This window comes from Saccopteryx bilineata, chromosome 3 (assembly GCF_036850765.1).
Source record: "Saccopteryx bilineata isolate mSacBil1 chromosome 3, mSacBil1_pri_phased_curated, whole genome shotgun sequence".
Classification (NCBI taxonomy): Eukaryota; Metazoa; Chordata; class Mammalia; order Chiroptera; family Emballonuridae; genus Saccopteryx; species Saccopteryx bilineata.
The window spans coordinates 275867668-276009838 of NC_089492.1; the positions used below are offsets into that span (position 1 = coordinate 275867668).

Genomic DNA, 142171 nt, shown 5'->3' on the forward strand with positions numbered 1-142171 from the left:
TTGTGAATGAACCTGTAGTTAATCGAGGATCATTTTTCCCCCACTTCACATCAAACTTGGCTTAATAAAGCAGTTTGTTCAGGCTTTGAATAGAGAAAGTGAATGCTTTCAACATATTATTTCTGCTTTTCCTGCCTTGTCTTTTGAGAAGATAAAAGCAGATATATTTGATGGACCTCAAATTCGAACCCTCATACGTAATGAAGAATTTGCCAGGAAGATGAATAAGGAGGAGAAAGCAGCATGGCAGTCTTTTGTGGCAGTTACAAAGAACTTCCTTGGCAACAAAAAGGCAGAAAACTATGAACTTCTGGTTCAAAGGATGCTGTTGGCTTTCCACGACATTGGATGTAACATGAGCGTTAAGATTCACTTCCTGAACAGTCACCTTGATAAGTTTCTCAAAAATCTTGGAGCTGTTAGTGATGGCAGACTACTGCTGGAGCATCAAACGAGATTGTCCTCAGCAAGTACACAAACGCAAGAGCTACAAATGCAAATTTTTGCCTGAATAGAATTTCAGTAAGTTTTGTGCAAATTTTATGATTAAAATAAGTGTTTTAATATGTTCTATTTTGAAATTGTAGACAAAATTTGATGCAATCATATCTTTTAGTGTATTTACTGCATTATATAAATTATTATATTTTCACAAAAATGATACCCAAGAAGACATTCTACTTCATTATGTTAAACTAAATGTTGAAAATTTTACAATAAGATGAAAACCTATAATTTTGAATTGCAAAAAAGCTGTAGCTTACAGAGAAAAACTAATGTCAGATTCGAGATCAGCACACTCAAATTAGGTAAGAACAAGTGTTGTTGTGGATGCAATAAAAATTTTGTTCCCCAGTGTTCTTGTATGTGCCCTGACTAGGGATCAAACCCTCAACCTTGGCATATTAGGATGATACTACAACCAACTGAGCTACCCGGCCAGGGCCTGGATTGAGAAGGATGCTGAGTGCCATGATGAATTAGTGATGTTCCAGGGGTGCTGGAAGGGATGTGGCGGCATGTATATCAGGTAGGTTTTCATCTGTGACCTAGTCCAACTTTCCAGCATCTAGTGTGTGCTTTATGATACCCCGAGAGAGGGATCAAGCTCAATCCTCTGACTCTATTGTCACTCATTCAGTGACCTAAAAGGCACCTCCGACTTCTCAGGTCCAAATAGGAACACTTCCCAAGCCATCCTCCCATCATCTTCCCCATCTAAGCACAAGGCATCACTGGTCTTTGTTTGCTCAGGCCAAAAGCCTTGGTATCATCCTTGGCCTCCTCTTCCTCTCACACCAGACATGCAATATTTCAACAAATCTCATTGCTTCTACCTTCGAAATATATTCAGACTCTAACTATTGCTCATCCCCTCCACAGCTGCCACCACCACTCTCTTCCCCAGGCTGACTCAGCTATCACCTACCCAGCCTTGCCTCACGCACCCTCCCGTCTATCCTCTAGTCTCCACGATGCATGCAGAGTCCATAGATCTGCATGGTTTTCAAAGTACTTTTGCATAAGTCACACACACACACGCACGCACGCACACGCACACGCGCGCGCGCGCGCACACACACACACACTAAAGAAGGGCAGGGAATTGTCACCCCAATTTGACAGATGAAAAAATTGAGGCTCAGAACAATGATGTAATTGGCCCAAAGACACAACAGAGAAGCTTCAGTCCAGGGCTCTTACTATGATGCCGGCCCTCCAGACATGCCCCTCTGATTCCCAGAGCTTCCTATGGGCACATCTGAGGGTCTCCCAGTCCCCCATTCCCAGCGGCTGCAGGAGGTCAGGTAGGGAAGATGTGAAGGAAGCCAAAAGAGATAGTCTCCTCTGCTTCAGAAGGGCCAGAAAGTGTCTTGGTTCAGTGCAACCTCTCACAATCATAGTCACTTTCCTTTGGTGTGTGGTGCCCTCTGGTGTCCACTCTTATGAAATGCAGCTGATGATCTAAGCTTCTAGGGGAGGGGGTGGTACTTATACAATGGCTGTAACAACGAGACAAGATACAATAGTGAAAACAGCACATAGTAGGTGCTCAATAAGTGGATTGTTGTCATTAGAAAACCTTTAAGACTCAGCCTGTTCCTTTCGGTTGCTTTCAAATCTGATTGGGCATCTACTATCCTTCATCCTCTCTTGTTTCCCTTCATCTTGAATTTCCCTTGAATTAATTTTACTGTGGAGCAAAATTACATGCACGTGCACACACACACACACACACACACACACACACACACACCATTTAATAAAGGCCTGAGCTCAAGCTAAATAGAAAGCTAATGTTAGATCTGTTATCAACTACTACAGTGGTTCTCAAAGTATGGAACCCAGACTGCCAGCACCTGGAAACCTTGTTAAAGTGCAAATCTTCAGGTCGACACTTTATCCACTGCGCCACCCTGGGCTTGCCTGGCCAAGGCACATATGAAAGTTGATGCTTTCTGCTCTTCTCCCTTCTCTCTCTCTCTCTCTCTCTCTCTCTCTCTCAAATAACTGTATAAAGTTAAAAATAAAATATATATAAAAAATGCAAATCTTCAGACTCCAGAAACGCTGAATCAGGCTCTGGGGAGGAACTCCAGCAATCTGTTTTAACAGCCTTCCAGGTGATTATAATGCAAATGAAAGTTCCCAAATTATAGGTGAGAAAACTGACGCCCAGAGGAAGGATATAATGGTTCAAAGTTATAGAGCAGTGAAGAATGAAAGCTTTGAGATCATGTGGTCCTGGATTCAAATCAGCTTCCCCATTTTCCAATTTTGTGACCCTGGGCATGTCCATTTACTTCAGTATCTGTCTTAGTTCAGGACTATAACGGAATACCATAGACTAGATAATTTAGACAACATTTACACCTCACAGTTCTAGAGATTGGGAAGTCCAAGATCAAAATGTCAGTTGATTCTGTTCCTGCTGAGAGCCCTCTTCCTTGTTTGCAAATGAAATATCTTCTCCTTGTTTCCCCACATACTCAAAAGAAAAATGATCTTTCTGTCTTTTCTTATAAGGGCACTGTCTCATTCATGAGAGCTCCACCCTCATGACCTTATTATCCCCCCCCAAAAGCCCCACCTAATAATACCATCACTTTGGGAGTTAGGATTTCAGCATATGAATATGGGGAATAGTGCATCCTTGTCTGTTAGGTGGGAACAGTGTATACCTACTGTCAGGGTGGCCACTATTCTACATGAAATGCCAAGAGAGGGCTGGAGCTCAGGCCTCTTATTTTCCAGGCTGGTGCATTTATCCCCAAGAAAATGGCTGTCATCCCTACATCACCTGATAAGAAAGCCCCTGAAACCTTAACATTTGAAAGTTCACATGGAGAGGAGGGCCTTCTTTTATTCTGTGAGTCCCTAAAAGGAAGAGCTAAATGGTTGGGAAGAAGTCACAAGAATATAGGTTAATTTAAGGGAGATGTTTTTAACTGGAATTGTTCAGAAACAGAATTGGCAGCCCCCAAGTGTAGTGAGAACTCATCACTGGAAGATTCCTAGCAGCGTCTGGATGCCCATCTTTCCAGGATGAGGGGGAGGGGAGACTTTCAGGGTCGGAAGTTGGTGTGGATGTTCCCTGAGGGCTCTTCCTGGGTAACCCTCTGTAGCGGGTGTGTGCTGTTGGTCTCAGCAGCATCCATTCCTTGGGGAGCCATGCTTTTTCTACTCCAGTGTTTGGAGGGGCTGTCAATCAGGGTGCTCCAATCATACCTCCCATCCCAGGGGAGGGCATACTACTCAGACTGGCCAATTAGAGTATTCCAATCTCCCTGACCACACTGATTGGGTTAAGTGACCTAAGGCATGTGACCTAAGGCAGGCCAATCAGAATCTTTTTCTGCTAGAACTGGTTCCTAGCTACAACCCACCCTTGAATTTTCCATTTGGGTGATTTTGCAGAATTCTTTTCTGCTTAAGCCAGTGGGTTTATGTCCTTGCTACTGATGTCTTTTTATTTTTTAATTGAGACAGACAGGAAGGGAGAGAGTGAGGAGATGAGAAGCATCAACTCCTAGTTGTTTCACTTTAGTTGTTCATTGATTGCTGCGCTCAAACCAGCAACACCCCCCTTCTCCGCTTAACCTGGCCACCTCCGGGTTTCTAGTCAGGAACCTCAGCAATCCAGGTTGACTTTCTATCCACTATGCTGCTACTGGTCAAGTCTTGAACACTGTTACCATATAAAAAAACAGGCCTTCGGCCCTGGCCGGTTGGCTCAGTGGTGGAGTGTCGGCCTGGTGTGCAGGAGTCCCAGGTTCGATTCCCAGCCAGGGCACACAGGAGAAGCGCCTATCTGCTTCTCCACCCCGCCCCCTCTCCTTCATCTCTGTCTCTCTCTTTCCCTCCCGCAGCCGAGGCTCCATTGGAGCAGGGTTGGCCCGGGCGCTGAGGATGGCTCTATGGCCTCTGCCTCAGGCACTAGAATGGCTCTGGTTGCAACAGAGCGACGCCCCAGATGGGCAGAGCATCGCCCCTTGGTGGGCATGCCAGGTGGATCCCGGTGGGGCGCATGCGGGAGTCTGTCTGACTGCCTCCCCGTTTCCAACTTCAGAAAAATACAAAAAAACCACACACAAAAAAAACAGGCCTTCTTGTTTCTGTTTTGGGGCCTGCCTCCCGCCAGCATTGCATTACAACAACAGCAAGACAAGCAACAGTCAAAACAACACTGGTTTCAAACCACTTAAAATCTTTACTTCAGAATCTTGGAAAAAAAATGCCAATAGGAATTCCAGTCCTAATACCAAGCAAAAAGTTTTAAAATCCATTTTCTCCACCTTTCTCTTCATACAGTTCAGTCGCCGCAGCTGGCCCCCGTACTTGCTCCTTTGTCCAACGCCGAAGCCCCACTTGGCTTTTCGCTTCTCCCTCCTGTCTTCTGCTTTTACAACATCCATCGACCCAACCCTGCTGGGTCCTTTGCTGGCCTAGGCAGGAGAGGAAGAGGCTGTGAGTCTTCAGACAGTCATGTGGTTTTACACAAAAATACATTATTTTCAGGGTCAATGGAAGAGGCGTGACTGTAAAATCCCAACTGTGGAGAGAGGCGTGACTGTGAAGTCATACTTTCAGAAGAGGTACTGAGTTCTTTTAACCATGAGTCACATGCCCCGTTCATTTAGTAAGTAGCAGAGCTGTTCTGCGCATCTGGGATTGCATTCAACTGAGCCCCGGCACTGAAAGCCTGTTACTCATTCTCCGTTGGTTCCCAACTGTGTGCCAGACCCTGAGGATGTATCGAGGAAAAAGAGATACTAAAGGCACAAAAATGGTTTCTATGAAATAGTGATTAAGTACTCCCAAGGAAATGTATATGGGGACTGGAAACAAATCAAAGTTGGAGTTAAGAAAGGCTCCCTGACAAATACCAGCATCACTGTCTCCACCTGATAATCTCATCCAAAGAGAACACACTTACACCTTTCCACTTGTGAGAGTATCATGCTCTGATCTTTGCAAATCGGGAAGTGAAAGGGGCTGGGCAATTTTATTTTTGTCTGACCTTAACCATCTGGAGGCTGAGCAGCAGAAGTTTTAAACCCACAAGCTTCAAAGACAGCCAGACCGAGACCTGAAACCCAAACTGAGACCTGAAACCCAGACCTGTCACTAGTTAGCAGTATGACTTTAGGCAAGCAACCTTACCTGTCAGAGTTTCACTTGTTGAAAGGAGATATTACAGTGTGTCCGTAAAGTCATGGTGCACTTTTGACTGGTCACAGAAAAGCAACAAAAGATGATAGAAATGTGAAATCTGCACCAAATAAAAGGAAAACTCTCCCAGTTTCATACCTATTCAGTGCAGTTTGATGTGGGCTAATGCATAGATTTTTTAGGGCTCCTTAGATAGCTGTCCCGTATAGCCTCTACAGACTCGTCACTGACTGATGGCCTATCAGAACGGGGTTTCTCCACCAAAGTGCCGGTTTCCTTCAACTGCTTATCCCACCAAGTAATGTTATTCCTATGTGGTGGCGTTTCGTTATAAACGTGCCGATATTCACATTGCATTTTGGTTATGGATTCGAATTTAGTGAGCCACAGAACACACTGAACTTTCCTCTGTACCGTCCACATCTCGACTGGCATGGCCATGGGCTGCTCTGCTGTATACACGGTGTTATGTCATCATCTGCACATGCTGCCACATCATCCTACAGAAACTGGGAGGGTTTTCCTTTTATTTGGTGCAGATTTCACATTTCTATCGTCTTTTGTTGCTTTCCTGTGACCGGTCAAAAGTGCACCATGACTTTACAGACACACTGTATTACCCACCATGAAGTTGTTGGGAGGATTAAATACTGTGATATAGGAGACCGGTAGTGCCTGCTCCATCACAAAGACTCAATAAATATGAATGCTATTGAATGCTACAGTATTTTAGATAAGGAGATCTCAATAGAGATCTGCAGGTTGTGTTCCAGAATGGACTTGTTATCAGTATATGAGGGGCTGGGAAGAAACTAAAGAGCCTATGTTCTGGTAACTGACTGAGATTTTCTTACCTGCATCCAAGATGGCTTTTTGCAAGGTTTTGAGAGATGCAACTTGCCCAGATTTGTGGCCATAAAATGTCCTATTACACAGGATGGGGCAAAGATAGGTTTACAGTTTTGAGTACACAAAACAAAGTTTATTCTTATATTATTATTTATTAATTATTGTATTATTTTCCATAAGAACAACTGGAAACCTACTTTTGCCTCACCCTGTATTGATGCGCCAAGACATCTGGACATGCAGTCTCCTAACTTGAAAAGATGGGGTGGAGGGAAGGGGAGAGGGTGGAACAAGCTGAAAGGGCAGGTGCCGCATTCGGACTAACATCACGTGGGTAGAGTGGGTGGAGCAGGTGGCACATGAAGACACGTGCAGAACTGTTCCCAGTTCAGAAGGCTCTGGGTCTGAAAGAGCCGCATTCAGCTGAATAAAGCTGTAATCAAGTGAGAGGTCGAACTGCTCACTGCAAAACAGCTAATAAGATAGGTGACGAGGAGTCAGGGCAAGGAAAGTGACTTTATTAGAAAAGCCAGCAATCCAAGAAGACAATGTACTAACATCCTAAAGAGTCATCTTGAGAAAGTACAGAATTTAGGCATCTTTTATGTCAAGGGAGGGGGGGAAATGGGGGAGGTTTGAGGTCAGGAGCTGATAGGTGGCCACAGATATCTGGATGTTAGGAAGGGTCCAAGAGGGATGGTCAGCAAACTCTGGCTGCCATGGTCCCAGTCACAAGGTTCATATAAATCTTTTAGTAAACAATCATTATTTTTGTACATGCCCTCCTTATCTCCTCAGGTGGTAGTTCCAAGCACAGAGGTTGTTTCGGTAATTCCTAGGCTACAGGTTAGATTCCTTTAGTGATTAGCATATTTGCATGCAGGACTGAGCAGAAGTTACTGACTGACATGTGATGGGAGCTGAGCAGGCTCAAGCAAAATGGAGTCAGAAAGACTGATTTTTAAAATCCTATTCCAAAGTCACAATTTCAGAAGAAATTCCAAGATACTTAAATGTGCCTCCCACATGACACCCCTTCCATCTTCCTTGCCTTTGATGTCAAAACATGACCACTGTGAGCCCCTGTTAAGAAGCCCTGAAAGGCATGATGCAAAGCTCAGAACCGTCCTGACGTTTCTGAATGTTTGCACCCAGGGCCAAATTCAGGGCAACTTTGACATTCACTCGCTTCTATGAAAATGCATTCTGTTTCCCAAGAACTGCTGGGATCCAAGCTAGAGCCAGCATCTGTGACAGATATCTGTCTCTGCACCTGCATGTCTGGTCCCAGTTCATAGGCTTGGTCAACGAACAGTGTCATCCGGAACATCACAAAGGCAGTGTGGCCATGGAATCAGACAGGCTGGGCCTGAATCCAGAATCCAGCACCCACATAAGCTCTCTGGGTTCTCAGATGGCAGTTTCTTCATCTGTAAAAAGGAGGTGTAGGGCCAGTGACCACCGCTACGGCCATGCAGATACAGATTCACATTGGATTCGGGCAGACGGTAAAAGAAGTGTGGAGTCAGAGTGTGGTGGGCCATTCCGTTTATTAAAGTCTTGTAAGGGCGGGCCAGCAAACACACAGGGAAGACTGCTTCCCTTTCTCTCAGGGCTCCCAAAGCCCCGACTCACTCTCCAGACTCTCCTGGACTCACAGAGCCCCACCAGCCTCAGCAGGGCTCCCAAGCCCCTCAGCCTTCTCTCTCTCTCTCTCTGGGGGGGGAGGGTGTCTTCTCCAGCAAACAATCGCCTCTCCCAAGCAAGAAGGCAATCTGCAATTTGCAATCTGCCGCCCTGAGAGCAAGCACCTGAGGCTATTCACACAAGGCACTGCCCCAACACAGAAGAGCAAACTTAAAAAACATTTGTTTACCCAACAGGAGGCAATACCTCCCTCAAGAGCTGTGGAAGGACAGAAAAGAACATATTTCATAAAGAGAGCTAAGATTATTTTTAGAATAAAAGTGAATTTTCTTGACCTTGGCCTGCTGGCTCAGTGGTAGAGTGGCTACCTGGCGTGTGGAAGTCCCAGGTTCGATTCCTGGCCAGGGCACACAGGAGAAGAGCCCATCTGCTTCTCCACCCTTCCCCCTCTCCTTTCTCTCTATCTCTCTCTTCCCCTCCTGCAGCCAAGGCTCCACTGGAGCAAAGTTGGCCTGGGCACTGAGGACGGCTCCATGGCCTCCACCTCAGGTGTTAAAATGGCTCCAGTCTCAGCGCAGCAACGCCCCAGATGGGATCATGCTGGGTGGATCCCCGTTGGTCGCATGTGGGAGTCTGTCTGACTGCCTCCCCACTTCTAACTTCGGGAAAATGCCAAAAAAAAAGTGAATTTTCTTGCTGGGAAATCAATACACAAATTATTGAAAAACTTAGAAAGTAAACATGAACAGAAAGAAGAAATTTTAAAAACACTTCACCACCCAGAGATAACAACCACTAATATATTGGTGTATATCCTCCTGAATCTGTTCCTCACTCCTGCAGACACACATGCTTTTAATGGGCGTGTATTTTGGTCGTACTGTACTTGCTTTTCTGCCCCTGAGTGAATGCATTGCACACATCCCTGAGTCACACAACTCAGCACACGCCTGGGCAACCACCTTTTTAATGACTGTAGACCATTCTGCGGTGAAACAGGTTCCATTACTCGGAAACGATTGCTATTCAGGTAAGGAATAACAAACCGCAGGCATTTGGCGTCCCGAGGACCAGCTTTCCCCGGAACAAGCCTATTAATTAAGCTCTGGAGGTTGCCACCCCTGCGTGAAGAATACGGAGAATAGCAGGACCAACCCACTGGATTCTCTGGGGTCGGGGGAGAGATTAAATAGGATAATGTGTGAAAGTGCTTGGTTTAGGATCCGGCACGTAGAACACGCTCGGTGGCGCCTGAGGCTTCGCTGTTAAACTGGCCCTGAACCCTACTTGGTCCAGTTAAAGTCCTAATTGTGGTTCTTATTAACAAACAGTTCTCCTCCCCCTGTCCTCCCCCCATACACGGATTTACCGTCCTCCCATCCCCACCGCGGGACTAGGGAGCTATCAGCAGGGATCGCGCCGGGAGCCCGGGGCGCTGGTCTCAGTCTCGCAGGCGGCGCCCCGGGGGGAGCCCCCGCAGAGTCCCGGCCCGCGAGGGGCGGGCCCGCAGCTCGGCCTCCGGTTGGCTGCCGGCCGCGTCACCTGGCCTCCGGTGTGCCAGGAGGCGGGACCGGGCCCGGCCCGGCCCGCCGGCGAAGGGCTGCCATGGCCCGGCCCGGGCGCTGGGCCCTCCTGCTCCTGTGCCTGCTGCGCTCCGCTGGAGGTAAGGGTACGGGGAGGGTGGGGGGCCGCCCCGCCTGGGATCCGGAGGACGGAGGGTCGTGGGTCCCACCTTCCGGCAGCCACCCGGGAGGAGCGCTACTCCACCTGCCCACTCACCACCAGTTTTCTCCCAAGTTGTAACCGACCGAAGTGTTTGAGATTTCTTTCTCGGAGAAAACTGATCCAACTTCCTAATGCCAATTCAGCTTCCGGGGAAGAGGAAAACAGAGACAGTTTAGACAATAGCTGCGTTTATTTATGAAGTGTATATGTACGTTAAGGTCTCCTAAAAGCACTGTCGTCTGAATGAAATCACCCTTGACCCTCATTAGTAGGGGAAGTCGGACAGATGTGCCCTGCTGGCCCTGCACTTCCTTTCCCTGCCTCCAGCTGGGGGTGGCAGGTGCTCCACCTGGGCCTGAGGGAGAGGCACCCTGGCTTGGCCTGTGAGCTGTTACTCTGGCAAGCCACCTTTTTGCTGAGCCCCCACTGGTGGGTAAATAAAGTGGGAAGGTACCAAATACCTTGGGGTAGGACCAAACCACCAAGTCTCAACCAGTCCAGGGAGATGGTCCTGAAATTGTCCCCAGGATATCTTCCTAGTCTTAGAGTCACATTTAAGAGCTAGAAGAGCCCTTGGACATAATCTAATAATTACATGAAAAGCCAACTTTTATTGAGCAACTTCTTTGTGCTGGGCACCACATTATCCTATTTCAGCTTTTACAACCCAGCCATCCTATTCTGTTGATATTATTTTCTCCCTTTTCAAGTGTAGACACTGAGGCTCAGAGCAATTAAGGAAATTGCCCAAGAAGGAAGGCAGAGGCGAGAAGTGGAACAGAGAAGACAGGCTGAATGAAGCAAGCATGGCCAGCTTTGACTGTGGGGTGGGTAGCCGGCACAGGGCTGTCTACCCACCTACGTCAGCTCAGGGATGCCCTGGCCCCTGGTGCCTCCCAGCAGTGAGTGTTTTTGCAGTGATGAGGGAGGGGAGGATGGAGTCCTCTGTTCCCCAGTTTTACTGTCATGTCAGACTCGGTGCCTTTCATGTCTAGACCTAACTGTACTTGCCCCGAGGGATTTTTAATTTACGCAGCACAAACTGTGGTGTGATGATTAGGATGAAGTTCAGCTAGATCTGGCTCCAATTCTGGTTCCCACAGGAACTAGCTGTGTAGCCTCAGGCAAGTTATTCACCATCTGTCTCCCCGCTTCGTGCCCCCACCAGGGAAGGGGAATGACACCTACCGCATCCAGTGGTTTGTCTGAGATTGCTTGAGGTTTTGTGTGTAAAATGCCGTACCCATGCCTGGCATCTGTTGAAGGCTCAGTGGAAGGTAGCTACTCCAGTTGCTATTTCTCCACTGCGCCCAAGCTCAGACTTTGGTCTCCTGCCAGTCATCTGCTAGAAAATCCAGAAGCTGGGAGCAGTGACAGCACCAGCATCCCAGGGTGATCCATTTCCATCTTGAAGACACAGGATAGGATGGAAACAGGCACCCATATTTGGGTCTAAAAGGCCAAGGGTGGGGAGTCCAGCTGAGAGCTATCAGTAGAATTGACCCCGTTCTCCCTGATGCCGTTTTATAACCTGTATAGATTTCTGTCATGGCCCCCGTGGCATTTCAGGGCACTGAATTCTCCATGGGACCATGAGCTCCTAAAGAGCAGGAATGGAGTTGTATTCTTTGAAACCTCTGGCACACAGTGGTCAATAGATGTTGACCAATAATGGTCCATGGATGTTGGAAGAATAAAGTTGAACAGGCCCCATGAGAACCTAGAGGAGGCTGTGTAGTCAAGAGCTCAAACTTTGGAATTGGCTAGGCCTTGATTTGAATTCTACAACTTATTAGCTAAAGGCCTCAGTTTCCCCATCTATAATGTGATGATCATAATTAGTACCTACCTCTGAGGGGTGTGGGGAGGATTGGAAGAGGAAATGCAGGCAACTTACTTAACATGGCACCTGGCACATAGTTAGGACACAAAATATGTTAGCTGTTTTCATCGTCAGCACCAGCACTTCCTCAGGGAAGACTCCCTGGAGGAAGTGATGTCTGAATGCAGTCTTTAAAAGATTAGATGCTAAACACCAGGCAGTCAAAGATACTTGGGTTCAAAGGCACCCAAAATAATACAATGGTTTAAAAAAAGAAGAATACAGTGGTTTGAGAAGGTCAAGAAGGAAGATTGCCACAGCCTGGCAAACCTGTGGGGAAGAGGTTGACAAGATGGCCTGACCAAGCCAAGCAGGGCAGGGCCTCATGTAGCTCGATAAGGACTGTGGACTTTACTCTAAAGGCAAGGGAAGGACATGAACCTGGGCACTTGTGTAATCAGATGCAGGCTCAGAAGAGGCTTAGCAGTAAGAAGGAAGGGAAGCCAAGGAGGGGAAGTAGTGGCCACTTAAAGTGGTCAAGGAAAGTGTCACTGAGCGTGCTTTAGGAATATCAAAAGGCCAGTATGGCTGGAGAGGAGGGAGCAGGTGGGGGGAGTAATAGATCAGTTTAGATCAGGGGTCTCAAACTCAACTCAGCATGTGGGCCGCAGAGCAAGATCACAGCCCTTCGGCGGGCCGCACTAGGTCTACAAAAGGCAACTGTTACGCAACACTTTTCTCACTGCAGTTGAAAACAAAAAAAAATCAGTACAACAAGCACAATCGTACATGCAGTTTACTCAGTGTCACAAAACGACCAGAAACTGTAGTTCGCATCACAACTGCTGTTAACTAAGCTAATATCTAGCTAGGATGCTAGAGAAATGAAAAATACAAGTAGGCCCCTAAGCTTACTTAATTTTATCCAAAATATTTTGAACTTCGTGGATTAGTCTGTGGGCCGCACAAAATTGTTCGGCGGGCCGCATGCGGCCTGTGGGCTGCGAGTTTGAGACCCCTGGTTTAGATAGTCTTTCGGTTGAATGTAAAGACTTTGGTTTTACCTTGAGTGAAATGGAAGCCATTAGAAGGTTTAAAGCAAAGGAGTGACATGATCTGACTTTCGTTTTAACTTTTGCTGTTGTGTGGAGAACAGTCTGAGGAGACAAAGTGGGAAGCAGGGAGAACAGGTAGGAGGCCTTCAGAATAACTCAAACTATCACAATATTTGTCCATTCACTCAACAGATAGTGATTGTGCATCTACAATGTACCAGGAAGCATTGCAGGCAGGCTCTGGGGACATGGCTGAGAAGCCGACAGAGCACCTGCTTGCTCATTGAGACCCTCAGGGCTGTCCCTTTCTGTGGTCCAGGGGCCCAGGAGTCTGTGAGGTGGTTCCTGTTCTGCGGTCCACTGTACCCGCAGGTGTCAGAGTGGGCGGGAGCTTCCTCTCCAGGCACAGGTGGGCTGCTGATGCTGAGGGCGGGCGTGGGGCTGCCATCCAGCCAGTCCTAACATGGCTGTCCCAAGGATGCTGACTCCCCGGTTCCCACCCTCCACCAGGTGCCCTCTACTTCAGCCACCCCAGATACTCCTGGTTTCTCAAACTAAGTGCGCACATGACTGCTTGCCATGCCACTTTTCAGCTCCGAATGGCCGATGTCAAGAGCAGCCAGGAGCTCCAGGCTTCATGACCATTCTCTCCCCCCCCCAGGGAAACCCCGTCTGGCCCCTCCCCAGAACGTGACGCTGTTCTCCCGGAACTTCAGCGTGTACCTGACGTGGCTCCCAGGGCCTGGCAACCCCCACAACGTGACCTATGTTGTGGCCTATCGTAGGTAAAAGGGAGCGTCTAGAGGGGGGAGGGGCAGGGATAAGAGGGGCTTCTCTGGGGAAGCTGCTTTCAGTGGGGGCAGCACTTGCTGGTTCTCTGGGTCCCCTGGGAGGTGGCATGTGGCAGGTATTAGGAGAGGGCATTGGGTAAAAGGTCTGAGGCGGGAATGACATTGGATGGAGAACAGTGCACAGGTGGTTGAACTGCCGTGGGTGAGGGTAGATCATCGAGGAAAGTCCGGGCAGAGTTTGGGTGGAGCTATGAGGGCCCAGTGATGGAAGTCAGGGCTTGGAGTTGTTCCAGCAGATAAGGGAGGGCAGATGGGTCTCCTGCAGGGCCTGTGTTAGGCATCACCCGCACAGAGCCTTGGGGTCCTTCCCAACATGGCAGGCCAGGCAGCCCCTACTCATCCAGAAGCATCTGCGAATGCAAACAGATTCACCATCTTTGCACATAGATGGGAATTATTTGAGCTCTTTAGCGAGTAAGATGATTAAAAGCAGATACTCAGGAGAACTGATCTAGAATTGGTGAGGAAGAGGAGGCAGGAAGGGGTGGCAGCTGCCATGCCCTCAGGACCCACCGTGTGCCAGGCTGCGTGCTAAGCCTTGCAAGAATATTTCACTTCCTCCCAGTATCACCAGACAGGCGCTGCTGTTTCCCCCGTTTTAGAGGTGAGGAAACTGAGCTCAGAGAGGTGCCATGATTTGCCTGAGGAAGCTAGTGATGGAACCAGAAGAAAATCCCAAGTCTGTCTGACCCCAAAGCTGTGCTCTTCGGTTCCATCATTGTCCCTCTACCCACAGCATCAGGCTGTGAGTGATGGGGGCCTGGCTTGGAGGACAGACTGCAAGAGAGCTTTCAAAAGAAAGAACTTAATAGAACTGTATCAGGAAGCTGTGTGTTTGCTGTTAGGTCAGCACTGAGGCGATACCTTAAACGAATTTCGTCTCACACAGACAGCCCTTTGAGGGAGGTTGCAGTAGCTCCACCCTGCAGTTAAGGAAACGGAGGCCCCGAGAGTGTATTTGCTTAGAGTCACACAGCTGGGAATAGTGGGGCTGGGATAAAGTAATCAAAGAACTAAAAGGCCATCCTCTGGACCTTTCAATATTTTCTTTCTCCTTTATACTTTTAAACACCTGTGAGAACTGCAAAGTGGTAATATTCTAATTGTATTATTTTTTCACTTACTAGTTGGAGTTATTTTATAAAGAGATGCATCCTCTGTGTAGTATTTGATCTTCAGAGGTACTTTTCCAATACACAAAATGGGTTAAATGCTTGATTTTTTCCCCCTTTTTGTTTACCAGTTTTCAAGATAATGAATTGGTTCCCTATCCTCTTCCAATGGTGATTGAGTCTTCTTTGGTTAAAATTATCATTATGAACTCACGTATTTAAACACATCTAATGGTTTCAATCTGTTCAAACGTACTCTCCTCTACTCTTTGAAGCTTGAATTGTCCCATCCTTAGACAGAGAAAGTTTCTTCAGTTTGGTTCCTGTATTCTTTTCATTTGATCTTAGTAGCTTTGATATCTTTATTGCTGTCTGTTATGACAAGATGTTTCAGGCTCATCTGCACAATTCCTAACCTAAAACCTGAAATCAGACACTTCTCCATTTAGTAGGAAATAGTTGTTGTTGTTGTTTTCTGTTCGTGTGTGTGTGTATGTGTGTGTGTGTGTGTGTGTGTGTGTGTGTATGTGTGTTTGTTCTATATTTTTCTGAAGTTATAAGCGGGAGGCAATCAGACTCCCGCATGCACCCGACCAGGACCCATCTGGGGTGACCGACCAGGATCCTCCCAGCATGCCCACCAGGGGGCGATGCTCTGCCCATCTGGGGCAGTGCTCCATTGTGTCCAGAGCCATTCTAACACCTGAGGCAGAGGCTATGGAGCTGGCTTCAGCGCCTGGGCCAACTTTGCTCCAATGGAGCCTTGGCTGTGGGAGGGGAAGAGAGAGAGAGAGAGGAAGGAGAGGGGGAAGGGTGGAGAAGCAGATGGGCACTTCTCCTGTGTGCCCTGACTAGAAATTGAACCTGGGCTTCTACACACCGGGCCGACCCTCTACCTCTGAGCCAATCGGCCAGGGCCAGGTAGGAAATAGTTTTAAAGTTCACAATCTGTGTGCTCATTGTACACTGATCACTACTTAGCTATTGCTTTTAGGTCTTGTCCTGGCTTCTATTGAGATGGCCAATAAACCTACAAGTCGCAACCAAGATCTCTTTATTAAAAGGTTTTCAGCCACACTTGCTATTCTCTGCTTGCACATTGTTTTGCAATATGCATAGGCTGAGAATTTTTCAAATCTTCCATTTTTGCTTGACAGTTCTTTTTTTTTTTTTTTTTTTTCTGAAGCTGGAAACGGGGAGAGACTGTCAGACAGACTCCCGCATGCGCCCAACCGGGATCCACCCGGCACACCCACCAGGGGCGACGCTCTGCCCACCAGGGGGCGATGCTCTGCCCCTCCGGGGCGTCGCTCTGCCGCGACCAGAGCCACTCTAGCGCCTGGGGCAGAGGCCAAGGAGCCATCCCCAGCGCCCGGGCCATCTTTGCTCCAATGGAGCCTTTGGCTGCGGGAGGGGAAGAGAGAGAGGAAGGAGGAGGGGGTGGGGGGTGGAGAAGCAAATGGGCGCTTCTCCTATGTGCCCTGGCCGGGAATCGAACCCGGGTCCCCCGCACGCCAGGCCGACGCTCTACCGCTGAGCCAACCGGCCAGGGCCTTTGACAGTTCCTTTTATTCATCACTTTCCTCTCTCATTTTACTATCAGCAGTAAGGAGTAACATATTGGTTAGAAATCTCCGCAGCTAAATACCCGAGTCTATTCCTTTTAACTTCTACTTTCCACAAAACAGTAGAACAAGATTCAGCCACGTTCTTTGCCACTGTGTAACAAGGGTCTCCTTTCCTTCAGTTTCCAATAAGACTTTCCTCCTTTCCACCTGAGATCTCACCAGAATCACCTCGAACACCCTCATTCCTACCAACAGTCTGTTCAAGGCAGTCGCGGCTTTTTCCAACGTGCACATCGAAGCTCTTCCAGCCTCTACCCATTGCCCAGCTGCTAAACTGCTTCCACATTTTTAGATATTTCTTGCATTAGTGCTCCACCCACACTTATGACCCAAATTTAATCTTAATTACATCTTGAAAGGCTCAGTCTCCAAATACACTAGTCCGGCCTTATCTATGGTTTGGCTTTCTGGTGGTTTCAGTTACCTGAGACTGACTGAATATGAATTAATATTAAAAATATAAAAATTAAAATAGTAAGTGGAAAATCACAGAAATAAACAATTTATAAGGTTTAGATTGCACGCCATTCTAAGTGGCGTGTTGAAATCTCTCACAGTCCTGCTCCATTCAGGGACATAAATCATCCCTTGGTCCAGCCTATCCATGCTGTAGACCAGGGGTCTCAAACTCAACTCAGCATGTGGGCCACAGAGCAAGATCACAGCCGTTTGGCGGGCCGCACTAGGTCTACAAAAGGCAACTGTTAACGCAACACTTTTCTCACTGCAGTTGAAAACAAAAAAAAATCAGTACAACATTGTTCGGCGGGCTGCATGCGGCCCACAGGCCGCGAGTTTGAGACCCCTGCTGTAGACACTACCCACTTGTTAATCAGCAGCTGGCATGATTATCAGTTTGGTTATCAGAGATAGAGAGACCACAGTCACATAACTTTTATTATAGTATATTGTTATTTTTGTCCTATTTTATTATTAGTTATTGTTAGTCTCTGACTGTGCCTAATTTATAAGTTAAACTTTATCAGAGATATGTATGTATAGAAAAAAACATATACATAGGTCTCGATATTGTACTGTTCACAGTTGCAGGCATCCACTGGAAGTCTTGGAATATACCCTCCTCAAATAAGGGAGGAACCACTGTACAATTACATTTGGGATTAGTGTTTCAACATATGAGTATAGAGGGAGCACAGTTTAGTACCTAATAAACTGGATTTCATGAAATTTAAAACTTTGCTTTTCCAAAAAGAAAAAATGCCCAAAGAAAATGAAAAAGCCAGCAACTGAAAAAAAAAAAATATTCACAATATATGCACCGAAAAGGACTCATATTCACAATAAAGAATTCCTGCACCTTAATAACAAGAAGACAGATCACCCAAAAATATTTGGAAAGTCATTTCACAAAAGAAGATATATGAATAGCAAATAAGCACATAAAAAGATGTTCAGTATCATTAATTATTAGGGAAATGTAAATTAAAGCTACAATGAGACGCTACTACTTACCCACTAGAATGATGAAAATAAAAGAACTGACGATGCTAAGTGCTGACATGCACATGGAGTCGCTAGAACTCTCATACATCGTTGGGAACGTACAAAGGTACAGTCCGTTCGGAAATCAGCTTGACAGTTTCATGTAGTTACACATTCAAGTTACCAAATCTCCCCAGTTTCTAATCCTGGATCTTTATCCAAGAGAAGTGAAACGTCCATATAAAGACTTGTACACAAATGTTCATAGTGGCTTAACTCACAATAGCCCTGTTATGGACTGAATTATTTCCCCTCACCCCTTAATATGTATGCATTATGTTTAAGCCCTAATCCCTCATGTGACTGTATTTGAAAATAGGACCTTTAAAGAGGTAATTAAGATTAAATTTTGTTGTGAGGGTGGAGCTCTGACCCAATAGGACTAGTGCCTTTATAAGAAGAGAAAAGGACACCAGGGATGCTCACACACAGAGGAGAGGCCGTGTAAGGACACAGAGAGAAAGAATGTGGCCATCTGCAAGCCAAAGAGAGAGGCCTCAGGAGAAAGCAAGCTTGCAGACACACCTTGATCGTGGACTTCCAGGTTCCAGAACCGTGAGAAATAAATGTCTGTTGTTTAAGCCACCTAGTCTGGTGTTGTCATCATGGCAGCCCGAGCTGACTCATTGGATCTCTCTTCTTCAGTGGTAAAGGCTTTTAGTGCCCTTAGAAATACATATTTGACTTACGGTCATGAAGATAGTCTTCTATGCTTTCTTCTAGAAGTTTTATAATTTTACCATTTACATTTCTGTTCTTTTTTTTATGTTTAAAACTTTGCTTCTTTTTACTCTCTGTTTCTTTTAAGTCATCTGTTGTGTTAACTTGCTCTTATATTCTGATTTATTAATTTTTGAGTTTTTTTTTTAAATCCCATTCTTTCTGAGCTTTTCTAATTCTGTTTTGTGTTGTTCTTTTGTGCGTTGTGTCATTTTAAATGCCTTTTAGACTACTTTGAAGGAGTAGGTTACAGTTTTGATCTGTTTGTGTATGTTTGTTTTGCATTATTTTCTCACTTCTTCAGCTGATTGCTTATAGCTTATTAATTTCTATCCTTTCTTATTTTCTGTTATAAGTATTTAAAGCTATGTTACCCTTTAAGCACTAGTTAGCCATATCTCATAAATTCTTATTTATATTATTTTTATAATCATTCCATTTTAGATATCCAGTAATTTCCATTATAATTCTTTCTTTGATCCATAAGTTATTTTGCAGCATTAAAAATTTTCCAACCTTTCTTAGTTCCCGTGCATTGGTGATTTTTAACTGGACTATTTGCAGCCAGAGGAAACAGTTTATGAGATAATTATTCTTTGAAATTTCTTGAGAGTTGCTTTATTTTTGTTGACACTTGTTAATATTTTTATATGCTATTAATGTTTGTGTGTGGCTTAACTAGTTTGTCCACTTTGTTCTATATATGTTTTTATGGGTTTCCTGTTTCTTCCTGTAGTTTGTCTATTTTTGCTCCAAAATATATCCTGAATTGAACCCTTTCTCACCAAGGCTACCACTGTCCTCTCTTGGATCACGGTGGCAGCCTCCTAGCTAGTTTATTGGTGATCTTTTAAAAACATAAATTAGGTCGGCACCCCCCCCCCCCCCCGCCCCATGGCCCATTCAGAACCTTCCAGTGGCTTCCTATCACACTTGGAATAAAATCCAGACTCCTTACCAAGATGGCGAAGCCCACCTGCTCCTTCCACCCCTCTCTGCCCTCATCCTCCGGCTGCCCACAGCCTCTCCCTCCCTTGTCCCCAGGTTTCAGCCACACTGATGTCATAGCTTTCATGTGGATGGTTCAAGATCCTTCCCCTCGCAGGGCTTTGCTCCTGCTCTTCCTGTCCCCACGCCTTTGCGTGCTCCCTTCTCATCGTGTGTCCTCCGCTTCAATACTATCTTCTTGGCCTTTCCTGAGCCGCCTTTGCGAAGGTCACTCCCTTAGTACCCTACTAGCACTGCAGTGACCAGCTCCCAGATTTATTTTGTTTTGATGTGATGATAATCTCTCATCCCCTCCCACCAGAGAGTAACTTCCCGAGGACCTTGTCTGGCAGGCATTGTTGATTCCCCAAGAATGATACCCAGCGCTCAGGTTCCTTCTGTGGACCTCATGTTCTCAGGAGGCTGGAGTCATGGGCCTGCATGTTCCCCTCTGACATCCACACAGCACCCAGCATGGTGCCGGGCACGCGGCAGCCGGTCAGTCCCTAAATGCTTCAATGAATAAACATGTGGAAAATGTTTGCTAGTACTAGCAATAGCAGCCATCACAGCGGCCCTTTGAGGGAGGCATGGCAGATGAGGAGATTGAGGCTCAGGGGTGGTTACCTGCATAGGATCCCAGAGCTAGTGAGGGGCAGACCCAGCATTCCCACCCACGTGTGTCTATCCAGAGCCTGAGCTCCTAACTGGACTGTTCTCATTGTGTCTCAACCAAAGTCTGGCTGCTTGGACAGATGGACGGATAGAGGACAGATGGGAAGATGAATGGAGGGATGAGTGATCACATGTTCTCAAAGTTCCTTTGCCCCCAGAGTTTGAGTCCATGGCCCAAGGTCTCTTGTTTCCTTCCCTTAGCTCTGGAACGACCCCCAAAAAGTGGCGGAAAGTGAGAAAGTGTGTGGGAACCAGGGAGCTGACGTGTTCTCTGATGTGCCTGGAGAAGCAGGACCTATACAACAAGTTCAAGGGACGTGTGCGCGCGGTTTTCACCAGCATCCAGTCCCCCTGGGTGGAGTCCGAATACCTGGACTACCTTTTTGAAGGTAGGTCTACGGGTAAGGGACTGAGTGAGAGGCTCTCTGCCCAAGAACTTGGCTCAGAGGCACTACTGTGCAACCACCTGTCTCCCACTTCCCCAACGCAGAGAGCAGCCCTGGGGGGCAGCCCCCAGGGGCCCCAGCCCATGCCCAAGCAGCCTGACTTCACGGAGGGAGGGAGGGGAGAGGCACCAGGGCCCGCAGTTCAGCTCGGACCTCCCGCTGTGCTACTCCTTAGCTTCTGTCGAGCACAGCCTTGGTCATGAGCTATACAGGCACTTTGTATACTTATTTCTATTTTTTTAATGTTCAACCTTTCCCTTGAGAAACAACTTTTTTTGAATGCTGGTTGCAAAAGTAATTTCTGTATGCTGTAGAAGTTTGGGGGAGGGGAAAACATTCCCCATGCTTAACCCATTCAGAAATCTCCAGTGTTATCATTGAGTCGGGAGAGTACTTTTTCCCCCCAATATATTTTATTTCTAATCCTCATAACAAACCTGTGAAGTTTGTTTGCAACAACCCATTTTTAAAAACAAAATAAAGCAAGACTCACAGAGGTGAGGTAAGTTGCCATGGGGTACACAGCTGGGAAGTGGCGGAGGTGGGCTGTGACTCGGGAGCTTGCTGATCTTGGGCAAGGCACTGGGCCAGACCAAGAGTGAGGTGGGGCAAGAGCGAGAGGACGCGTGCTCAGACAATAGCCTCCTGGAGCTAAGATCCATAGATCGTTTCCCAGGCTTCTCGAAATATTATATTTGAGGGCAAAATAGGGCTTGCAGGGAGGGGAGGGAGAGATTGAATGAAGAATGGAAGAGGAGGAAGAAGAGATGATTTATGGGAGGATGTGGTCTGGGTAGATGGATAAAAGGAGGAAAAAGACAGATGGGTAAGAAGGAAGAAAGCATGGAGAGGAAGACACGGTGGCTGAGTGGAAGGAAGGAGGCTAGGTGGGAGGACTCATGCGTACGAGGAAGGAAGCAGGTATGGATGGAGAGGCGGAGGCTAGGAAGGAAAGGCAGGTGGGTGGGTCAGCAGTTAGAGGGTATAGGAGTAAGGCAGGCTGCCTCAGAAGGGCTGGCAGGAAGGGGGAAGGAACAAACGAAGGAAGGGAAAACAAGAAGCAAAGACATATGGAAAGGAAAGAAGAATGGATGAATTAAAAGAAAAGTGGGCTGATGGGCTAGAAAGGATGGACAGGAAGGAAGGAGTGCTGGTTGGAAAGGAAGGAAGGATGGGAAGGCAAGGAGAAAGGCTGTCTGGCTAGAAGAATGATGGATGAACCACTGGCATGGTGGAATAAACAGGACCAAGGTATTGAAATGGAGGGAAAGATGCAGAGAGGAGGATACGTTTTTAAAAAAAAAAATTTTGCCTCCTCCTCCCTGAAGCTCTCCTTCTTCTCCCATGCCAAGACTGATTGACCCTGCCCTTTTCTGCCTTCTACTGTGGCCCTGGTCACTTTCTCTCCTGAGTGTTGGTAGTTTGCATATTAATTTCCCCTGATTTCTTTTGCTCCTGCAGGTCAGGATGCATGGAGGCCTCACCACGCCATTACCCTCAGCCCGCTGCCCAGAGCTTAATACATAGTCATTATCCCCTGGACTCTGACCTGTAGCACTGGGAGATAATAAATGTGTGTTGTTTTAAGCCACTAAGTTTGTGGTGATGTGTCTCAGCAGCCATAAATACCTAATGCACAAGGGCAGGACTCTGGCAGACCAGTGATATGTGAAGGGCACTTGGGTAGAAGGGACATGAATACAGACAGGTTAACTGGGAGCTTAGCCTTGTTATTTCACCTTTCTCAGCCTCAGTTTGCCCATCTTTAAAACGAGAATAGTGATATCGCCGTCCAGGGACACTGCAGGGCTTAAATAAGATGGCTGGGAGGCTCAAACACCAGTGCTGGTTTCCCCTGTCCAGGAGAGCCCCTGGGCTGGGGAGGAGCAGGCTTGCCTGCAGGCAGGGGGATGAGCACACTGTGGCTCCCTCTACTGACAAGTCCTGTTCTGTTTCTGCCAGTGGAGCCGGCCCCGCCCATCCTGGTAATCACTAGGACAGAGGAGATCCTGCAGGTCAATGCCACATACCAGCTTCCCTCCTGCATGCCCCCATCAAATCTGAAATATGAGGTGGATTTCTGGAAGGAGGGGACTTGGAACAAGGTAGGAAGCTCCTTTCCTGCCCCCTCTCTGGGCCCCCTGCCCCACCAAACCCCAGTGCTCCTCACCCTCCCAGCCTACAACCTGCATACCTCCCCCGGGAAGCCTTCTCCGCATCCCCCTCATCCTTGGCATGCCCTGACTCTGCAGAGTTCAAATGGCCTGTGGCCCACCCCTGCCCTTCTCCACCTAAGAAGCCAAATACAGGGCGTCCTTACAGGTGGTAACAGCACACCTGTCTACCTAATATATATATATATATATATATATATATATATATATATATATATGTATATGTATATGTGTATATATATATATTTTTTTTTTAATTATGAAACCTTTTTGTTTTAACAATAAAATCTGATTGAAATATGGTGAGCTACAAGAGGCCTGCTTACCAAGCCACCGGATTCATTATGGAAAAGTCAGAAAATGCACAGAAGCTCTAAGGGGAAAATAAAAGTACCAGAGGTAACCACAGATAGCTCTGCAGTGTCTGTCCAGTTTCAGACTTGTTTTCTGAGGGGGTGTGTGAGTATGTCTGTAGGGATGGCTTTATGGAGGGTTGGCAAACTTCTTCTGTAAACGGCCAGATAGTAAATAACTATGGCTTTGCAGACCATATGGTTGGTCACTGCTACTTAACTCGGCATATGTAATGCAAGAAACCCCACAGACAGTATGTAAATGAACAGGCACAGCTGTTTTCCAGTAAAACTGTTTACCAAAAAGCTGGCAGTGGCCCTGGCTGGTAGCTCAGTGGATAGAGCATTGGCCCAGCATATGGACATCCCTGGTTCAGTTCCCAGTCAGAGCAGACAAGAGAAGTGACCATTTGCTTCTCTGCCCCTCCCTCTCCCTCTTGTTCTCCTGCAGCCGGTGACTCAATTGGTTCAACCTCAGGTGCTAAAAATAGCTTGCTACTTGAGTATTGGCCCTTGTTGGGGTTGTCAGGTGGAACCCAGTCAGGGCGCATGTGGGAATCTGCCTCATTGTCTCTCCTCCTCTCACCTAAAAAAACCCAAAACAGCTGGCAGACAGATATGTCTACAGTCTGGATAGTCAGCTGGCCCATCCTTATTCATTTCTTCTTTCACTGAACCAGCGCTCACACTCCTTACCTCCTGCATCCTCTGGAAACTAGGGTGTACATCTTCATGTGATGTGGTCCATGCCTCAAGAACATTACAAATACTCTAAACCAACACCATCCGGTAGAAATATAATGCAAGGCATGGATGTAATTTTAAGTGTTTCTCATTAAAGGAAGTAAAAAGAAACAGGTGAATTTAATTTCCATAATATACTTTATTTCATCCAATAGAATGTTAACATTTCAACATGTAATTAATATTATCGAGGTAGTTTAATTCTTTTTTCACTTAGTCTTTGAAGGCGGCTCTGTATTTTGCACTCAGAGCCCATCCCAGTTTGGACCAGCCATACTTCCAAGAGCTCGGGAGCCACATGGGGCCGGTGGCTACTATATCGGGCAGGCAGCCCTAGAGCTTTCTGTGTCTGCGATGGCTGAAGGATGCCCCCTTCCCAAATCAGTTGGGAGGCCCTTGGGTTAGGAAGCCTGAGGAATATGCCCCTCAAAGTGAAGACCAGCCAGTCCGAGGCAGGGGCTCAGGGAGTGACCCTGAATGGCAAGGGTGCTTTTGAACCCAGACCATCTCTACCTCCAAATGCAGCAGAAAAGAAACCAGATGGTGCTGGCAAATGCTTCCTTAACACTTGAACTTGAGTCCAAGCAAAGAAAATGCAGGACCACAACGTATCCTGCCCACCCACCCCACCCCATGCTGGCTGTACGGAGCTGGTTCCCACAGCGGGTCCACTCACCTCTGCTTCTTTCTCCAAACAGACCCGATTTCCAGTCACTCCCCACGGCCAGCCGGTCCAGGTCCCCCTCCAGCTAGATACCAGTGGACACCACTGCGTCAGCGCCAAAACCATCTATACCCTTGGTGACCCTAAATACAGCGAGTTCTCCAAGCCCAGCTGCTTCTCCCTGGAGACCCCAGGTGGGTGCAAAGTGGTACGGAATCAAGGATCTCCCCCTGAGCGTCAGGATCTTCATACTAGGGTGGTTAAGAGCACCTCGACTAAAATCCTTGCTCTATCACACTGCCTGTGTGTCTTGCTTGGCCACTCTGAGTCTTGGTTGCTACACTCTGTAGGGTGGGTTTATTCTTATGAGGGTAATCGGATGACGCACGTATGTGCAGCTCTCAGCACGTATGCAGTTGGTAGATGGGAGCCATTGTTGTGTCTGTTATTGTTATTATTTTTCCTTAGGAGTCAACTGGGCACTCTTGGCGCTGCTGCTACCGCTTCTGCTGCCACTGCTGGTGGTTATTGCCACGGGATATGTGATCTGGAAGAGCTTCCTAGGGAACCCCTGGTTTCAGCGGGCGAAGATGCCCCAGGCGCTGGTACGGCACCCCTGGGATATATCCCAGAGGGGGGAGGGTTGTTGAAGAACTGGGAAGTGGGACTAGACTTACAGACAGAATATCAAGATGACCCAAATTGCAAAACCTCTCCTTTCTTTGTGCCTAAATTTCCACTATTTGTAATTCATTCCTTTGGCACTAAAGTCAAATACCTGGGAAGGAGAAGTGCCTTAAGTCCCTGTTAGTTTAATAACTTCTTCTCCACGAAGGATTCGTCGGGTGCCGAGAGCAGAGTCCCCAGCCTTGGGACTCAGGAGAGATGCCCAGAAGGGGAGGGGACGGAATGGTGCCAAAAGGGGAAGTTTTAGAAGGGTCCCAACACTTAGTTCACAATCTAACCCAGGCTGAGTCTCGCCCGCCCGGGCCGAACCTGGAACTTCCTCCCTTGTCTGCTGGTTCACTCCCTCAGACGTGGAGGCCGGCTGGGCCAGGGGGAGCCTGGAGAGGTCAGGCGGTTGGGCTTGTTCCGATGAGAGCCTGGGCAGTGGGGCTGGGCCATCGCTGAGGCTTCGTGGGCACTCAAGCTGGGTGGGGGCTTTGAGGATGGATTCTGAATGTCCCTGCCATGTGAAAGCGAGTATTTTTTTTCTTTTTTCTTTTTCTTTTTTATGTATCTTAGAGGAAGGGGGAGAAAGGGAGATAGAAACAGCAATCTGTTTCTATGTGTGCCCCAACCAAGGATCGAACAGGCCACCTCTGCATTTCAGGACGATGCTCTAATTAACCGAGTATCCAGCCAGGGCTGGAGGGAGTATTTTTAAAGTTCCTTCCAGCAGCCAGCACCTGAACCCTGGGGGCTGTCTCTGGCCTCTGGTGTCCACTCTGCTGGTGCTCTGCCTTCACCGCCCACCCCTCACCTGACGGCACGCTGAGACACGGGCACTGTGCTGGCTCCCTGAGGTCCCGCAGGGTTAAGCTCCGGCTGCCCTAGAAGTAACTTCCCTGATAACACCCATCTTAGTGGCAGCTCCCCACTCCTGTCTCATATGCTGAGCTCTCTCCCGGTGGCCTTTCCTAAGATCACTTCCCAAAGACGCTATTTACAGTTGCAGCCCTGTCTCGGGGTCTGTTTCCAAGGGGAATGCCAATTAGAACAGTTATGTTTTCAGGAAAGCCTGAACTTTCTGTTCTTGTCTCCCCTCTCCAAATCAGGACTTTTCTGGACATAGACACCACGTGGCAAGCTTTCAGCCCAGTGGCCCAGAGTCCCTGGATGACTTGACCCTCTGTCCCCAAAAGGAACTGACCATAAGGGTCAGACTGACCCCTAGAGTCATGGCGCCAGCCACCATCCAAGCAGGATCAGAAAAGGACAGTGCTGAGGAGGAGGATGACGAGGAGGACACAGATGACAACGTCAGCTTCCAGCCCTACATCGAACCTCCGCATTTCCTGGGGCAGGAGCACCAGAGCCCAGGACAGTCTGAGCCAGGGGTCCAGGTTGAAGGCTGTGCTGCTTGGGATTCTTCAGACAGAAGCTGGGCCAGCACTGACGGCTCCTCCCTCTTGGACGAGGCTGGGTCCTTTGGCTATATGGCCAAGAGGGGGCCAGGCCAAGGGCAGAGTGGGGACAGGTGTCAGGAGCCTCTCCCACTCCCCAGATTCCCCAAGGACTTGGGTTCTCTGGAAGAGCTCCAGGGAGACGACCTCTCCTTCTCGGCCAGCTGGGGCTCCTTGTCACCAAGGCAGAATCTGGTCTCCAGGGAGCCTCTAGTTTCTCTTCAGACTCTGACCTTCTGCTGGGACAGTAGTCCTAAGGAGGAAGACGACGATGAGGAGGAGGAGGAGGAGGAGGAGGAGGAAGAAGGTGGGTGGGAATCAGAAGGTGAGGACAGTGGTGCTGGCATCTGGGGGACTGACAGCCTCCAGAAGACCGAAGCCAGGAGCAGGACCCTGGGGCATTACATGGCCAGGTGAGCTGTCCCCCAGCTTCCTGCCAAATCTGGTGCTCCTGAGCTTTCCAAGGACCCAGGATGCCACTGAGCCTTGAAAACCTGGGAGCATCAACAACGGGGTGGTGGAGTGTTCCTGCTGCGCTTCCGGAACCCCAGCTAGAGGCCGTTTGCTCGTCGGGTTGAGCAATAAGAGGGCACCCCATCCTGTGATCCACCAGCTACGGGCTGAGCTCCAGGGGGACCAGAGAAAAGGATTGAGTAAGGTGGATTGCCCCGCTGTCCCTGGAGTAACAGGTCAGGTAGAAAAGTCATCCCTGGACAACATGACACAGGTAAGTCAGGTCACAGTGGACATCAAGGGCTGACACCACCAGGGGCCATCTGGGTTGTGGGGAGGGCATCTGGAGGTCCTGCATTGCTCCAGCACCCTCCTCCCCACGTCTTGGCCTTCTGATTCATGACTCCCCTGGGGCCGGCCCCAGTGAGGAAAAAGCTATTTGGCAGAGGGTGTTAGAGGGGAAGGGAAAGGGCAGCCTTTGTTCATGTGGAAATGCACAGGTTTACTTCCTGGTTGTGTGACCTTGGGTAAGCCACCTTCCTTCTCTGTACCTGGATTTTCTCATCTGCAACTCCCACCTGGGGTGTGAGGAGGGTCCTGAGAGAGGCATGGGACACGGCCCCAGCACATCACTGGCAGCTCTTCGCGGCAGCTGGTGGGACTCTCCATTGACCCAGGCTCTCGGGAGACCGCTGGGCATCTCCCACTTGTGACCCTTCAAGTCAGAGCACCTGGAAGTGTTCACCTCCTAGCTGGTCTCACCTCTCATCTCCCTCCTGCCTTCCACCCTTGCCGTCTCTATCTCCTGGTCAGGAAACAGTACACAGAAGCCAGAAGCCAGTCAAAGGGGACCTTGGTCCCTCTCCATTTTTCCAGTAAAAAACCAAATGGTCCATCTTCCAGGGGGGGTCTGATTGGTTGGGGGTAAGGTAGCAACCTGGCCCGGAATTGGACCCCTGGGCTATGATTCCCGTTGCAGACAACACTTGGACTCTTTGGTTGATTATTGTGATTATAAAGAAGTCCCATTTTTCCTTCTAGTTATGAGAAACCAGTATCTTCCGGAAACAGGTTGTTCCCTGGTGGTAGTGATGGGTGTTCACGAATATATCATCAGTATATGGATGAGCATAGCAGAGTTTTCACCCATAGGGACCAACATTTTGTCAGGAGAAGCTGAAATGTTGACTTACTGAGTATGACCCTAAGGGTGAGATCCTTGGTCTCTGGCCAGCTGGTCCGAGCTCTGTTCCCTTAGCCATATCAGCAAAGTGCTGAGGTCACAGCAAGAATTTCCAAGGCACACAGAGCTGGCAGGAGGCCTTCACTGCTGGGGCTGGGGCTCACATACATATGCACATGCATGCACACATGTGCATTTCTGCAGGCATGAAGGCTTGTCCACACGTGAGCGTGGAGGAGGAGGAGCAGACTGAAGCCTCATTGCGAGGCACAGCTGTGGCTTGGGGCCGGTTTAGGACAATGCCTAGACTAAGGCTGAAGTTTTTTCTGGAACAAGCTGAGTTGCTTTATGAAGATAATTTCAAAAAACTAAAAAGCTATTATGCTGGTGAAGAAATCACTTAATCACAATTATTAAATCTCAGTTTTTGGGTTTTGTTTTTTTTTTAGCGCGCATGTGAGAGAGAGAGAGACAGGAAGAGAGAGAGATGAGAAGCATCAATTCTTCATTGCAGCTCCTTAGTTGTTCATTAAATTGCTTTCTCATTTGTGCCTTGACGGGGGGTGGGGAGACTCCAGCCGAGCCAAGGATCTCTCGCTCTAGCCAGCAACCTTTGGGCTCAAGCCAGCAGCATGGGGTCATGTCGATGATCCCACACTCAAGCTGGTGAGCCCATGCTCAAGCCGGCAACCTCGGGGTTTTAAACCTTGGTCCTTAGAGTCCCAGGCCGATGCTCTATCCACTGCACCACTGCCTGGTCAGGCTAAACCTCAACTTTTTTAAGCTTTATTTTTCAAAGTTATTTCAGAATCCCAGCTCCTTTATAGTCATTAAATTGTTTTAAAACAAAACAAAACTGTGGGAAGCCTTTGGAGAAAGCACGCACTTAACTGTTTACAAAGCCCTTTCCCATTCCCAGCTCCAAGGCCACGCTTGAGGGACATTGGGTGAAGAATGCCTATGTCTTAGGTTAAAGCAACATTATAATTCTCAGAGTACAGTGGACTCTTGAAGGGGTTAAAGGAGCTGATCCTTCACCCCCACCCCGCACAGTTGAAAATTCACGAATAACTTTTGAATCCCCCCAAAATTTCAGTTCTACCTCAAAATTCACAGGGAATTGGTTCCAGAACCTCCCCTTTCCCCCAGCAGATACCAGAATCCACACATGCGCAAGTCCCTTCTATAGAATGGTGTGGAACAATGCATACTGCCGGCCCTCCGCAGCCCTGAATTCCCAACCACAAATAAAAAATACTATTTTCTATCCACGTTTATAGTAGAATCTGGATGCAAAATCCAGGGATACGGACGGCCAATTGTATACAGCAGTGGGCAAAAGTGAAAAATAAGTAACACAACAATTCATAAATAATAATACAAGAATAAACTTTTGCATACTCACCACTGTATTTATCGGGAAAATTTGCATATAAGTGGACCCATGCAATTCAGACCCATGTTCAAGGGTCAACTGTACTGAGCTTATACATTATTCTTAGCTTTTTGTATTTATTTTTAATTTTCTATGTTTATATCGTATTTAAATAATTTCTTAATGCTTGTTATCCATGCTGAACTGTTTTAAATAAAGAGCTCTATTTTTAGAGAAAAAGACAGAACTGAATGCAAAAGTGTGTGCTCTTATTTGATTCATCCAGCTGCTTAGACCACAACAAGGGCCTTGACCAAACAGGTCACTGTACCAGGCATCTGGTGCCCTGTGCCCTGGAGGGGCATTGGGGGCTAAGTGTTGGACCCTCCAGATTTGTCCTGCCAGGGGCAGAAGCTGGGGAATTTATCCACCAACTCCCAGCAGTCCTGTGTAGAGGGCTGCTCCCTCCCAAAGAGGAACAGGTACTTGCTGTTGTAATCCATCAAGGTGAGTGCACAGGAAAGGTGAATGCCGTGGGGATGGGGGTAAGATACCCACACCACCTGCGGCAGGACGGCTGGAGCTGTGCCCCCCACTCTGGTCCATGGAAGGATACAGAACCCCCTCAGTGGCTGGCCGTGCAAACCCAAACTCATTCTGGTAGATCGCTAATGAAGGTCTCCATTAGCTTCCAGAGATCCCATCATGCCACCTGGTAACTTGCAGCTTGTCATCTTTTCCTGGTGCCTGCACAGGTGCTAGACCCTAGCTGACCTGATCCAAGTCCCTCTTCCTGGAATTCAGAAGTCTTCCCAGCCAGCTGGACCTGGAACAGGTTCCAACCTACTACTGCCCCATTTTCCACTCCGGGAAGCAGGAAAACCCAGTGTGCGGAAGAGACCAGAATGACACCGCCGCACAGCTGCTGAGATGAGAGATGATAAGCCCTGGTTCCGATCCAGTCCTGCAGCCCAGTGGCAGCCCCGTCCCCAGCATCTCTGCATCCTAATTGTAAGCCAGGTGCTAGGATCTTCTATTGCTTATAACCAAATACCCTTGCCCATTCACATTACATGCATATCGCAGCTTGTGGCCAGGTTGGGGCGCCTGCCCCCTTGCACAGATGTGCAGTAGGGCCTTTCCAGAAAACAGGGCAGCACTTCTTCTTTAGATGATCCCCAGCTGCCTCCCCCTTGCCCTCCCACGCCAGGTCAGCTCTCGAGCATCTGTTGGCCTGTTTGCAGCCAGCTTCTGGACAGCGATGGGGTGGCCGGGCTGCCGGATTGCACAGCTTCTCACAAGAACAGTGCCCAGGGCAGCGGGGAGAGGGGAGGTTTGGGCTAATGGATGTCACATCCTGGGAACTCTTTTAGGGAAGGGACTGTTTTTCTCTCAGCCCCAGCACCCGACACAGGGTGGAAGCTTGGTATTTGAATAAATGAATGAAGAAATGAACATGTGAGTTGATATGCACATTGGAGTCAGGAAAGAGCTGGCTGCGGCTGACCTACATTTTTATCTGACTAACTGGGAATTATAAGATAGCCGGAGATCTTGCATTAGATGATACCAACTGAGATCCCAAATTCTTGTCATATGTGGATGACTGGCTGCTGTTCCTCACCCCACCATGTCTGAGGTGAGGGGATAATAAGCTGCTCAACAGGGAAAATGGAGGGAGGGGCAGAAGTGGGAGACAAGATAGGACTGTCGCCCCCTCACTATAAACCGTTTCCCGTAAGATTTAGCGCTCGATCAATGGCTGCTTTCTTACATCTGCCTTGGCTCACTCCTGTGTGCACAAAGTGGGGCAAATGTCATAAAAGTTGGGGGGGGGGGGGAAAGGCCGTAAGTTACATCTATATCTAAATGAGTGAGTCAGTTCCACGAGTCAATTACTCAAGAGATACTGGTTGGTGCTGGGACCCATTCCAGCCCAGGGAGCCCTACCTCTTGGCATGTGATAATACAGGACACAGAGGTGACAGCTCTTTATTATTTATCAAGAGCCTTCCTTCCCCCACCCCCTTACTGCCTGTCTAAGTGGGTTAGGAGGAGAGGGTGGGGATCCCAAGATAGGAATACCGCAGTGTATACTGTCCTGGTGGGCAACACCAGCAGCAGATGGTGGGAGGCCCCCTGCAGGGGTTGGTGCCTCCAGGGTGAGTATCGTTGATTCTTGCATGCCTCCCCCGTCCCCACACTATGCCTTGGCCTCTCTGGGCACTAAACAGATGGTCAGAGCCAGATTCCAGCAGGGGCTCAGAATCCCACCGCCCACCTCATCTCTGACCTCTAGGCCCGTTCAGGAATGCTCCTCCTCTAAATAGCCCTTATTCAGACTCGATGCCTAAACTGCGGGATGCAATGCCCACACTCCCCCATCCCTGGAATTTGGCCGCAGACACGAATGTCGACTTGAACTTCTAAGGGAACATTTATCACTGTCCTCATGGCCCCCTCCTACCACCCCAACCCCTACACACCCAGGAGTCTGAGTTTCCGTAGAGTTTTCAAGGGACCTCTCTTGGTTCATGGTTCCTTGTATTGTAACAGAGGAGATACATGGCAGGAGGTCTTCTCCTCAAAAACTGTCAGGCGACATCAGCTAGTTTTAACCCTCCCAGCAACCCTGAGGGGTGGAGACTATCATTCCCCTTTTGTAGGTAAGAAAGTGACCTACACTCTGCAGGCAAGTCGCAGAGTGAGGATTCGAACCCGGGTCTGTATGCCCAAAGCCCATATTCCATTCACTTCCTGACTCCCAGGGGCCATGTGAAACTGCTCCCCCCAATCCTGGCATGAGACACAGGGTCTTCTCAGTGTTTTTATGAAGAAGCGAAGTCTTATAAGTATGTAATAAGCTCAAGAGGCTGCTTACCTTGAGAGAGTGCTGAAATTGTAAGCAGTCAATAACTACTAAGCTGAATTTGTGTTTGTGTTATTGACAACAGGCACGAAAGGAATTCTGGGATGTCAGGGGAGATTTCTACCCTAAAAAAAAAAGTGACATAGAAGCAGAGGACATTCAAGTTCCAGGGGCCCTTAGAGGCCTTCTGATTGATGTGTTCTTTGCAAACAGAGAACTGAGGTCCAGAGAGGGACAAGAAGACCTGCTCAAGGCCATCTGGAACCAGGTGCAGGGTAAGGACAAGATACAGGATCCCAGCCTGGAACATCGAGGTCAGTGTCCCTGACTGACACAGCCCAGGCTTGGACACTCCAAAATGAGTGATTCTCAGGCTTTTCTCTAAGAAGCGTCTCCAGCGTGGACGCCAAAGCTCTGTCCCTCATTTCTTGCTTCATTCCTCGCTCCTCCCATCCATGAATGATCAGGGACCCCCTTCCAGCTCTTTCACTGCTGTGTCACCAACCACAGGGACAGCGTAGCCCCCTCCCTCATCCTCAAAACACACCCCACTGTCTTCGGATGTTCTTGCTTCTGCAGAACAGGCTCTGGAGTCTCTGCACGTTGAAAGAAGGGACAGGAGCAAGTGGCATTCCTGAGTATTTGTCATCTCAGAATACACCTTTTCTACAGCTTAGGGATGTGCCATAGCCGATGTTGAAGCCCCAGCCAGCTCACCCCAGCTCACTCTTTCAGTCAACAAATATTGCCAAGGGACCTGCTCTGTGCCAGCTCATGGTGGGTGCTGGATGTCAAGGAGAGCAAGTTATATGTTTTGTCCCCATAATCGGCAACAGAGGTAAAAAAAACAATATGGTGCAATACACACTAGGATGAGGGTGGGATGGGGGCTAAGGGGGCACAGAGCTGGGGCTCCTAACCCACCCAGATGCATAACTCACCTATGCAAGGCTTCCTGGAGAAAATGAATTTGAGAAGAGGTCTGAAAAGGGAACAAGAATCAGACAGGGAAAAGGGGAGTAGAAAGGATGTTCTGGGCATCAGGTACAACTTGTGCAAAGGCTCAGAGTCTAGATAATGCAAAGTGCATTGGAAAACTTTATCAGAAAGAAGTGCATTTCCCTGCTGTCGGAGCAGGAGAGAATCGGCAGGTGAATCTGCTGCTATAAAGGTAAGGTCAGTTCCACTAATCAATGTTGTACAGTTGCTCTGTGTTCAGCCTCGTGGAGGAAACAGAAATACAAGGTGTACTCTTTGCACTCAGAACACTTTCTCTCTCATGAGGAGACAAGAAGCGTTGAATTCTAGAGATGGGGAATAAAGTTACCTAGGGACCATCTACCAGTGGTCATGGCCTCTCACTGAATACCCCCAGCAACCAAGAGCAAGAGCAGCCTGTCTTCACATCAGCCACACCATCGTAACAAGAGCTATTTCCTTAAACCCAAAGAAAGCTGCTGTCCTAATTTGTCCCTCGTGGTCCCCCTGGTCTTCCTGTTTAGTGGTAGTTACACAAAGGGGGAGCAGACCCTTCTCTGTGCAACAGCCCTCCGGTATTTCAAGATGGTCCTCTTGTCTCACCTTGCCCTAACCTGAATCTCTCCTTTCCAGTCTTAACTATTGAAAAAAAAAATGCCCAAGGGAGGCAGACCAGAGCCAGAGAAGGATTTTTAAAGTGAGACTGTTGTGGGCTGGCGCTGTCAGCATCTTGCAGCAGAAGAAACCAGCCGGGGGGACTTGAAAAAAGGAGTCTGGCTAAGGGAGAAGCGACGCAATCCAGGGACGGGTGCAGCCCAGGCAGAAGCACTTCTTTCCTGCCTGTTTTGCTCATTGAGCTCACTTTTCTGTAATACAAAATATTTCCTGGAAAGACTTTAGAAAATGCAGATGAGCAAAGGAAAGAAATAAAAGCCACCTGTAATTCTACTGCCCCCTTCCCCAAGATTTCAAGACCTTTTTCTCCACGTGTGTATGTATGTGTTCTAACCGGACTCATACTATACACATAGTTTATGCCACGCTTCCTTCATTTGACAAACTATGGTGAATCTTTACCAGCCCACAGAGCATTTCCCTCCAGCGTTATTTTGAAGGTTGCATTCACCTTGCATTGGGTGGAAACTTCTATTGCTGGACGGGAAAACTGTTTTGCTTTGTTTTACTGTTAGAAATGAAGTCTGCATGTTCCCATGTTCTTTAACAGTTCAGGTGTCTTCCTTCCCATTAATTCCTGCATAACCATATAGTCCCTCAGAACTACAGGAAGTCTAGTTCTTCAATCAGGTTTCTCCAGGTGCTTCTGAGAGTCCCCAAGGACACCTCCGTGTCCCATAGATCTATCTTCTCTACAAGCCAGTAAGATGGCTTCAGCGACTGTTCTTCTCCCTCTAGGCCCATCAAGACATTTTGTAACCTGTTTTTCTGGCCATGATCTCCCCACACCACCTTGTCCCTGAAGTCATCAAAGGTTCTGCATCCATCATGGTCCATTCAGGGGCACAGAAACCCTCAAGCCTTTCAAAACAAGGGACTTTAATGCAGGGGAGTTGGTCACCCAGATGATGGAAGAACTGAGCATCTAATTGGAGACTGGGAAGCAGCCCAGAGATTCAATCCACCCCAGAAGGAAATTGCTCCATCCTTTGACCTAAAGTGGGGACCGCAGGGGTCAGGGCTGGAGGTGAAGAGAGCTGCTGTTCCCAGGAGCTGGCCACCTGACAGAAAGATGGTGGTGGCTGCCTGGCCAGAGGAGGCTGGAGTTCCAGAGGACACACAGCCATGGTTGAGGATGCCACTCAAAGCACAGAAAGAGGGTTAGAAATACCCTGACTTCTCTCCTCCAGCTCTCCCGTCTTCCTCCAGTGCCTGCCATTGGTCCAACCTATCAGGAAGCAGTTGACAAAAGAGTCTGGGAAATGTAGTTTCCTGCAATGACAGGGAATGGCTAGCACAGGCCATACCTTAATTCTCCCAAAGCAGAGCTCAAATTTGGCTGTTTTGTTAACAAAATTTACCAAAAATTGGTAGAAAAACAATTACAACAGAGAAAAAAACCAAAAAACCTTAAATGCAGATCCTTGCTTATCACAGCCTGCTACATCCAGAAGGCAAACCCTTTCTAGACTTCTTCGGGAGCCAGCTCTTTTGCTGTAGACCTGACCTACCATGGTGTCACTGTCATTGGTCTCCCCACCCCAACCAGAGCCCAGGCCCTTTCAATTTTCCTAGAGTCCCAGTGAGAAGAAGAAAATATTTCCTAAATTATTTAGGAAATTATTTCCTAAACACCTGTACAAACAAACTTCACATTAATTCCTATGGATACAGCTCTACATGGTAGAATAATGGTTTGGGTGAGCAGTTGGTATCTTCATCGTCCCAAATGAAAGGCCCATTCATGAATTTTGCCTCCATATGTTTTCTGGTTCATCTTTAGCACAATACAGTCACTGAACTTTGAGGTGCATTTCCCCACCCCCAACCTTTAGCAGATCTCAGATACCAAAGACTTAAGGAAAGAGAGCCTGGGCTTCTCACCTGAGCAGCCTGTCTAGGAGGAAGGCTATCCCTGTCCCATCATTCAACACGGGGACCTGCTTTGACGTGGGGCACAGGAGGGGCAGCAGACATCCTATACCTCCTCCTGCCACAACAAAGCCAAGGAGTCATAGCTTTTCTTTTAGCACAAGGAACATTCTGGAACATATATGTTTTCTGGTCCAGTTATTTTCCTCAGGGTAAAATCCCTGTGAATGGAATTATTGGGTCGAACATTATGCACGTGTTACTGTTTTTGATACGCAGGGCCTGAATGCTGTCTGATAAGGCTGTATGCCACTGATTCTTCTTGCCTTTTCTGCCTCTCAGCTCCCTGATCAACCACTGAAGAGTCTTAGAATGAATCAGCCACCGGACCAGATAAACAAGCTGGCTTGTTACTGTTGCTGTTTTCTGCATCGAGGAAAGGAACACCCTTGGATGCCACCCAGGACCTGGAATTTCAAAGCACTCACGCCTGGCACCTTTGTACCCACGGCTCAGGTCCCACCCTCCCCTGCTCTCCCCGCCCCAGCCCGGGTGGAGCCAGCTGCCAAGGCGGCAAAGCTTCCCAGCCTTGCTAGGTGCTTGGCCCAGAAAGGAGGCCAAAAGAGGGCTCTGTGCCTGGACCGATGAGGATGCTACTGACCATCCTGGCTGCGGGATCCCTGGTTGGTGAGTGCCCATCGCCCTGTGGCCCCCCACCGACCTCAGGAGACACTGACAGGGTCCTCTCCCTGCGCCCTGCCCTGCTCAGGACAGTCAGTTTCAGTTTCTTCCCCGCTGGGGCTGTGCTGTGCGCTGGGAAGGGGTAGGCAAACCCTTGCCTCCCTCCACACCCACGGGGGCCTCTGCCAGCCCTTCTCGGAGATTTAAAAGAATGTTTTCTCCCACCGTGGCCAGGTGTGCGGCATTAATAGGACCTGGGCCCTCTTTAAAACAGGATGAAGAGCATAGTTTTCAATCCCATTATGTGTCTGCTCTCTGAGAAGTTCAGTAACATTCAGAGAACTTTCTCAGGATGTGAAAGCATAGTCCTGACTGAAGAGGGGCAGATGGCCTATCCTAGGCCCTGTAGTTCAAGTGCAGGATGAACCCATGAAGAACCAGAGCTTCCCAATCCCCCCACCAAGGAGGCTGGCCAGCACTGACTGGGCCCACAGTGTCTCCAGCTGCTGCCTGGGCCCTTCCAGTCTCTCTGCCCCCTGGTGTCACGCTGAGCCTTTGGTGAGCCGGGAAGATATGCATCCCCAAGAGACCCCGAGACACGCTCCCTTAGTCCCCCGTCCTTTCTGGTTGGGTGTCATGGAGGCTCCTGGCTCTTTAAAACAGGGGCTCCAGGGGAAACAGTCCCTCGGAGATTGTTAAGAGTCATTGAGGTCACTCAGGGGACCCGGGCTCCCTCTCCCTAGCTTTCTGAGGATGATTCTAGAGCATGTTGAATTGTTTTTGTTTGTTTGTTTGTTTTTCCTCAGCTTCCCATCTGGTTGACATAAAATTGTTTTTCCATAAAGACGTGAAAGCTTCCTTTTAGAGAGTCTAGCAGTCTGTCGGTCTGGGCAACACATGATTCCCCAGGGTCTCACAATGTAGACTTTCATCCGGGAAGTGTAGAAGCGGCATAGGTGAGGGGTGGATGATGGATTTGAGGAGGAAAAGAAATGAGTGAGGTGGGAAGGGAGGGAGGACTTGTCAACCCTCAACACCTCCTAAAAGAGGGGACCCAGCCAACGTTCACTCACCCCGTCTCAGGGAGCCAACTTCAGTCCCTCAGGAACAGTGGTGCCGAACTCCACCCAGCCGGGGCCATTGCCTCCTGAGCATGTCCCAGCCTCAGCACCTGCCTCCCCTCAGCCCACAGAGCCCACCAGGATACTGATAACAACGAGCCATCTTCCCACTGCAGAGCCCTATCCCCCCGCCGGGGGAGGCTAAATCCACCGCCAGACAGACGCTGGCCTTCTCTCAAATCCCAACTTCTCTTTCTCCTGCCCTTGAACTTACCATCCCACATGAAGCCACCATTCAGGTCTGACTTCAAATGGAGCTTCTGCCTCCCTAAGAAGGCATGTAGTGGGTGGGCAGGGGTTGGTCTGGCCAGCAGACAGGCAGGGATTTATAAGCATCTTCATCCTTGCTAGAAATTCCTGACTTAGGGCAAGTTACTTCTTAGACATCTTAGTGGACTATCTCTAAAATACGGGTGAGGATGCCAACTTCAGATGGTGTTAAGAAGTGAATGAGAGATAATAAGAAGTGTTGACAAGGATGTGGAATAACTGGACCACTCAAACATTGCTGGTGGGAATGTAAGATGGTGCAGCCACTTTGGAAAACAGTTTGGCACTTCTTCAAGAACTTAAAACATAAGAGTTACATATGACCCAGCTATTCCACTTCTAGCCATACACCCAGGAGAACTGAAAATATATGTCCACTTGAAAATGTATATACTAATGTTCACAGCAGCGTTATTTACAATAACCAAAAAGTGGAAACAACATAAATGCCAATCAACTGATGAAGGGATAAACAAAATCTGGTATATCCATACAGTGGCATATTATTCAGCCATGAAAAAGGCATACCTGGCATTAGATAGTGGTAATGGTTATACAACTTTGTGAATATACTGAAAATCACTGATTTGCATGCTTTAAATGGTGGCTTTTATGGAATGTGAATTATAGCTCAATGAGGAGGGAACTATGAAGTGAAAGGGAGGAGGGGTGGTCGGTAAGCACGGTCTCTGGTGAGTGGGTGCTATTTCTCACTCCCCCTCCCTGGGCGGTTTGTGCTGGAGCAGGGTCCACGAGCCCACCTGCTCACCGTGCTCTCACTTCCTGCAGCTCACGTCGCTGAGGACACCACGGACCTTCTTCAGTATGTGAAATTCCAGTCCAGCAACTTTGAAAACATCCTGACTTGGGACAGCGGGCCAGAGAGCTCCCCAGACACAGTCTACAGTGTCGAATATAAGAAGTAGGCTTCCCTCCCAACATAACCTCTTCTGCCTCTGCTCTGAAACCAGCCCACCCAAGACAATGTCCCGTTTCCATGTGCCCTACACCCCCACCCTGACTGCTGTCATACCCCCCAATATTCCTCTGCTCTTTTGTTTCTTTTGCAGAGGGTAGATGAAATAGTCATTAAAAGTACGACTTCTGGCTTGAATGTCAGCTCTCACCTATATAACTTTGGGCAATTGGGTAACCACACCAAGCCTCAGTTTCCCCATCCATTAGGTAAAGACAGCAATAGTACCTTCATCATAAGGTTGTTAGGTGGATTAAATAAGATTGCCATTGGCACTGATGCCTGGCAAGTAATTCTTTTATTATTATTGGTGAGACTAGGTCCAAAAAAAAAAGTTGTGCCCACCCCGTCCAACCTATGCCCCCGTTCCCACGCAAGGAAGGACGGTTGACATGGGATCAGGGGTCTGCAAACCTGGGTTTCATCCCTGGTCCTGCCACTTCATCCTGTGGCAAGTCACTTTCCCTCTCTGAGCCTCAGTTTCCTCACCTGTAAAGTGGGGATCACAGTGCCAGCCTCAAAGGGTTATGGTGACAATAAGCCCAGAATGTGGATTCAGACAGGTCGGGTTCCAATCCTGATTCCCCACAGGCACGCTGTAAACACCTGGGCCGATTTTACTGCTAAGCCTCCGCTTCCTTATTTAAAAAGGTGAGAGAATAATGTATGAACGTCCCAGGATCGGTGTGAGGACTAACAAATCATCCACATAAAAGGCCTGAAACACAACATGCTAAGTAAATATTAGATATCGTTATCGTTTTTAATAAACCGCAGGCCTGACGCCAGGCCTGCTCATTAAAGATGTGCCCCGGCCTGCAGGTATGGAGAGACAGAGTGGCTGGTGAAGAAAGGCTGCCAGCGGGTCGCCCGGAAGTCCTGCAACCTCACCATGGAGACGAGCAGCCTCATGGAGGCCTACTACGCCAGGGTCAACGCCACCAGCGCAGGAGGCCGTGCAGCCACCAAGATGACTGACCGGTTCAGCTCACTGCGACACAGTTGAGTAGGAGCCCCTCTAATTATAGGGGAGGGGAGGATTTCCCCAGGTCACCCCCTGGTATTTTTTGTCACAATCAGCTGCTCATTGTCTGCATGGCTCACATCTCAACCTGCAATTTTTGTGTCTGCTTACATGTATATCATTGACCTCCCCTGCTGACACGTGAGCTCTGTGAGGGCGTGTGTGGGCGTGGGATCCACTGTCTTCCCAGCCCTGAGCATGGTGCCTGGCACGTAGGAGATGCTCAGTGCATAACTAATGAAGGAAGGGAGGAAGGAATAAATGAATGAACGAATGAAGGAAGGAAGGAAGGGATATGCATTGCCAATCTCCCCACACAGGTTAAACAGGTAATGATGTTCACTAAGCAACTCAACAGCCACATGGGTTTTTTTTTAAGAAAATACAAACTTAAAGTAAAGCCATTGTATTTTTTTTCTTGTCTTGTTCAATTAATACATGCTTATTTTAGAAATTTTGGAAAATATAGAAATACACAAAGAAAAATAAAAGTAGCCCAAAATAATCAGAACATTTAAACATAACCACAGTTACTAAAAACTGTATCTATCTACTCATTTAAAGTCTGTTTGTTTTCCATATAATGGTATCATGAACACTTATTTGCTCTGGGGCTGTTAAATATTTTTCTACAACATGATATATCACTGCTAAAAATGATCTATTCCACAGAAGTACTCTAATTTACTTCTCTAATTCATTTATGAAGACATTTAACTCAGTTTTTCCATTTTATAAACAACACTTTTGGCTCAGGTGTTTGTAATCTTGGAGGTCAATGGACCCTTGAGGGTCTTTATAAATTAGCTTCAGGGGACGTGGGGTTCATGAATCCCTGAAATGGAGGCCAAGTCTTTTGTGTATGTACATTTTGGAGAGAAGAGCAGTAGCATTCATCGAATTCCCAAAGGGGTCTGTAAACCAGTAAAGGTCACTTGGTTATTTAGAAAGCTTCATTAGGAGAATGACTAAACTCTTAGTCCTGGCCATTGTGGCTGAATCAGTAATATTGGGCACCGCAAACATTAGGATAGAGCCTTGAACCATCATCAGTCCCCAAAGCTGTCATTGCCAACAGGCTAAGGGTGAAAGTGCTCCAGGCAGACTCAAGGTGGGTGGAGGGACCGGGGTGCGTAGGGGCTAGGCCAAAGGCATGACCAAACACCTAGGAAGCCACAGTCCCTCTCCCTGAGATTTCCTACTCACTCTTGGTCACCCCTTTGCCAAACTTAAACCCAAACCTCAATGGCTTGCAGAACTCCTCTCTTCTCACCTGTTTGCTGCTCTCAGAACCATCACTGGGTCTGGGGTGGGAGGAGCAGGAATGCAGTCATTCATTCCCCATGGTCCAGGGCAGCCTCACACACTGCTGGCTGATTCTGACTCTTTCCTTTCTTCCTTTCTCTCTCCCGTTTTCCAGCTACCATCAAGCCGCCTCATGGGACCTGTATCCCTCAGGTGAGATCCATCCGGATGATTGTCCATCCCACCCCCACGCCCATCCACGCAGGGGATGGCCGCCGGCTGACCCTGGAGGACATCTTCTATGACCTGTTGTACCGCTTAAACCTCCAAGTCAATCAGACCTACCAAATGGTAAATAAATGGCAAATATATTTGCTGCCCTGGTCCTTCCCTGCCCGGGAAATGCATTTCCCTCTCAATTAGATCCACATTGCTTTAAGTCAGCCATTTTCAACCTGTGTGCCGCGGTACGCCAAGAATTTTTAAAACATGCAGTTACTAAGGGAGTTGAGGGGTGCTGACCTCTTCTCCTTTAGTAATTAGTTTATGTGTACCATGAGATGAAAAAGGTCGTATTTAGTCAGGGGCACTGACCTTTTTTCCTTTAGTAATCAATTTATCCATGAGAAAAATAAAGGTCGAAAATCACTGTCTTAAATAGGAAGGAGATGTGTTCTATAAACCAGCATTTCCCAAAACATGTCCACAGCCTCTCCCTAGTGGATTCGCATACACAATAGCATGCTGAAGTCCTGCAAAGCCAAGACTCCAGTTTCAACTGGTCTAATACAGATTCTCTCAAATTTATTTGACCTTTTATTTTGCACAATACTTACTGTTTTTCTTCAATTGTTTTTGCCTAATGCCTTCTAACATCCTGGGGAACCCCTATTAACATCCTCAGGTGTCCACTTCAGAAAACGCCGGAATCAGTTGCCACCGCTGCAGTTCCTTTTGCCGTTTCTCCCCTCTCTGTGGGAACTGGGTAGAGGCAGTGTCTCAGGATCAGTAATAACAAAGGATGGAAGGCTAGGACACGGACTGTCAAACAATATACAAGTTATTTCTTTTCTTATTCAGAAAATACATAGTATTTCCCCTCAGCATGGGACACTAACCCATAATTCCATTGAATGACAATTTCTGCACTCAAGTTTACAATCTAGTGGGTAGGAAGGGAATTAAAACAAGAATTCAAACAGGTATAGTTAGAGGAAAATAAAGACATTGTGTGAGGCAGAGCCGAAGCAAGCAAGGGAGCAGGGAGAGGGCAGTTCAGAGAAATTTGGAAAGATTCTTGGAACAGAAACCTTTCTGGTGCCAGTTCCAATCTCTGAAATGTGCCAGCTAATGTATGTTTTCTATGTCACCCAAGCCTTATGGGGTGGGTGCTATTGTCTCCTCCATTTTCTGAATGAGAAAATAGAAGTTCAGAGAGGTTGTCACTTACTCAAGATTGTTCAGCAAATAACAGCATAGTCAAGATTCAAACCCAGCTCTGTTCAAAGCCCACATATCCCCCCACTGGTCTATACTGCCCTGCTGTGATCCAAGAAAGCAGCAGAGAAATTTAGGACGTTATGGGAAAGCAAAAAACTGCCTGGTTTGCTAGAGTCAGGGGGCATGTAGGGCAGTTTCTCAGTGTGTGGTCCCAAACCAAGGGCATCAGAATCCCCGGCAGCATGTGTTTAAAATGCTCCCCTTTCCAATCTACTTAATCCATTCTATAGCTGCACCCTTGGGATCTGAATCCTAGTGAGCGTCCCAAGTGGTTCTTACCCACACTGAAGTTTGAGAGCTGCTGCTGGAGACGCACCTTGGGAGATAACCCCAAGGAGACAGGCCAGGGCCATGCTGTAGACAGGTGGGGCGGCAGGTGGCGAGATCATGATTTAGTTAAGTAGTCAAGGGAGCAACGGGAGATTGCTGAGCAAGGAGAGTCCTTATCACTACTTTTGGATAAATATTTGAGGTTTTACTGAGTATTTTATTATTATTAATTTATCATTTAATTTAGTTTGTGGTCAGAAAATTTTCAGTCCTTATAAATTTACGGAGACTGGTTTTGTGGCCCAGCACATGGCCTATCTTGGTGAATGTTCCATGTGCACTTGAAAAGAATGTGTATCTTGCAGTTATTTGGTGGAATGTGCTATAAATATCAATTTGATCAAGGTGGCTAGGAGTGTTATTCAGATTTTCTATGCCTTTTCTTATTCGGGAGCAGTTGATCGCTCTTTTCATTGCTGACAGTATTACAATCTCCAACTCTGACCGTGGAATTGTCTACTTCCCCTTTAATTCTGTGCATATTTGAAATGCTATTATCAAGCACATATACATTCATGTCTAATACAGCCTCCTGGTAAATTGGTGGTGGTGGTGGTGGTGGTGGTGGTGGTGGTGGTGGTGGTGGTCATGGTAATGATGATGGTGGTACTTGTGAATGTGACGGTGTTGGTGGTAGCAGCTGTGATGGTGTTGATGGTGACAGTGGTGATAACAGCAGCTAGTATTTACTGAGTGCTTACTATGTACCTGACAGTGTTCTAAGTGAGAGTACATGGAGCTTGGTGACTGACTGGATTGGGGGGGAAAGCAGAAGGTAGGGGAATGGGAATGGAGCACTGCAGACTGATCCACCAGTTTCTGGTTTGGGAGCTGACAACACCTCTTCACTAAGTGCAGTAACCTCGGCAGTGGTGTGAGCAGGCTTGCTTGGGCTCCGCGTGGAGACTGTTGTATAAGAGGAATCACTCTGTGTTCTCTGTCAAACTTAGCACCTTGAAGGAAAGCAGAGAGAATACGAGTTCATTGGCCTGACCCCTGACACGGAGTTCCTTGGGACCATCACGATTTCTGTTCAAACCTGGTCCAAAGAGAGCGCTCCGTTCGTGTGCCATGTGAAGACACTGCCAGGTAAGTTTGGCTGGAGCCAGAAGGAGGTGGGACTTCTGAAATCAAGTTTTGACTGTGTGCTTTTCTCCCTGTCACCAAGGTGAGGCTTGGCCGTGCTCTGAAAAACTATGGGAGGGTTATGAGTATGTTATTAAAGTCGATCTTTGTTTATCCATAAATGTGTTAGCTGATGGGTTATCACAGCACATGTTTAATCTTCACCCTCCAGGCTATGTCCGATTTCCTCTCTCTGGCAAGGTTAGTGTGTACTCCAGCAAAGCGACTGCACCTTAATATTAACCCAGGTGTTATATACTGGGAGATAATCTATAGAGGGAGAGCAGTATAGATAAAAAGATCCCTTAATATCTTCCAAAGTCCTGTATATAAATAATCCTAAAGAGTTCATACACACACACACACAAAGCTACTAGAACTGATAAATGAATTCAGTAAAGTAGGATACTTACTTACAAAATAAATATCTGGAAATCAGTTGCATTTCTAAACACCAATAATGAACCATCAGAAAGGAAAACTAAGAAAACAATCCCATTAAAAATTATATCAAAAATATAAAATATCTAAGAATAAATTTTACCAAGGATGTGAAAGACCTGTACTGAGAAAATTATAAGACATTGAAGAAAGAATCTGAAGAAGATACAAAAAGTGGAAGCATATACTGTGTTCATGGATAGGAAGAATTAACATTATTAAAAGGTCCACGCTACCCAAAGCAATCTATAGATTCAATGCAATTCCTATCAAGATACCAATGGTGTATTTCACAGAACTGAACAAATATTCCAAAATTTTATATGGAACCACAAAAGACCTTGAATAGCCATAGCAATCTTAAGAGGAACAACGTTGGAGGAATAATATTACTTGATATCAAACTATACTACAAGGCCATAGTAATTAAAACAGCCTGGTACAGGCATAAAAACAGATATAGATTAATGAAACAGAATAAAGAGCACAGAAATAAATTCATACTTTTATGGTCAATTAATAATTGACAAAGGAGCCTGACCAAGTGGTGGCGCAGTGGATAGAGCATCGGACTGGGATGTGGAGGACCCAAGGTCGAGACCCCGAGGTCACCAGGTTGAGCGTGAGCTCATCTGGTTTGAGCAAGGCTCACTAGCTTGAGTACAAGGTTGCTGGTTCGAGCAAGGGGGCATTCTGTCTGCTGTAGCCCCTCGGGTCAAGGCACATATGAGAAATCAATCAATGAACAACTAAGGAGCAGCAACAAAGAACTGATGCTTCTCATCCCTCTCCCTTCCTGTCTGTCTGTCCCTATCTGACTCTCTCTGTCTCTGCCACAATAAATAAATAAATATTTAAAATAATAATAATAATTGACAAAGGAGGCAAGAACATACAATGGCTTAAAGGTAGTCTATTCGATAAATGGTGTTGGGAAATTTTAATACCATTTCATGCAAAAAAAAAAATGAAACTAGACCACCTTCTTATACCATACACAAGAATAAACTCAAAATGGATTATAGACTTAAATGTTAGCATTGAATCCATAAAAATCCCAGAAGAAAATAGGCAGTAAAATTTCATACATATCTCATAGCAATATTTTTTCTGATATATCTCCTTGGGCAAGGGAAATAAAATAAAAAATTGGGACTACATCAAACTAAAATGTTTTTGCACAGCAAAGGAAACCATCAACAAAATGAAAAGACAACCTACTGAATGAAAGAACATATTTGCCAATGACACATCTAATAAAGGGTTAACATCCAAAATTTATAAAGAACTATGAAATTCAACACCAAAAAAAGAAAAAAATCAAATTTAAAAATGGGCAAAGGATCTGATAGACCCTTTTCCAAAGAGGACATACAGATGGCCAATAGGTATTAGAAAATATACATCAAATCATCAGAGAAATGCAAATTAAAACCACAATGAGATATCACCTCACACCTGTCTGAATGGCTACCAACAATAAATCAACAAACAACAAATGTTGGCAAGCCTGTGGAGTAAGGGGAACCCTAATGCGCTGATAATGGGAATGCAGACTGGTGCAGCTGCTGTGGAAAGCAGTATGGAGTTACCTCAAAAAGTTAAAAATCGAACTGCCTTATGACCCAGTGATTTCACTCCTGGGAATATATCTGAAGAAATCCAAAACATTAATTTGAAAGAATATACCACCCCTTTGTTCATTGCAACATATTTACAATAGCCAAGATTTGGAAGCAGCCCAGTGCCCATCAGTAGATGAGTGGAGAAAAAAAGCTGTGGTACATTTACACAGTGGAATACTACTCGGCCGTAAAAAAAAAAAAAAAATGGAAATCTTACCTTTTGCAACAGCATGGGTGGACCTGGAGAGATTATGCTAAGTGAAATAAGCCAGTCAGGGAAAGACAAATATCATATGATCTGACTCATTTGTGGAATCTAATGAGCATAATAAACTAACAAACAAAATAGAAAACAACTCAAAGATACCAAGAATAGACTGACAGCATGGGGGGGGGGGCACAGTGAGAAAGGTGAAGGGACTAAGAAAAAAAACAAAAAAACCTCATAGACAGACAATAGTATAGTGATGAACAGTGGATAAATGGTGATGGAAGGAAACTTGACTTGGAGTGCACACACATACAATCTATGAACGATGCAATCTATTGTAGAATTGTATCCCGGAAATCTTATGATTTTATTAAGAAAATTGCAAAGTGATTGTTAGAGCTCAAGCTTCAGGATCACCCCAATAAATTCAGTTAAAAAAAAATATCTTCCAAAATCAAATAATAACCATAGCAGTGATAACTAGCATTTCTGCCGTGCTAACCAGGGACCAGGCACTACCGAGCGCGGTCCTCATGAGCAATCTGTGAGGTGGGTACTATGATCATCCTCATTTTACAGATGAAGAAACAGGTCCAGAGTGGTTAGGTAAGTTACCCGAGGTCACACAGATGGTGAGGGATAGGACTGGGCCTGATTCTGGAGACCACGTTCTCACTGCTGTGGTGCTATAGAAACAGTTTTGAGTCACTGGATCAGCAAGATGGGACTGCTGATCAGCAAGACGCTTTCTTCCTCGGGCACATTAAAACTCGACTCTCAGAAGCATTGTGATATTTTCATTAGTATTTATTTTCATAGACTGATAGAAATGTAATGCGGAGAGCAGCAAGCTCAGAGGATGACAGCAAGAGCAGTGGGCTGGGTGGATCTGGAAAACCAGCCTCCACCTTAGTCATCTTGTTTAGGTGAATGATGGCAGTCAGTGATTTCTATTCTAATGAGCAGACGTGAGCTGGCTGCAAGGGTGGGCCCAAGGGTATAACTGCACCTTGGAGAATCATTACCAGGTAAGTTCTAGTCCTCAGTTTTGTTGAAAACTGAACTCATCAGTTGCCCCAAGAGCCCACAAGATACTAATTTCTCTGCTGCAGTGCATTGACTTTCGGGGGAAGACATGCCTGGTGAAATAGCTAGCACTGGCCTCCTGCATGAGGCATGCATGCTCTTCCTGGGGACAGGGCCACTGAGGAGACCAGAATAGAACTTGGCACGAGGAAAACTAGAAAAAGGAAACCAATGCTACAGGCACTAAGCTGGGAGCATATAGATGACCTATGACCCTGTCCCCTGGACCAAACTAGACAAACTCACCCATTCCTGGCCTGCCTCTGCCCCTCCCTGCTTTTTGACAACATGCAGACCACTCCCCCTCATCCTTCTGTTAGCTTGTCCTTTCATGATCTGGCTCATGATGTGATAGCATTTTTTCTACGACTGGAGCTGCCTGTATATAAATCACACCTCTTATCGGCTATTTCCCGCTGGCGTATGGAAAGCACCTCAAGAATAAACTATATTAACAGCAAGTACTACTCTATTGACAAGCACTGTGCTAAATGCTTTGCCTATATTATCCTATTTAATCTTTATAACAATTCTGCAAGCGGGGGAGCCTCATCCCCATTTTACAGAGGAGAAACTCTGGCTCAAAGAAGTTAAGCAACTTGAAGGTGACCACACAGCCAGTCAGTAAACCTAGTTAGGTTCATCTGATCCTGAAGCGTGGGCTCTAACCACCACTGTGCAATTTTGTTTATAACTAATCACCTCTACTACACATTTATTCCTCTTACTGCCAGTTCAGAGTGATATGTCTTGCCCTTGACCCCATATTCTGGGGTCTGTCTTATGCCCAGAGCCCAGAATCTCCACTTCATCTATGTCTTGAGATATCTGGGAGGATCACAGGGCAATAATCCAGTGTCTTGATTCTGGAAAGGATGCTAGGGGACATCTCACCCCATATCCAATCTTTACAGATGAGAAAACTGAGGCATCCTTATATTGTGATTATTAGTTTGAACTTTGGAGTTATACATGTCAATCCTGGCTTTTTCACTGAATAGCTGTGTTACCTTGGTCAAGTTACTTAACCTCTCTGAGACTCAGCTTCATTATCTGCAAGAATGGACATCCCTGGCTCTCTGTGTTTGATGGGATAACATAGGTTGAGCATCCCACACAGTGCATGGCACATTTAAGAGTTCAGTAATCTCGGCCCTGGCCAGTTGGCTCAGTGGTAGAGCGTCGGCCTGGCGTGCGGGGGACCCGGGTTCGATTCCCGGCCAGGGCACATAGGAGAAGCGCCCATCTGCTTCTCCACCCCCCCCCTCCTTCCTCTCTGTCTCTCTCTTCCCCTCCCGCAGCCAAGGCTCCATTGGAGCAAAGATGGCCCGGGCGCTGGGGATGGCTCCTTGGCCTCTGCCCCAGGCGCTAGAGTGGCTCTGGTCGCAACAGAGCAACGCCCCGGAGGGGCAGAGCATCACCCCCTGGTGGGCAGAGCGTTGCCCCTGGTGGGCGTGCCGGGTGGATCCCGGTTGGGCGCATGCGGGATTCTGTCTGACTGTCTCTCCCCGTTTCTAGCTTCAGAAAAATATGAAAAAAAAAAAAGAATTCAGTAATCTCTGGTGCCCAGGCCAGTGGCATAGTAGATATAACGTCTTCCTAGAGCAACAGGGTCACTGGTTCAATCCTGGGGTTGCCAGCTTGAGGGCAGCAGTTCAATCCCAAGGACACCAGTTCAACCCCAAGGTCACTGGTTTGAGCCCCAGTCAGGGCACATATGAGAAGCAATCAATGGCTGCACAACTAAATGGAACAATAAATTGATGTTTCTCTCTCTCTCCCTTCCCCCTCTCTTATCTCTTCCTTTCTCTCTCAAAATTAATAATAATAATATCTAGCCACTGTTATTAATAAACGGTATGCCAGAGAGGGCTGTGTAGCAGAGAGAGGGCTGAGCAGAGCTCAGCGTATCAGTGATGAGCCGGACATCTAATCCCACAGTCTAGCATTATTCCTCTTATTTCTCCCTGCCTCCCTGTGAGTGAGATGACGTATGGGAATGTTCCATGTCCCTGTCCTATCCTGGTACAAGGAGCTGTGGTTTTCCATTAGGCATGTCACGTAGAGGCATTCAGGTCGTGTCTTCTCCCTGGAGCAGAGCTGGGAGTATTATGTGACAGGGGACAGGGTATTGCTGAAGTGGGAAGCTGACCGAGCCACAGGGCTGGGGGAGGAACGAGGGGGTGGGCTGGAAGCAGAGGCTCCAATTCACAGCGTTCACAGTGATTGCCAAGGTCACTGACAGCTGGTGATCAGCTGCTCAAGCTGAAGAAGCCACATGGGGGCCAGGAACAGGAAGGTGATTTGGAGAGTCAAGACCTCTGGATAATACAAATTGCCAGGTTTTAGAAAAAAATAAACAAACAAAAACCCCTTCAATTACTTCTTCCATATCAAGCCTCTCACCAGACCCACTTGGGTTGGTGACCGGAAGTATGACATGGCAAGAACCAGCTGTGCCCATCCCAAAGATGGGGTGGGGGGCACGCGGCGAGGGCTCAGCACTAACACCTGAGACTGTCCATCTCCCTCCCTTTTAAAGATTTTATTTATTCATTTTAGAGAAGGGGGGAGAGAGTGGAGGGGGCGGAGCAGGAAGCATCAACTCCCATATGTGCCTTGACTGGGCAAGCCCAGGGTTTCGAACCGGCAACCTCAGCATTCCAGGTCGTCACTTTATCCACTGCGCCACCACAGGTCAGGCAACTCCCTCCCTTTTAGAAAGGGCAGTGCCTCTCCAGCTGCCTCCTGAACAGGCCTTCCCTGATACCCAACTCTTCACCTTGAGAAGGAGGTGGGGGGGACGGGCCCCTCCCATTGTCACTTCCCACCTTCTGCCGGGGCGCAGGGCCGTCCTCAGAGCCAGGTAAGGGGGTCCACTTTAGAAAGTCCCACTCCAGATCTGGCTCTCTGGCTACGGCCCGCCCCACAAGATGAAAAGTCCTTAAGCCCAAGTGGACAAGTCGCCCTGGAGCCTGGGACCTTCCTTCTAGACCACACTCTGAGTACCTTGGACCCCAAAGTCCCTGTAGAAATGCCCCGAGGCTGTGTCCACTCTTGGCAGATCTCTTTCTTGTCCTTCCTCCATAAGGGAGATGCTCCGGTGGCGTGCAGACCCTCAGCCCAAAGGGCGGCCAACACGTGGCATTTGTTGGGGGCATAGATAAGCTTGGCCATGTGTGTGGGGGCGTCCTTCTCCGTGTGCCAGGCCCTGGCATCATGAGATGGAGCCAGGTGGGCTAGGTGCCTGTGGCAGGCTCTCCTCTACCGCCACAGGTCAGCTAGTTCCCCAAGGAGTCCAAGAACTCAAATTCAACTGGGCATTCCAGGTTGTTATGAAAAGTACACCTGTGAGGTTGGGAGCACAGAATGATTTACATATTCTGCATATTCGACCTGTGGGTGGTGGCCCTCTCTGGGCTCCTGCTGAGGCCCTGCCCTGCAAACATTAGGGGTAGGAGAGGCGTCCCAGGCCTGGCCTGAGAGGGCGGGAAGAAAAGCCCTCGTGTGCCGCATCCACACGTGGGTTGGCCCCGGCCCGGACGCCATCCTCACTCGCCCTGCTCTGGCCTCTCTGTCGCACAGACCAGACCTGGACCTACTCCTTCTCCGGCGCCTTCCTGTTCTCCATGGGCTTCGTGGTCGCCGGGCTCTGCTACCTGAGCTACAGATACATCACCAAGCCGCTTCAGCCTCCCAACTCGCTGGTGAGCAGCCCCGCTGGGGCCAGAGGAAGAGGTCTGGGGAGGGCCCCAAAGCAGCAGAGGATATAGGCCCGGGGCCCCTGGGTCTCCCTGAAATGCGGGAATCAGCACACAAATAGAAAATTAGGCCTCTTCTCTCACCTCCAAACTAAAGAGGTGGCGTGGCAGGGAGCACTGAACGGGGCGGGTGATCGGGAGGAGGCGGTTGGAGCAGAAAGCCCATGCAGCGTGAAGTGTTCACGTCCAGGCAGGTAACATAGGCCCGGAGAGAGCAGTCCCCCCGCAGGGACCGAAGGGTGGGGGACAATTCGTTCAGTGTCATAGCCCAGATGACCCATTTCCTGTGAAACTCCCCTAGCCTCCCCTCACCCCCCAGCCTTCCCTACCTTGCCCTCCACATCAGGCCCTTAGCAAGGAGCATACCCAAGGCCGCCCCAAATCTAAGTCATTGACTTCCTGGACTATCTCCCTCCTGGAGGAACCACAGCCGAAGTCTCTACCTGATAAGCCAGACTTCAAGGATTGGCCCTCAGCCACAGGGCTGGTGGCTCTGTCCCTTCACACAAGCCCCAGAATTTAGAGGGATCTCTGGGGAGCATAAGGGGTGTGTGGGGAGATGCATCTTGAAAGCCCCGATGGCCACCGCATTGCCTCTGCCTCCTCTTGGAGGACCTCACCCCCCCAGGGCGCCCTCGGGGAGCTGAGAGCGGCCCTAATGCTGAGCTGTCATCCCTTTGCAGAATGTGCAGCGTGTCCTGACCTTCCAGCCTCTGCGGTTCATCCAGGAGCACGTCCTGATCCCCGTCTCTGACCTCAGCAGCCCCAGCGGCCTGGCCCAGCCTGTCCACTACTCCCAGGTCATGGTCTCCGGGCCCAGGGAGCCCCCAGGAGTCCCACCGCTGCCCAGCCTGTCTGAGGTCACCTACCTTGGGCAGCCCGACATCATCCTCCAGCCCTCCAGGGTGCCACCTCACCAGACACCCTCCCCGCCGTCTTATGCGTCCCAGGCTGCTCCTGAAGTCAGTCCCCCGTCCTACACGCCTCAAGTCACCTCCGAAGCTAAAGCCCCACCCTACACCCCACAGGCCGTCTCTTCCTACAGCCCTCAGGCCGCTGCGGACAGCTGGCCTCCTTCCTATGGGATGTGCGTGGAAGGCTCTGGCAAAGACTCTCCCCCTGTGACACACTCAAGTCCCAAATACCTCCGACCTGAACATCAGCTTCAGAAAGAGCCACCCGCTGGAAGCTGTGTCACAGGTGAACTCTCTCTGCAAGGGGTGGCCTCCTTGGCTACGGCGGAGCCCCAAGAAGCAAAATCCTTCCATCAGCATCTCTGTGTTGACACGGACAAAGCACCTGACCCTAATGTGCTGCCCCAAGGGGAGCCAGAGACACCAGGGTGCCTCACAGGCCAGCTGCCCCTCCTCTCCTCTGTCCAGATTGAGGGCCACCCAGTATCCCTCCCTTTGCACACTTCTTCCCTCCCATGCTCTCCCGCGGACCAGGGTTCAAGTCCTTGGGGCCTGCTGGAGTCCCTCATGTGTTCCAAGGATGAGGATCCAGTGTCCAAGACGGAGGCCGAGGGCACAGCCCCTCAGGCCTCAGACCCAGAGCAGCCCACGGAGCTGGACTCTCTTTTCAGAGGCCTCGCCCTGACTGTGCAGTGGGAGCCCTGAGCGGGCAGCAGGGCAGGCCTGGGGCTGCCTCCTTATCCCCGCCTCACCTCCTCTGGGCCATCACTCCCGACCCAGCCACGCTGGCGCACAGCCCAGCCTCAGGGGGTGCCCATGAGAGCACCAGAGGAAGGGGGCCGCTAGGCCGCTGCCATGGCTGCGGCAAAAAGGCACAGCGAGGACCCCAGGTGGGGAGTTACAGGAGTGCATCAAGTGCCAGTGTGTGTGTGCTCATGAGTGTGTGCACGTGGAGTTCTGCAGGGCAGGCCGAGTAGTCAGAGTGCGAGGAGTCAATGCAGGGAGACTGCCCGGAGATCCAGGGCCCAGAACGAAAGTTGTCCGAGCATCCAGGTCCCAGAGCGCAAAGTCGTCCAGGAGCCTACCTCTCCTCACCCCATTCCTGGCCAGTTCCATAATTTAATTTGACAGAGAGTGAGGCCTCTATCCCCTCAATGACTCCCCCCCGGAGACAAGGGGCCTGGGGACACCTTGCAGCAGGCTGGGCAGAACCAGAATAACCTGCACTCTGCCAAAACCAGAGGCAGCACCATGGCAAGACTCCAGGGAGGGGTGCGGCCTGGGGCTCGTTCCTTACCAGGGCTGCTGCCTGACGTTGCACCATTTAGACTCATTCCTCTGCTAGAGGCTGTCCCCCACGTGAAACGCAGGTCCACCGGGGAGGAAGCGCACGTAAGCCTCTTCTGGGGGCAGGAGTTTCAGATCCTATCCTGAGAGCAGGGTTTGAAAGGAACATGGGGTCACAGGGCCCCTGAAGGAGACACAACCAACCAAGAGTACTGACTTCACAAATTTGGAAACTCAGCCTTGGGCTCAGCCCATCTGGGTTCAGACTCTAGCCTTACCATTTGCCAGCTGTCTGACTTCGAGCAAATGAATCACCGCTCGAAACCTGTGTCCTCATTTGTAAATGGGGATAATTACACCAACCTCATAGGGAAGAGGTGAGGATGAAATTTAAAAAACATCTATTAAGTGCTTAGTAGTGCCTGGCACATGGGCAGTGCCCAATAAATGGCAGCTATTTCCTGTTGTGATTTATTTTTAATCAGGCAGCACGGGGAGGGACCCCCAGCCCCAATTCAGGTTGGCATCAGACTGGGTATTTTCTCAAATTATCCTGATGTCCTCAAGATCACACCGGGCCAAGCCAGAGGAGCTAGACTGTCTGACAGAGGAAGCAAGGGGCTATAGGGCCTCCTGGAAACAGAGTCCAGAGATGAGTGGACCCTTCTCCCCAAGGTTGTGCGTGGAAGCTGTTTTGAGGTGTTGGGGGCATTCTCAGAGGACCCCCTTTGCGTGGAGCGCCCAGGCCTGCCTCCATGTCCTCCTGCCCCTGCGTCTGCTTCCCCGTGGGGAAAGGGCTCTGCCCTGTGCTTTCGGGGTGCAGGCACACCCTCTGTATCATTTGCATCTCAGATGATCCCTATGATGAGAAAACTGAGGCCCAGCGAGGAGAAGGGACTCGCCCCAGGGCTCCCATCAAGCCCAAGATTACGGCAGGAGGCTCAAACCTGGTGCTTTTTGTTCCCATCAAGGGAAAGAACTTTGCACACTGCTTGGAATTCTTGAAGGATGAGACATAAGGAGGGGAGGGCTCCAATGGAGTCCCTCAGGGACAAGTGCCCTTGTCACCCTCCTGTCCCGAAGTTCTGTCTGAACATGTCTGAGAAACAGGACCAAAGTCCAGCTGCTTTGGCGTGATCTTTTCGGGAGTACAAGCGTCCTCCTTTCTCGGAACTCAGATGTGTCCCCCGCCCTCGCTCCCCTCCCCGCGACTGAGCACCAGGTGGTGGTGTTCTTATCTGTTTGTAATTAATAGTTAACATTTCAGGGTTGCTGGGTTAGACCCAATACGTCCATAAGAGAGGGGTGGGCCGCCCTGCCAAGCACCCAGGGCCCATTCTCCTCTTAGCAGCTGCTAAACTGACTAGTGAATGCACCCCCTCTCCCCACACTGCAAACGAGTCTGCTTCCTGTCACCTGGGGTGAACTCGGCCAAAGGTGGACAGTCTTCACCTTGTTAAGTCATGAAAAACAGCTCCACAGCTGGACTGGCCTCAGCAGTAAGTGGGACAGGGCAACACTGGGGCATTTTGTTTTGTTTTTGTTTGTTTGTTTGTTTCTTTGTTTTATTAAAATCCATAAACATCTTTTCCAGTTCAAAGGGCCCCAAAGCTCTCTAAGCTTCTGGGGGTGACAGACATCCAAACTAGGCCATGACTCTTGAGGGTGGAGTTTGATTGCCCGAGGAGAGAGGTGAACGTCTCCGAGTCCCGTGACCCTCCTCAGCCTGGCCCCGTCCCCACCGGGGGCAGACAGCGGGCTGCAGGACCTGTCAGGTCTCTGGGCTCCTGGGCAGGAAGCCCAAGCCTGCGGTTGCAGCCGGACCCGACTAGAGGACAGTGTCCCAGGCCCCGGGAGCTGAGCTGGTACCTTGTCATTCCTGAGCCCGTGACCAGGAATCTCCAAGCTGACACCTCCCTCCAAGACCTTAGAGAGCCAAGCCCAGGAGTAAAAGAAACAGTAGAAATTGTCAGAGAGGAAGAGCTCAACCATGTGGCCCCACAGTTACAGTAAATGATCAGTCATCTTCCCGGTAACCTTCCAGAAAGATTGCACTAATGAAATCTGCAAAGGAGAAAATGTTGCTCGGGGAGGTGACTTGCCCCGGTTGGTTTCCTAAACTTGCCTCGTCATGAGAATCCCCTGGGGAGCTTGGTAAAAGTACAACTTCCTCAGCCTCCCCTCTCCCTCCTGCTAAATCTGTGGATCCTGGGAATCTGCCCCCCATCCCTGTACAGATAAGAAAAACCAGAATGGTTAAGTGACTTGCCCAAGGTCATACAGCTAGTTAGCGGTGGCACCTCTACCAGGCTGCCTTGGGGCAAGAGGGCTGCAGGACCTGTCTAAATGTTTGTCTCCGGCTGTATTGGAGCCCATGCCCCTCTCTGCTGTACCTACACATTCACACTCACCCTCGGTGAATGTATAAATATGGATCTTGGAAAGACCTTAGGTTGGATCCATATAAGATGGGAGAGAGCTACCATGTGTCCCCCACCAGGGATGTCTCTTAACACTACAGCCAGGGAGGAAAGGAGAATGCTTAGAAAGGGGCTTTCAAAGAGGGCAGGAAACAGATTTTAACTGAGAGATCACTTGCGTTCTCTCTCTCCAGAGAGAGGTCCCAAGGCCCTAGGAAGAGTGACAGGCAGTGTTGCTGGCCCCCTGGGGCACTGGAGGGGGCCGGGGAAGGGAGCTGTGCTCTCTGGCCTGGAGCTGGCACAGCCTTCCCCGAACCTGGTCATCCCCAGAGACCTAGCACAGGTGTACCTGATCTCCCTCCCCCTGTTGTAACTGCCTGTCTCCTCATCCAGATCCCTCCACATGATGTTCTTAGTGCCTCTGCACCCAAAGTGCCCACCAGGAAAAAGAATTGAAATGGGGGAGGGGTGTAGCAAAGGTTGGGAAGAGGGTCCCACAGCGGCCACTATGGAAACCTGAGGAATTGAGACAGTGATCAAGAGATGCTCCCCCACCCCCATCCTGCCTGTGGCATGCCCCCCTACACACATGACCGTGGCTATGCAGGGGCTGGGTCAGGAGCCGCTGGGGGTGGGAGAGAGATAAGAAGCCATATAGTTCCATTTTAACTTCTAAGCACTAAAGACCCATTTTTTAAAACATTAAAAAATTTTTTGATTGATTTTTAGAGAGAAGGATGAAGAGGGAAGGAGGGAGGAAGGGAGAGAAAGGGAAATACTGATCTGTTGTTCTACTTATTTACGCATTCACTGGTTGATTCTTGTATGTGCCCTGACCAGGGATCAAACCCCCAACCTTGGCATATCAGGATGACACTCTAACCAACTGAGTTTCCCAGCCAGGGCCGAAGACTCATTTTTAGGTCACGTGCCTTCCACAGTTTTCATGAAGTCTGGGTACCCAGTCTCACTGTCTCTACTTTTTAGGAGGGGAATCAATCAGAGAAGCTGGTATCTTTCCCAAGGCTGGTCAGTCAGGGGAGAACTCAGAATAGAGCTCTCAGCTGCTGGGAAACGGCCCTTACCTGCTTCCTGAACAACGCGCCTGAGCTGCTACCTTCTTTCCACTTTCCTGGGGGCTGGGGTTGGGCAGAAGGAAGCCAGCTGAGGGGAAGAGGAGCAGTGTGAGGAGGCCAGCCATGGGGGTGGGGACAGCTCCACCTGTTGCGGCTGCCTGAGCAATGCTGGATGGAGGGACCGGCCCCTCCCTCACCCCCCCCCCCCATCGTCCTCATCCATTGTCATCACTGTCTCAGCGCTGCTATATTTAAGGCCCGTGCAGGCTCCAGGGTCGCATTCTTCTCCCTGTCCCTGCTGAGCCCAGGGCAAGACGAGACCAAGGATCCTCTCCTCCTTTGGAATCTTCTTCCCAGAGACGCCTAAGTGGACACGGCTGCTTCTGTGAGTTACTTCCAGGGATCGGTGTAGAAAGGAACACTTTCAGGAGTGAGACCCTCACTTCCCCTGGGGAAGTGGTGTGTGTGTGTGTGTGTGTGTGTGTGTGCGCGCGCGCGCGCCTGCGCGCATGCTCGCATGTGCTGGAAAAGGAGTCTGGGAGGTTTGGAAGGAAAAGGCAGACATGCGCTCAGGCAGCATCCTAATGAAAATGGAAGGAGAGCCTAGAAATCTCTATTCCTCCCACTGTCTGCATGCTTCTGTGTCTTCTGAGCTGAGCCCTCTGTGGATACCTGGGGCCGTCTGGGGAGACCTGGGAAGCAGAGGCTTTCCTGCAGCGGAGCCGGAGCAGGGGCCGGAGCGGGGGCTAGGATCGATCGGCAGGGACGGGGTGAGCTGGCAGGTCCAGCAAACCTGAGCAGTGCTGGCAGCGAACGAGATCCAGCCCGCTGGGCGCAAATTGCAGGGCCAGGTGGGCACTCTCCCAGCCTGGCTTCACTGGCAGGAAACTGAGGCCCAGACAGGGCAGAAATTGTCTCAGTTTCTCCGAGAGTCAGAATTCCTGCCTCTTGGAAGCTGGTGGAGCCATAGCAGAAAAACTCCATAGGCTGCCTCTGCTCCCGCCCACCTGACCCAGCAGGAAGCCCTCCCCAACCTCCCAACCCCCACACACAACCCCACACCCCAACACCCCCAAACCCCGGTGCACCTCCCTCCCTCCGGAAGAGGGGAGAGGACTCCTTGCTCCCCTTCACTCAGGTCTGCCTGTCAGAGGGCCAGTGCAAAAGCAGACTGAGGCTCAGGAGGAAAGTGGCCACATGGCAGGACTGCTAGCCCAGGGCATTGGAGGGCCAGGACAGGGCAAGGGGGGCGGTTTACTCACCTGGCCCTCCCCCTGCTGACCCCTCCCCACCAGGCACACACACTGCGTCTCTCGGCAGGGGGCAGGGGAGGCTGCTCTCTTGAGGCTTAATCCTGAGCCTAGTCAGTGCTTTAAAAAGAACGGATGGCTCATCTGCTCAAGCAGGGGGGTCTGGTTTCGGGAGGCCTAGGAGGTCAGGGATGGGTGCCAGGCCCACCCACTGTGCTAATTGGGACAGAGCATCGGAGGAAGGGAGCCAGCCACCGGTGCCAATGAATGTTAACCCTCAGCTGCTGGGGCCGCAGGCCACGGCGTCCCAGGAAAGCCGGGTGCCTCCCCTGCCTAGGGTGATACCCACAGCTCTCGTGCTGGGCATGGAAGAGGAAAGAACAGAATGAGCAGGGCCATCCTCTGGGTGCAGGCAGACCCTCTTCCTTGGGAGCAGCCAGATGGGAACCCTAGGGGTGACTGTCCTGTTCTGTTCAACTGAGGTCAAAGCAGGAGACCAAGGAAGCTTCAGGGGCAGCCCTTGGCCCCGGCTGACACCCCTCAGTAATCCAGTCTCTCTTGGGTGTTCTTTATGGACACCCAAAAGAAACAAACTTTTAGGAACTGGAAGGAATCAATAAATGCCCACCAAGGCTGACATTTGGCTTCCTGAGTCCCCTGACACCCCACAACAGCCCCCCCCCAGGTCAAGGACTTCTGATAAAACCAGTGGGCCCACCTGAAATGTTGTGAACTTAGAGAAATGATCACCCAGGTACCCCGTTCACACCCAGGTCAGAGCAAGCACACATATACACATGCACACTCACACACACACACACACACACACTCACACACACACTGAGGTCCTTCGAGAGAGTCAGGGGCCAAGGCAGAGCGGGGCCTCATGGGAACAGGCCAGACTGGGCTCAAGTATTAGTCTCTCTGCTTCCTCCTTCATGTCCAGGGTTCGGCATCAGGTCCATGCCTGGCAAGGACCCTCCCAGGTCAGAGGTCTGCCCCTCAGAATTCCCACCTGTAGGAGATGTCAAAGCCATTTCAGGGGCTCCTCCAAGCACCCTAGAGCTTCAGCATCCGAGGGACCATCAGAAACCCAGTGGTGACACTGAGGCCCTCATCTGGGGGAGGACTTAGTATAAGAACCCAACCCCAGCTAGCTCAGGGGCCTCCCACTCTCCTGACCTCCCTCTCCAGGACTCCTCCCTGGTTCCTGAGCCTCCTTCAGACCAATTTGATCCTACCCTACTGGGCAGCGCCTGGGGGCCCAGACCTGAGCCTCAGGAATACAAAGGAGGTCCCCTCCCTTGTGACCTCCTTACAAGAAGAAAGGCCATGGTCCTGGGCGGTTGGCTCAGTGGTAGAGCGTCAGCCTGGCGTGCAGAAGTCCCAGGTTCGATTCCCAGCCAGGGCACACAGGAGAAGCGCCCGTCTGCTTCTCCACCCCTCCCCCTCTCCTTCCTCTCTGACTCTCTCTTTCCCTCCCGTAGCTGGGGCTCCACTGGAGCAAAGTTTGCCCGGGCGCTGGGGATGGCTCTGTGGCCTCTGCCTCAGGCGGTAGAATGGCTCTGATTGCGGCAGAGCGACGCCCCAGATGGGCAGAGCATCACCCCCTGATGGGCATGCCGGGTGGATCCCGGTCGGGCGCACGCAGGAGTCTGTCTGACTGCCTCCCCGTTTCCAGCTTCGGAAAAATACAAAAAAAAAAAAAAGAAGAAGAAAGGCCATGTGGCCCACCATGTCCCCTAGCCTCACCCAAAGCCTTGCCCTGAGTAGACATGTAGAGGTCAAGAGAGCTCTGAGCGGGCAGACCTGGGTGCCAGTCATGGCTCTACCACCAGCCCACTGTGTGAACTTGAACATGCACTTCCCCTCCTTATAAAATGGGATGATTGTTGTGGGGACTGGGGACAACGCATTTGAAAACTCCTAACATGAGTCCTGGCACATAGTTAAACACCCACTGCTGTGACATTGAATTCATTTACAACCTTGTTGAAGGATCAAGATGTACTGATATGAAATAAATAAGAGGAGGCTATTTTTGAATCAGAGCTAAATTGTGAAGTTGATACAAAGTATGAAAAGGATTAGAGGAGGGGAAATTTTAGGCGGCCTGTAGTTTTTCAGCAGTGCTTAGAAAAAGAATGTTAAAATCTCTCACTTATATAGTACCATATTTCCCCATGTAAAAGACGCACCTTTTTTTCTAAAAATTTGGGGTCTAAAAACCGGGTGCGTCTTATACAGTGGTTGCAGGTTTTTTACTTGCATTTTCCGCTTTTTCGTGCATCTTTTTGCGCTGATTGTTGAAGACAGTGGTTTGTCATCAGGCACACATGAGGACAAACTAATGGATGGGAGTTTTGACAGTGATGAGGAGCTGTATGAATTTTATGATGAGTAAAACTTGAGTTCAATAACTTTATGTAATACATTTTTATTCAAATTTCGGGCCCCACAATTAAGGTGCATCTTATACATGGGAGCATCTTATACATGGGGAAATGCGGTACTTACAAGGTGCCAGGCACTCATCAAACCTTTACAACCATCCTGGGAGGTCAGTAGATGCATTTTACAGAAAAGGAAATCAAGTCAGTCTTGCCCAGGATTACACACTTGTACACTGGGATGAGAAGCTGGGGGCACAGTCAGGGTGCTGGACCCAGAGCCTCTACGCTCAACCTTTGTGCTCTCTTAAACACACTCAAGGTGGGCTTTGAAGCATGACTAGAGTTAAGCAAGCCAAGGGGAGAAGAAGGTTCTCCGGGTGAGAAACCAGTTTGCGCAAAGGCTCAGGGGTGGAGGACTGAGCGTGTCAGATGCAAGAAGAGTAAGGACAGCTGTCCATCTTGGTCATAGAACAGCCCTTAACGTCACAGTGATCAATCTTCTGGGAAGCTGAAACCCAGAGAAGGCAAGGCCTTGCCCCAGGTCACACAGCCAGGCAAGGACAGGGTGGCAGCCGGAATCCTGATCCCCAAAGCAGTCTCTGCTCACTCAGCTGGGGAATAAGTGGGGTGGTAGATAAGCCAGGCTCAGAGCACGAAGTTCGCCCCTGTCACCTTGGGCAAGTCCCTCTCCCTCTCAGGTCCCCACCCCCTGTCTGCCCACCAGAGAGAGAACCCCCTAGCCTCTCACTCCACAAACCTCCCAGAGAGGCTGGGACCACATGGGAAAGGGATAAGCTGACACCTGGAGAAGTGACCGTGCAACCTTGGCTTAACAGGTTGTCATTTTCACAGCCATGACTCTGCCCCACAGCCCTGGAAATGTGGGGGAGCCCCAGCCCCCCCAGGCCATGGAGGTCCACAGGCTGGAGCTCCGCCAGGAGGAGGAGCAGAGGGAGCAGCGGCAGCACAGCCTGCACATGGACTCCTCAGTGCGCAGGCGAACCTTCCGCAGCAGGTGGGAGCACCGGGGGCTCCATCCCGACCATGGCCCTCCCTGGAGGCCCCAGTCAGAGAGGGAGGCACAGCCCTGTCCTCCGGAACCCCAGTTTGAAGAGGGAGGTACAGCCGTGCCTGCTGTTCCCTGAGGCTGAGGCGGGTGGGCACAACCCTAAACTCAGGGAGCCCCAGCCAGATGCCCAGCCGAGCCTGCAGGAGCCATGAACTCTCCTTTCCCGGGCAGTGAGGAAGAGTACCAGTTCAGCGCCGCAGACTACGCCCTCGCAGCCGCCTTGGCCCTGACGGCCTCCTCAGAGACGTCTTGGTAAGTCAAGTGACCTTTCCAGAGAGCCCTGAGCTGAGAAGGGGCCATCCTGGCCAGTCCCCTGTCTTGCTACTGGGCTCCCACACTGAGCTTAAAGAAGCCGTGGAAGTGACACATCTAGAGTGAGAGACGCTAGACCAAGGTGAAAGTCCCAGGCTGTCAGACTACAAAGCTCACCTTGCAATCCTCTGGATGACTCCACAGGCAATAGTAGAGACCACCCCCAAGGGAGGGGGGGGGCATCCACCCTTCACAGCTGGCTGCACGTGGTGGGAGGGGCTGGGGACAGGAGGAGCAAGTAAACCAGCCCCAGGCTTCAGACACAAGCCCCAAGACAGGAAAGGCCTCAGAGCGTCAGAACAGCAAGAGGTCAGTCAAGTCCTGGGCCAGGAGGCCTGGTTCCTGGAGCTGGCTGGCCTGACGCCAACCACCGAGCCTCAGGGGCCGTCCTGTAGAATGGTGAGACGACTGTCTGTCCACCAGGTTCCATGAAAACGGGAGGAACAGTGGTTTGTGAAAGAGCCTTGCAAGCCATACTGAGGGTAGTTATTATGCACCTACACCTACTGTAAGCAGGGCACCCATTCAGGGTATTTTGAAGGCACAAGAGGATTAAAATTTGCTCTTGTCCTCAAGAAGCTAAAAGTGCAGGTTGCAATGCTGGGCATGGGGATGGCATTGGCTGGGATGACCTCCCCCTCAAACCTTAGGTTCTCAGCCCCTGATGTTCTGTCACCACAGGGAAGCCCAGCTGAGGCGCCAGACCTCCACCGTGGAGCTGGAGGAGCGGGGGCAGAAGCGGGTGGGCTTCGGCAACGACTTGGAGAGGACAGACATTGCCTTCCTACGGACCCAATGGCTGCTGCGCCAGAGAAAAGACCGGAAGGCGCTGAGACGGCGGGTGAGGGGGGTGGGCGGGGGGGCGCCCCAGGGACCTGGGAGTGGGGACCCATCACATGCCACCCACCTCACTTTACCCCCTTCTCAAGAAGCAGTTAGTTACCAGGAAAAAGCCCGGACCCTGTGCCCCACCCTCGGCTGTGTGACGTGAAGCAAGCAACTGATTCTTCCTGAGCCTCGGTTTTCTTATCTGCAAGATAGATGTCTGTGGATGTACCAACTCTCAGTGTTGAGACGAGAAGTAAATGAGATCGGGCTTATAAAGTCATATTCTCAGTGCCTAGAACTCAGAGACCCTCAGGAAATGCTATTCTTCACAAATGTCAGGGATCTGAAGCCACGCTCTGTACCCCCTCCCTGGGCAGGGGAGCGATAGCTAATACTTACATGGGCTTTTTCGGTGCCCATGGTTTTCACATATTAACTCATTGACTCCTCACTACAACCCCGCAGGAGGGTGGGGAATATTACTGTCATCCCCATTTTACAGAAGAGGGGCCTGAGGACTTGCCTGCGGTCTCAGAGCAAGCGAGTGGCAGGGTTTGCCCTTGACCCCAGGCTAGCTGGTTCCAAAGCCCACGTTCTGCCCTCTGGGCCACACTGCCTCTCAGAGGCTGCTGAAGGGGCTCCAGCTCACGTGGGTCCGACTCCAGAGCCTGAATGTCACAGGGAAGGGTGACCGTGAAGACAGGGGAGAGACAGTGCCCTGGTTCACAGGGGTCACAGACCTCCTCCTGCCTCCAGACAGAGGAGAAGATTCGAGAAGCCAAAGAGCTGAGGGAGCTGTGTTCCGGCCGGGGGCCCTGGTTCTGGATCCCGCTGCGCTCCCACGCCGTCTGGGAGCACACCACGGTCCTGCTCACCTGTACTGTCAAGGCCTCGCCTCCACCCCAGGTCACCTGGTAAGCCACTGAGGCAGGAGAGAGTGGTCCTTGCTTTACCTCCATGGCTATGTGAGTTCATTACAGCCCAACATCCCCCAGGGGCCCAGTCCCTCCCCAGAAGTTCCTGCTGCCTTAGAGAAGCTGCAGCCCCACAGACCCTGAGCTCTGCCCACCCCCAAACAGAACAGCAGCTGCTGGGGAGGCTCAGGAGGGGTTATTCTTAGCTGCCTCCCAGCCAGCCTGGGGCTAGAAGACTGGGCCACCGGGGAGCCAGCACTTGTAAAAATATGATTCTGATAGCACGAGAAGGCAGCTGCTCCCAGCTGGGTGTCTCTGGGGCTGGAGGGCAGGCAGGGCAGGGGACTGAGGAGCAGGAGAGGAAATGGGGAGGGCAGAGGCCCTACAGGGAGAGGGAGCTCAGGCCTGGAGTGGGAGCCTCGTGTTCCAGGCCTCACTCTCCCTCTCTCTACTAACTCACTGTGATCTCAACTACATCTCTTAACCTCTCCAGTTGTGCCTCAGTTTCCTATTCTGTCAAATGGGTTGACGACCTCCAGTCCAGCTTGCGCATGGTAAAGGTTTAATGCCACAACAGTGTGAAAGCTCTTATAACTTGAAAGGGGCTTGAAAAGCCGGAGACACCATCCCGGGGAGGTGGCAGGTGTCTCCCGAGCAAGCATGGCAGAGAGGGGTGTAGGCACGGCCGCGTCCAAGGTCTCAGTTCTACCGCAGAGGGAGGCATGTTATTCCCATTCACAGTTAAGCTCATTGCCTCCTGAGTTCCCCTGGGTCTAAGGTCCATTGTCAACCATGTTGGAAGACGAGGAAAGGATTTCAGCCAATATTTACAAGGAGCATAACCCGTCCCAGGCCCTGACTCAGGCACTGTGGTGTAGAAATGACTCAGATACAGCCTTGCCCTGAGGAACCCTCAGCACAGAAGAGAAATATCAACATAGAGGAGTATGTTCACGGGTGACATTTGAGGTAAAAGAGTGGAGGTGAAGAGAAGGGAGTGGCTGCCTCCACCTGGAGGATCCAGGAAGGCTTCTCAGAGGAGGTGACATATAAACCAGCCCTTAAGGGTGAACAGACCATGATCTAGTTAGAAGAGGGAAGATAAGCACACAGATAACATCACAAAGGACAAAACAGTATCTTATACTTGAACCCACTTTATATTGGCCCAGAATTTGTCTCTCATTTGAACCTCAGGGCCACGTATGAGGTAGGAACTATTATCCCCAATGTGACCTAGGATTCAAACTTGGGTCTTTTGCCTCTGAGCCCATAGCTCTTTCCACCGGCCTAGTGAGTAGCAAAGTCATAAGTATAGTTGTTATTGTTATTTTTCTTAAAGCACACATAATACTTCAGAAATCAGAGAAATGGAAAGCTCTTAGGCCAGGAGCAATCAAGAATAATGCCTTGAGCCTGACCAGGCGGTGGCGCAGTGGATAGAGCGTCGGACTGGGATGTGGAAGGACCCAGGTTCGAGACCCTGAGGTCGCCGGCTTAAGCACAGGTTCATCTGGTTTGAGCAAAAGCTCACCAGCTTGGACCCAAGGTCGCTGGCTCAAGCAAGGGGTTACTCAGTCTGCTGAAGGCCCACGGTCAAGGCACATGTGAGAAAACAATCAATGAACAACTAAGGTGTCGCAACGAAAAACTGATGATTGATGCTTCTCATCTCTCTTCGTTCTATCTGTCTATCCCTCTCTCTGACTCTCTCTCTGTCCCTGTTAAAAAAAAAAATTTTTAAAGAAGAATAATGCCTTGAGGGTGTTGATACCACAGCTGCCCACTGCCAAATGGCATTGATCCACAAAAGTGTGCCAGACACCGTGCAGGGCCCTGGAATTTTGTGGGGGCCAAAGCAGTCCCTCCCTACAAGTCTCTGGTTCAGGAGGAGGACTGCTCCCGACAGCCGGACTGGGCCAAGTGGAGGTCAGCACCTCAGCTGTCCTGGCCGGCAGCCCAGCCCTGCCCAGCCCTGCCCTGCCCCGCCCTGTCCTGGCCCAGGAGCCCCCCTCTGAGACATTCTGCGTGGGAGCCTCCTGACAGGGGAATTCGTTTCCACCTCTGCCAACAGTGTTGCCACAACAGGGCAAGGTTGCCACCACAGAGCATTCCTTGTAAGTGGTGGGAGCCCAGGCAGGCTCACCTCCAGCCAGAAGGACTCAGGCGGCCCCCTGTGGCTCCTGGCTTTGCAGGCTGGTTTTCCATCATTAATCAACTCCGGCGGGGCCACGTACCATCCCGGGACTGGCCTCCAGAGCTCTGTCCAGCCCCCAGGACAGAAGGAAGATCCTGGCCCACGAGGCTTGTGAGACGAGTCCATTCAGTCAGCAATTATTGAACACTTCCTGAATGCAGGGGCAGCAACAGGGTGCACTAGGCAAGGCTCTAGTCGGGCCGGGTTAACGCTACGAAAGGGACCCTGGACGTGACTCCACCTGAAGTCAGAATCAATCTCCTAGGGCCTAGGCCAAGCCGACTTAAAAATGGAAGTCTAACACCGAAGGATGTAAGGAAAAAATAAATTCAGATAAATATCTCACTCTCTTATGTGGCCTCTCTACGCCAGGCTCTGGGCTGGGTACCTGGCCTCAGCTGTCTCATTTACTGCTGTTTTATGACTGGCTGCCACTTAGGATCATCAGCACAGCCCATGCCCACAAGGGCCACTGAACAGGCAGAAGGAGCCCAGAGAGAGGGCGGCATGAGCACAGAGGTCCCTGGCTGTCCAGGTCATTCCCAGAGCTGCAACTGCGGCTTTTTCTGGGAAAGGCAAAGGTTGGCCAGGCTGAGGTGCCTGGAATGTTCCTGATGGGTACAGGGTGGGGGGCCTGACCTTGGTCCCCAAGCCTAAGAGAGATGGAGAGATTGGGCACCCAGGTTAGACACCACCCTCCCCACGGAATACCTAGTTGAGCTGCTTTCAGAAATGAGCAGAGCGTGGGGTTTATCTGGTGGGGCATGGGCATGGCATTGTTTGGTTGCCATGGAGACAAACAGGTCACGGATTGCGGGGAGCCAGGTCCAAGAAAGGCAATGTACTGAGGCCCAGGTGCCCTCTCTCGGCTGAGGCCTCCATTTCAACCTCAACCACCAGTGGGGCAGACTGTCCATGCAACAGCCTCATGGTCTAAGAAGCCAAGAGAGGGGAACTGACTTGCCCAAGGTCACACAGCAATATGGGTCAAGGCCTTGTAACTTTCACAGACTTTCATTCAACAGCCCTGACTCCTCAGGCTCAGTGGACAGAGATCAGGCCATCTCACTGTCTGGTGCCCACGGGAGAGAGAACAGGACCCCAGTGTTCACGGGAAACGAGCAGAGGGATGATCTGCCTGGCCACCCTTGGGAATCACCGGGCAGTTTAAAAAATACTGATGCCCAGGTCCCACCTCCAGAAGTTCTCGTTTTAATTCTGGGATGCAGCCTGGGCATAAAGATTTATTAATAGCTTAAATAAAAGAGTTTATTTTTCTTTCCCTTAAGAGTCAGATGTAGAAAGGGTGGGGCAGCTACAGCAGCTCTGCTCCCAAATTACCCAGGGACTCAGGCCTGGTCTTCCTTTGGTGAGATGGCATCATCATGGCCATATTCTGCCTCTGGATGGAAGGAAAGAGGCAACCACATGAGACCTGTCTTACTTTCTGTTGACAATACTTAATCACATGGCTACACCTAGCAGAGAAAGAGGCTAGGAAAGACATTATATATTTAGTGGCTCACCGATAGATTCTATTCCTTTAGAATGCCTATAGGACAATAATTAGCTGCTTTTGATACAAATTCCCAAAGGCTTATGTTTAAAATCTGGGCATGGGGACTTTTTTAAAGCTTCCTTTGCTGATTCTAACAAGAGCCAAGATAAAAAATAAAACAAAAACAAAACAAAACAAAAAAACCTGCTGTCCTGAGGGGTCGACAGGGAAGTAGGGATGGGGGTACCTTCCTTGGCAACCTACATCAGAGGAGGGAAAACCTGGGGCCTGGTTCCTGCAGGTACCCCGATATGGGAAAGAGCAGCTATCCCTAATTACAGGCTCCCTCTTCTCTGCCCCCCAGAAGCGAAATGAACTCATAAGCATCTATAATGTTCAGAGTGCTGGAGAAAAACTTTACATGTCTTATCCCATTTAATGGGCACAACAGCCCTACGAGGTTGGTGCTATTCTTACTCTCATTTCACAGATGAGAACAACTGAGGTTCAGAGCAGTGAAAGTGCTGCCGTGGGTCACATAAGTGACTCAGCAGCACAAAGCTGAGTTTGGAATCCAGGTCCAAGAGGCTTCGAATTCTTTCCACTCAGAACCACATAGCCTGCCGCAGAGCACTGTGTCTCCACAGGTACAAAAATGACATGCAAATCGATCCCCGCCTCTTCCCTGCCGGAAAGTACCGAATCACCAACAACTACGGGCTGCTGACCCTGGAGATTAGGAGGTGAGACTGTGAGCCCCGGAAAAACCCATGATCCCCGGGCCTCAATACTCCTGAAGTCAGAGCAGGATTCCCCACGCTTCCTTGGAGCTGTTTCCTGGGTGGGCCGCATCTTCAGAAGTATCTGGGGTGCTTGTTAAAATATCCATTTGTGCCTGACCAGGCAGTGGCGCGGTGGATAGAGCGTCGAACTGGGATGAGGAAGATCCAGGTTCGAGACCCCAAGGTCGCCAGCTTGAGCGCGGGCTCATCTGGTTTGAGCAAAACTCACTAACTTGGACCCAAGGTCGCTGGCTTGAGCAAGGGGTTACTCGGTCTGCTGAAGCCCCACAGTCAAGGCACATATGAGAAAGCAATCAATGAACAACTAAGGTATCGCAACGAAAAACTGATGATTGATGCTTCTCATCTCTCTCAGTTCCTGTCTGTCTGTCTCTGACTCGCTGTCTCTGTTAAATAAAAAAAAATCCATTTGTGGGAAGGATCCTACTCTCACCCCCAGAGATTCAGATTAAGTAGGTCTGGAGTGGGGCCCAGGAATCAGTATGTAACACATACCACCATGCGGTTCAAGTGCCTTGGAATATACACAATGAAGAATGTGGACTCAGGGGCTAGCAGCAAGGACTGAATGCTGAGCTAGGCAAGTGGGGAGAGAAAACACAAATCCTTACACACACACAGACACACACACACAACACAAGTGCAAGGGGAAGCCGTGGAAGGGAGAGTTAGATAGGCATTTCAGAAGATGGTAGGGTTTGTTTTTTTTTTTACCATTTTTTATTTTCAATAAAAGTTCACATGCATTATTATATTAGTTTCAGGTGTATATGCCAGTGATTTGACATTATGTAACTTACTAAGTGATCATCCCGATATATCTGGCACGCATCTGACACCAGGCACCAGTTAGAATATTAACTATATTCCCTATGCTGTCCTTTACTTCTCCAGACTATTCTGTTACAATAGTACTTCTAAATCCCTTCAACTTTTTCACCCACCCCCCAAACCCCCATCCCATTTGGCAACCATCAAAACATTCTCTGCATCTTTGAGTCTGTTTTTATTCTGCTTACTCATTTGTTGTTTAGATTCAATTGTTGATAGTCATGTATTTATTGCCATTTTATTGTTCAAATTTTTAATCTTTTCTTCTTCTTCTTCTTAAAGAAGACCTGTTAACATTTCATATAATAATGGTTTGGCGATGATGAGCTCCTTTAGCTTTTTCTTGTCTGGGAAACTATCTGTCTTTCAATTCTAAATGATATCTTAGCTGGGAAGAGTAATCTTAGGTGTAGGTCATTTGATCACTTCGGTTACATTTCATCACTTTGAATATTTCTTGCCAATCCCTTCTGTCCTGTAAAGTTTCTATTGAGAAGTCAGCTGTCAGTCTTATGGGAGCTCCATTGTAGATAACTAATTGCTTTTCTCTTACTGCTTTTAAGATAGGAGGTTGTGAGTCTTAAGCATGGTTTTGCAGGAAGAAGCCACATGCATGGAGGGAGGTATGAAAACACAGTCCCCAATGTATGCATTATTCATGAGCTGCCACATGTTGAATTCCTTCCAGTGCCAAGCCCTGTGCTTGGCGCTGTACACATTCAATTGACAATGCCCACCACTGTTCTTGCAAGGAGGCATTGTTGCAGGTGAGGAAACAGAGACTACAAGAGGTCAAGAGTCTTGCACAGCTTTCACAGGACAGGGCCTGGGCTTGAGCCAGTTCTCTCCGTATGTGTTCTTCCCGATACACCAAACCCTCCACCTCAACCAACTTGGGCTTCAGAGACACAGAAATGAACAGGACATTGATCGTACCCTCCAGAAGCAATGTAGGGATGCATAAACATAAATACCTGATCATACAATTCTACAGAGGGAGGTGTCCTGTCGGCTGAGTAGTCAAGGAAGTTGTGCAGGCCCAGGGGGGTGCTTATAGAAGCAGATAGGACTGGCCCTTAAAACAGGGATCCTTGCCCTGAGCAGCCAGGAGAAGAAAGGGGCACCAAGGGGCCTCTCTGCTTGCTGATGGGTGCCAGATGTGCCACATTCTGCCTACTACTCTCCTCATCACTAGGTGCCTCTGAGATGGAGCTGGCCTGAGCCTCCACTGGGAACATGACAGTGTTGGCCTGGTTGGAGGGGAGACCTGGGCCTGAGATTGAGAACGTCTGGGCGTCTGGCCCAGCTCTAGCACAGGCTGGCACTGTGTCTCAGACAAGCCCGTGCCCGGTGCCTGCTCCAGGCTTCTGATCTAGAGGTGTTGATGGGGAGGGAGGTCGTGCCTGGGAGAGGGCTTGTCACCTGAAAGCTGGGTTGAATTCCAGTTGCTGTGTGGCCCTGGGGAAGGCACTGAAACTCTCTAATCCTGCAGAGTCAGTAATAATAATCATATTTCCAAAGTACTTTCACCTGAGGTGGGATAGGCTGATGTGATGTCCCCAGTTTCTCAGGGGTGGGCACTGGGGCAGGGAGAGGGCTGTGCCCAGCCCTAAGGCACACACAGGGCTTTCCAGAGGCGGAGCCAGAGCCAGAGCCAGAGCCTAGGGTCCCCAAGCTGAGGCCGTCCGGTTCATCCCCACCCACTGATGGCGATTTGAGTTTCCCGTGGAGCCCAGGAGCCCAGCAGTCTTGGGTGCACCTCTCTCTCTCTCTCTCCTTCTCAGATGCACCATGGAGGATGCAGCCACCTACATGGTGAAGGTGAAGAACACCTATGGCCAGGCCTCCTCCTTTGCCAAAGTCCTTGTCCGCAGTAAGTCCTCCTGTCCCCAAAAGGCCATGCCAGCCCACAGAAAACCTAGGATGAGCAGATGAGGACATGAGCCTGTGGTCAGACTCAAGGAAAGGCCCTGGCACAGGGGTACCGGCCTGGGCTTGGGTGACCAGACAGCCATGGAGTGGCTCACTTCCCCGGGGCCCTTGGAACAAGTGAAGGCTTCACCCTCAGACTGCACAACCTATCCAGCTGTCTTCAAAGATTGTGCTGTCCTGTCGGGTTGGGCTTGGGTACCAACCCAGCTCAGGGCCTCTGGGAGGGTGGCCCGGCCCTCCCTGCCCTACTGAGGGGTCCTCAGGGGGCAAAGGCCAAGCCCTATCAACTCCCCTCCTGACCCCCCCTGCCCCATTTGGGTTCTGGTGCTATTTCCCAGTTTTGCATCTGAAGGTTACCCCAAGGGCACCTTCAAATCAGAACACAAAGCAGGGGAGACGCTCAGGAGTTAGACCCCAGCACACACTCTGGCTCTGCCGCAGACTGGCTGTGTGAGCCTGGAGGGGCTACTTCCCGCCCAGCCTCTCCATCTGCAAAGGGGACTCTCACTACTGCCCTCACACACTCATGCTGATTCGATGAAATGGACTCTCCCTCCCTGACCCCATAACCGGGACAGAGCACAGCTCAGGAGAGAGAAGCTGCATGTACATACGTACACACACACACACACACACACATACACACACACACTCCTTGAGTAGCAGACAAGCTGGAATCCAGCCCCTGCTCCCCACTGCTCAACAGACCTGGTTAAACCATCCTCCACTGTCTTCTCCACACTCTGCCCTCAAAGGCAGCTGTCCCTGCTGCCGGGCCAGGCTGTGTGTGTGGAATTCGAACTGTCCCTATAGGCTGTGCCCAGAGTCAAGCCCAAGGGCAGACATCAGGGCCCAGCCCCCTCTGTCCTTCCATCCCTCGCCTCACTGCCTACCCCCCTCTCCATCAAGGCCAGGAGCTCACGATCCACCAGGTTTCTTCTTGGCCCCCAGACTCCATCCAGCCAGGTCCTTCCTAAGACCATCCACTCATTGCCACGGCCGCCCCTCCCTGCTCTCATCTCCATAGCGTCTGTGGTGGTCCTGGTGGAAGGCCCAGGGCTGGAAGGCAGGAGCTCTGGGTTCTAATCATGAGTCTTCCACTGACTCTGTGTGACCTCGAGCAGCCTTCTGGACCTCTTCCAGGGACCAATGTCATATGACAGCGTCGGGCCAGTTTGCTCATGAGAGGATTAGAATGGTACCAACAGACAGGCTGATTTGAGGGTTGAAGAAGTTAGTAAGTGGCATGTGGTATTTACTATGTGAACAAAAGCGTTCTTACTGTTCTCTGGTGTTCTGTGCCAACATCTCTTAGATTTCACCCTTTAAGCCCCCAGATGGCTTCCTTAGAGCTGCCCCGTCCCCTGACCCCACCAGAAACCCCCAGTCTGACCAGGCTGTACCTCCTGGAGGCTCCGTGACCCTGGCGGTGAGTTAGGGCAGAGGAAGGAAACCACAATTTACTGAGCACCGACTGTATCAGGCTCCGGCCAAGGGCCTTGATCTCGTAAACTCACTCGTTCAGAACCCCAACCCCATCAGCTAGGAAATAGTCCTCATTTTGCTGAGGTACAAACTGAGGCACAGAGGGATGAAAGAACTTTCCCAAAGCCAAAAGGGAGAGCCACTAATAGAGCAGGACTCAAACACACACCTAAGTAAGTAAGTATGTAAATAAATAAATAAATAAATAAATTCACAATCCACACCCAAAGACCACGCTGCCACAATCTGGCAGGAATGTGGATCTGAACCTTCTCAAACTTCATGTGCTCTGCGTTTCAGCTTACCTGGGGAAGGATGCTGGCTTCGATTCGGAGATCTTTAAAAGTAAGAAAGTCAAAGGAGAGATGGGCCTTTGGGCAGAGGGTGTCTGGGACCTCTCGTCGGGCCTCCCCGCTGCCCCCCCCCCGTTAGGATACCGCCATCCATTGCCCACTAAGGAATGTCCTTGTACATTTTGCCTATGAGCTGTTAACATCTGCAGAGGGGTTTCTGAGGGTCCCAGAGCAGCTGCTGAGTTTCCCAGGGGCCAAAACTGAGTGAAAAACAAAGTCAAAAAGGCAAATGGACATGACCTTTGAGTAGTTGCTGTTTCGGCTCATCTGGTCCCACCTAAATAAGTCTCTTCCCTTCCCCCACCCCCAGGACCACGCCCCTTTCCTTGTTAAGACCACCTCAGGAACTGTGACTCCTGATCCAGAGGAGTGGGGACACCTCAGAAGGGTCCTTGCTCACACCTAAGTCCCAGGCTAGGCTGGCAGCCTCTGAAGACTTCTGTCCCAAATTTCTGTTCCCACCCAGGACTAATGTTTGGCCCCAGCGTGGAATTCACATCGGTGCTGAAACCAGTTTTTGCCCATGAGAAGGAACCTTTCTCCCTGACCTGCTTGTTTTCAGAAGATGTATTAGACGCTGAGCAGAACATCCAATGGTTCCGAGACGGTGAGGACCCCCAGTCCTGGTCCCCAGCCTATAGAGGCAGAGATAGAAGACAGGGACAAGAGCCCTGGTCCCATCCCCAACCCTGGGACCCCCTGAAAGAGAAACTCAGCCGTGTTCCTTCCCCAGTTAGTCCAGGCTGAGTTGTGGGTGCTGAAGAGGCAGAGGGAAGCAGAGGGCAGCCAGGTGGGTTCAGATCAAACAGTCACTGAGCACCAGTGCGTCAGGCCCTGTGCCGGGCGCCAGGGCAGGGAGGGAGAGGCACAGACGTGCATGAGCTCGAGGGGCTCTCGGCCTGGGAGGAGGGAGGAAGCCAAGACACAATTGTAGCCACTGCCCGCTGAGAGCCTATGGTCAGGCCCTGGCTCAGGCAGTCGCATCTACAGGATCCTCGTCAGCACCCTAAGAGTAAGTGATGGCATCCAAAGCAACAGAAACAGAAGCCAAGGCCAGGAGACAGGACGGCCAAGGAGTGTCAGGGCAGGTCGTGACAGCTGCATAGGGTTTTCCAGAGTCAGGGTGCGGGTGTCGGTAAATGATCACTACCCATGAGCTGGGAAACCATGGGGGGTGTTCCAGGCAAGGCTGGAGAAGGCTGGCAGATAAGGCAAGAAGAGGTGGCTCAGCCAGGGAGGAGAAGGACCCCCTGCCCCATCTGTGACCAGGCCTGCCGCCAAAGGACAAGGAGTCCAGCCCTCTCCCCTGGCACCAGCAGCTCTGAGCCGAGGGAGGCTGCACCTGCTGGGGACAGGGGCAGAGTGGAGACACGGCGAGGAGCCCTGAGGGACAGCTGCAATAACAGGACTGAGATGCTTTCACAACCTGTAGATCTTCCAGAATAGAGATGCTGACAGCGGGGAGGGGCCTCTGGTGCAACAAAGAGCAGGACAGCCCAACAGTGTGGCCTCGGGGCAGGGCCACTCCCTGAGTCCCAGGGACTCTTGTCAGTAAGATCCCGTCCACTGCGTCCCCCTCTCCTCGCTGACCCCACCCTCCTCACTGACACCCAGGTCTCTCCATGAGCCCCACCCCTTTCCCAAGCCCCCTCAACAAGCACTCCCTCTTTTCATTCAGTTCACTGTCCCACTCCTGGAGCCCCCCCCTCCCGGAGCCCCAGCCCCTTGAATGAGTCCCTGGCCCTCACACGGGGCCCCAGCGCTTCTTTTCACTTCCTCACAGAACCTCCAGCTGCTCACTGAGCCACCAGCCCAACCATTTCCCTACATCCTCACTCCCTGGTTGAGTTTCCAGCCCCTTCCCTGGGCCCTACCCTACACCCCAAGCCTTCTGGAGAGTTCAGCAGTCACCTTGGTAAAGCCCCGGAAGGCACCACCCCTTCCCTGACTCCCCAGCTGAGCCCCAGGCTACAGCCACTCCAGTCCCACCTCTGCCTAGACCCCCCCCCCGAGCATCTATGGGTTCCCAGGTGAGGCCAGGATCCCCTATGAGTTCACACTGGACCCCTCTCCTCCCCAGGGAGGTTAATGAGGTCCTCAGGACGTGGGCAGATCTCCTATGCAGATCGCCAGGCATCCCTGAAGGTGTCCTGCGCCTACAAGGAGGACGAGGGGCTCTACACGGTCCAGGTGGCTTCGCCCTTTGGGACCCGGGAGCAGAGCACCTATGTGTTTGTGAGAGGTGAGCGATGGCAGGCGGGGGGACAGCTGGAGCCTGGAGACCAGGGTTCTGCCCTTGACTCATTGGCTATGGGACTTTGGGCAAATCTCCTTCTCCTTGGGACCTCAGTTTCCCTGCTATAAATGAGGGTGTTGGCTCAGAGTCTCTCTAAGAATCTCTACGGCCTTCTATGACCCTCCAAAGAACACAGCCCGACAGTCTCAGACTTGGTGGAAGCTAGGGAGGGAGGGCTAAGCGCTGGTATGATTCCAGTCTCTGGTTCATTTCTGCCTCTGGGCTTTGTCACTTCCCAGGTGGAGTGACCTTAGGCAAGTCACTTTTCCCCCGTGAGACTCAGTTTCCCCACCTACAAAAGGAGAGTTGCTCTGAGGCTCAGAGATTAATGATGCCAATTGTTCGGGGGTGTGGTGTAGGTGGGCCCCTAATAAATGGTGCGCCCACCACCCCAGATGCTGTTGTTTAAAAGGAGAAAGCTATTATTCAAGTGCCGATCTCCAAGATCAACACTGAGTCCCTGAGTGGTTAACAAGGAGAGCATGTTGGGCGGGAACGGGAGGGAGCAGCTGCCCAGCGGACAGGGCCTGGAAGAGCCTCCGCACTCCCCTCTCTTCCCACCCCCGCCCTGGGTTTCAGATGCCCCAGCAGAGAAGCCAGGGGCCCCAGGCTCCCCACTGAATGTCCTGTGCCTGGATGTGAACAGAGACTGCCTCATCCTGACCTGGACCCCGCCCAGTGACACCCGGGGCAGCCCCATCACTGGCTACTCCATTGAGCGGTGAGTCAGCCCCTTGAATGACAGAGTCCCTGAGGGGTAGCCCTCTGCCTGGTTGTGAAGACAACAATGGGGCCACAGGAAACAGGAGGCCCCATGCCTAGTCTCAGAACAGGGCAGGAGGTCAACTGAATTGTAGACTTTAGGGGCAATAAAAGGGTGTTCACGGGTACGTAGCATTCCAGCACCGGAGGCAGCCACCGCCCTCTGGACCGTGTACAGCAGGAGCTGGCCCGGGGAGGGCAAACACTCAGTGCCTGAAACCGGAGCACGTGTGTATGTGTACATGTTGGCTACCTCCCCCGTGAGTGATAGACAGCTGGGACCCCAGAGGGAGGGGGCACACCAGGAAGGGGAAGGCCAGGGACACCCCGCTCCCTTTGGTGCTGCCAGCTCAGAGGCCCAAGTGGGAGGCCACACGTAATTCTGTCACTGGCAAGGTTGGAAGACCATGTACCTGGAACTTCGTGCTTATCTCAGTGAATCCTTCCAACAACCCCTATCTAAGGGGGACGGGGACTCTCTAGCACCCCATTCTATAGATGAGGAAACTGGGATGCATGGGGCAATGACTTTGCCCAAAGTCACATCACTCATTAGTGGTAGAATCAGGATTTGGACCCACATGTGACCACTGCCACATCCCACCAGTAATGTGTACTGTGATATGACCTGAGGACAGTGGTCCCCAGAGGGCTCAGAGAACCCAGATTCTGTGGGTCAGTCTGAATGCATGACAGGAGTGGGCAGCCCTCGAGTGAAAGCCTAACTCCACTACTCACTGTGTGACCTTGGGCAAGTCACTTCACTCCCTGAGCGGCGGGTCCCCATGTGTGCAGTGAAGGGAACCGCACCTAACTCTGGGGACTGTTGGGCTTCAGTGAGGTGATGGATGAGAAGGGCACAGCACAGTGCCAGGCACACAGGAAAGCTCCGTGAAGGGCGTGGAAAGTTCCATCATGGGAGGTGGAGGGTGGCCCTAACTTCCTGGGGGCCCGAGCTTGGAGCCAGATTTTTATTTTATTTTATTTTTTTTATTTTTTACAGAGACAGAGAGTGAGTTAGAGAGAGGGACAGACAGGGACAGACAGACAAGAACGGAGAGAGATGAGAAGCATCAATCATTAGTTTTTCATTGCGCGTTGCAACACCTTAGTTGTTCATTGATTGCTTTCTCACATGTGCCTTGACCATGGGCCTTCAGCAGACTGAGTAACCCCTTGCTCGAGCCAGCAACCTTGGGTTCAAGCTGGTGGACTTTTGCTCAAACCAGATGAGTCCGCACTCAAGCTGGCGACCTTGGGGTCTCGAACCCGGGTCCTCCGTATCCCAGTCTGACACTCTATCCACTGCGCCACCGCCTGGTCAGGCTGGAGCCAGATTTTTAAGTGGAAAGCAGGACTTTAATTAGCCGAGGCAAGCTGGGTAGGCAGCCCAGGATGGGGAACTGGCCCTGGTTGAGGCTCAGACTGGGAAGGTATGAGTCATGGGCAGGAGCTGAATCCGGGGCGTCTCTCCCACAGGTGCCAGGGCGAGTCTGGGCAATGGGTATCCTGCCATGAAGCCCCCGGCGGGACCTGTCGGTGCCCAATCCAAGGCCTCATCACAGGCCAGAGCTATGGATTCCGGGTGAGAGCCATCAACAAAGCAGGCAGCAGCCTGCCCTCCAAGGCCTCAGAACCGGTTGTCATGGGTGACCACGAGGAAGCCCGGAGGCAGACAGGTGCGTACAAAAGCCCTGAAGGGACCGTATACTCAGGCCTGTCTCACATAAGAGACAGGTGGCTCAGCCCCCGCTCCAAGCCCTATTCCAGGGGGGAGACACAGCCCAGCCCTTGGGAACCTCTAATCTGATGGAGGAGACACAGACTCAGGCACCTCTAGTCTGTGGAGGGAGATACAGGGCACCCTTAGGAACCTCTGGCTAGAGGGGGCCGGTACAGCTAGTCTGATGGAAGAAACACAAACCGGCCCACAGGAGCTGCTGGGCTGAGGACCCCCCACCTTCTACAGAGCTCTTAATCTGAAGGAGGAAAGCAGCCTGCCTCAGGGCCCCTGGCTGGGGGGAGTGAGAGGACACAGCCCTCTCGGCCCAGAGGAGTCGACCTGGCCTAGGTGTGCCTCCCAGCTCCACCGCGCCCTGGGCATCTGACCCCAGGCACACCGCCTCTCCTCTCTGTCTTCATTTGTCCCAAGAGGACAGAGCATCACTCAAGGTCCAGCGCAGCAGTGATCCACCGTGGACCCTTGAGAATGCTGGGGCCCAGGGAGGACCTGCCTGAGGTCACACAATGAGGGGCTGAGAGGCCAAGGCCAGGAACGGGGAGAGGAATCAGCACCCAGAGAAGGGCAGGTCCTGCCCGGACCATCCTGACGGGGCCCCCACATACCCTGCACCCCTACTTCTCCCCCACTTGCTCCATTCTCCATCCTAGAGATCCCCTTTGATCTGGGAAGCAAGATCGTGGTCAGCACAGATGATTTTGAAGGTACGTGAGAACCTCCTGACACCTTGCCTCAAGACTCAAGCCCCCTTTATGGTTCTGGAAACGCTGGTACACGAAGTGTCAAAGAGATGGACCCTTACCTGTCCAGGATGTGGGGAGGCCAGGGTGCGAGGGGTCCAGCTGGGGGAGCCAGAGCTCTCAGGTGATCAGATGAGTGTGGCCTGCCTTCCTATGTCCCTCGGAAAGAGGGTGGAAAGTCTGAACAGGGCAGTAGGAATCCTGCGTTCTGGCCCCAGCTCGGCCCAGCCTTGCTGCGTGACTTGAAGCAAGCCCTCTCTGGGCTCCAGTTTCCTTCTCTATGAAATGAGGGGCTGAGATTAGTGGTCTCTGAGGGTCCACTCATCGCTGCGCCTGGTTGACTCTGATTCCAGACTTTGTAACCATCCCCTCACCCCCGACCAATGTCCACGCCAGCGAAATCCGGGAGGCCTACGTGGTTCTGGGCTGGGAGGAGCCGAGACCCCGAGGCAGAGCTCCGCTGACATACTCCCTGGAGAAGGTAGGGAGACCCGAGGCCCGAGACCCCAGGCTAGTCTGAGAAATAGACCTGGGACCAGGGTTGTGGGGAAGTTCAGGGAAACGCTGAGAGACCCCAGCAAGGCAGTGCCCCCCAGGGTGGGGGCCTTCAGAGCACAGAAGAGAGTTCACTGGGCAGGACTGCACAGAGGCAGCGGGATGGGTTAAATGACCTTTTGAGGTCGCTTCCGGCCCTGAGAGGCCACTTTCTAATGGCATTCCTTGAGGCTATTCATGGAAATACACAAAATTAAAAGACATAGACAATAACAATAGGAAGATCCACTATTCCCTGGTCCCTCCCTGCCCCAAGTCTGGCTGGCATCAGGCCACACACCAGGTCAAACACCTCTTCACGGCCAGAACCATGATGGGAGGGAAGCTAGGCTGGTCCCCGCCCAAAAGGGTCATGACCGGTGGCACTCACAGGGCATGGGGTGGGGTGTGTACCAGGAGGTGGCTCTCACTGGGGACAGAGCGGGGGCCGATGTCTGGCGGGGGGCAGCTCTGTGGAGTGGATGTCACTGTGGAGAAGAGGCAGTGTGGCTGTGTGAAGAGACTGCTGCTGGGTGAGCCGGTTTCCTCACTTCTCTGAAGCTCAGCTTCCTCCAGCACAGACCGGACAGCCTGCCCCGGGAGGCTGAAATAAGTCTCAGCATGCAGCCAGGGCCAGCAGCCCTGGGCCCGTAAACGTTTCCCGAGCTGATGCTCTTGACCCTGGCACATAGAAGGTGGACAGTCGGGGTTAGTGAGTCAATGAGTAGAAACGTTCCAGAGAGCCATCTCAGACTCTGGTTATCCACACGGGTCTCTCTCTGCACACTCACAGGTGATCCTACTTTTCCAACACAGGAAAGCTATATATAATAATTGAAGATTTGTTCTGTGAGGCTATAGAGCAGGGGTCTCCAAACTTTTTACACAGGGGGCCAGTTCACTGTCCCTCAGACCGTTGGAGGGCCATCACATACAGTGCTCCTCTCACTGACCACCAGTGAAAGAGATGCCCCTTCTGGAAGTGCAGCAGGGGCCAGATAAATGGCCTCAGGGGGCCACATGCGGCCTGCAGGCCGTAGTTTGGGGACGCCTGCTGTAGAGTATCATGGTTAAGACTTTGGGGTTGGGGCCCTGGCCGGTTGGTTCAGTGGTAGAGCGTCGGCCTGGCGTGTGGGGGACCCGGGTTCGATTCCCGGCCAGAGCACATAGGAGAAGCGCCCATTTGCTTCTCCACCCCCCCTCTCCTTCCTCTCTGTCTCTCTCTTCCCCTCCCACAGCCAAGGCTCCATTGGAGCAAAGATGGCCCGGGCGCTGGGGATGGCTCCTTGGCCTCTGCCCCAGGCGCTAGAGTGGCTCTGGTCGCGACAGAGCAATGCCCCGGAGGGGCAGAGCATCGCCCCCTGGTGGGCAGAGTGTCGCCCCTGGTGGGCGTGCCGGGTGGATCCCGGTCGGGCGCATGCGGGATACCAAAAAAAAAAAAAAAAAAAGACTTTGGGGTTGGACTGCCTGGGTTCAAATCTTATATCTGCTATTTACTAGCTCTGTGACCTTGGGCAAGTTATTTAGTCTCTCTGTACCTCAGTTTCTTCTTCTGTATAATAGAGATGATCATTGTATACACCACAGGGGGTCAATATTTGGATCATTTGAATTGAAGCACAGGAACTTAGAACAGAATCCAGCACACAAGTGCTCAGTAATGTTCACTGGGGTTGATAGCGATTCCTTGGCCTAACTGGGTTTTAGGCCCCTAGCAGCCGAGCGTGCCTTGGGGGAGGGGAGAAGCTCAGAGAAGGCAGGGTCAGCGGGTACCCTGGTGCTTCTAGGTCTTAACCAGACCCAGCAGAGTGGCCTCTGGGTGCCTTGCCACCTTGCATGACCTTCGGCTCTTCACCCTCTATCTGTCCCGAGATGCAGAATTTGTGGCTGCCTTTGGGGCCCTGAGGCTGTGGAGCCTGAGCAAGTCTGGGGACACCCACACCTGAGCTTAAATGACAAATGCACAAGCTATTAGATGCATGACTTTCTGCCAAGTTACCAAAACTCCCCGAGGATGTCAACACCTACCTTGCAGGGTTATTGTGAGAATTCATCCATTTACTCATTTATTTGTCCTGCAAACATGGATTGGGCACCTCCCACGTGCCGGCACTGTTCTTGGCCCTGGTACAGACAACAGTCCTTGCCTCTGGAGCTGACATTCGAGCAGGGGGTGGAGACCAATGACAAACAAGATACAGGAGTAACATAGTTAGCGGCAGCGCTAAAGAGAAAGACGCAAAGCAGGAAGGGGATTCAAAGTGTTGAGAGGAGAGGCTGCTGACACTAGATACAGGGCTGGGGAGGCCTCCTTAAGAAGTTGAGGTTTGAATAAGGGCCTAAAGAAATTGAAGAGCCAGCCAAGAAATTTCTAGGAGAAGAACACTGCGGGGGTGGGGCGTAGCAAGTGCAAAGACCCAGAGGTGGGGGCCTGACACCACCAAGGAGGAGCAGGGGGCACGGAGCCATGGCGGGTGGACAGAAGGAGCATGGGATGTAGCAAGGGTCAGGCCCTAGAGAAGCTTTCTCTCTAAGGGAGGTGTGGGGCTTGGGAGGGTTCGGGGCAGACCAGGACATGGTCTGACATTTGTTGATAGAAGATCTCTCAGCTTTGGTGTGGGGGCAAGCTCCAGGGTCAAGCTCTGGACACGTTGAATGTGAGACGCTCAGTAAGCATCCAGGTAGAGATGGCGAGGAGGCAGGTAGATCCAAGCCCAGGTGTTCATGGGCAGCCTTGGCCGGGATGAAAGTTAATGAGCCTGTGTGGGAATCGGCCAGCACAGTGCCAGGGTCAGGCAGCTGCTTCACCAATGCGAGTTTCTCTCCTCTATCACAGTCGGTCATAGGCAGTGGCACCTGGGAGGTCATCAGCACAGAAACTCCTGTGACGTCCCCAAGATTCGCACTTCTGGATCTGGAGAAAGGGAAGTCGTATGTCTTCAGAGTGCGAGCAATGAACCAGTATGGCTTGAGCGACCCCTCAGAGCCCAGCGAGCCCATCGCCTTGAGGGGGAAGCCAGGTACCCGTGTGATGTGCAGTGATTTTCAACCTTTTTTGAGCCACGGCACATTTTTTACATTTACAAAATCCTGGGGCACACCACCTACCAAAATGACACAAAATGACACTCTAACACAGTACATATTATAAATATAGTTAATAATATAGTTTCTAAATGTATTTATACTCACACCTGACCATGTCTCACGGCACACTAGTGTGCCGTGGCACACTGGTTGAAAAACACTGAGAGGACGGGGACAGGGCAGGCTGTCAGCATTCAAGGCGCAGGACCCCAGGGTTACAGGGGCAGAGCAGTGCCCGTTTCCCTGTCCCTGACAGCTCCTACTACCACAAAGCTAAAAAGCAACATGACCTCAGGCCTGTTAGGACATCAGAAATCACATTTCTCTGGGCAGGAGTCTCAGTCTCATAGAAGTACAGACATTTTTTTCTCTAACAGCAATTCATAGCTTGCAGAATCCAGCTGGGCCCAGTATAGGTGTTGAGTGTGACCATGTGGTCCCTTAGTTCTAAAGGTCTCCAACCTGCACCCACACCTGCCTCCTGAGCAAGCCTCCTGCCTCCTCCTTGGAGCAGGCTAAGCTGTCCCCTCCCCCTGAGCCCTGGCTCACCTGGTAGGACACCACCTCTCATCTTCAGCACAGCAAGTGCCTGGGCAAGTTTCAGAGCTGCAAACCTTGATGTCCTCACCCGCCAAATGAATATATATATTCATGACAAGTATGAATGGGTTGCTGGGCAAGTGGTGCTTTTCTTTCATTCTGGTCCAGAATTCACTGGGGTCTGGCCAGTGAGTAGCTTGTGACTGCATGTGGGCTGTCTCTGGACCACAAGTCAGGCTTAGGGCAAGGTTTGTGTACAATTCAAAAAGGGACGGGAGAGGAAAAGATGGGAGGGGAGGCGTTGGGAGGAAAGAGGAGGAAAAAGAAAAGGTAGTTACTTGTATTCTAAAAGTAAAATTATGTTAAAATGGGAAAATATCGAAAAAAAGCAAAAGTGTGAGAGAAGAAGGAAGAAGGGAAGTAAGAGAGGAGTGAATTGAGAAACTGAGAGAGAGAAAAGAATGCCCCCGCATAATTCCACTGCCCAGGGGTAACTACTGTGGGCATCACTTATCCTTCCATGTATCCAGCATCCATCCATCTTTCCATCCACCCACCCTTCCATTCATTCATCCATTCATCTGCCTATTCATTCACCCATCCAATCACTCATCAATCCATCCGTCTGTCTATTTAGCAATGCATGGAAGTCCCTACCTCAAGGAGCTTAGGCTCAGAAAGCCATGAAAGTTAGTAGAGACATTTCAAGGAAAGAAAATCAAGTTTCCTAGAGATTGAAGATAAACTGCAGATTTGGTGATCCCTAAGTGAGAGAGAATAATTGTAAGGATTAATGAATGGGAGCTTTTAGTGAGGAAGTGAAGATGTTTGGAGGTAAGAGGGGATAGGACTTTTACAATACAAGAGTCTGGGGCACCTCTGACACAGGAAAGAGTTGCCCAAAGCCCCAGGGCACATCTGGAATCCACCTTCCACCACTGATTACTGTGGGGGCCCCTCCCTGCCTCTCACACACCCCATGTGAGCACCCTGTAATTGGGCACCCTTACTCAGACCACGTTTCTGTTTTTTAGCTACTCTCCCTCCTCCAGCTCGAGTTCAAGCTTTCCGAGACACGCAGACCTCTATCTCCCTGACCTGGGAGCCCATGGAGGAAGACCCAGAGCTCCTGGGTTATTACATCTACTCCCGGCAGGCAGGGTCGTCCGAGTGGCAAACGGTTAACAACAAACCCATCCAGGGCAACAAGTGAGTCTGCCCCACCCCTTCCTGCACCAGGGCATCCTCCAAGGAGGGACCGTAGTGATAACGAAGCCCACCATTTCACACTATGATGCTGGGCACTGGGCACTGTTCTAAGCTCTTTTGAGACATTACGTCATTTAATTCTCACGGCAATCCTGTGATCTTTGGACTAATATTTTTAATTTCGCTGTACAAGTGAAGAAACTGAGGCACAGAGCGGTTAAGTCACTTACCAGAACTCCCTTGGTTGGTAAGTGGAAGAACTGGAACCCCACCCAGATGGCCTTTTTCAGCAAACGCTTGCTGAGGACATCCTGTTTGCAGATAGGGGTGACTAACTAGGTCTCATCCTTCTAGGAGCTTAGAGAGAGGGGGGTGGTGCAGGGCAACAGTGGCTTCAGGAGCAGGGAAGCCTGGGTTCAGACTCCGCACCCATCCCCCACATGCCTGGTGCCTCTGCTCAGAGACTCACCCCCTCTGAGCCACTCAGACTCCAGTCCTCCTGCCTTTTCAACTCCTGCTCCCCTCCGTGGCGCCATCCTCACCTCACTGGCGGAGGCCCAGCCTGGGTCTTTGCAGGCACGAAGCCTTGAGGCTTCTGGGCTCCCAAGTTCTCTCCGTTGTGAGGCTCTGTGGGATAAGGAGCTCAGTAGTCACACCTGCCCCCTCCCTTTCCACCAGAGGACTGGACAGGCCCTGTGCACACCTGGCTGGGCTCCTCTCGCCCTGGGCCACAAGCCTAGAGACCGTCTTATCCAGAAAAGGCAACAGGAGTTTGTGTCCCTCTGGTCCTCGGCACTTCACAGTCAGCTGCAGGAGGTCACCCATAATTTGTTATGCTTCAGTTTCCAAATCGGGTGTTTGACAAATTAGCTCAGAATCCGGTTGTCCCTGGAATAACATCTCCCCCTCCCCCACTTGCCCTGAGTGTCCTTCCCTGAGGAGGGGCAGGGGTTGAAGGAAAGTTACGTGACAGGTGTGACATGCCTGGGGAACGAGTTACACATGGGGGATGGCACACTCCTCTGGAATGTTCAGAGAACTCACTGCACACAGGCAGGTGGCCGATTACAGGGGTCACGGCTGGAACGAGACTGCACACCACTGCCCAGGAGAACTGCCAAGGGCAATGGCGTGAGACAGCTCAGTTGGGCTGTGTGCCATAACTCTGGGCCCACAGAACATGACACTTAGGAGATGGTCAAATACTGTCTGAATGGATGGATGGATGGATGGATGGATGGGATGGGTGGATGGATGGATGGATATATAGATGGATGGATGTATAGATGGATGGATGGATGGATGGATGGATGGATGGATGGATGGATGGATGACTGGATGGATGGATGGGTGGGTGGGTGGGCAGTTGGATGGATGACTGGATGGATGGGTGGGTGGGTGGATGTATATAATGGCACTGTGCGGGACTCAGGAGACCTGGGTTTGGTCCAGCTGTGTTCCCGATAGGCTGTGTGCTCTTGGCACACTTCTTCCCTTCTGGGGGGACTTTTCCAACATATCAAATGAAGAAATGGGATAGTTTGATGCTTAAGGGCCCCTCCAACATTCAAGTTCATCCTCATCTCCAGACCAGGGGTAAGCCACAGTACCTTCCTTAGAGGGTGTTACGACGCATACTTGGGGTTTACATAGATTCTATGAAAACTAAGTGCTAGACAAGTGCACATTATTGTCACTGTTGTCGTTCATTGTCACAAGGCTAGTGCGGTGAGTCCCCCAGCCTCTCACCCTGCCGTGGGTGCCTCCGGCCCCTCACAAAGCCATATTGCCCGTCAGATCCGTGTGTCCCCAAGCAGCCAGCAACACCTGATTTAAGTCCTTAGGGCTCCTCAAGGTCAGACTCCCAGTAGAACAAGATTTGCTACAGGAAAATGTTGATAAATGACAAAGGAGAAAGAGGTGCACAATTAGGGTTTAAAAGAAGAAACAGAATGAGCTTCCAGCTGGTGTCCTTCCAGCATATTCACATTTTAATGGCAGGCTCTAGAAGAGTCACATCCTTTAAAATCATTTTTTTCTAGTTTTATTGAGAAATAATTAACATGCATCCCTGTATAATGTGTACAACATGATGATTTGATTTACATATACTGTGAAGTGATTATCATAACAAGTTTAGTTAACATCCATTATCATAGAGTTACAATAATAAGAAAAGAAATTTCTCCTTGTGATGAGAACTCTCCGGAGCTACCAACAGCTTCCCATGAGTCACCCAGCAGCGTTGACTGTGGTCACCATGCTGTACATCACACCCTAGTACTTATTTATCCTATAACTGGAAGGTTGTACCTTTTGACCATCTTCCTCCAAACTTTAAAATCTTAAAGACTTCACCCCCACACACACACCCTGGTGCACACAGCCCTTTGGGGGCAAGGGCAATATCTCTAGGTAAGAACTGGCCTGGAACCCTCAAATCCTACCAGGCTGGTGACCCTGTACCCCACAAGATTGTTCTAGAAAGTTCAGAGATGTCTGCAAGCTGTTTGGCCATCTGCGAATACTGCGTTTCTCTCCCAGGTTTACGGTTCCTGGGCTGAGGACGGGGAAGGAGTATGAGTTTTGTGTCAGGTCCGTCAGCGAGGCCGGCGTAGGGGAGAGCTCGGCGGCCACCGAGCCCATCAGGGTCAAGCAGGCTCTGGGTAAGTCCGAGGAGCAGATCCAGCCTGCAAGAGTCTGGGGGCAGCTCTGGGCTGGGAAGAAAGCAGGGGCTTACAGACCACATCATGGAGGGTCCAAACCCAGGGGCCAATGGGATAAGCCCCCTCAAAGGGAGCTGGTGGTCACCCTCCCTGACCACCCTTTCCTTTGGGAAGGAAGTAGCAATGGCCTCAGGCCCTCCCAGGGGCAAAGTCAGGGTCACTGGCAGGCACCTCTGGCAAAGTTAGCACCCACTGGGGGAGGCTTGGTGGTTCCTCAGGGCCTGTAAGTACATAGTAAATGCCCCTGGCCTCACCCCGTTGGCCCCCCATAGCTACACCATCTGCCCCATATGACTTCATCCTTCTGAGCTGCGGGAAAAATGAAATGGTCATTGGATGGAAACCCCCCAAGCGCCGTGGAGGTGGCAAGATCCTGGGCTACTTCCCGGACCAGCACGACTCAGAGGAGCTGGACTGGCACCCGGTCAACCAGCAGCCTGTCCCCACCCAGGTCTGCAAGGTAAGGCTGGCATGTGGCCACCCCACTGGGACCCTGACTTGTGCGGTTGAGTCACGACCAGAGGCTCTGAGACTAAGAGAGGCCTCAGGCACCTGGCCTTGACGTTCCAGCTAACTTCCAAGCGCAGACCCACTTGGCCCATCGTGTTTAAAGCCCCCACGGACTTCTCGCTCTGAACCTCTCTCCCCACTGCTGTACCTCTGCTCCTTCCTCCCCGGCCTTGGTTTTCACTATGTCCTTTCTGCTCTTCAAGGTCAGCAACCTTTGTGAAGGCCACTTCTATGAGTTCCGTGCCCGGGCGGCAAATTGGGCAGGTGTTGGTGAGCTGTCAGCGCCCAGCAGCCTGTTTGAGTGCAAAGAGTGGACGATGCCCCAGCCAGGTGAGAGGCCCGGAGGTGCTGGACCTCTGCAGCCCCGCCCTCCCCCAATCTAACCAATGAGATGACTGCTGCCGAGCTCTCTGTGCACTCACATTTGCTCATTGGTCCTAAACAGCAGACCCCTGACCCTTTCCACCAAGGACCCTGTAATCTCTGACACAGTCTTTTTTATTTATTTTTATTTTTTTTGTATTTTTCTGAAGCTGGAAATGGGGAGAGACAGTCAGACAGACTCCCGCATGTGCCCAAGCGGGATCCACCCGGCACACCCACCAGGGGCGACGCTCTGCCCACCAGGGGGTGATGCTCTGCCCCTCCAGGGCGTCGCTCTGCCACAACCTGAGCCACTCTAGCGCCTGGGGCAGAGGCCAAGGAGCCATCCCCAGCGCCCGGGCCATCTTTGCTCCAATGGAGCCTTGGCTGCGGGAGGGGAAGAGAGAGACAGAGAGGAAGGGGGGGTGGAGAAGCAAATGGGCGCTTTTCCTATGTGCCCTGGCCGGGAATCGAACCCGGGTCCCCCACATGCCAGGCCGACGCTCTACCGCTGAGCCAACCGGCCAGGGCCCTTTATTATTATTATTATTAAGTGAGAGGCAGGAAGCAGGGTGGCAGAGACAGACTCTCGCATGTACCCCAACTGGGATCCACCAGGCAAGCCCCCTACAGGGTGATGCTCTGCCCATCTGGAGTAGCTGCTCTGTTGCTCTGCAACCGAGCTATTTCAGCACCTGAAGCAAGGACATGGAGCCATCCTCAGCACTCAGGGCCAAATTGCTTGAACCATTTGAGTCATGGTTGCGGGAGGGGAGGAGAGAGAGAAAGAGAGGAAAAGAAGGAAGAGGAGGGAGGGGTGAGGAAGTTGATGGTCACTTCTTCTGTATACCCTGACCGGAAATTGAATCCAGGACTTCCACATGCTGGGCCGATGCTCTACCGCTGAGCCAACCAGCCAGGGACTGACACAGACAGTCTTAGTGCTCCCTTAAAGGACCCCTGACCTTGACCATCAACTGGCCCTGTACCCCAACACAAACTATCTTCTAGTGCAACACATCACCTAACCTCTGATTCTGGCCACAGATTGATCTCAAACCACGAAAGCGGACTGCTAGGATGACCAACTCGTCCCAGTTTGCCCAGTTTGATTTTACTGCTGAAAGTCCTGGACAAACAAGGAGGGCTGGTCACCCTACGTACCACTCCCACAGCCCTGTTAGCTTCCTCACAAATGAGCCCCTCACCTGCCCCCAGGAAGGATCACAACCCTCCACCGTTCTGTTCAGCTCAGTTCTGTTTTCTACACAAAACCTTTACCTGATTGGCAGATAATTAGTATGTGTGATGCTTTAGTCAACAATTATAAACAACTAATATTTACTGGGTATTACACATTCCATAAATTATGTCATTAATGCTCACAACGCCACTATATTATAAGAACTATTATTATCCCCATTTTACAGATGAGAAAATAGGAACGCAGAGGCTAAGTAACTTGCCTTGAGTCTCCATAGCCTGAAAGAGTTGAGCTGAGACATAAGCCCCGGTAACCTGATTCTGGAGGTCACACCCTTAGTCCCTCCACTAAACAGTGAAACAATAAAGACATTAGATGGATTCATGCTGTCTGTCACGGAAATGGGAGGGTCTAACCCTATTTCAGGCCCAGACCAACCTTTGTCATGATGCCAAGGCCGGCCAGGTCCCTGCTATGCCCAGGACAGGTGCTTCCAGGCTTGGTTGAAACTGAATGATTGACAGACTTGCTGACTGACCACCCTGCTCATTACCTGGTTGCCTGGCTGCCCAGCTCCTTTACGTCATCTCCCCCAGGTCCTCCATACGACGTGCAGGCAATCGAGGTGCGGGCCACCTCCCTGATGCTGAAGTGGGAGCCCCCAGTGTACACAGGGGCCACGCCAGTCATAGGCTACCGCGTCAGCTTCCAGGAGGAAGGCTCTGGGCAATGGAAGCCAGTCACCCCAGACCCCATCTCTGGCACCCACCTGAGGGTGAGTTCTGCCCCTTCACTCTCTAACACACCCTGAGCCTTCTCTGCCACTGGACACGGCAGGACTACAGCACATGAGAGCTAGAAAGACCCTCAGGGAGTACTGCCCTCCCTTAAGGGCAGCAGAGAGCCAGAGAGGGAGAGTGGCTTGCCCAGGGTCACCCAGTGAATTGGTTAGCAGGTTTGGCTGGCTGGTAGACTTAACCCGCTCCACTCTGAGCAGACTCAACCCTAAAAACTGACTTATAGTTGTGAGGTATATCAGCATTTGGATATGCTCATCCCTGGAACCAGGAATTCTGCTCCAAGGATTGAATTGTAGAGAAATGGTTAAGCAAGTGTGCAAAGATCAAAGGATAACAATGCTCATTGTTCCTTAGTTCATAAAAGAAAAGTTGGAAACAACTTAAATGTCCACCAAAGGGTTTACTTCAATAAATCATAGTGCATCCTTAAAGTGGAATCCTGCGCCAGGGAGCATAAAGACTAAGTGGCTTAAGGAGCGGCAACAGGGTAACACGGCAGACGTACATGTGCGTATTGACATGAACACATATCCATTATGTGTGGCTAAGAAAAAAGCAGAATACAGAATAGGAGATGCATGTGTTAGATAACATAATATATGTATGTCATAGTATACATATTACATATCAACAAACCATATATGCAGGTATATGTTTCTTAACTTACATGAGAAACAAAAACTCTTTGGATAAATAAGAAATCTGGCAGAAGCATTGGTTGTATTCACCTGTGATGATGTTTCCACTTCTACACTTGTAGGAGAAAGAAAGACACACTCAATCCTCCTCCAGCCTAACAAAGACGACTCACAGGTGTCTGGCACAGAAAACAAAGACGTAGGTTGAAGCATTCTTAGAGGACACAAATCACTAAGACAATCAGTCGGGACCACAGACTCCAGGTCACCTGGGCCACTTTCTCAGGCCGTGGTGTCCATCTCTGAAGCCAGCATGTCTCACAGGCCTCCTTTGTCTAAGACACATTTGTGAGGACAGGTCCGTGATGTGGATTAGGTTCTGTTTGCTGCAGTCTAGGGAAGGAGGGACTGTATCTCTCCAACTCATTTTCCTGAAGGGGTCTTCCACCAGCAGGCGGGAGGGTGCGCGGTGTTCAAGACCACTCATAAGTTGGCACCAAGAGAAAAGAAGGCAGGCTGGCAAAGCCCAGAACAGTGTGGAAAGACTAAGACATTAAAATAATGAAATACGGCACATGTCGTGTTTCTATATGGATTATGTGCATTTAAAGTCTGAGTGGGTTATTACAAAACTGCTAATTCTGGTTCAGCCCTTTGTTTTATCTTCTTCTCAATCATTTTAATATTTTCCCCAACAAGCATGCATTTCTTTTATAACCAGAAAAAAATAAAAAATACTTTCATTTGAAAAATAATTACAGTAAGGCCATCTAAGATGGAATCAGGGAGGACAAGTCTCGGCCTATGGAATGCTCTGAGATTCTGTTCTGCATTTGCCGCCCCCACAGGGCCAGGCCCCCTGCAGAGAGCCGGCCAGTGCCGGCCAGCTGGCCTGAGACGGAGAGAGCCGCTCCATGTGGATCTTTCTCTGCACACACACACACACACACACACCCCCGGCCTCATAAGCTGGCCCAGGCCAGGGTGGGGCAGGACTCAGTGACTTGGCACCGTTTCTGCGTGTGGATGGTTGGCTGGCACTCACTCACTCAGTCATTCACTAAATACTTCTTGACACCTACTTAGTGCCAGGCCTGGAACCAGGTCCTAGACGTAACCGTCCTTGGATAACAGGCAATTACAATACCGTCTATTTTGTAATGGAGGGGCGTCTGAGGGATTCTGGGAGCTCCAAGGAGGAAGGTCAGAGACATTCCCAGAATCCTTGCCTCTGCCCGAGCTGAGAGGTCAAGGATGAGTTGGGGATGGGAGTGGGGGACGTTCCAGGCAGAGGGCTCAGCAGAGGCAAAGGCAGGGAGGCATGAAATGACGTGATAACCCTGAGGACCCTGAGGGAGTCATGGAATGAAGGGGGCACAAAGAGGAGGAGGAGGGCGGAGACCAAGGTTACATTAGGGGGAGTTCAGGTACTACACCTCGAAATCTGAACTTTACCCTGGAGGCCACGGAAAGATTTAAGCACAATCAGACTGGTATCTTGGAAAGATTGGCAGAGGGAAAGCTAGACCAGGAAGAAGGATCCAGAGGCAGAGATGTTACTTGTGGGAAGCTGTTGGACCATCCACGAGAGGAGACAGAAAGCTTTAATGGAGGTCGTGGCTGGGACATGGGGAGGAGCGGCCACATTCAAGAAACACCAGGGAACCTGACCAGGCGGTGGCGCAGTGGATAGAGAGTCAGACTGGGATGCGGAGGACCCAGGTTCGAGACCCTGAGGTCACCAGCTTGAGCGTGGGCTCATCTAGTTTGAGCAAGAGCTCACCAGCTTGGACCCAAGGTCGCTGGCTCGAGCAAGGGGTCACTCAGTCTGCTGAAGGCCCACGGTCAAGGCACATATGAGAAAGCAATCAATGAACAACTAAGGTGTCGCAATGAAAAACTAATGATTGATGCTTCTCATCTCTCTCTGTTCCTGTCTGTCTGTCCCTGACTGTCCCTCTCTCTGATTCTCTCTCTGTCTCTGTAAAAAAAAAGAGAAGAAACAAACAAACATCAGGGAGCCTGACCAGGTGGTAGCACAGTGGATAGAGCATCAGACTGGGATGCAGAGGACCCAGGTTCGAAACTTCAAGGTCACCAGCTTGAGTGCAGGCTCATCAGCTTGAGCATAGGGTCACATGGGAATCATAGATGTGACCCCATGGTCGCTGGCTTGAAGCCCAAGGTCGCAGGCTTGAGCAAGGGGTCACTTGCTTGTAGCTCCCAGTTAAGGCACATATGAGAAAGCAATCAATGAACTAAGGAGCTGCTGCAACAAAAAATTGATGCTTCTCACCTCTCATCCTCACCTCTCACTGTTCCTGCCTGTCTGTCCCTATCTGTCCCTCTCTCTGTCTCTATCGCTTAAAAAAAAAAAAAAGAAGGAAACATCAGAGAAATCAAATGGGAACTTGGTGATTGCATATGTAGGGCTCAAGAAAAAGATGTCGAAGGTGATCCCCAGGCTTCTCCCCGGGGTGATACATGGAGGAAAGATGGGGGTGCAGGAAGGGCAATTTTGGAGGATAGACGACGAGTTAAGCTCCGAGCCCATGGAGTTCCAGGCGCCACAGGCACGGAGCTAATCCCCATGCGGAGACCTCCTAAAAAACTAGAAGTCAGGAGAGCAGTGTGCTCCAAGCCTCTTCCCACCCCCAGGGCAGCCTGCGCCTTCCTGGGGGTTCCACAAATGAGTGGTTCCCAGCACCGCCTGACCAGGGTTTCAAGAAGGGTAGTCTTCGCTGTCCTCAGTGCTCACTCTTGCCTCCCTCCCCCACTCCCACCCCCAGATCTCTGACCTGCAGCCGGGGAAGAGTTATGTGTTCCAGGTGCAGGCTGTGAATTCAGCAGGTCCAGGACAACCGTCCATGCCCACCGACCCCATACTCCTGGAGGACAAGCCAGGTAAGGGCAGGCGGAGAGTGCCAGCACCACCACTGGGCTGTGCCATCGAGGCGGGGCCCAGAGGGGGCCAGGGCAGCACGGGGATTTACAGAAGACAGGACCTGCTGGGCCCTGCCCCCCACCGCCACTCCACACCTCTCCCAGCGTTTCCTTCCTGCCTGCCTGTTTCTCTCCCCTCCCCCATTCCATTTATTTCTATGGAATCCCAAGTGATGAGCATCTCTTCTGTCTGAAGGGATGAGAAAGCAGGGTCCCTGCTCTGGTGCGGGGGAGCAGCAGTACAGGTGGGCAGTAAACAAGCAGCCAGTGCCCTGAAGGAGACAGGGATAAATGCTATAAGGGAAATAAAGCAGGTTGATGTGGTGGGGTGAGGGTGACTTTAATGGGGGTGGTCAAGGAGGGCCTCTCTGAGGAGGTGACATTTGAGCTGAGAAGGAGCCAGATCATGCAAGGCCTCAGAAGCCACAGCAAGGAGTCTGGGGTTGTTATTTTATTCAAGTAAAATAGGCAGGCATCAGAGGGTTTAAGCAGGGGAGGGTCGTGTCTGCTTTATTTATAAACATCCAGTGCCCTCTGTTGGATTTTGTCCCCAGATGCCCCAGAGATAAAGGTCGGTGTGGATGAAGAAGGCTTTATCTACTTGGCTTTTGAAGCCCCCGAGGCCCCCGACTCCTCAGAGTTTCAGTGGTCCAAGGACTACAAGGGCCCACTGGACCCCCAGAGGGTCAAGATCACAGAGGAGGCTAACAAGTGAGTGAAGGGAGGGGGGCACAGCCAGCCCACTGGTCCCAAGTGCTGTCAGATGAGTCTGCAGAGCTTGCGGGTGGGACCACCCGGCAGGTCCCACAGATAATGGATTGTCCTGAGAGGGGCTGCTTGTCTCTTACGAAGGATGTTGACTGTCACCTAAGGGAGAAGTGAGGGAGCAGTGCATTTAAGGGGCTGCAGTGACAACCTTCCTTTGGCGTCGTTTTCCATAAGCAACTACGTGTACTTCCGAGGAGACACTCAGGACTTGATTGCCAGACTGGGAGCCAGTGACTTGTTCTCGGAACATCTCTGGGCTCGGTGTCAGCTCATTTGTAGAAAGTAGGGTTGGGAACAGATGGCCACAGGGTCCCTATCAAATGTGCCAAGTCTCACTCTCCACCCCCAGCAACTCGTGGCCTCAGCCCTGTCCAGCACGGGATAGAGCTGACGACTGGAGCCCCGGAGGGAGAGACGGGGCAGTGCAGCCAGTAAGAGACCCTGTGCCAGACAGCCTGCTAACAGGGGCCATTGGAGGCGTCAGGCCAGAGCTGCCCTGGTCAGGGGACCCCCGAGGAGGTGTGAGGAGGCAGCCATCCCTGCTTCACAGCTTGGCCAGGGTCTGGAGTAGGGCTGCAGGGCTCCAAAGCTGGAAGAGGCCTCCCGCCCCCTGGCCTCCAGGGCACAAGGCCCCTCATGAGCATCAGCTCTCCTCTCTGTGCCAGGTCCAAGGTCATCCTGACAGAACCGAGCCTCGAGGATCTGGGCACCTACTCGGTGGTGGTCACCGATGCTGATGAGGACATCTCAGCGAGCCACACACTGACTGAGGATGGTAATGCCCCTGTGCCACTGCTACCTCCCCGGAGAGACAAGCCAGGACCGACAGTCCCCCAGAGGCGGGCAAAAAGCAACAAAAATTAGCAAAGCAGAAATTTCCAGAGAAGTAGATCCTCACTCACCCATTCAGCCAGCCAGTCAATTAATAAGTATCTAGTGAGCACCTACCATATGCCAGATACGGTCCCAGGATTACATCTATGAACTCAATGGTGGCCTGACCTGTGGTGGCGCAGTGGATAAAGCCTTGACCTGGAAATGCTGAGGTTGCCGGTTCGAAACCCTGGGCTTGCCTGGTCAAGGCACATATGAACTCAATGGCAAAACTCCCTGCCTGCTGGAGTTCACATTCTTCTTGTCTCTTTCCTTTTTCTGCTTTTGATAAAAGCAAAGGTACCAGAATTATTTCACTTCTTTCTGCAGGCTAAAAACATACGACACAAACATTTCATCAGAGGAGTGAGAATGGCAATAGGGAGCGGTGGGGACTATGACAAACCAGAGAGTAGATGCCATGTCTACAGGGTCATCCATGTTTGATGATTTAAACAGAACTAAAATCAGTGCTAATGACTGACAAGACTCAGTTTCTCTGTCTCCATAGCAACTAAGGGACATTCTTCCCTGCTGGCTGTGCAGGGGGTCCTCTGATTTTGTTAAGAGGCAGAAGCCAAGCAGACTCGCTTACAATTCTGCAATTTCATGGCTGTTTGACCTTGAGCAAGTCATGTCACCTTTCTGGGCTTCAACTACAACAGTGTTACACAGATACGCTTGATGAGTCTTTGCAAACTAAAGCCATCAACAAAAGGGATGGGGTGTTTTGATTTGTTTTGTTTTGACTGAATTCTTGAGTCGAGACTCATCATGCTAAATACTCTGGGGCTTACAAGGAAAAATGAGATAGGCTCTGCTCCTCCCACTCCATCCATGCAACACAGATTTATTGAGCACCTACTCTGTACCAGACACTCATGTAGACCCAGCGCTCAACTTGGCAGAAGAGACAAACCCAACCTAAAGAATCAGTTAGCGCCTGACCAGGTGGTGGCGCAGTGGATAGAGCGTTGAACTGGGATGCGGAAGGACCCAGGTTCGAGACCCCGAGGTCGCCAGCTTGAGCGCGGGCTCATCTGGCTTGAGCAAAGAGCTCACCAGCTTAGACCCAAGGTCGCTGGCTTCAGCAGGGGGTTACTCGGTCTGCTGAAGGCCCGCGGTCAAGGCACATGTGAGAAAGCAATCAATGAACAACTAAGAAGTCGCAACGCGCAACGAGAAACTGATGATTGATGCTTCTCATCTCTCTCTGTTCCTGTCTGTCTGTCCCTCCCTGTCTATCTCTGCCTCTGTAAAAAAAAAAAAAAAAAGAATCAGTTAGCAAATGAGACAGCACTCTGCAGAACTGCCCTAGAGACTTCTAGATCAAGTGTTCAGTATTGGGGCCAAGCCTCAGAGGCTATTACAGTGGGTTAAGAATAAGGCTCAGAAACCAGTGGGCCTGGAGTAATCAGAGGTGGACAGTAATGCTCACCTCCTAGCATTATGTGAGGACTAGTGAGATCATGCCTGGCACATAGTAGGAGCTTCCCTGGGGAAGTGGCATTTGATCTCCAGGTGGCCTGCAGCAGCCCTCCACACCCCCCTCAGTGCCCCAGGGCCAAGGCCCACAGTGCTCAACATCAACCCTGTGTTGCAAGTGACCCAGGTGTCTCTCAGGACTTTCCCCCAGCATAGGCCCTAGGAAGGCTCCCTGTGACCCCACTGGCCCAGGTAGTTCATTCTCTTTGGTTTCCTCTTTGTTCCTCCCTGGCCCAGAGTTGGACAAGCTGAAGAAGTTGAGTCATGAGATCAGAAATCCAGGTAAGCAATCCTCAGGCACTTCCTGAGGTGTTTGGAGGAAAGCTGAGTCAGCAAAAGCCAAAAACTAGCTGGGGGGTGGGGGTGAAGGAGCAGAGGGTGGGGGCATCATGGGGCTGGAGGGCCAGAGATCCAGGGCGTCAGCAGTCCATGAGATGGAAGAGGAAGCCAGCAGGCTGGAAAGAGGGTACAAGGGAAGGCAGAGTGGGTGTTTCTTCTTAATTGGATTTTGGATCACCTAAACCTCTGCTTCCCTCCCTGGCTAGTAACGTGCAGGGGTCATAAACTCGGGTGCAGACTGGAATCACCCCAGGAGCTTTTCAAAATCCCGATGGCCAGGCCACAACCCAGACAAATCAGAACCTCAGGGCCTGAGCCTGGACATTCATGTTTTTGAAAGTCCTGGGGAAGGGATTGGTGTCTAACCTGGGTACAAAGCATGATGACCTCCAGGCGTGGGAAGAATAAACACTTCCCTAAAATGACTTCACTCTTGAGTGAGCTTGCATAAACCCCCCTCTGACCCCCAGCCCAGTCATGTCGCCTTCAAACACTCAAGCACTTTGCACATAATGTCAACGGTGTGCTCAGGGTGCGGCTGGTCTGAGTAAGGAAGGGAGAAAGGGGCCCCACCCACTCCTTCCTGTCCTCTGCCCTGTGCCTCCCAGTGATCAAACTGATCTCCGGCTGGAACGTTGAGATCCTCGAGCAAGGAGAGGTGCGACTTTGGCTGGAAGTAGAAAAGTTATCTCCGGCTGCTGAGCTGCACCTAATCTTCAACCAGAAGGAGATCTTCAGCTCACCGGTAACTGAGACTCAGATTCCTAAGTGAGGTTCTCTGCCCAGTCCACTTGGCTTCTCCCAGCAGTGGTTCCCCACAGGTCGGCAGCGCCCCCTCGTGGGCATTTCAGGAACGACCACGTGCTTTGGCTGTCACGATGATGGGGTGGGTATGGAGACATCTGATTCTGTCTCTGGGGGACAAATGGCAAGGATGGTAGATGCCCGCCAGTGCGAGGCACAATCCCACAAAGAATTTCCCACAGCTACTATAGTATTTGACTGTCCCGCCAGACAGTTTTCAGATGAAAATATCTACGTTCGTGCTTATAATTATTCAAGCCTAGACCCTAACTCTGAGATATAGAGTATTTTTGCAGTTTTAATATACATATACTGAATAGAATTTTCACTCAAGTAGACCCTTCATCTATGTTCTGATATTCATTTTCTTGTTCTTGTGCTGAATTATTTTTATCTTTTTGCTTTTCTTATATTAAATTCAAACCAATTCATTATAGATCCGTGCCGTATGAGTGAGTATATCAAAGCACCTGAATATTGAAAATCATATTATTTTTATTTCTTATTATTATTACAGTTGTGATATTCCATTATTTTTTATTAGTTGACCCACACGAGCTGCCCATATTCAATTGTTTTTACCTACAAATATGATAATTTCAATCTCATGAGAGAATCTATCATGAGATCATATTATTTGTAAATTTTATCATCATCAGAAACTGTGTTATAAAGAGGGTTTTGGTTCTGACAAGAGAGAAAAAGCTCAGGGCTAGATGTCACGAGACTCATATATCATCCTCCATCCATTGTGTGCCTTTGGGTAGGACCCTTCACCTCTGTGTGCTTCCATTTCTGCATCTGTACAATGGGCTGGTTGTCTCAGAGTCAGGAGGACCAAATGAGAAAATAGATTTTTTTTTTATAGGGACAGAGAGAGAGTCAGAGAGAGGGATAGACATATGGGAACATAGAGAGATGAGAAGCATCAATCATCAGTTTTTCGTTGCGCGTTGCAACACCTTAGTTGTTCATTGATTGCTTTCTCATATGTGCCTTGACCATGGGCCTTCAGCAGACCAAGTAACCCCTTGCTCAAGCCAGCAACCTTGGATCCAAGCTGGTAAGCTTTGCTCAAACCAGATGAGCCCGCGCTCAAGCTGGTGACCTCGGGGTCTCGAACCTGGGTCTTCTGCATCCCAGTCCGATGCTCTATCCACTGCACCCCCAACTGGTCAGGCAGAAAATAGATTTGAATGCTCTGCTTAACTATTAAGCATGACCTTGGCACGTGGCAGAGGAAGTGTTAGGGAGTCTAGTCTCTAAGTTGGGACTATCAGTGGCCATGACAGAAATATAAAATAAAACTAGACATCTCCCGCCTGACCAGGTGGTGGCGCAGTGGATAGAGCGTTGGATTGGGATGCTGAGGACCCAGGTTCAAGACCCCTAGGTCGCCAGCTTGAGCGCGGGCTCATCTGGTTAGAGCAAAAGCTCACCACCTTGGACACAAGGTCGCTGGCTCGAGCAAGGGGTTACTTGGTCTGCTGAAGGTCCTAGGTCAAGGCACATATGAGAAAGCAATCAATGAACAACTAAGGTCTCACAACAAAAAACTAAAGATTAATGCTTCTCATCTCTATGTTCCTGTCTGTCTGTCCCTGTCTATCCCTCTCTCTGATTCTTTCTCTCTGTCTCAAAAAAAAAAACAAAAAAACAAAAAAAAAAAACTACACATTTCCCTCAAACCACATACACAAATAAGGCCAGAGGGAATAAGGTTCTAAATGCAGAAAACATTCAAAAACTGTTAGAAAAGTGACAAAATATAAATAAGTGTTAATTCTGGGTAGCAAATGGACAGGCTTTTAAAATATTATTCCTTATACTTTTATGGAGAAGTGGAAAATAGCAAAAATAAAAGTGGCACAGTAGGGATTGGGACTTATTATAAGGTGACCAACTTTTTTACAATGAAAAGGAGGATAAAAATAAATTGAAGAAAACAATATCATAAATAAAAGAAACATTTTATTCATTGAAACAATAATACACTATAATATAATAAATGTATAATAAAGACATTTGTAATATTTTATATTGTAATTATGCTTACATGCCTATTAATTTTTAATAATAATTGTAAGAAAAAAGTACTCATTTAGATTCAAATACATCCCATTACACACAATGGATCAACTCTGCATCGATCAAATACGAACATTTACAGATTAATCTTCCAATATCAAAAAGGAGGACATATAGGAGGACAGTTTTCAAGGGAGGACGGAACTTACAGAAGGACTGTCCTCCCTAAAGGAGGACGATTGGTCACCTTACTTATTATTAATTGCAATTAACTGAAGCGCTCAAGACTCTGAGTGTGGGGAGAATCCCCTCTATATGCAGCAGAGAGTGACCCAGGGCTCCCTCCCCTTCTCTGTGCCCCACAAGTGCACATTCCCTGGGATTAGAAAGGGCAGAAATGATTCTCGGGGTTTGTTCTCTGCAGAGCCGCAAGATCAGTTTTGACCGAGAGAAGGGCCTGGTGGAAGTGATCATCCAGAACTTGTCAGAGGATGACAAAGGGTCGTACACTGCTCAGCTCCAAGACGGAAAAGCCAAAAACCAGATCACCCTGGCACTGGTGGACGACGGTCAGCAGCGCCTGCCGCACGCACCCGGCCTCCACGCTGGGCTCCGTCCACCTTGATGCCCCTCTCTGGGCCGGAGTTCCTCTTGGCTCATATGCATCCCTCCCTGTGTGTTCACAGATTTTGACAAACTTCTGAGGAAGGCAGATGCTAAGAGAAGAGACTGGAAGAGAAAGCAGGGTAAGAGTTGCTGGGGTGAAGTTCAAAGGCCTCAGCCACCAGGCCAGGGGTCAGTGCTGGGGAACTCTGGACTAGTGGGTTAATCGAACCTCTCCCCTGTGGGGCCCCCGGGGAGGCCACTGCAGTTCAATCCAGCTCCGTCCCTGTGCCAGACAAACAGCACTTGCCAAGCAGGAGAGTGAGTGCGTCCTTAAATTTTGCACCCTAGGCACCTCCCTTGCCTCACCCCAGCCGCTGCCCTGGTGGGTGCACAGTCAGGGGGGCCCAGCGGGCACCCGTTGCCCCCACTCCAGCTGGTTTTCCTTGTCCCGTCACCACGTGGCGCCCTGGTTGAGCCCGGAGCTCTGACCGGTGGGCGTGTTTGTTTTGCTCTTGCAGGTCCCTATTTCGAGGAGTTCTTACAGTGGAAGGTCACAGAGGACTGCCAAGTGCTGCTGACATGCAAGGCAAATCCTTGTCCCTGTTTCCATCCCTGCCCTCAGGGCCCCTGGGGCGATATCTGTCCCCAAGCCTGGTGGCTCTACTTGCCCTGCTCCCCCAAAATCAATGCCCTGTGCTAGGCTGATCCCACACCTCGGAAGTAGCCCCAGGGGAGACCGCTTTAACCAGAGAGCAAAGCCAACCTTCACAGAGCCCAGGGAGAAGAATTAGTGTGAGTTGGGTCAGCCTTGAACTAGATATTCAAGCTGCACCGGATTGCGGTTCTTTGGGGCCAAGGGTCTGAGAGCAAGTGAGGGGCCTTTATGTTGAGGGAGTTCCCTGGTATCTATTGACAGCCTTGCCAGACTCCCTGCTCAGTACTTCAGAGCACTGGTTAATTTCATCTGCCTCATGGGCATCTGTGAGTTAGGCATTATTATTATTCCCACTTGATAGATTAGAACACAAATGGGGAAATAGCTGAAGATCAAGAGGTGGAGCCTAGAGCCTGTCTGACTGCAAAGTGGTGCTCCTTCTCAGCACCCTGCTGCCTCTCTAGGGAGCTGGGGGAGGGGAGGGTGGGGGGGGCACTCTCCCAGAAGCATATCCATTCAGCAAAGTCAAAGCACCAACTGTGCACCAACTGCAACGCATTGGGCATACAAGGAGGAAGAAGTGGGCTCATTAGGCTTCTAGGAGGCCACAGGTCCAAATCAGGATCCTTGGAAAACAGCATGCCTCCTGCTGTGGTCGAAACATCTGCAAGAAGTTGATTAATCATGATGGAGACACTCTGGGGTGATTCAAGGAAGGCTTCCTGAAGGAGGTGACATCTAACTTGACTCTAAGATGCATATGCATTTACAAGGAAAAAAAGAGTAGGGAAGGGATCAAGAGGCAGAGGTACACCACTAGCAACAGTGCAGACTTCAGAAGCCAGCAGAGACATAGGTGTGAGGAAGAAGACGGCTGAGAATCATGGTGAGGTTGTGCATGTGCATGGGAAGGGGATGTTCCATTTGTTTAAAAAAAAAAAAAAGTCCTGATGAGCTGAGTTTTTACTTAAAAAGAAGAAACCTGCTGGAATCTCATTCTCCACTTTCCTCAGGTGACCAACACCAAGAAGGAAACCCGCTTCCAGTGGTTCTTCCAGAAGAAGGAGGCGCCAGACGGTCAGTACGACCCGCAGACAGGAGCGGGGCTCCTCTGCATCGAGGAGGTATGTGCGGCTCCGCCTCTGGGCTCACGCCCTCCAGCCAGTGCCAGGAGCACTGAGTGGGGAGCCAGGAGCCAGCCAGGACTGGCGGGAAGCACGTGAGGCATGCCCCATAGGTACACACCATCAGGGGCACTAAACACTCAGTCACCAAAGATAAATGACATTTCATGCAATAATTATAAAATTCAAAATTCATACCAAAAAAAAAGCTCCAAATTTTTAAATAAAGACAGGATCGATAAATACTGATATTTCCTTTTGTTTGGACTCTAGTCCTGGCCCTGCCACTATGTGGCCTTGGGCTAGTCACTGTTCCTCTCCGACCTCAGCTTTCATCTGTAACCTGAGAGGATTGGAAGGGATGCTCTCTCAAAGGTCCCTTCTGCCCTGACAGTCCAGGATTTCAGGACAAGAAGACTGGGCACCTGGAACTCAGTTCACCCACCCACATCCCCCGTGGCCTCTGAGGAGTGTGACCTGTTTAAGATAGAAACCCACGTCTTGTTCTCAAGCATTCAATGCTTGCCTGGTTTCTGTGGCCTCTCTGGGAACCAAGGAGGACTGGAGCAGACGCAGGTTTGCTGGCTAGGAAGGAAATGGTGGCTTCAGAGGTCTTCTGCCAGATACCCATGCCGAGTTGGCCTTTGTCATCGGGGCATGGCATCAAGTAGATGCTTAATAGCTACTGAGTCTTATGATCACCCGGCCCCTCAGTGCAGAACTTTCTGGCTTCCAAAGAGTTCCTTCCCTTGATCCTCACGGCATAGCCAGGGCAAGGACTGTGCCGCCACGTTAGATGCATCCACTGAGGCTCTGAGGACTCAGGTACAAAGGTGCAAGGCTAGAGAATGGGGTCAGCAGTCGCTCCAGCCACTGTCCCCGGGGTGCGGCTGGGACTCTGGGGCCTTCACTGGGGGAGGAGGAATAGGACCTAGGAGAGGGCTATTGGGGTTCAGCCCTTCGATCGCCAGGTTTAGAGATGCCTGAGTCTCCCCCGTGTGCTGCCCCACAGCACCCTGTAGAATCGGTCAGGGCAGGAGGCCCTCTGATCGGACAGGGGGGTGTAAGTCAGTCCCAGGCCCTGAAGGAGTCACTGTGTAATGAGAGGTCACTTCTGACCTCTAGACCTTGCTTTATTGGTTTACTGAGTTTTGGTCCAGGCTCCGTTTTGGAGTTAACAAGCATGTGCCAGAGAGGAGCCCCTTGTCCTGCACAAAATAGCACACTTCCTTCCGGAGAACCATGGAGGAGTTCCTCCTTCCAGGGGCCCTTAGGAAGCACGGCAGCTCAGGAGGAGGGCGTGCCAGGCTCAGACAGTCTCCACGAGGAGGGGTCCCTCTGCTCTGCTCGGAGCAGCTGCTCTCCACTCCCCACCCCACACCCGCAGACCCAGACAAGCCCTGAGCTGGAATCAGGGAGCTCTGGAGCTAGAAGGAGCCTTAGAGCTCACCCATTTTAGATGGGTAAACTGAAGCCCAGGGAGACGAAGGGTCTTGCCTGAGGTTGCACAGAGAGCTAGGGCTGGCCTAGAGCCCAGGCTGACCCTGCCCTTACTCATCCTTCTTCCCAGCCGTCCAAGGAGGACATGGGAGTTTATAGAGCGGTGGTTTCTGATGACCGAGGACAGGACGACACCATACTGGACCTCACAGGAGAAGGTAGGAGCTGGCTATGTTGGAGATGGACCAGGAGGGCTGTGGGGAGACCACATGGAACCAGGAGACAGCGATAGGACCTGTGGGGTGAAATGTATGGGGTCCCCATGTCTGTTGGGGCAACTGAGACCCAGAGAGATTAAATGACTGGCCCATGCTGCATAGCTAGTCAGTGGCAGGGGTCTGGTCTGTGTGATGCCCATGTTCACTGAAACATAACACAGCGAGCCCAGGTTTTAAGACTCAAAGCCCAGGTTCATGTTTCTGCCCTACAGTGGGCCCCTGGCTCCTCATCTAGCTTGTCAGCTCAGCTGGCGAGAAAATTGTCAGATCAGCCCATATGTCCTCCATCCACGGTGCCCTCTGCCCCATCGATCACTGAGTGCCCTAGACCCCCTCCAACCCCCAAGCTGTCATCCTGCAGAGCTCCCTGCAGGAGCTCGTGAGCTCCACCAGCCTTTCTAAGGATGTCCTCATATTGGTGCATCCAGAGGGGAGTCCAACGTCAGCTGACCATTCTCTTTCTCTTCCTCCAGCCCTGGATGCCGTCTTCACTGAGCTGGGCAGGATTAGTAGTAAGTAAGCCCCTCTCTTTGCCCAACCCTGCCCTGATGCCAAATAACTTCCAGGGGACCTAACGCCTGCTGTGGCTCCCAGGGGTGGGTTTAGTCTCTAAACTCAAAGATCAGCCTGACCTGTGGTGGCGCAGTGGATAAAGCGTTGACCTGGAAATGCTGAGGTTGCTGGTTCGAAATCCTGCACTTGCCTGGTCAAGGCACATATGGGAGTTGATGCTTCCTGCTCCTCCCCCCTTCTCTCTCTCTCTCTCTCTCTAAAAATGAATAAATAAATAAGTTTCCTAAAAAATAAATAAATAAATAAACTCAAAGATCAGGGGAGGAGAAGCTCCTGTCTCTTCACAACATCGCATTCCCCACTGTACCCCAAGAGCAGGGACAAGCAGGCAGGCCCCAAAATGTGCTGCCCAAAGGAGCTTGGGGGAGACTCATGTTTCTCCTCTGCCTCCCCAGTCCTATCTGCGACCCCACTGAAAATCCAGGGGACTGAGGAGGGGATCCGGATCTTCAGCAAGGTCAAGTACTACAACGTGGAGTATATGAAAACCACCTGGTTCCACAAGTAGGTGGGCTTTACCCTGGAGCCCTGGCCAGGCTATGGGGAGTGGGGGCTCAGCACCTGCCCCAGCCCGGTCCCAAGGGCTCGGCAGACAGGGACTCCCACTGGTGCTGTTGCTACAGAGAAAGTCAGGAATAGGGAGCAGAAGGAAGACCCCCTCCCAAGGAAGATGGGTAGCCTGGTGGTAGGACTATTTTTCAAGAATATCCATGACCACAGAAGGATCATTGTCTTAGAGCAGTACTTGGAGCTGAGGGAAGGAAAAGTGCAGGAACTAGAGAAAACCACACCATCAGGTGGGTCATGGTGCCCTTGTGGGTTTTTGCAGCCTCAGCAAACACAGGCTCAAGCAGAGAGGACTGTGGGGCTGACAACTAACTGATAGCCAGGGCTTGAAAACAGGATAAATAAGGTATCCATGAGGACTTGCCATGAACTAAGTGACTCCAGTTAGTTTGAGAGCAGAATTTCCCAGTGCTTCTTGTCAGTGGCACACCTCAGCCTCATGGAGCAGACATTGCTGCACCCATCTATGGAGAAGGCTAGACTGACTTAAGTCAAGTTGGTCAAATGAGTGAGAGCCAGGGCCAAGTTGAATTCCAGAACAATGGAGCTCCTACTCTAGAGTTTCTGAGCCCTGTGGTGAAGCTCAGAGGTATTGCTTTTACAACACAACCCTGGGGACATGGGCCAGGTGTCTCCAGGAATGAACTTAAAGCTAAAAAAAAAATAGTTTGTATGGTTTCTAAGGGCTAGAGGAGAGTGATTATAGAAGAAACCCTGGAAGGGTTTAAGATGAGGAGAATGAAGAGGTGAGGAAGGGACTGGTTGTCGCCAGCCCTGGAGCACCATTTCCTCCTATTCCCAGCCTGCAGGATACGTCACAGATACAGATTCAACAGTGGCACGTAGTTGATGTGTCACAGGATTTGATGACTGAATGAATGGCTAGATGGAGAAATGGTGAATGGATGTGTGGATGAATAATTATAGCATGTCTCATGGATGGTCACCACCCTCAGCTCATGAATCTGAAACAAAACCCCAGGAGGGGAGTTTGGGGCAGGGAGTGCCTGTGGGCCTGTAGACAGACAGCCTGTCCTGAGCAGAACCCATGGGCTGAGTCGTGTTAACCATTTATTTGCCTTCACTTTCAGAGAGAAACGCCTAGAGACTGGCGACCGGATGAGGGCCGGCACCACCCTGGATGAGATCTGGCTGCACATCCTGGATCCCAAAGACTCAGACAGGGGCAAATACAGCCTGGAAATCAGTGCTGGGAAGGAAGTCCGGCAGCTCACCACCGACCTCTCCGGGCAAGGTGAGCTGTCCACCTGTCTATCCTCAATGAAAACCCCATGGTCTTTTGGGAGGATTCCCATCCCTCCACCCAACCTGATATTGCCCAAAGAGAATACTGGACCAGGAGGGAAGAGTAGAGGACCCGTCGGTGCTGAGCCCAGTACCTGCGGTCACAGTGGCAGATGCCCTGACACTCCCTCTCCCTTCCCCGTTTCCTTCTCACAGCTTTTGACGACGCCATGGCTGAGCATCAGAGACTGAAGTAAGTTTCCTCTGTGTTTCTCAGTGTGAGTCAGAGGCCCCTTGGGTGGCATGAACTGTGCACAGGACCCCTTTCTGGGAGCCCTGGCCTGTTCTCCCTTTCCCTTGTCACCCCCCACCCCCACCCGGGCAGCACTGTCCCTTTGCTGATGGAGCCTCGAGCCTTTCCTCATTTCTGTCTTTCAGAGCCTTGGCCATCATCGAGAAGAGTAAGTCCCCCAATACTCCCACTGTTTTCACTTCTGGGCCGGGGGCAGCTTCCAGGGAGCTTATGCCTCCTGGCAGGCTGTGAATGTCCCAGTGGGGTCTATGTGGCTCTGAGCTGTCACAGACCTTGCAGGGAGACCTGGCACAGTGACGGCATGGAGACAGGAGTCCAAGGGTACCTGAGACTGTGAGTGTGGAGGCTCAAATGGGCCTAGGGCTGAGCAGGCCCATGGGCAACGTCAGGTACAATGTCAGGTACAATGGCAGGTACAACGTCAGGTACAACGTCAGGTGCAATGGCAGGTACAATGTCAGGTACAATGGCAGGTGCAACGTCAGGTACAATGTCAGGTGCAATGTCAGGAGCAATGGCAGGTGCAATGACAGGTGCAATGTCAGGAGCAATGTTAGGTGCAATGGCAGGTGCAATGGCAGGTGCAATGGCAGGTACAATGTCAGGTGCAATGGCAGGTGCAATGGCAGGTACAATGTCAGGTGCAATGTCAGGTGCAATGTCAGGTACAATGTCAGGTGCAATGGCAGGTGCAATGGCAGGTACAATGTCAGGTGCAATGTCAGGTGCAATGGCAGGTACAATGTCAGGTGCAATGGCAGGTGCAATGGCAGGTACAATGTCAGGTGCAATGGCAGGTGCAATGGCAGGTACAATGTCAGGTGCAATGGCAGGTGCAATGGCAGGTACAATGTCAGGTGCAATGGCAGGTCAGACATTGGGGTCAGACAAGAACATGACTGGGCTGGGCTCTGTGAGTGAGGTGTAGAGAGGGTTGACTTTAAAGCTGATGCTGGTTCCGGCTGTTGGGACACTAGAGGCTAATCTAATTGAAGACTCAGTCCCAAACCCAGATGAATGTGACACGGGGTCTGAGCTGCCCAGGGCGCCACCACCGAGTCCATGCACTAGAACTTCATCAGGTTTGCCCCAGCTCATTCTAAACCCCCCAGTTCTAGGAGAATGACTCTGTGGGCCCACTGACCCAGCAGATCAGAAGTAGGAATTTGGATGAGGAAAGGGTTTTGGTGGCAGAGCCAAGCAGCCCCGACAACGTGACCAAGAAGGAAATGGAGCAACTTTGGGAAACAGAAGTAGAACTAAAACTCTACTAGCCTTGGGGTCATTTGTGGGAAGGGGAAATTCACCCTACATGGAGATATCTCTGAGTCTCCCCACTAGGCAGGACGTGCAGGCCTTGGCGTTCATAAATATAACCTGGAAAAGGCCATGCCGTGAGGGGTCCTTGCAGGGGGCCGGCCTCCGTAGTGGGCGGAGTGCAGCCAGGTGACCCCACCCCCTGGCCATGCGGAGCGCTGACGTGATCATGGAGGCGCTCAAGCCCGTCACACCGCCGACCGAATCACTTCCCCAGCAAGAACATCCCTCCCACCCTGGAATGCGTATCCTAGGACTCTAACAGAAGGAAGCCTAATTCACCTTATGTGGTTACTGGGGCTTGTGGAATCAAGCGTCAGGGAAGTGGGTCATTTCACCCAGCTATGAAGGGCCAGGGGAACAGTCAGCAGCGTCCATCTCGGGGGCCTCCTCCCCCGACCCCAATTCAGGGTCCTGCTCCCCTTACATCCACTGGACTTACACCAGCCACTCAGACTCTCCGCACTTCCCTGATCCGTGCTGCAGGGTTCATGCTTCCACCCCTCCTGCCCCCACAGCCTTGATTGCAGCATAAGGAATATATTGATTTTCTGTCTATCCACATGGCCACCAGGTCCCCTCCTTTATCAGAGTCAGCATCCCAAAAGCTTCTGTCACACTTCTCCTGACCTCTCTCTTAGGTCTCTGGTTCATCGACACCTACTGTGTGCACTTCGCCAGTATAGGCTCAGAGCAATCTGACTTACCTTTTCTCCCAGTTCTGGAGGGGAGGGGCACCTCATTGTCACCTCCAGGTACCACCAATCATGAGGATGACTTCAAGTCAATGACAGAAACACATTATGTCCCCTACCTTCTGTTTATGAAGGCAAGGACACATGCAATACAAATTAAAAGATATCCACCCCAAAATGATAAAAGTAGGAAAAAGGAGCATTGCTTAAAAACAAGCCTCAACTCTGTGGAAACTTGCTTCTGGGCAGCAATCTGCAGGAAAACATTCATCACTGGGGGTGTCGTTTTTCCCTTCCAGATCGCGCCAAAGTGGTGAGGGGCCTGCCGGATGTGGCCACCATCATGGAGGATAAGGTACTGACTGTCCCCAGCCCATGGCCAGCAACCCCGTGCTGTGTTTCTTCATGCAGTCATCAAAAATCAGATAACAGTGTAGCACTGTGGATTCCCATGCCTGGCCGAGCGACTACCCCTCACTGGTCACACATAGTATAAAGAAAGACCCTGGGCCCGCTGTCAGGCCCACGGGCGCTTGCCCCAGCTCTGCCAGATGTCTCTACTGGCCCTGGCTGTCGTGGACTTCCACCTATGAACTTCAGTTTTCTTTAGGAGCTCAATTAGATGATCCTTACAAGGCCTTCCACGGCTGAAATTATGCAAATCTAATATTCTAGAAAATGATAGCTAACATTATTATGGTACTTAGTTTGTGCCGGGCACTATTGCATATGTGGTACATATTTTAGCTTGTTTAACCATCAAGGCAACTACATGAAATAGGATATTATTACTAATCATACTATACAGCTGAGGAAACTGAGGCCCAGAGAGGTTAGAGGACTTAGCCAGGGTCACACAGCTTGAAGGGGCAGAGCTGAGGCAGCCCAGGTCCAGACTCTGAGTGTTTGACATGACACGATAGGGTTCTGATTTAGAACTCTTTCAAGAATTTTCAAACACAAATTAAAAAATTTTTATTAAAGCAATATAATAATATAAAGCAATTTTGCATAGCAAAATTGTCATGACAATATATAATAGGAAGCAACAAAACAAAGTTCAGGCCATTCTGGGGCCAGAAAAATAATAATCTGAACTCCTAACTAGTAAGTATTCTTGTAGAAAAGTTGATGGTGGAGGACATGGGGTTAAAATAAAATGTCTCTCAGTTTAGTGTTATCCCTTTAGGCAATACAATAAAACACACCGAATGAGTTTATCACAAGGAGCAACTTGCTCTGGGCTCTCTGTGGGGCAGTGAAGGTGAACGCCAGGGGTCATTACGAAGAGGTGACCGAACATATTCCCTTCCTGTTCTTCCAGACCCTGTGCCTGACCTGTGTCATCTCAGGAGATCCTGCCCCTGAAATTTCTTGGCTGAAGAATGACCAGCCTGTCACCTTCCTTGACCGCTACCACATGGAGGTGAGGGGGTCAGAGGTCACCATCACCATCGAGAGGGTCAACAGTGAAGACAGCGGCCGTTACGGTGTCTTTGTCAAGAACAAGTACGGCTCCGAGACGGGCCAGGTCACCATCAGCGTGTTCAAGCATGGGGAGGAGTTCAAGGTGCTGAAGACAATGTGATGGGCATGTTCAGGCCTGAGGTCTGGACCAGTAAGGTCAATCAGTGGGTCACAGCCGGGCCGGACCTCAGGGACAGGGCAGAGGGGAAAGGTACAGGGTGGAACGGGGACACGGTGGGTGGGGTGGAGTGGACACATCACAATGGAACAGCAAAGACCTTGCTGGGGTCCCAAGAGGCCTCTGAGATGGTGGAATCATCCCTAGATTTGAAATGAGACAGTTACCTACAAGACCCAGTTTCAACTTACACTCTCCATGAGCCTTGCCTTTCTCCTCTATCAGATGGGAATTCCTCCTTCTAAGGATGTTTATGAAAACCCCTTGTAAACATCCACTAGTTTTTCTCAACCTGGGGGACAAAAGGCAATGTCCACATTCTTGGTTGTCACAGCTGGGGTTATCTATTGGCAGAAGCATCTATTGGTAGAGGCCAGGGGTGCTGCTAAACACAACAGCTCCCTACCACGTGGGATTACCCAACCCCAGATGTCAAAAGTGCCACAGTTGGTTAGTCCTGTCGTAAAGTGATATTTCACAATATCCCTCTTTAAGGAGTCCATATTTTCCATTCACATAAATTCAGCAAACATTCATTTAACGTTCTAGCATGTGACAGGCTGCAGATGGCATTGGGAACACAAAAATCAACACCAGGACAAGGTAAATGATAAGGATTATAAAAGAGATGCAAATAAAATGTCACTCATGGTCAAAGAGGAGAGACAGGTGTTTGTCCCAACTGGAGAAGGAGGGCTTTAAAACACCTTCCTGGCCCTAGCAAAACTGTGTTGGACCCTGAAAAATGAGTCCAATTTGGTGGTGGTGACAGGAGGAGGACATTTCAGGAGTGAGGCATGGTGAGAGCAAAGGTGAGGAGGTGGGGTGATGCTGCCTTGGCAGCGCTGGATGCCAGGCTGGGGAACGGGATGACCTTCAGGACTTCCGGTCCGGGCCTCTGCCTGCTGTGACACACACCAGCTGGCCTTGCTTGACGGACCTCAATTCAGAGCAGGGCGTTTCCTCACCCTCTAATTTCCTTCTTTTCTCAAATTAAGATTTGGATTGGTTGAGGTTTATAAAGTTATAGATGTTTGTTGTAAAATTTTGGAAAACCATGAAAATTATAAAGGATTAAATAAAAATCACCCCTAGTTCCAACACCAGGAGATAACTCACCTCTAGTTTCTGAAATGACTTCTGAGCTAAGAATAAAATGACTCACCCCTGCATCCGGCACCTGTGCATTCACCCCTGCATTCAGCACCGGTGCATGCATCGGGCATGGTGGGTAACATATCCCGCAGCTCCTGTTCTTGACTCAGGCCAGGTGTTGAAGGGGAGGGAGGGAGGAAGTGGGGGAGGAAGAAGGACCTGGCTTGGAACAAGTATGAGGAATTATTCAGGTCTTGAAGGCAAAAACACCTGGGCAATTCTTTTCCTTTCTCTGGGCTTCCATTTCCCACCTATAAAAAAAGAAGGCTGAAAGATCATTTTTGAGGTCCCTTTCAGCTGACACTAAGTTCTGGATGTCTTCCCAGAACTCAACTCTCTTTTGCGTCTCTCTTCTCGTGGTGGTATGATGTAGAAGAAGGCTCAGGCTCACCCTCCCTCCCACTCTCACACTGGGAACCTCAGAGGAGAGACTTGGCTTCTTACACATGTCAATGAAAAATGTCACCAATTGCAAAGAAACCGGAAACCACAATCTCCATGCACTTGATCCCTCTTCATCGTTGCACAAAGCACCCTCCCTTCTTCCCATGATCAGCACTCCAACACTGGGCAGCAGGCAGAGATCATGAGAATGACAATAAATCATAGAGGCACAGTACTTAAAAGGTTACAGAACATTCTCATATCTCAGGGTCCCTCAGATCAGTGGGACAGCATCACTGGCCCCATTTCTACAGATGGCAGTTGAGAACCTGAGTGGGAAATGTTGGGGGCAGGACAAGAGCAAGAGGCCCTGGGTCCCGGTTCAGAGGTCATGCTGTTCAGCCACGCTGCCCCTGAGCGACGCAGAGGGGAACATGGAGCCTGTAGCCTAGAGGTGAGGGATAGTTCTCGATAAAGAGGTGAGAATTGCCAAAGTGATGAATGAGCATATCAGTGAACAGACGTGTAAATGGAGGTGGCTTCTTGGCCTCATTGCTCAGAAAGGTAAAATTTTCTCCATGGGCTAGTTGAGCGACCGGGTTACACAGCATTTTGTCACGAGTGCTCTGAATAGCATTTATCCTTCCTGATGGCCTTGATGGAGCATGGTGTGAGCGCCCCCTGTTGGCGGGGAGTGGGTTTGCATGCTTAGAAGAAGCTCAGAAGCAGTGCGTTATGGAGCTGAAGTTGCTGTAAACTCTGATTTGGTGACAAACCAGTTTGGGAGCTGGAGCTGGTCCCTGTTATGCTGCACATGACAGTTTCTCTTTGTCCAGTCTTTCTGGGAGTCCCCAGAGCGGCATCCTTGAGCAACCTTCCTGAAAACTGTGGTCCCCATCGCCCTTGTTTGCTCTGCTCTCTGTCCCTGGCTTCCTTCTCACAGAGCCCAGGCTCAGCTGGTTTCTCCTTTAGGGTCCCACCTAGGAAGACTAGACAGGGCAGGGTCCCAGGCTGGGACAATGGGGATGGAGGGCCCTGAGACCTTTCATTGTTCTCTCTCTCTCAGCTCTTCCCACTTATCCCAGTGAAACCTCAACCCACTCAGGTGGGAGAAAGTGAGATACACCTTGCTTAAAGATAGTGTGATATAATAAAATAAGCACTTGGTCTTTGTCCCTGCTTCCTGACACACAGCTCCTATCCCTTAAAATCTTCAGGGTGAGCCCTGGCCGGTTGGCTCAGTGGTAGAGCTTCGGCCTGGTGTGCAGGAGTCCCGGGTTCGATTCCCGGCCAGGGCACACAGGAGAAGCGCCCATCTGCTTCTCCACACACCCCCCCTTCCTCTCTGTCTCTCTCTTCCCCTCCCGCAGCCAAGGCTCCATTGGAGCAAAGTTTGCCCGGGCGCTGAGGATGGCTCTGTGGCCTCTACCTCAGGCGCTAGAATGGCTCTGATTGCGGCAGAGCAATGCCCCAGATGGGCAGAGCATCGCCCCCTAGTGAGCATGCCGGGTGGATCCCGGTCAGGCACATGCGGGAGTCTGTCTGACTGCCTCCCCGTTTCCAACTTCAGAAAAATACAAAAAAAAAAAAAAAAAATCTTCAGGGTGATAAGACTGTCTTTTATATGCTAATGAGATGACTTCTGACTGGATCTCTGTAGCTTTAGGATGGGTGTTGGTCTCTAGAAAGATCAACAGGTGATTATAGGGTTGGAACTTTCAGCACCACCCCTAACCTCAAGGGAGGGGAGAAGGGCTGGAGTTGACTTAATCACAAATGGTCGGTGTTTTGATCAATCAAGTCAAAGTATTGAAACCTCCATTAAAAATTCCCAAATGGTGAGATTTGTAGACTTCCAGATTTGTGGAAACATCAAGATGCTGGAAGGGTAGCACACCCAGAGAGGGCATGGGAATTCCACACATATTCCTTGCCCTATGCACCTGTTTATTTGGCCGATCATTTGTATTCTTCATAATAAACCAGTAAATGTGAGTAAAATGTTTCCCTGAGTATTGTAAACTTTTCTAACAAATCATAGAGTCTAAGAAGGAAGTGATGGGAACCCTCAAATTATAGCTGGTTGATTAGAAGTACAGGAGGCAACCTGGGACTTTAGACTGGTGTCTGAAGGGAGGGCAGTCTTATGGGACTGAGCCCTTAAACCTGTGGAATCTGACACTAATTCTGGGTAGTTAGTTTCAGAATTAAGGTACATTGTAGGACACCTGTAAAGCTAGTAGCCACGGCCACCATCACAGCCGCCTGGTCCATGCAGGTTCGCATTAGATTCGGACAGATGGTAATGAAACAATGGGGTCAAGAACTGGTGGGCCATCATCTTTAATCCTAGCTTGCACCTGGTGGGCAAGTAAAAACACACACTGGGCTCCAAAACCCACTCATTCAGTGCTCACAAAGCTACTGACTTATCTGAGTTTCCTAGAATCAAAGGTTTCTAGCTCACTAGCCTCATTCTCCTTTGTTCCCCATCTCCTTCTCTCTACACAAACTCTGCACTAACTGGCTTCTCTTTTAGCACTCCGCCATCTTGGCTGCCTCTCCTCTCCTCCACGTGGCCTCACTTTGCTCTCCAACCTGCTCACTGCTCTAATGCTAATCTCAGGAACCGAGAGATCAAGCTCCCAGTCTGCCCCACTTTATAGTGCAGAAATCAAAACCTTTAATCCAATATATAATACAAAATAGGGAAGTCTCTAATACAAAATCACTTATCTGAGGCATAAGTGATTGGGACTGTGATGGGATTGTACCACCCCACATCAAAAAGGGTGGGAAAGGCTTAGTCCTAAAACCAAGCCCCAGGCTACAAGGATCCTGCCTGCCCACAGCCCATCCCCAACACACATTAATATTATCTGGGCGACAGGCTTCCATGTGGGCAGCACCATCTTTAACAAAGTGAGCATAATACATTTTATCTGCCCAACAACACCCAACTGATGTCCAGAGATTTGAAAAATTGGTTGTTGGTGTGGAAAAATCCACATATTTGATGTTAGAAGAGTTTGTGAACTGTTGGGAAGATAAAATATATTATGCTCACTTTGTTAAAGATGGCGCTGCCCACATGGAGGCCGTCACCCAGGTGATATTGTGTATTGGGGGCGGGCTGTGGGCAGGCAGGATCCTTGTAGCCTGGGGCTTGGTTTTGGGATTAAGCCTTTCCCACCCTTTTTTATGTGGAGGGGGAGTACAATCCCATCATGCCCCAGATAAGTGACTTTGTATTAGAGACTTCCCTATTTTGCATATTGGATTAAAGGTTTTGATTTCTACACTATAAAATGGGGGCAGAATGGGAGCTTGCACTCTTAGTTCCTGAGATTATCATTAGAGAAGAGAGTAGAGAGGTGAGCAGAGAAAGGCCACGTGGAGGAGGTCAGGAGAAGCAGCCAAGATGGCGGAGTGTTGAGTGAGAAGCTAGTTTGTGCAGAGTTTGTGCAGGGAGAAGGAAGGAGATGGGGAACAGAAGTGAATAAAATCTGGTAAGCTAGAAACCTTTGATTCTAGGAAACTCAGATAAGTCAGTAGCTTTATGAGCACTGAATGTGAGTGGGTTTTGGAGCCCAGTGTGTGTTTTTACTTGCCCGCCGGGTGCAAGCTAGGATTAAAGATGATGGCCCATCAGTTTTTGGCTCCATTGTTTCTTTACCGACTATCCAAATCCAATGCGAACTTGCATGGGCCAGGCAGCTGTCATGGTCTCCGTGGCAACTGGCCATACATGAACCAAAACAGGTTCAGAGCAATAAATCAACCACCTCCCAATGGGGTCTTTTCCATTCCATCTATTCCGTGTCTCCCAGACCCAGGGTGGGTGGTGGTGGCACGCCATCATCCAGGGAAGCCAGCCTCCCCAGCTTCACCTCATTCACACTCTACAGCTCGCACCACTGCCCTTCACCTTATTCTCCTCTTCCCGACTTGTCCCCAATGGCCTCCACTCCTGCCCATGACTTAAACTACTCCCAGTATCCTGCTTACTGGACCCCTCTGGTTCCTCCCTTAGTTATAATTCCCAAGTGCTCCTTCTATTATTCTTTTACTGGCACATCCCGGGAAACATCTCAGTTGGTCTAACCTGACCCCCGGTAGCCTGCATGGGACTCAGAAAGTCAGGAACTTTGTCTCCCTTATCTGGTGGAACCCAGCAGCAAATATGATCCCAGCTGTAAAGCCAGGAGGCATGGCCAGGGTCACTATCACAGCAGCCTTCTGGCCTATGCAGGTTCGCATTGGATTCGGACAGTCGGTAAAGAAACAGCGGAGCCAAAAACTGATGGGCCATAGTCTTTAATTTAGCTTGCACCCGGCGGGCAAGTAAAAATACACACTGGGCTCCAAAACCCAGTCACATTCAGTGCTCACAAAGCCACTGACTTATCCGAGTTTCCTAGAATCAAAGGTTTCTAGCTCACCGGACTTATTCACCTCTGTTCCCCGTCTCCTTCCTTATCCCAAATACAAACTCTACACAAATTGGCATCTCACTCAGCACTCCACCATCTTGGCTGCTTCTCCTGGCCTCCTCCACGTGGCCTTTCTCTGCTCTCCTCTGCTCTCTCTTCTAATGATTATCTCAGGAACCAAGAGCCAAACTCTCATTCCGTCCCCATTTTATAGTGTAGAAATCCAAACCCTTAATCCAATATACAAAACAGGGAAGTCTCTAATACAAAGTCACCCTCTGAGGCATGATAGGATTGTACTGCCCTACATCAAAAAGGGTAGGAAAGGCTTAATCCCAAAACCAAGCCCCAGGCTAAAGGATTCTGCCTGCCTTTAGCCCACCCCAACACACATTAATATCACCTGGGCGATGGCCTCCTCGTGTTATCTTTAACAAAGTGAGCATAATACATTTTATCTGCCCAACACCAGCATTCTCCAGGAAGCCTCCATGGGTCTCCAGGCATGCTGGATCCCAGGGAACCAGGGAAGGTGTGGAGGCTAAAGGAAGGACAGGCGGCCAGTGGGTTCCTCCTTTATTACACCACCCGCCACTCCTGGCCCCACACCTGTTCTGCCACCTTTTGAATACTGGCCCCTTTCAAATACCTGCAGTCCTTTATCTAAAACATAGAAAGCAGTCAAGAGAAAAAATATAGGAAGCAGGAACTCTGATGGAAAATGACTGGCAGGTGTGACAACCTCTACCCACTCAGCCTCAGCTACCACTCAACTCAGGTGCTTTCTATCCCGTAAAATTTTCAACACACTTCAAGCAACTTGGGTAACATGTTCAAGCCAAAAATAGTTTCCAAAGCAACACTCCCCAGATGTCTCTCTAGCTAGAGGATGCCAGATATTTTATTTTCAGCATTTGAGAAAAATATAAATACTGAGGCCGGAGGAGCTCCAGCCAAGAAGTGCCTGAGGTTGAGAGCAAAACACATTGCACAGCCTGTGAGGAATGTGCTTCTCCTCTTCTGGCCCTCCCAGAAATCCCTGCGCCCTTGAACTGACTTTCAGATCATCACTTCCTTTGCTGGCGGGTCTAAAGAGGGAGAAACACAGGGCCACTCAAAAGTTGTTTCATCCCATTTATAGAAATGTTGGCGGTGAAATGAGTCTTTGCATTTGGTTTAAAATACTCCAGTTTGAAAAATAAAGAAATGGGAGGAAGGGAGATAAATTAAAAAGTTAGCAAAATAGTGATGATTCCTGAAGCTGGGGTGATGGGTCTAACAGGGGTTCACACTACCATTCTCTCTACTTTTGTATATGTTTGAAATTTTTCTGTAATAAGAAATTTTAAAGACTCCATGGAAATCAATCCTCAGCCGTCTTTTCATCTGGAGTCACATTAGTTATATATATACAGCAATTAGTCAAGGACATTAGGGACAGGCAAGTGAGCACAGCGTTCTCTCTTGCAGGCAATTTATGCAGCCTGTTATTTTTCAATTGCACTAATTAAAATTAATGATAACGTAGATACCCTATAAGAAATAATTATCAAGCATTGGCTGTAGTTTTGTTTCTAGGGGTTTTTAAAAATAATTATACACCCAAATGATTCACTGACTCTGCAGTCATTCAAGGCGACCTTTACTGAGCTTACAATGTGGCAGGAACATTCAAAATTAAAGCTTGATGCTATCTATCATCTGAAGTCCAGCCTTACTTTGCTTGTTGTGTGGCTTGTTATTTAAGCTTTCTGCACCTTGTCAGAAAGGTGCAGAAAGAAAGACTGCTGTAAGAATTAGATGTGGGATTGCTTGCCAAGTAACTACCATGGTGCATGATAGGAGTAAGAGAAATGGTAGATTTCCCCACCCACCCATTTCCTGGCATGGGAGGGGGTCCTCAGGGGTCATTCTACTTGAGAAGATAGACTGGTCAATCCATCTCCTACGGAATTCAGTTGTTTATTCTGTACTTTTTTTTTTTTTTTTTACAGAGACAGAGAGTGAGTCAGAGAGAGAGATAGACAGGGACAGACAGACAGGAACGGAGAGAGATGGGAAGCATCAATCATTAGTTTTTCATTGCACATTGCGACACCTTAGTTGTTCATTGATTGCTTTCTCATATGTGCCTTGACCATGGGCCTTCAGCAGACCGAGTAACCCCTTGCTGGAGCCAGCGACCTTGGGTTCAAGCTGGTGGGCTTTTGCTCTAACCAGATGAGCCCACGCTCAAGCTGGCGACCTCGGAGTCTTGAACCTGGGTCCTCTGCATCCCAGTCTGACACTCTATCCACTGTGCCACCACCTGGTCAGGCTATTCTGTACATTTTTGAGTGATGACAGTATGGATACTTCTAGAGACTAGAGCCTATGACCTCACAAGGGAATTTTAAAGTAGTATCTGTTGTAATTTTTCCAATTGTAGAAATTATAAATGCGTATGGTAGAAAGATTAGACAAGACAGAAATGAATAAAGAAGTAAAAATATCCATAAGCCCACCAACTAGAAATAAGCACAGTTGGAGAACACTGTCTATTAACTAACCTAACAGGTATTCCCACCCTTTCCCCATTGTCACCCCCACTCTAGAGACTGGGAAGCTAAATACATACTTTCCCAAGGCCCTTAAAGCTTGGGGCAGCTGTAGGACACAGTTCTGGTCAAAGAGACTTAAGCAGAAATTTGCTGGGGCACTGTGGTAGGGTTTTGATTTTCCTAATAAAAGGAACAGACACTGTAGACACAGTGCTACTCCCCTCCCTCCTTCCTGCCTCCGATGTGGACATGATGCCTGGAGCTGGGGCAGCCATCTTGTAACCATAAAGAAAAGAGAATGGCAGGGATGCCCACCCTGACATCAGCCAATGGCTGACATCAGGCCCTCAGACCTCCAGACTATTGGTGAGAGAAAAATAAACCCTTCTGTGCTAGGGCCCCATAAATCAGGTTTACAGATTTTGGGAGCTAAAAACATTTGCAATTCGTACACGACTTAAGATTTTTTTGGTGTTTTCCATGCTTAGTCTTCACAGAGTTGAGAAATCTTACATATAATTTTACATTCTGGGGTTTTTCTTTTTTTCTTTTTTGTATTTTTCCGAAGCTGGAAATGGGGAGGCAGTCAGACAGACTCCTGCATGCACTTGACCGGGATCCTCCCAGCATGCCCACCAGGGGGCGATGCTCTGCCCATCTGGGGCGTCATTCTGCCACAATCAGAGCCATTCTAGCGCCTGAGGCAGAGGCCACAGAGCCATCCTCAGTGCCCCGCCAACTTTGCTCCAATGGAGCCTTGGCTGCAGGAGGGGAAGAGAGAGACAGAGAGGAAGGAGAGGGGGAGGGGTGGAGAAGCAGATGGGCGCTTCTCCTGTGTGCCCTGGCCGGGAATCGAACCCAGGACTCCTGCATGCCAGGCCGACGCTCTACCACTGTGCCAACCGGCCAGGGCCCATTCTGGGTTTTTCATATGCCATTAAACCATGAGAATTTTCCTACATCACCAAAAAGCATTCCAATACCACATAGTAATGTTTCTCTTTTATGTAGTTATGTATCATTTACATATTGTTAGAAATAATTTCCAACTCTTCACTATTAAAAATAAAACTGGGATGGACAACCGTGTGTGTGTGTGTGTGTGTGTGTGTGTGTGTGTGTGTGTGTGTATGTATAAGGTCTACTGGAAAGTTCTGTCTGTTTCTATCACAACAAGTTTCGACACGTAAGCACATGTTTATTTGGTGCATGTGTGCCTCTCTATTTTTATCACTTAATGTATACATACTGACGTAGCAAATTAACTAAAACAAAGTTGAGTCACATTAGTCTTATGTGTGAAGCGATAGTGTACCCATGGCTACTGATAAAGTTCATTTACACCACTGTAATTTTTACGAATTTCAACAAGGAAGAAATGCTACAGAAGCATGTCTGTCGCATCCACCATATTCCCTGGACTTAGCACCCTCCGACTATCACTTGTTTTTGTCCTTACAAAATATTTTGAAGGGCAAAAAATTCAAAAATGAAGAAGATATCAAACAAGCACTGGTTCAATTTTTCGCATCAAAAGATAAAACATTTTTCAAAAATGGGATATACAGATTGCCCTCACGCTGGCAAGAAATCATTAATAATAATTGCAATTATATTATTTAATAAAGTTTATTGACGGTAAGAAAAATTTGTATTTTGTTTTATTCCAAAAACGGAGAGAACTTTCCGGTAGACCTTATATGTGTGTTTTAATGTGGCTGCATCTCTGAAAAAATCTCTAGGACAGATTCTAGACAAGAAATTACTGGGTCATAAAAAAATAAAAATTAAAAAAAAAAAGAAATTACTGAGTCATAGGCATGAATTACTAGGTTGAAAACAGACGAGCTACATGGCAAGAATGCAAACCAGCCACCAGTGATGGTCCCTGGGTCCTCCCCTTAGGGCACAGAGTAGAAGTTAGTTGATTAGCCAACACATATTCATTGAGTTGCTATGTCATTGTAGGCACTGGGAATATAGTGATGACCAAGACAGACATATGAGAAATGCCATTCATCAGATGGCTACTTATAGATGGCTGGTTTTTATTGGACCATGGCCAACTGATGAAAAGACAGGCTCATCACAAAGGTTAGAAAACAAACACCAACTGAGAAAAATATTTGTGATCTATATGGAAACTGTAAGGATAATATACATCATCTACAATTACAGTCCAGTATCATGACTAGTATGCCATCATCAAAAATGGTGCTGCAAAAAAATATTGAGATGCATAGAAAGGTGCTCAGAATAGACTTTAAACATCAAAAGGAGATTTCAAACAGCATACAGAGTATAATTTTATTTTATGGTAAGGAAAAGTTTATCTGTTAGAAGACTAGAAGAATAAACATCAAAAATGGTGAATTTGGCCTGACCTGTGGTGGCGCAGTGAATAAAGCATCGACCTGGAAATGCTGAGGTCGCTGGTTCGAAACCCTGGGCTTGCCTGGTCAAGGCACATATGGGAGTTGATGCTTCCAGCTCCTCCCCGCTTCTCTCTCTCTGTTTCTCTCTCCCTCTCTCTCTCCTCTCTAAAAATGAATAAATAATTTTTTTTTTAAATGGTGGATTTTCTGGAGGGTGGGATCATAACTGATGTTTATTTTCTTCTTTTATCTGTATTTTCAAAATCTCTATAGCCTGACCAGGCAGTGGTGCAGTGAATGGAGCCTCGGACTGGGATGCAGAGGACCCAGGTTCGAGACCCCAAGGTTGCCAGCTTGAGCATGGGCTCATCTGGTTTGAGCAAAAGCTCACCAGCTTGGACCCAAGGTCGCTGGCTCGAGCAAGGGGTTACTCGGTCTGCTGAAGGCCTGTGGTCAAGGCACATATGAGAAAGCAGTCAATGAACAACTAAGGTGTCACAACACGCAACGAAAAACTAATGATTGATGCTTCTGATCTCCGTTCCTGTCTGTCCATCCCTCTCTCTGACTCTCTCTCTGTCTCTGTATAAAAAAGTTTTAAAAATCTCTATAATGAACTTGCATTATATGTTAAACAGAAAAGAGAAACAAAAACTTTGGAATGTTTTATAAGCTACCCCACACTTTTTCCCCATCTCTGCCAAACGAGCCTCCACTCATTCTGTGTTCCTGGTTCCAGGACGGTTTGTCTGGCTTTTGTATGTCACTTGTTAATTGCATCTGGCACCCTTGTCTCATAAAATCATGTACTATACAGAGTGGTCCCCCCAGTGTTTCAAGTACCTACCTGGCCCCACAGTTATTTCGATATTATTGACTGTGTTCCCTGTGCTGTCATCTATATCCCTGCGACTCTTCTGTAACTGCCCATCTGTGCTTCAGGGTCCCTTCACCTTTTCCACCTGCCCCCCAACCCCTTCCCCTCTGATAACTGTCAGTCTGTTCTCTGTATCTATGAGTCTGTTTCTATTTTATTTGCTTCTTTTGTTCTCTAGATCAGTGGTCCCCAACCCCCGGGCTGCGGGCCATGGGCCATTTGGTACCGGTCCGCAGAGAAAAAATAAATAACACAGTATTTCTGTTTTATTTATATTTAAGTCTGAACGATGTTTTATTTTTTAAAAATGACCAGATTCCCTCTGTTACATCCGTCTAAGACTCACTCTTGATGCTTGTCTTGTAAGTCCAACAATTATATTTAAAAATACCACAATTTTGCCTGACCAGGCGGTGGCGCAATGGATAGAGCATCGGACTGGGATACAGAGGACCCAGGTTCAAGACCCCAAGGTCCCCAGCTTGAGTGCGGACTCATCTGGTTTGAGCAAAGCTCACCAGCTTGGACCCAAGGTCGCTGGCTCAAGCAAGGGGTTATTCGGTCTGCTGAAGGCCCGCGGTCAAGGCATATATGAGAAAGCAATCAATGAACAACTAAGGTGTCTGTTGGGCAGATAAAATGTATTATGCTCACTTTGTTAAAGATGGCCTGCCCATGTGGAGGCTGTTGCCCAGGTGATATTAATGTGTGTCTCTGTGGGCTGTGGGCAGGCAGGATCATTGTAGCCTGGGGCTTGGTTTTAGGACTAAGCCTTTCCCACCCTTTTTGATGTGGGGTGGTACAATCCAACCATGCCTCAGAGAAGTGACTTTGTATTAGAGACTTCCCTATTTTGTATATTGGATTAAAGGTTTGGATTTCTACACTATATAATAGGGGCAGAGCAGGAGCTTGCTCTCTTGGTTCCTGAGATTATCATTAGAGGAGAGAGCAGAGCAGAGAGCAGAGAAAGGCCATGTGGAGGAGGCCAGGAGAAACAGCCAAGATGGCAGAGTGTTGAGTGAGAAGCCAGTTAGTGCAGAGTTTGTGCAGGGAGAAGGAAGGAGATGGGGAACAGAGGTGCATAAGTCTGGTAAGCTAGAAACCTTTGATTCTAGGAAACTCGGATAAGTCAGTAGCTTTGTGAGCACTGAATATGAGTGGGTTTTGGAGCCCAGTGTGTGTTTTTGCTTGCCCGCTGGGTGCAAGCTAGGATTAAAGACTATGGCCCATCAGTTTTTGGCTCTGTTGTTTCTTTACCGACTGTCCGAATCCAATGTGAACCTGCATGGGCCAGGCAGCTGTGATAGTAGCCGTGGTGACTGGCTATACAGTGTGGCAACGAAAAACTAATGATTGATGCTTCCCATCTCTCTCTGTTCCTGTCCATCTGTCCCTATCTATCCCTTTCTCTGACTCTCTCTCTGTAAAAAATAAATAAATAAATAAATAATACCACAGTTTTTACGCCGGTCGCATAATTTTATTTTGTACATTTATCTGTCCCACCCTAAAGACCAGTCTGTGAAAATATTTTCTGACATTAAACTGGTCCATGGCCCTAAAAAGGTTGGGGACCACTGCTTTAGATTCCATATATAAGTAAAAATCATATGGTAATTCTTGCTCCATCTAATTTAATGTAAGTACAGAAGTCAGCAAAAGGGCTCTTAACAAGCCTGTGCTCCTCACACCCTTGTGTGTCACCTCCTCAATCCCCAAGGACGGCTGTTCCCCCCACCCCACAGCTCCCCCACACTTTGATAGAGGGAACATCTATTGAAGGTCAAGGACAACTGGAAAGGAAAGAAAAGAGGAAGTTATCACCAAAAGACACTACGAGGACTATCAGGATTGAGCTTGACTCAGAATAAGAATTCCAAAATAATGGTGACTTCAACAGATAAAAAAAAAAAAGGAAGAAACCCCATTTTACAGATAATCTTTGCTCAGGACTAACAAAAACCTAAATAGAAAGCTCAAACAATTTAAATGAAATCATAAACCAACGACCATCCATGTGTCCACCCACCAATTCATTCAGCCCCTGTGTATTTATTGAGTACTTACAAAGTGCAGGGCACTGTATTAGCTGCTTGGAATAGTTCAATGAACAAAAAGGACCTTCAGAAGCTGCCATAGGGGGTGGTGCAGATAATGAGCAATATACAGAAATTTTTCAGGAGACAGAAACCACATCAGAGACATGAACAGAGAGAATTTAATCTAAAGAATTGTTAACTAGGCGTAAAGTTGTTCACAAGGTAACTAAAAGCGCAGAAAGAAAATATTAAGCTATTACAAAGGTAGCCAGGGCAGGAAGCAGCTGCCACAGAGGGGCAGGGGGACCACAGGGAGGAGTGGACCTTGAGAACCTTAGAAGAGAGCCCTGCAGAAGTGAAACTCAGCCCCCCTGGGGGCGGGCTGCCAGGCTGGTGCGGTGTCTCTGAGGGCGGGGCCGTGCAGCTGCTTCTGCTGTTAGACTGCGAAGTGGCTTCAGCTGCTGTCCCAGGAAGGCCCTGCCACCACTAGGGTGAAGATCTGTTGCTGGGGAGGTACGCATTGGAACAGGGAGCAAACTGGAAGGAGCGAGTCCCTTCCTCCTCCATCTCTGCCCCCTCTCTCTGGCATCATCTATCCGCAGGGTCCAATAGCGATCAACACTCCAATATCAAAAAGGAGGACATGTAGGAGGACACTTTTCGAGGGAGGACGGAACTTACAAAAGAAGGACTGTCCTCCCTAAAGGAGGATGATTGGTCACCTTATCAACAGGCAAAGCAGAAATGGAGTTTGTAGAGACCCAGCCCAGCGCTGCAAAGGATACAGGAAGGTAGGAAGGTGCAGAGGGATATAAGGCAGGAAGGTAGGAAGGTGGTAGGAAGGTAGGAAGGTGCAGAGGCGGATTTAACCGTGGGTGCACCCGGGTGCACGCCCCGGGCCCCGACTTCTGAAGGGCCCTGAAAACTCCAACTTTACACTTTTTTTTAAACGACATCAAGTTTGGTTTCCTATGTGCAATTTTAACATTAATAGTACATAATATTTTTTATTTATTGAAAAATATGATTAACTTGTATTTTTATTTTCCCTGTCTCTTTCTTTTTTTTAAGGGGCCCAATATTTTCTTCTGTGCCTGGGAGCCTCCACCGACCTTAATCCGCCTCTGGGAAGGTGGGTTGGAGCTTAGAAACAATAACTTGTAACTGGCACAATAATAAATAGCTAAATTATGTTCAAAGATGGTAAGAGTGATGGGGGGGGAGAGCAAGGTGAAAAGGATGGGGAATGTTACATTACAAACAGAGTGATGAGGTGGGCCTCATTGAGAAGGTGAGCTTTGAGCGGTAACTTAGAGTCAGGAGGTTTACCAGGGATCTGACGGTGGCCCCATCCAAGGGGCCCTCAAGGCAGCTACTGCACGGCCAGTGTCTGTCTCGGGCCAGCAGAATGCGTGCCTTCAGGCTTTTCTTACCCGGATTTATATTTAAGAGACATACCTGCTCAAATTTCTCACCTTTTCCTTCTCAAATCTATGTAAACAGGCTCTACAATGCCTCTCTGGAACATGGACTCACAGAGCCCTTTCCTAAAACTGAAGATACCTCATCTGAGGGCCTTGTCCCAGGTGGATAAGGAGTCACCTGGCATGACTGCGTAGGCCCAGAGCATTCTAGAGAAAGCATCTTCCCTGAAACAGAGACTTACCAAGTATAAACACACACATATACACACAACAGGCATTCTTAAGGCCAGGAGAACAAGGCTGGGAATAGCAAACTGGTGAAAGCTATTTAGTTATCTCAGAAACCATTGTAGACAATTGGCATATTCTACAATTATCTTTATGAGGACTTTAAATAAAAAATATAAGGGCTTTAAATAAAATATAAGGGCTTTAAATAAAAAAATTAAGGCCTGGGTAAAGTGACCCACAGAATCAATAGTCTTGAAATACAAATTGAAACCACAAAGAAATATCCCAACGTACCATCGGAATGGCTAGATTAAGAAGACTGACAATGGTGTTAACAAGGACCTGGAGCAACCTAAATGCTCATCTCTTGCTGGTAGGAGTATGAGATGGTACAACCTCTTTGGAAATCTGTTTAGCAGATTTTTCTAAAGCTAAATATATGGCTACCTTCTCACTTGGCAATTCCAGCCCTAAGTATGCATCCAAGAGAAGTGACTGCACAAAAAGACATGTACAAGAATGTTTCAAGAAGCTTTATTTCTAAGACACAATAAACTAGAAACAAGTCAAACCACCAACAGATGAATGAATGAATGAATGAACGAACGAACGAACTGTGGTAGTCATGTGATAGAATACTACTGAACGGCAACAACACAACAGCTCTTTGTACTCTCACCAATAAGGGTGAATCTCAAAACAGAAGATTGAGCAAAAGAAGCCACGCACATGGCCTGACCTGTGGTGGCACAGTGGATAAAGCATCGACCTGGAAATGCTGAGATCGCCGGTTCGAAACCCTGGGCTTGCCTGGTCAAGGCACATATGGGAGTTGATGCTTCCAGCTCCTCCCCCCTTCTCTCTCTCTGTCTCTCCTCTCTCTCTCTCTCTCTCTCTCCTTCTCCTCTCTAAAATGAATAAATTAAAAAAAAAAGAAGCCACACACACGAGCAGACACTGCATGTACAAGAACAGGCAAATCTGATGACAGAAGTCAGAGTGTGGTTACTTCTAGAAGGGAGGTGATATAGACTGGGAAAAGGTAGGAGGAACACTCACTAGGTTGCTGAAAACATCTGTCTTGATTTGGGTGATGGTCACATGGATGTGTTCTTATCTAAAAATCTATCAGGCACTTAGGATTAGTACAGGCTTTGAACTTTGCAATATGTTTCTATCCCTGAAGAGAAAAAAAATAAAGCAGAGCCTGACCTGTGGTGGCACAGTGGATAGAGCATCGACCCAGAATGCTGAGGTTGCCAGTTCAAAACCACTGATGTCAACTGCTTCAGCACAGGCTTGCAAGCTTGAGCAAGGGGTCACTGGCTTGAGTGCGGGATCATCGACGTGATACCAAAGGTCACTGACTTTAGCAAGGGGTCACTGGCTTGGCTTAAGCTGGAGATATGATCCTTGGTCAAGGCACATACGAGAAGTAATAAATGCACAGCTAAAGTGAAGCAACTATGAATTGATGCTTCTCACTCTCTCTCTCTCCCTCCCTCCTTCTCCCCTGTCTCTCTTTCCCTTCCTGTCCTTTCTCTCAATAAATAAATAAATAGCAGAGAGGGAGGGAGGCAGGGAGGCAAGCATCCTTCTCAAAGATGTGTGTTTAGAAATCACATCATCTATAATTACCTGCTGACTGCTCAAAGAGGAGAATGGGCTTAAATCTATCAACTAAGATGCAGCTTCATAAATCAAGACAAACACATCAGAATGAACCAATTATAACAAAATTCAAGCTGATGTAAAATCTTTAATGTTTCTACTAGTCAACTTTACAAACTGGACACGTGTCCTTGGAGACATTAAGAAGAAAAATCCTTAAAATAGTAAAATGTTTGTCCTATTAGTTTTATGCCTGTTTCCTCTCTCATGACAAATTATGATACCCTGAATCTTCCTATGGACACAAAATATACAAGGAAATATTATTGACTGCAAATAATGGAGCAAACATTAAGTTCCCACATAAAAAATTGAGAATCATTTGAAATCCAGACTTGAAATTTTCACTCTTGGTCCCTAGGGGGCAGGCGGGAACCCTTCCTGTCCTGATTCTCAGCTTTGTGCATCATTTCCAGTGCTCCCCCCCACCACCAGTGGAGCTTCCTTAATTTCCAAAAGTCTGATCTCACGCCAAAAAGCCTCTTTATATTATTATCAAGTGTGGGCGGAGACTTCCAAATCGTTTTCTATTTACAAGAATTTTCTTTTCAGCATTTTTTTTCCCACCTGCTGGTAAAATGAAAAATAATCCTTTTATTCAAGAAGTCAGTAACCATGACCTCCAGAAATGATCCCCAACAAAGAGATTTGCGGGTGAACAGAAATCTCCAAGAACTGCCACAATAACACACCACCAACCAGGCTTTGCTTCTGTGGTTTGTCTGCACAGATGAGGTTCCATCAACAAAGAGAAAGATTGTGGTTTCAACAGCTAACATGTGGGAAAGGGCAGGACACCAGCTGCCTCCTCCTGGGGCTCCTGGCCCCCCTTACTGTATCTCTCCAGGGGTTGCCAGGGGGTGTCTCCCATGTTTTCTGCTCACATCTATTTGCTCCAGACTGCACATCTTGCTCCATTTCTTGGACCAAAGCCCCTGTGTGCCCCTGCAGTGGCCCCTACAAATGCTGCCCGAACCACTCCTGCCCCGAGGCACTGGTCCCCATGGCCACCCCCCAGGGCAGCCATCTTCACATTGTCTTGGACACACAGAGCACTGTGGTTGCCCCTCATCCAGGCTGCAGCTTTGAGTAGTTCCCCACGGCATTGCCAACAATAAATCTGGACGTGCATTAAAACAGCAAGATAGATTTTACTCAGTAACTACTGATGGTTAGGAAATTGCTGAGCTCTGTTTTGATGTGTAAATGGCATTTTAAAGAGAGAACAAGAGAGTAGGGAGAGGAAGAGACTGGGAGAGACCAGGGCCCTATCCTTCCCAATAGTTGTGTATCTTGGGTCCTGAGAAAGACCCTCCTGAGGAAAAGGAGATTCACATAGATCTCAGTGGGACAGAGGAAGGAATGATAAGCCTTTTCTAGTAAATGCACAAAGGGAAGGAAGTGAGAGGGCTACATCAGGTGTTGGCTAGAACAAACAGTAAGTTCCTTTGACAACCCTGAGTTTTAGCAGATTAGAACCCAAAAGGGGGCTGGATATTCCCAGGGCCACCGCCTTAGGCTGCTAGAAGCCATGCTAGGGTTGGGCAGGTCTCTTAGTGCAGGGGTTTGGATGCAGTCGTCATGTGCTCAGTGTCTTGCAGTTCTCACTACCCCTCACCCAGGTCTCCACCCCTGGGCTACTTGCCTGCCTGCCACCAACCTCTATTCTCACTCACAAGCAGCTAACACACCACCACTGGTTGCCACTTAAATATCTGTCTGATAGAGTGTCAATATAGTATACAATCAATTATATATATGATTGCTAGTGCACCATATGTAACCTATTTTCTAGATTGTCTTTAGCACCCCCCCACCCAGAAATGTAGGAGAACTACTGAAGCAGGACACTCCCATACGCCTGGGGAGATGGCTGACCCCAACAAGCAATAAAGACTGTGATTAGATCAGAACGCCATGGAAAAGAAATTACAATCCCAGGAACCGGCCACCCTACTTTCTGACTAACTGCATGCCCCCCACTGTACTAACCTCACCTGAAAAAGTATAAAATTAGCCCTCACAACTGAGATTGTAAAGCAGGCTTTGGGCTAGGATATGCCTCCTGTCTTCTCAAGTTGCTGGCAGTCTTGATTAAAGACACCTGTTACCCTCTGACCCGAACCCTGGACCAGTTGTAGTCCGGTAACATGTCTGCTATTGGCAGGGGAAGGATTCAATATTCTCTGTTGCTGGGCTCCAGATGCCACAACTCTTTCAGTTTTTATGCCCAGAGCAAGCTCCTTTCCCAGATTAACCATGAGCCACTGTTGGTCAAATATGTTTGTAAATATAATATATATGTTTGCTCGCTTATAGTTTGCATTAGGTGTGGGAGACAGGCTGTAAGCAGGCAGGATTGTTATACTCTAAGGCTTAGGTTTTTTTTTCAGGTTTTAAAACTTTTTATTTGCATATTTAAAAAATTGTGCATTCCAATAATTAAAATCACTTAAACAAAAAAAAAAAAAATGGCACTCTGATTAAACCGCATTTAACAGCCTGCAGGACACCTTGGATCAGGTTGGTTTTTACTCTAGATTTCCCTGTCCCACCCAGCTTCTTCCTTCACCAACATGCAAGTTCTTTTCCTTCCCTGCCAGCCAGACAGGCCATGGGATGGGAGAGGCAGGTGCGGCCTTCATTGTCAGTAGTTCTGATGTGAAAAGGGGTAGCACAGTCATTTAAACTGATCCAACCTCTTTGCATCTTACAAAGTTAAACAGCTAAAAGAAGTAAAATAAGAAGGCAATGCTTGTGGAATGTACAGTGCATATTGGTGGGGCGTGCCTCATTACGATTCGCCGGCTTGCTTCTCCTGTTCGATCATTTCTTTCGAAGGCAGTGGGTTTTTCTCTTGCGTTTCGGTTTTCTTCAATTTCGACTTATCGAATTTCTCAATCTCAGTAAGGCTTAGTTTTAAGACTAAGCTTTTCCCCCACACCCTTGACTGATTGCATGATGTGGGGTGGTGCACTCTCATGAGGAATCCCATTATGGCTCAGATAAATGACTTTGTATCAGAGACTTCCTTATTTGTATATTGGATTAAAGGTCTTGATTTCTACACTATAAAGTGGGGCAGACCAGGAGCCTGTTCTCTCTTGGATCCTGAGGTTAGCACTGGAGAGGAGAGCAGAGAGAGGCCACATGGATGAGGCCAGGAGGAGCAGCCAAGATGGCGGAGTGCTGAAGGAAAAGCCAGTTTGTGCAGAAAAGAGATGGGGAACAGAGGTGAATAAGGCTAGTGAGCTAGAAACCTTTGATTCCAGGAAACTTGGATAAGTCAGTGGCTTTGGGAGCCCTGAATGGAAAGGGAAGTGTTTTCCCACTGTGTGTATTTCTCGCCTGCTGGGTGCGAGCTAGGATTAAAAAGGTAACGGCCCACCAGTTCTTGGTTCTACTGTTTCATTACCGTCTGTCCGAATCTAATGTGAACCTGCATGGGCCAGGCGGCTGTGATGGTGGCCGTGGCTACTGGCTTTACAGCCACCATCACGGTGTTCCAGTCCCAGGCTCACCCAGCAAGAGAGCACTGCTCACACCCCACCCAAGGCCCTGTGTCGGAACGCACAGTGGCCACATTCCTTCTTCCCCACTGTCACCTCTCCCTGGAACACGGTCTACCTACAGCTGAGCTTGTGAGGATCCACCCTCCCCACCCCACCCCACCATGTTACCAAATATGCTCAAGTAAATTCTATCTCTAAGTGAGAGCAAATTCAAATTATTCCACCGCAGGCGCCTGGCCTGTGTAAGTAAACAGCTCTGACCACGCTGCAGGGTTCTATTTTACAATGTTACCAATGTGGATTTTGCTTCTGAATCCTCCCCTTCTTCAGGAAGCAGCTAAAATATGTGGAGCTCAGCCTCTCTGGAAGCCATGGAAGATACAGCAGAACAAAGAGTCCATTCTTAGCTTTCGAGTTTTCAAAATAAACCTTTGAAGTTTATGGCGAGGCCCAAGGGAAGGGAGAAGGAAGCGGGGAGGGTGTTGAATTTTAAAATCTAAGTCAGAGGAATGTAGATTAAAAGCAGTTTATCCAGCCCCAGGACTGAGAGGGGAGCAGGGAAGCTTAGGTGTTGTGTGTCACTGCAAAGGGCCCGGCGCCCCGCCATCCTCAACCCCCGGCCCATTCCTGAGAACGGGAATGACAGTGGAATCCGTTAGCCTCCCTGAGGAGCCAAGCATGGAGAAGACCAGAAGAAATTGTACTAGGAAGCTCAACTTTGGGCACCTCATTTGCCTAGAACTCTTTCTAAGCCCTATGCCTGCCTTTATATTACTAATTTTTTAATTTTCTTTAGAGAGGTCCCAGAACTGGGCAAACTCCAGGACCAACCCTCACCCCCAAGGAGATTTGAGCCTCACTCCTGGGCAGAGCATAGGGAAGCAGCAGGTCTCAGAGGACTTATGAGTGCCACGCAAAGGAGCCCAGGCTAGCCTTTTAGAGGATAAAACCAAGGAACAGTGATTCATCCTAGCTGAGGCCCAACCCACCTGCCAGGTGCCTGTAGTTGTAGAGTGACCCCAGACAAGACCAGCAGGGGAAACCAACCCCAGCCCAACCCAGCTCAAACGGCTAGCGCACAGAAGCCTGAACAAATCAAATGGCTGTTGTTATAAGCCACTAAACCTGGGAATGGTTTGCTGGACAGGAATAGATAACCGATATAGTAAATATGGGCAAAATGTTTATTTATAAAAAGAAATAAAGTAACATAATCATTTCTATAGCATGTGTCTTATGTTTTTTTGTTTGTTTGTTTTACTTTTTTTGTTGTGTCTTACGTTTTTAAAGATGGATATACCTACAGCCTGACCAGGTAGTGGCACAATGGATAGAGCTTCAGACTGGGACATGGAGGACCCAGGTTCAAAATCCTGAAGTCACCAGCTTGAGTGCGGGCTCATCCAGCTTAAGCACAGGCTTGCCAGCTTGAGTGCAGTGTTGCTGGCTTAAGCGTGAGATCATGCTTGAGCCCAAAGCTCGCTTGCTTGAAGCCCAAGGTCGCTGGCTTGAGCAAGGGGTCACTTGCTCTGCTGTAGCCCCCTGGTCAAAAAACATATGAGAAAGCAGTCAATGAACAACTAAGGCGCTGCAACAAAGAATTAATACTTCTCATCTCTCTCCCTTCCTGTCTGTCTGTCCTTATCTGTCCCTCTGTCTCTCTGTCACAAAAAAAGATGGATATACCCACATATTCTTTGTATATGCAGAGAAGTTAGAGATGAAAGAAAGCATACTTCCCATATGTTTGAGTGTTTATAAATGTGCATTACAGTTAAAATAGAAGGAGATTCACTGGGTACTTACTTGGGTATATACTAGGCATTATGCTAGGCCTTAGGATTAAAAAATAAAAATGAGCCAGACATTGTCCCTGTCCTCAGAAAGCTCCCAGCCTAACAGTGGCAGACATTCAAACAGACCAGCTGATTGTGGTAACAGTCTGTACAAGGAGCAGGAAGGCACAGGAAAGAAATGACCGATTCTGTGGGGCAGGGTGGGGCACAAGCACATCAGGACAGGTTGAAAAGTCCACCAAGGAGGCTTAGAAGTCAGTAAATGCTGGTTCAATAAAATGTGGGAGGACTTGAAAGTAAGGGCAGAAGGGGTGGCAGTTTCCTTCTCTGAGCTTTAAATCTTCGTTGCTAAAATGAAGGAATTGGGCTAAATTATTTGGGGGGCTACTTTCAGTTCTGAAATCGGGCATATTCTTCACACAGGGAAAATTACAATACTAATATCATATCTAGAGGGAGTTCAACATGTGGACACAGCTGTAAATCAGGACTAAGGGATGTGAGTTTATCAGACTTCTACAGGAAAATATCATTTTTGTGCTTCTGTGATTCAAATGCCACGCGTGTGGATATCAGATGTCAGGTGGAGGAGATGAAAAACTTTCCTATACCCATTTTAAGTACTCAGCTGGGGCCCTGTAACAAAAGACAGATTAACAAAAGAGGAACAAACAGAACTTTATTAACATATATATCTCGTGTGTACATAGGAGAAACTCAGGGATGAGTAACTCAAAGACAACTCAGGCTCATGTAGTATCTTCAAAAAAGAACAATACATTTGTAGAAAAATGTCAGGGTAAATAAAAGTGGTTGTAGACTTCCAAGGGTGGCAAACTGTGTGAAGCTAAGTATATTGGGGGAAATTAATCAAGTAAGATTTGTTTGTAGATTCTGCTGGTACCATCTCTGGGCTGAGAAGAGTCTCAAGTCATCTCTAGTAAGTGAAAATTTATATCCTGCCTTTAGACAGAAAGGGTAAAGATATAGAGAGCTTTTTCTGCATTTGTTGTTTCTTAGTTACCTTCATCTCAAAATAAATCTTATGCTAAAGAGGTATATTTTGGGGCCCTGGCCAGTGGCTCAGTGGATAGAGCATTGGCCCAGCATATGGACATCCCAGGTTCAATTCCCAGTCAGGGCACACAAGAGAAGCAACCATCTGTTCCCCCCCACACACCTTCTCTCCCTCTTCCCCTGCCACAGCCAGTGGCTCGATTGGTATAAGTGTGGCCCCAGGTACTGAGGATAACTTTGTTGGAGTGCCATCAGTCTCAGGCACTAAAAATAGCTTGGTACTCAAGCATCATCCCCAGATAGTATTGCCAGCTGGATCTCGGTCAGAGCACATGTGAGAGTCTGCCTCATTATCTCCCCTCCTCTCATCCAAAAAAAAAGAGGCATATTTTGGGGTGACATGTCCTGGTTTCCTTCACCAGTTATGTGAAAAAGCCATCTACCTGCAGATGGAATCTCTTTAAAAAATTGGAAATTACCAAACAAAGAAACTTCTCTTATCTCTTTTGGTGCTTTGCACCCAAAGCAAATTCTTAGGACCTCAGCAGGACCTTGGAATGGGAAACAACACTGGAGTCAATCAAACTGAATCCAGCTGTGTGATCTTGGGCAAATTATTCTCTCTCAAGTCAATTATTCTCTGTTTTTCCATTTACAAGTAACTCACATGTAACTGAATTTCTTTATACTTACCCAAGATTTAAAATTAATCTCACACATAATCACACACACACACACACACACACAAAACTTCAAAACCAAAGATGAATATAATGAGTATTTTTCCTGAAAGTTTTAAGAAAAGAATTAAAGCGTGCATTACATAGCAAAGCTTCCAAAAAAATCTTGGCTCTGTAAGAGAGGAAAGATAATGATTATCCCTTTTATATCTCTGAGTCCTTGGCTGAGACATCTGTAATAAAAGACAGATTAAAAGCAAAAAGCAAACAAAAGTTTATTAGCATGCATATCTCATGTATACATGGGAGATACCCAGGAAAAATTAATACCCTCAAAAGGGAGCTCTATAATTCAGGATTAAATATCATCTTAACAGGGAAAGGGGATATTATCCTCTTAGAGGAAAGTACATGGTTTTTAGAAAAGATGAATGGGCCCTTAGAACAGGGGTCGGAAACCTATGGCTCGTGAGCCAGATGTGGCTCTTTTGATAGCTGCATCTGGCTTGCAGACAAATCTTTAATAAAAATAATAATAACGTTAAAAATATGAAACATTCTCATGTATTACAATCCATTCATTTCCTACCGCTCATGTTCATGGTTGCGGATGGCTGGAGCCAATCACAGCTGTCCTCCAGGACAACACCAAATTTTTATTGGATAATGTGTAACGTTCACGGGTCATTGTATGGCTCCCACAGAATTATATTTTAAAATATGTGGCGTTCATGGCTCTCTCAGCCAAAAAGTTTCCCGACCCCTGCCTTAGAAGAACACATGGGAGCTATGATAGTTTATGTCAAAGTTTGTCTGGGTGTGCTATCGTGTGTGGGGGGGAGACTTCCCCCTCTCTGCCCTTCTTTAGTTCTTATAGCTGGATTAGTAATAAAATTGACACAAGACTAGATAAACAGGAGGAAAAAACAATTTATTATGTATGTACAGGAAAATCACAATATGATGCTTAGATCACAAAATGAAGCTCAAAGAAATGATCAAACCAGGAACCTTATTATACTTTTTAGACAAAAAGTGACAAAGAAAGTTAGTACCCATTAGAAAGGAATCTAAGCCAGGCTTGGGTATTTATTAATGAGGAATTTCAGCAAAGCAATAATAAATTAGAAAATAGGCAGGAAGATCTGTACAGACTTTTCAGCTCTGAGTTGTTGCGTTCCAGAGATGAAAGATGTCTTCTAGGAGGACACCTTTCTTTCACGGGAGATTTATTTTCTGCATTCAAGGAAACAAGAGAGGTTTAAGGTGCCCTTCTGGCACTAGCTACTTGTCAAGTGACTTTTTAAATTCAGAGTAATCAGTATGCCATTGTGGGATTTTTTTTTTATTTTTTTTGCATTTTTCCGAAGCTGGAAACGGGGAGGCAATCAGACAGACTCCCACATGCGCCCGACCGGCATCCACCCGGCATGCCCACCAGGGGGGCGATGCTCTGCCCATCTGGGGTGTCGCTCTGTTGCATCCAGAGCCACTCTAGTGCCTAAGGCAGAGGTCACAGAGCCATCCTCAGCGCCCGGGCCATCTTTGCTCCAGTGGAGCCTCGGCTGCGGGAGGGGAAGAGAGAGACAGAGAGGAAGGAGGGGGGGGAGGGGGGGAGAAGCAGATGGGCGCTTCTCCTGTGTGCCCTGGCCAGGAATCAAACCCCAGACTCCTGCACACCAGGCCAACGCTCTACCACTGAGCCAAACGGCCAGGGCCCCATTGTGGGATATTTGGGGGCAGTTTGTCCTGGGCCCCCGACTGTCCTAGTCTCCTCTCCTGTGATAAGAGTCCATCTTCCCTGGTTGATAAAACTCCCAGGGAGGGTATTTATGACAACTGAGTTCCTTTTGGAGGATTTATTTTTAGACAGATGTGTAGAATACTGTTTTTCAAGTGCCTACAGCTCAACATACTCAGTAGACCAAAGCAGCATATTTTGGGGTTTGGCATGTCTTGAACTCCTACAATTGTTGGCATATTCTGCTGCCTGTCAGCTCCTTCCTCAAATTTCACTCTCTTTATTAGCTGCCACAGGAGTTCCTCTCTTAGTCTCACTCTCTCTCTCTCTCTTTCTCTCTTTCTCTCTCTCTGTATTCCTCCCTCCCTCTCGTCACTCGCTTTGTTTCTGATGCCCCTTTGAGCCTTACCCCCAGGTCAAGCTGTCCATTTCTTATGAATAGCAGTGACCTCACCCAGCACCCTCCTTAGATGATTGTCTATAACTAACTAATTATTAAAATACTGTTGGTCTCAAAAACTGAGGAAGAACACAGACTATCACTATGAGAACTGAATGAGAGAAATATGTCAAGCGCCCAGCCCAGAGTGGCAAATATGTGTCCCTCTTTTTGCCTTCCTTTCTCCTGGACAAGAGTGGATAGACAGAAGTGGGAAAGAAAAAACAAGGAAAGAAAAGCAAGTTGCACCTGACCAGGCGGTGGTGCAGTGGATAGAGAGTCGACCTGGAATGCTGAGGACCAAATTTGAAACCCCAAGGACACTGGCTTGAGCACAGGCTCATCAGCTTGCGGGCAGGCTCACCTCCTTAAGCGTGGGCTTGGCTGGAGTCCCCTGATCAAGGTACATATGAGAAAGCAATCAGTGAACAACTAAGGTGCCACAATTACGAGTTAATGCTTCTTATTTGTCTCCCGTCCTCTCTCTCTCTCTTGCAAAAAATAAATAGCAAGTTGTCCTAAAGAGAACTGTTGATTATTTGTTTGTTTGTTTGTTTGTTTTTGCAAGGGGGTGGGGGGAGAAGTGGGAAGCATCAACTTGCAGTTGCTTCCCATAGTGCCTTGACCGGGCAAGCCCAGGGTTTCAAACCAATGACCTCAGTGTTCCAGGTTGATGCTTTAACCACTGTACCCCCATAGGTCAGGCAAGAACTATTGATCATTTAAAACCAGACTGTCAGAAATGCATTTAGTATACCTAACCTACTTTAAATGTGCTCAGAGCACTTACATCAGCCAACAATTGGACAGAATCCTATAACACAGTGAATACACCGCAGAGTGTTTGTTTACCCTGGTGACCGTGTAGCTGATGGGACTGCAGCAGCATCACAGGAGAGTCTCTTAGCACGTATTGCAGGCCCAGGAAAGGTAAAAAAAAAACAAAAAACAAAACACACCAGACTGTACTGAGAATTTGTTTGTTTGGTTGTTTTTACAGAGACAGAGAGAGAGTCAGAGAGAGGGATAGATAGGGACAGACAGACAGGAACGGAGAAAGATGAGAAGCATCAATCATCAGTTTTTCGTTGCAACACCTTAGTTGTTCATTGATTGCTTTCTCATTTGTGCCTTGACCCAGCAGACCAAGTGACTCCTTGCTCGAGCCAGCGACCTTGGTCCAAGCTGGTGAGCCTTGCTCAAACCAGATGAGCCCGCGCTCAAGCTGGCGACCTCAGGTTCTCGAACCTGGGTCCTCCACATCCCAGTCTCCAACGCTCTATCCACTGCGCCACCGCCTGGTCAGGCTGTACTGAGAGTTTTTAGTCTGCAACCCCTGTTTTGCCCCCACCCAGATCTTTCCAAAGTCCCCACAGTCCTAATTCACCGAGCTACCCCTTTGCCATCAAACATTACTCCTCACAGTCACTTCCCCACCTGACTCTGACCCCATCTGTTCTCAGCTACCTACCAATAGGTGTTCGTGGACTTCATTAAATAGGCGAATTATTCATTGATAAAGGACCCAGTTCTCTCTTCTTCTTCTTTTTTTTTTCCTATTGATTTTTAGAGAGAGAGGAGGGAGGGGATAGAGGGAGAGAGAGAAACATCTATTTATTTCTCCACCCATTCATTCATCTACTGGTTGACTCTTGTATCTGCCCTGATCGGGGATTGAACCCACAACCCCCGATCAAGACGATACTCTAACCAACTGAGCTACCTGGCCAGGGCATGCTGAAAACAACCCGAATGTCTATCAACAAGAGAATGACAAAATGTGGCCACTGCGTACAATGGAACCAGCTATCAAAGGAATGAACTACTGATATAAGCAACCGCACAGATGAATCTGAAAAACATGACACTGAGCAAAGAAGCCACAAAAGTGTACATACTAGGTGATGCCGTTTATGTGTCCTTCTAGAAAAGGCAAACCGAATCTGCAGTGACTGGGGCCAGGGCTGGGGGTGGGGGATAACTGCAAAGCAGCAGGAAGAAATTTTGGGGGTTGAGGGAAAAGTTTTATATCTTGAGTGTAACGGTCATTTCCCAAGCATATATATATGTTGTCAAAACTCATCAAATGGTACACTTTTATTTTTTTATAACCACTGTGAATAATGGGAACTAACTGTGTGTGTGTGTGTGTGTGTGTATGTGTGTGTGAATATCTAGTACTAACAGGAAGTGATTCTTTTTTTTATTTTATTTTTTAATAAGTTGATATTCAATATTTTTTGTATATTAGTTTCAGTTGTATAGCATAATGATTAGAGATGTATATAGTTTTTTTTGTGTGTTTGTTTGGGGTTTTATTTCCAAAGTGAGAAGCAGTGGGGAGATGGGGAGGCAGGCAGACAGACTCCCGCATGCGCTGCACTGGGATCCACCCTGCACGCCCACTAGAAGGCGATGCTCTGCCTATCTGAGGCATTGCTCTGCTGCAATTGGAGCCATTCTAGCACCTGAGGTAGAGGCCATGGAGCTGTCCTCAGAGCCCAGGCCAACTTTGCTTCAATGGAGGCTTGGCTGCAGGAGGGGAAGAGATAGAGAGAAAGGAGAGGGGGAAGGGTGGAGAAGCAGATGGGTGCTTCTCCTGTGTGCCTTGACTGGGAATCAAACCCGGGACTTCCACACACCAGGCAGACATCCTACCGCTGAGCCAGCCAACCAGGGCCAAGATGTATATCGTTTACTAAGAGATCCCCTGATAAGTCTAGTTCCCACTGACACCATATGTAGTTATTACAATATGAGTGACCATATTTCCTGTGCTGTCCTTTACATCCCCATGACCAATTTGTGATACCAATTTGTACCTCTTAAGCTCTTCACTTTTTCATGCAGCCCCTCAATGCCCCTTCCATCTGGCAACTATACTTTGTTCTCTATAGTATCTATGTGTCTGTTTCTGTTTGTTCATTCTTCACACTGTACTCTTTTTTTTTTTTTTTTTTCATTTTTCTGAAGCTGGAAACGGGGAGAGACAGTCAGACAGACTCCCGCATGCGCCCGACCGGGATCCACCCGGCACGCCCACCAGGGGCGACGCTCTGCCCACCAGGGGGCGATGCTCTGCCCATCCTGGGCGTCGCCATGTTGCGACCAGAGCCACTCTAGCGCCTGAGGCAGAGGCCACAGAGCCATCCCCAGCGCCCGGGCCATCTTTGCTCCAATGGAGCCTTGGCTGCGGGAGGGGAAGAGAGAGACAGAGAGGAAAGCGCGGCGGAGGGGTGGAGAAGCAAATGGGCGCTTCTCCTGTGTGCCCTGGCCGGGAATCAAACCCGGGTCCTCCGCACGCTAGGCCAATGCTCTACCACTGAGCCAACCGGCCAGGGCCCACTGTACTCTTTAAACGGGTGCATTATACAAATTTCACCTCAGCAAAGCTGAGCTTTTAAAAACTGTTCTGAAAATTCTTTTTTAAATTGTTCTGTTTCAACCGTTTATCAGAGGAAGGCCCTGAATATAACAACTGGATTGTAACAACTAAAAGGAGATGTCCCACCCTGGCCAATTGGCTCAGTGGTAGAGCATCGGCTGGTGTGTGGATGTTCCTGATTTGATTACTGGTCAGAGCACACAGGAGAAGTAACCATCTGCTTCTCCACCCATCCTCCTCCCCCTTTCTCTCTCTCTCTCTCTCTCTCTCTCTCTCTCTTCCCTTCCTGCAGCCATGGCTCGATTGGTTCCAGTGAGTTGAACCTGGGTGCTATGAATGGCTCCCTAGAGCCTCTTCCTCAGGCACTAAAAATAGCTCAGTTACTGAGCAACGGCCCTAGATGGGCAGAGTATTGCCCTGTAGGGGGCTTGCTGGATGGATCCCAGTGGCAGCTCATGTAGGAGTCTGTCTCTCTGTCTTCCCTCCTCTCACTTAAAAAATAAATAAATAAAAGGAGCCTGACCAGGTGGTGGCGCAGTGGATAGAGCGTCAAACTGGGACGCGGGGGACCCAGGTTTGAAACCCTGAGGTCGCCGGCTTGAGCGTGGGCTCATCTGGTTTGAGCAAAGCCCACCAGCTTGGGCCCAAGGTCACTGGCTTGAGCAAAGAGTCACTCAGTTTACTGTAGCAGTCAGGAAACATATAGGAAAGCAATCAATAAATAACTAAGGGGCCACAATGAAGAATTGATGCTTCTCATCTCTCTCCCTTCTTGTCTGTCTGTCGCTATCTGTCCCTCTCTCTGTCTCTGTCACAAAAATAAATAAATAAATAAATAAATAAATAAATAAGCAAATAAATAAAAGGAGATGTCCAAGTATTCCAGGAAGAGCCAGCTCCAGTTCCAAATCTGGATCCTGGAGCCTGCTCCCCAGCAGTGTCTCCCCACAGTAAGCGCCCATTGTGCTTACTGAAGCCCCCAGGGTTCAGTAAGCACAAGTTCAAAAAACTGAGAGAATGAGTAGGTTTCCCATCTCAGTTCACCAAGCCAAAGTTTATCCTGCTGCCTGCTGAGAGCAGGCCTGAACTATTTCAGGCCCAAGGGCAACATCCTTGAGAGATTTCTATCTGGAAAGAGTAGGAGATCACCATGGCAATTTGTCCCAGGCCCAGTCCTGGCAGGACTCCAGAGCACACAAATAAAGCCATTGGAATGTGGTGCAGGGTTCAGGGCGGGGAAACTAGGAAGTTGCCAAGTTTTTATTAAAATCAACAATGTGAGGCCTCGGCCCCTGGAAGGTGTCAGTAGGGAAGCTCAGGTCCCAGGGAGATCACACACACACACACGCATGCACACACACGCATGCACGCACACACACACACACACACACACACACTGCTTGGAGGACAGCAGCACCACCTCTTGAAAAAGAGGTCTTTATGAAACTAGAGCACAGGCACTGACCTTAGAGCCTGACAAACCGACTCCAGTGCCTCTGCTCATTTCCTGGTAACCTCAGGCAAGTTTCTGAACTAGTTATCCACATGGCCTGCTGCCTGCCCTCCTCCACGTCTCTGCAGAGAGGTCACCTTCTCCATGAGACTGCCACATCACCTTCAATCAAACTGCAGCTTACCCTCCCTCCCCCAACTCCTGCTCTGCTTTCTGTTGCTCCATAGCACTTAGCACCACCTGACATACAATATATTCTGCTTATTTATCTTACTCATTGATTTGTTAATGTGTCAACCAAGCGTTAATGAATCAGAGACTTTGCTAGAATTAAATGGTAATTTAATTTGTTTTGAGAGAAAGTTTTTCAGATTATCCACAGAATTTCTATATTTGTTTTGAGAGAGAAAAAATTTTCAGATTATCCATAGAATTTCTATATCTCCAGACATTGACACACAACTTGTTGTCAAGTACCCGTACCTCAATTCCGTGGGTTTACATAGAGACACCAGTTCAGATGAATTTTGAGGAGTTTTATTAAAGGAGAAGATTTATTAAATATGCCAGCCACATATGGCTGACATAGGGCAGTTGCAAACCCAAATCATGTGCCCCAAATACATCTCAGGGGCTGGTTATATAACCTTGATCACACACGGGCAGGGGAGAGCATGACATCATGGCGCAAGCTTACAACATTTGTTTAGGGGATACACAGAAACATTAAGACTTTCAAGGTAACACAATCAAAGATGTTTACAAATCTTTTAGGGTTCATCTTCCCTCCTTTGCCTAGAGGTATGTTACTTTCAAGATTCTAGGAAGGGGGAAGGAACTTCAATCAGTGTAGGGTGGTATGTAAATTCTGTCTCCCATTGAAAGTGAAGAAGTTTTTCGGTTAACCTTTATTTTAGATTTAAAACTAAATGACCCATTGTTCTTGCAAGCCAGAAACTTCTACATTCTTCTCCCTCCCCTCCCCAAAGGAAGGATGGGACAAGAAAGCCTGACTTTTCCTCCTAAAAGGTCAGTATTAATTTTGTAGCTT

The 142171-nt window shown here is 49.3% G+C and overlaps 3 protein-coding genes across 6 annotated transcripts; all 3 read left to right on the top strand.

Annotated features, from left to right (window-relative positions):
• The first annotated feature begins 9705 nt into the window (after positions 1–9705).
• Positions 9706–30007, top strand: IFNLR1 (interferon lambda receptor 1). Of its 3 annotated transcripts, XR_010730495.1 has the most exons (8): positions 9706–9832; positions 13433–13556; positions 20449–20636; positions 22656–22798; positions 24663–24822; positions 25097–25233; positions 26407–27481; positions 28840–30007. XR_010730495.1 is itself a non-coding variant. In XM_066270114.1 (7 exons), the coding sequence occupies exons 1-7, from the start codon at positions 9775–9777 to the stop codon at positions 27169–27171; spliced, it is 1575 nt and encodes a 524-aa protein (XP_066126211.1). In that variant the 5' UTR covers positions 9706–9774; the 3' UTR covers positions 27172–30007. The 3 variants fall into 3 exon arrangements, 2 of the variants coding, with proteins under 2 accessions (XP_066126211.1, XP_066126212.1); XM_066270114.1 differs by having other exon boundaries at positions 26407–30007; XM_066270115.1 differs by lacking the exon at positions 9706–9832 and adding an exon at positions 19895–20070 and having other exon boundaries at positions 13445–13556; positions 26407–30007.
• A 6703-nt stretch (positions 30008–36710) lies between these two features.
• On the top strand, positions 36711–55275 carry IL22RA1 (interleukin 22 receptor subunit alpha 1). Its single transcript, XM_066270113.1, has 7 exons — positions 36711–36846; positions 39021–39153; positions 40030–40208; positions 41652–41827; positions 44257–44395; positions 51380–51501; positions 52239–55275. The coding sequence occupies exons 1-7, from the start codon at positions 36804–36806 to the stop codon at positions 53172–53174; spliced, it is 1728 nt and encodes a 575-aa protein (XP_066126210.1). The 5' UTR covers positions 36711–36803; the 3' UTR covers positions 53175–55275.
• A 2253-nt stretch (positions 55276–57528) lies between these two features.
• On the top strand, positions 57529–110256 carry MYOM3 (myomesin 3). Of its 2 annotated transcripts, none has more exons than XM_066270100.1 (37): positions 57529–57637; positions 61748–61910; positions 62136–62216; positions 62958–63117; positions 63861–64018; positions 68361–68456; positions 71132–71220; positions 73065–73109; positions 73584–73724; positions 75198–75359; positions 75993–76134; positions 77655–77854; positions 78567–78620; positions 79010–79137; positions 82027–82210; positions 83852–84026; positions 86571–86692; positions 87025–87212; positions 87466–87592; positions 89426–89604; positions 93057–93171; positions 93765–93921; positions 94644–94753; positions 96574–96618; positions 97284–97420; positions 99932–100076; positions 100194–100253; positions 100632–100699; positions 101782–101892; positions 103463–103550; positions 104084–104122; positions 104579–104687; positions 105842–106005; positions 106212–106248; positions 106434–106456; positions 108620–108675; positions 109645–110256. In XM_066270100.1, the coding sequence occupies exons 2-37, from the start codon at positions 61750–61752 to the stop codon at positions 109906–109908; spliced, it is 4320 nt and encodes a 1439-aa protein (XP_066126197.1). In that variant the 5' UTR covers positions 57529–57637; positions 61748–61749; the 3' UTR covers positions 109909–110256. The 2 variants fall into 2 exon arrangements, with proteins under 2 accessions (XP_066126197.1, XP_066126199.1); XM_066270102.1 differs by having other exon boundaries at positions 57555–57637; positions 61732–61910.
• Positions 110257–142171: the final 31915 nt, after the last annotated feature.

What these genes read in the sequence shown, in the direction of transcription:
- IFNLR1 (XM_066270114.1), top strand. Translation starts at nt 9,775, where the DNA reads ATGGCCCGGCCCGGGCGCTGGGCCCTCCTGCTCCTGTGCCTGCTGCGC. An exon ending in CCTGCTGCGCTCCGCTGGAG is followed by an intron (nt 9,833 to 13,432) that starts GTAAGGGTACGG and finishes TCCCCCCCCCAG; the next exon opens with GGAAACCCCGTCTGGCCCCT. An exon ending in CGAAGATGCCCCAGGCGCTG is followed by an intron (nt 25,234 to 26,406) that starts GTACGGCACCCC and finishes TCTCCAAATCAG; the next exon opens with GACTTTTCTGGACATAGACA.
- IL22RA1 (XM_066270113.1), top strand. Translation starts at nt 36,804, where the DNA reads ATGAGGATGCTACTGACCATCCTGGCTGCGGGATCCCTGGTTG. An exon ending in TACAGTGTCGAATATAAGAA is followed by an intron (nt 39,154 to 40,029) that starts GTAGGCTTCCCT and finishes CCCGGCCTGCAG; the next exon opens with GTATGGAGAGACAGAGTGGC. An exon ending in GTTCAGCTCACTGCGACACA is followed by an intron (nt 40,209 to 41,651) that starts GTTGAGTAGGAG and finishes CCCGTTTTCCAG; the next exon opens with CTACCATCAAGCCGCCTCAT.
- MYOM3 (XM_066270100.1), top strand. Translation starts at nt 61,750, where the DNA reads ATGACTCTGCCCCACAGCCCTGGAAATGTGGGGGAGCCCCAGCCCCCC. An exon ending in TCATGAGATCAGAAATCCAG is followed by an intron (nt 96,619 to 97,283) that starts GTAAGCAATCCT and finishes TGTGCCTCCCAG; the next exon opens with TGATCAAACTGATCTCCGGC. An exon ending in TGAGCTGGGCAGGATTAGTA is followed by an intron (nt 104,123 to 104,578) that starts GTAAGTAAGCCC and finishes CTGCCTCCCCAG; the next exon opens with TCCTATCTGCGACCCCACTG.